The following is a 144,179-nucleotide window of genomic DNA, read 5'->3' as shown; positions in this document are numbered from 1 at the left end:
CTTCATCATTTCCTCCTTCCCCAGCACCCCCATTATTGCCCTTTCCACCATGACCATCATTGTCCTTTCCACCACCACCATCATTGCCTTTTCCCCACCACCACATCATTGCCCATTCCACCACCTCCATCATTGCTTTCTCCCCCACCATCCCATCATTGTCCTTTCCACCACCTCCATCGTTGCTTTCTCCCTCACCACCCTCATCATTGTCCTTTCTACCACCTCCATCATTGCTTTCTCCCCCACCACCCTTGTCATTGCCCTTTCCATCACCTCCATCATTGATTTCTCTCCCACCACCCCATCATTGCCCTCTCCCCCACCACCCCATCATTGTCTTCTTCCCCACCACCTCCATCATTGCCTCCTTCCCCTCCACCCCATCATTGTCCATTCCACCACCTCCATCATTTCCTCCTCCCCCACCATCCCCATCATTGCCCTTTCCACCACCACCATCATTGCCTTTTCCCCCACCACCCCATCATTGCCCATTCCACCACCTCCATTATTTCCTCCTCCCCACCACCCCATTATTGCCCTTTTGACTACCAACATCATTGTCCTTTTCACCACCTCCATCATTGCCTTCTCCCCCGCACCACCATCATTGCCCATTCCACCACCTCCATCATTTTCTCCCCCACCCACCATTATTGCTTTCTTCCCCACCACCATCATTGCCCTATCCTCCATCTACACACAGCACCATTCACCTCACTGCACGTTCCTCCATAGTGCTACACACACACACATCACCACCACCACCACTCATCTCTACACACACGTACGTACACACACAGCAGACAGCACCTCTCACTTCTCCCCATGCCCTCCCGCACCATGGCTGGCAGCTTCCTCTCACTGGCACCGCGGCCACGGTGTTGAATGATGATGTCATCCAGCCGTGCCGCTGACTGCTGTGTGAGACAGGAAGTGTGGGCAGGAAGCAGGACAGATCGCTGCAGCTCTGCTGCCATTTTCTCCTGTAGGCAGCGGAGCTGCAGGGATCTCTCTCCGCCCACTGCACATGAGGGCAATCTTGCCAACAGTCCCCAGGAGCCTCAGGGCTGGATAAACAGGCCAGATTGCCCTCATTATTAGCCACCCTGCATAGGCACCCCCTGGCACAGCTGTTGTGGTCCGACTCTGACGGGCCCCCTCACCCCTCGGGGCCCCATAGCAGTCGCGTGGCCTGCTGCCATTGGCGGTGTGCCACTGCCAAATGAAACACCGATGGGGACGTCTGAAGAGATAAAATGAGCATTTCTCTCCTCCATTCAGCATCCAGGCTCTAATAGAGGTCATTATTGAAGAATGAAAAAAGATAGATGTTGCAATAGTTGTTAACTTGCTCATTCCATGCATAGAAGACTTGGCCCTGACTTTAAAGACTTTAAAATTCATGAAGGTCATACAAAATAATAGATGTAATTGTTTTTGATATGTGGCAAATTCAATTTTGGATCAATTTGCGTAAAACTGAAGATTTTGTAATAGTATTTATAATATTAACCTTACTTTCATGTTATAGGTAAAAAATGTACGAAATTCAGTCTTTTGGAAATAGTTTTATTTAAATTCTGTGAGATATTGATTAAAATCTTACTTCTCAATAGGGGGTGTACTCTTTTATGCTGAGCCCTGTGAGTGTCTATAAATGTATGGTATATGCACACACACAGAGCTATATTTCTTGTCTTAGAAACAAGACAAGGGTCTATCGAATTCAACCTATAATCCTCAAAGCTTGGCACAAAATAGTTCAATATGATACTATTACAGGTAAGGGAAATGTTTATTAAATTAAATAAACAAAAAGGTTAGGTTTCATTATTCCTGAAAAAATCAGGTCACAACAAGAATTACACATGTAGACAAGCACTGACTAGGTAGTCGATTGGAAACTCCATTCTGACAGGCAGCAGAGCTGAGCGTTGCAGCAGTGTTGTACACGAGCTGATCCAATATGGAAGAAGTAGAAAAGTGACATCTCTGTGGCACAAACACTACTGAGGGGCAACTGCTTTGCTCTGTCAAATCAAGGAGATCTTTACACTGTGATTCAGGAGAAACTGACAGCTCTACCCATCAGAAGGTGGTTGTATAGCCAATGTGAAGGAGGAGGAGGCTGAGCGAATATGTACAAGTGTTTAGCAGGGAAACAAGACAAAACAAGAGAAAAGGGTAAATGCATTATAGCTTATTTCTGACTTCTGTCCATAAATAACCAATTAATAAATTCCTTTCAAGTTAAGGAATATCATAAGATGTTAGAAGATATGTTCAAGCTACAGGGTGTGGAGATGAAAGTGATGTAGTGGAGCATCGAAAAATCACCCTCTTGGCTTGATGATGACTGCCTAAGGGTACCGTCACACAGTGCCATTTCGATCGCTACGACGGTACGATTCGTGACGTTCCAGCGATATCCATACGATATCGCTGTGTCTGACACGAAGCAACGATCAGGGATCCTGCTGCGAATCGTACGTCGTAGCAGATCGTTTGGAACTTTCTTTCGTCGCTGGATCTCCCGCTGGCATCGCTAGATCGGTGTGTGTGACACCGATCTAGCGATGCGTTCGCTTGTAACCAGGGTAAACATCGGGTTACTAAGCGCAGGACCGCGCTTAGTAACCCGATGTTTACCCTGGTTACCAGCGTAAATGTAAAAAAAAAAAAACAGCACATACTTACATTCCGGTGTCCGTCAGGTCCCTTGCCGTCTGCTTCCTGCACTCAGTGACTGCCGGCCGTAAAGTGAAAGCAGAGCACAGCGGTGACGTCACCGCTGTGCTTTCACTTTACGGCCGGCAGTCAGTGAGTGCGGGAAGCAGACGGCAAGGGACAGACACCGGAATGTAAGTATGTGCTGTTTGTTTTTTTTTACGCTGGTAACCAGGGTAAACATCGGGTTACCAAGCGCGGTCCTGCGCTTAGTAACCCGATGTTTACCCTGGTTACCCGGGGACCTCGGCATCGTTGGTCGCTGGGGAGCTGTCTGTGTGACAGCTCCCCAGCGACCACTCTACGACTTACCTACGATCACGGCCAGGTCGTATCACTGGTCGTGATCGTAGGTAAATCGTATAGTGTGACGGTACCCTAAGATTGGAGGTGGTTCTTTTGTGCCTAGATACAGTTCATTGGGTTTGTTTACTTACTACTGAAGGGGACTGGCACTGATAACAAGTTAAAAGGATTCTGTTACGTCATTTTTTTGTAGTATACCAATAGTATCCTGAAATAGGGCTTGGGCAGCCCTTTCAGGATTTGTAACTTTTATTCATGTATGTTACCCTGTTGTGTTTCTGTAAGCCCCTATATGCCCTAGGATCGCATCGCAATCCTCAGACATGCTGTCTGCTCTCCTGACTTGGGAGTGACAGCTGCATTGAAATACATGCTGTTACGATCAGGTCAGTAGAGAAAATGGCCAGTCCGAGGATTGTGATGCGATCCTTGGGCATACGGCAGTCTGACTGAATTGGTGACATCAGCGTAGAGCGGTGGGCTGGATTATGTGCAGGGGAAGAAGTGAATATACAGTAAGCATTTACACGCACTGGCTAGCAAAGCATATGGAAATGCCAAATGAATATTCACCCCTTCCCCTGCCCATAATCCAGCCCATCCCTCTGCGCCAGTGTCACCGATTCAGGTAGGCTGCCATATGTCCGAGGATCGCATCAAAATCCTCAGACTGGCCATCTGCTCTCCTGACCTGAACATGACAGCATGTATTTCTACGCAGCTGTGACAGTCACACTACCATAGGAGTCGCCTGAGCTGCCACTCTCAGGTCAAGAGCGCAGATGGCAAGTCCGAGGATTGCAATGCAATCCTCGGGCATATGACCATCTGACTGAATCACTAACATCGACAGAGGGGTGGGACTATATGTGGGGGAAAGGGTGAATATTCATTTGGCATTAACATATGTTTGACTAGCTGGCACGCGACTATAAATTTGCCAGGGCTTACAGGAACACAATGGGATAATGTACAGCAATAAAAGTTACATATCCTGAAAGGGCTCCCCAAGACTTATTTCAGGATACTATTAGTAGGGTGCACAAAAACGACCTAACATATTCGCTTTAAGATGCCCAAGGAAGCCTTCTTCTTTGGTTTAGTAAGCAGAAGTGAGGGTGTGGGCTCCAACTCTGCAGACTGTGAGAGTGGAAACGGTAACTTTTATACTTGATATTGAGTCCATGCAATGGTGGGAGCTATATATTTAGTGGCAATAATGTCATTAAATCGTTTCACACAAAGTCAGAAAGGAATCTTTACAAAAATTAATTTGGCTTCTAAAACCTGCATGTCGCGTCGCACAGGACATGATATGGCAGTGACCACTAGATGGCGCAGCGGCGCCTGGCAGATGAGTACGGAGCGAAGACCTGCCAGGAAGGAGGGTCGATGCTGCAGGCATGTAGCGCGATGCAGCCGGTGAGGAGAGCGCTGATGTCCAAAGTGCAACCCAGCCAGTGAGGAGAGCGCCGATGCCCGAGATCTGAACCGGGGAACAAGAGTGCACCCAACCAGAACCAACCCGCCTGAGACCTGCGGAGGTGCGCGACAGCTGAGAGGAAGAGACGTAACTAGCCAGGAGTCGGGAGCGGAGATACAAGACGATGAGGCGGAAAGCAATGTCAGGAACGAGCAGAGGATCAGAAGCCAGAGAGTACAGGCAGGTACAAAAAAAGATGAGAAGATAAATCAATATACCAAGCCGGGTCATGTACGTGGAAGCCAAGTATAAACAAAGATGTAGGACAGAGGCACAGGGAAAGTGTGCCAGACAGCAAACGGAGCAGAAGGGACCAGAGGATCACACGGATAAACCTAGGTCAGCTGCTCAAGCCGAGGGAATGGAACTATAACTGACACCAGGCTTAGGCAGAGACAGCACTAAATAGCCACCCCAGAACCATAGAGAGGCGGATAAAATTAACCCAGACCTGACCATGACGGGAAGGAAGCAAAACCCCGACCTGGATCATGACACTGCATTTTTATGGGCGTTTGCAACTATTTCCCAGTCTGTGATATAAAACATAAATAGGAACAGTTGTGAGTTAATGGGAGAAGATTAGTAAAGTTTCCCATTTCATAATAAAATAAACGCATTATTACAGCAAGTAGAATCATGCTTGAACAATTATATATCCAATTTTCGAATCAGGTCTTGTTAAATGAGCGATTACACATCTGATGTATATGAGCTGAAAAGAAAAAGAAGCAAATGTCAGTATCATACAATCTCTTATTCTCTCTCCTCAACATTAAAATTAAATTAAAAGAAAAAGCCGTGGAATTCTGGATATCATGGGATGGATAGGCATATTACTGATATTCAAATGATGAAAAACAGAAATAAAATTTTTTAAAATATCTCAATTTATTCAGTATAAAGTATGAGTGTCATATGAAGAAATACACGCACTTACACGCCTTGGCTGCTGTCAATGTTGTTAATTGTTGGCTGAGAAATGTATTACCATACCAAATTCACTTGGGCATGAAAATCATCAAGATCCACTGCAGGCAGCTCCATTTGCAATTTCCAACCAGGAATCGTTTTTCAAACTGACAGCGTCAGGCCACATGTTGCGCATGCTACTGTTAGCAGCCTGTGTAACCTAAATGTGATACCATTACCTGCAGCGTCTATGGTCTTGGCTTCCATCGAGTACATCTGAGTTGTCATTGGTCGGCAATTGCAGCTGCCTGCAGTGGATCATTATGATTTGGGTGCTAAGTACATTCAGTATGGTGAAACATTTATTTATGAGGCAACCATTAGTAACCTCATTGACAGCTTGTCAAGGTGTGAAAGTGCGTGGATTTCTGCATATGGTGCTCATAGTCGATATTGAATACCTCAAGATCTTTTGAAAAATTTATTTCCATTTTTTCCATAATTATACACATTTTCTTTCTTGTTGCAATTTCAGTTTTGAAGAATGTAAATATTAATGTAATGCAACCTCACCTGAAAACCTTTGGTAACAGCTGGAAAAGACAACACACAGAGCCATGCATAAAAATAGTATCCAACGGAGAATGTCCCAGGCTATGTAGTTCTCATACCTGTAAATAACCAAATATGGTAATTAGTGACATCAAACAGGGGGAGGCTACCTTGTATGTACCTATACTTCCAATGTTTTAAAAGGGTTAATAACCTAATTAATAGCATGCCATGGTGGGTAAATGTGTGTATTTATGCACATGGGGCTCATACTTGATACTGAATAAATTGTGACTTTTGAAAATTTTGTTTCCATTTTTCATCATTTGCATATAAAACCATTTCTATTGATCCTGTGATTTTCACAATTCCACAACTTCTCCTTCTTTGTGTTGTAACTTCTATGTTGAGCAGTATATACAGTATAGTTCAAGTATAAACCAATTCAATGATAACCGGTGACATCTCCAACTAAAGTTATTCATTTTTTTACTTTTTCTTTTTTATCTGGTGCAGAACTCGTGACTTCATCCAGCACGACCTATTTCTGTAGAATGGAACACAACATCGCTTCTAAAGCATCCTCCCGACTTTTCCCCAACTTCTACATTGCACTGAAGAAAAAATGTGCCAGGGTCCTGCCCTACACAGTGATAGTACTTCCCTTTTATTTCCTCCCATGGTAATAGTGCAGCGCCCCAGAGATCTGGTTGTTGCAGTAACGTCGCTCTGCCACTAAGGGGAGTGATGGTACGTCTGACTGCACTAAAGGAGTTCTACTGACCAGGTATCACCAGCACACACTACACTTCACACTCCGGCCACTAGGGGGAGTAAAAGGCTTTATTTATTGGGCCACTCCTCACGTTGGTAAAACTCGGGGTTGGACAGGAAGTTAGTCAGAACGAAGCCTGGGAGAGCTCCAGGGAGGACCTGTCAGAACTGGGAAATCTGGCAGGTACCTAGCGAAAGGACAGATTGTTACGGAACTGCGCCTGCACTACCTTGCGGCGGTATCCTAAGAAAGAGACACGAAGCGAAGGATATTGTGGAACAGTGAGAAACGAGATCAACACAAAGGAGATCAGGTAGGAGTTGTGCCCCGAGAACGGCAACATCCTACTGAGGCGCATAGCCGGTGGCCGGAGCACCGAGGAAGTAACAGTCTCCACGCATTACTTCAAACAGCGGCAGGTCAGTTAATTACAGGTTGGCTGTCTACCATACAACACCTAAGAAGGACATAGGAAACAATCGTGGGAGAGGGGCGACACTAGGGTTCCAGAATAACTCCAGGCCTACCTGTCATAAAGGTACATCCTAGCCATAATATACCTGGGGGACGGAGAAGAGAAAGATCTAGAAAGAACGAGAACAGAAGTTGTGAGGACTATCCTGAATGCTCAGCAGGGAAGCACTACAAAACACAGGCGCTAGTGGGTAGACACTGATTTCCACCTGCAAAGGGAACTCTGGAAGTGCCTTCGGACCGGCCGGTCTCAGACAGCCCTGTTGACAGTGCCCTGGATTGAGGATCCTGAAACCTTCAGTAAAAGGTAAAGAAACTGAACCCTGTGTCCTCGTTATTCCTCGCACTATGCACCATCACCCTTTATTGGACGCCCCTTAGCAGGGTCACGGACCGGGTCCAGCCACCCTGACATCCCCAGAACTGAGCCAGCAGAGGACCGGTACCGAGTAGCCCGTGGCCCTGCGTCTGGGGGCGATCCAACTGTATCTCTAAAAATAAAATATCTTGCATGAAAGTTGTCAACACTTTTTTCCCTCCTCATAGCAGAAATGTGCCCTTCTGGCGCTGTAGAGCAGGGGTGGGAAATCTTTTTTTTTGCCAAAGGCCAATGCAATATTTATACCATCCTATGGGGGGCCATACAAATTGCGCACTAGCTCTGCTCACAAAATACGTCCTGACACTGGCACTGGTGTCAGAATGTCATCTTTCATTGCACCCGCCTCAGTGCTCAGTAGTGAACACTGCGTGTCTGGGCTCACAGAGCAAGAAGAAATTAATGGGCCAGCAGCTGTCAAAATGCAGCTGTCGGCCCAATCACTGCGGTACCCGGAAATCTGCCCAGGGACAGATAAAAGGTCATTGAGGGCCATAAATGGCCCACGGCCCTGAGGTTCCCCACCACTGCTGTAGTATTAATATAAATGTCTCCAATTGTGGCCCTGGTATAATAGTAAAATTCCTCTTTATGCTCCAGTGCAGTACTAATCTTTGCGGTGAAACACAATAGTAATGCCACTAGTGGCAACCATATAGCTGTAACATTGTCCCCCATCCACTTGTTATGCCTAGATACAACTGTAACATGATAAATTGTGGCCCCTTAAGTTAATAATAATGTGTGAGGCCGCAAGTGGGACATTGGTAACCCCTTCCTGCAGTTCCTTACCTTCCATATTTTCGCCTCCATGCCACGCCAGATTGATGCAGTAATTGATGCAAAAGGAGCCCCGACCAAGTATTGAGTGCATTTACTGAACATACATTTCAGTAGGCCAACATTTCGGATTTTAACCCCTTAGTGACGGAGCCAAATTTTTAAAATCTGACCAGTGTCACTTTATGTAGTGATAACTCTGGAACGCCTCAACAAATCCCAGTGACTTTGAGACTGTATTTTCGTGATACATTATACTTTATGATAATGATAAATTTAGGTTGATATGTTTTGCGTTTATTTATAAAAAATATCAGAAATTTGAGAAAAATTTTAAGAAATTAGCAATTTTCAAACTTTGAATGATTATCCCTTTAATCCAGATAGTTATACCACAGCAAAACATTAATAAATAACATTTCCAACATGTCGGCTTTACATAAGCACCATTTGTAAAATGCCATTTTATTTTGTTAGCATTTTAGGAGATTTTATAATGTAGCAGTCATTTTTCATTTTTTTCAAAGAAATTTACAATTTTTTTTTTAGGGACTTATCCAGGTTTGAAGTGCTTTTAGGGGTCCCATATATTGGGAAAACCTCAAAAGTTAAACCATTTTAAAAACAGCACCCCCTGACACATTGAAAACTGCTGTCAGGTATTTTATTAACCCTTCAGGTGCTTTTCAGAAATTAATGCAAAGTGGCATGACAGAAATGAAAATGTGTATTTTTACCACCTACCGTATTTTCCGGCGTATAAGATGACTTTTTGACCACTAAAAATTGTCCCAAAAGTCGGGGGTCGTCTTATACGCCGGGTACGGCGTGTGCAGGGAGCGATCCTGGATGTCGGCGTGTGGTTCCCAGGGTCTGGATGAGAGGAGACTCTCCTTCAGGCCCTGGGATCCATATTCATGTAAAAAATAAAGAATAAAAATAAAAAACATGGATGTACTCACTCTCGGACGGCCACTGGCTCACAGTGCTGCTAGCATCTGCCTCCGTTCCTAAGAATGCAGAGAGTGAAGGACCTTCGATGACGTCGCGGTCACCTGACCGCTCACGTGACCGCGACATCATCGAAGGTCATTCACTCTCTGCATTCTTAGGAACGGAGGCAGACGCTAGCAGCGCTGTGAGCCAGGGGCCGTCCGAGGGTGAGTATATCCATGTTTTTTATTTTTATTCTTTATTTTTTACATGAATATGGATTCCAGGGCCTGAAGGAGAGTCTCCTCTCCTCCAGACCCTGGGAACCACACGCCGTATAAGATGACTGGGCGTATAAGATGACCCCCGTCTTATACGGCGGGCATATCCCAAATTCCATATTTTATATGGAAAAGTTGGGGGTCGTCTTATACGCCCAGTTGTCTTATACACCAGAAAATACAGTAAATGCCTCTAACTTCTGAACAGGTTACAACAGCTGTCAGACTCTAAAGCCGCTATTTGGTCATTAACTGCCATGGCAAACATTAGGACCACAAAATCATGATCTCAGGGTGCCAATTGGGGAAGCCCCCACACTCTGTTAACCATTTATAATGATGTAGTCACTATTGACAGCAGCATCTGAGGGGTTAAACAGATTTGGACGGTGCAAACAACGATCGTGTCTGATGCAGCAAGTTGTCAGCAATAGTGTACAGCCGACAACTGCTGGATTCTCACCTGTATGGGGAGGCTATTCTCTCATATCTCAGGTCAGTTAAAAGAAGTATTGGCGGTCATTAAGGAATTAAAATCCTTTTTCAAGCTGGTGTTATAACGTATTGTAATTTACTAAGGCTACGTTCAGACTAGCGTTGTGCTAGTGTGCGTCGGGTTAGCGTCGGGCGACGCAGCGGCGACGCACGCGTCATGCGCCCCTATGTTTAACATGGAGGACGCATGCGTTTTTGTTTGTTGCGTTGTGCGACGCATGCGTCTTTTTTGCCGCAAGCGTCGGACCAAGAAAACGCAACAAGTTGCATTTTTCTTGCGTCCGATTTTCAGCAAAAAACGACGAACGCGTCGCAAAACGCAGCGTTTTTGCATGCGTTTTGCCGTGTTTTTGCGTGCGTTGTGCGTTGCGTCGCCGATGCAGCAGCGCACAACGCTAGTCTGAACGTAGCCTAAGATAATGACTTCTGGGTTTTCATTGGCTGTAAGCCATAATCATCAACATTAACAGAAATAAACAATTGAAATACTGTAGATCACTCTGTTTGTAATGACTCTATATAATACAGTGCCTTCAACCTTTTCCCACATATCATGCTTCAAACATAAATATACCACATGTAAATTTTTGGTGAAGAATCAACAACAAGTGGAACATAATTGTGAAGTTGAACAAAATTTATTGGTTATTTTACATTTTTGTGGTAATTCAAAAACTGAAAAGTGGGGCGTGCAATATTATTAGGCCCCTTTAACTTAATACTTTGTTGCGCCACCTTTTGCTGCGATTACAGCTGCAAGTCGCTTGGGGTATGTCTCTATCAGTTTTGTACATCAACAGACTGATGTTCTTGCCCACTCTTCCTTGGCAAATAGCTCGAGCTCAATGATGTTTGATGGAGATCGTTTGTGAACAGCAGTTTTCAGCTCTTTCCACAGATTCTCGATTGGATTGAGGTCTGGACTTTGACTTGGCCATTCTAACACATGCATACGTTTAATTGTGAACCATTCCATTGTAGATTTTGCTTTATGTTTGGGATCATTTTCTTGTTGGAAGACAAATCTCCGTCCCAGTCTCAGGTCTTTTGCAGACTCCAACAGGATTTCTTCAAGAATGGTCCTGTATTTGGCTCCATCCATCCTCCCATCAATTTTAACCATTTTCTCTGTCCATGCTGAACAAAAGCAGGCCCAAACCATGATGCTGCCACCACCATGTTTGACAGTGGGGATGGTGTGTTCAGGGTGATGTCTTTGCGCCAAACATATCGTTTGGCATTGTTGCCAAAAAGTTTGATTTTGGTTTCATCTGACCAGAGCACCTTCTTCCACATGTTTGGTGTGTCTCCCAGTTGGCTTGTTGCAAACTTTAAACAATGCTTTTTATGGATATCTTTGAGAAATGGCTTTCTTCTTGCCACTCTTCCATAAAGGCCAGATTTGTGCAGTGTACAACTGATTGTTGTCCTATGGACAGACTGTCCCACCTCAGCTGTAGATCTCTGCAGTTCATCCAGAGTGATCATGGGCCTCTTGGCTGCATCTCTGATCAGTCTTCTCCTTGTTTGAGATGAAAGTTTAGAGGGACGGCCGGGTCTTGGTAGATTTTCAGTGGTATGATACTTCTTCCATTTCAATACGATCGCTTGCACAGTGCTCCTTGGGATGTTTAACGTTTTGGAAATCATTTTGTAGCCAAATCCGACTTTAAACTTCTCCACAACAGTATCACAGACCTGCCTGTTGTGTTCCTTGGTCTTCATGATGCTCTCTGTGCTTCAAACAGAACCCTCCATGACTCTGTCGGCCCAAATATGAAAAAATTATAGCTCTCAAAATATGGTGATGCATAAACTAGTTTTCACAATAAAAAGCGTATTTTAGTGTGTGACAGCTGTCAAACATAAAAATCCGCTATAAATCTGGAACCACTGTAATCGCACCGACCCAAAGAATAAAGTCGCCCAATCACTTATACTGCATGAGGAATGGCGTAAAAAATAAATAAAACCAATTCTTCACTTGTTGATTTTTTAAAATTCTGTCTCCCAAAAATCGCAGTAAGCTTCGGCACACATTTATCCTGCACTCTGTGCTGAGCGCTTACACCGGTGTTTCTGTGTATGGCTATGTGCACAAGTTGTGGATTTTGCTGCCGTTCCGCAGCGGATTCGCCGCAATTTTCCATGCGGTTTACAGTACCATGTAAACCTACGGAACACCAAATCCGCTGTGCATCATGCTGCGAAAAATACTGCGTGGAAGCGCTGCGTTGTATTTTCCGCAGCATGTCAATTCTTTGTGCGGATTCCGCAGCGGTTTACACCTGCTCCACAATAGGAATTTGCCGGTGTTAAACCGCAGGTGGTATCCACACAAAACCTGCAGTAATTCAGCGGTATATCCACAGGTAAAACGCACTGCGTTTTACCTGCGGATTTTACAAAAAAGGTGCGGAAAAATCCGCACCGTATTCCGCAACGTGTGCACATAGCCTAATTCTCTGAAATATGTGATTCAGACAGAACACCCGGTGGAAGATGTCCTATAATGAGGAAGATGAAGGTATTGTGGATGCCATAAGAGCTGTGATCCAGCGGTGTCTGTCTTTTTAGGATTGCAAAAAAGTGCTGTCGGCCACAGTTTTGTGCACTTCTGAAAAGGACACCGCTGAGCAGAGGCCAGACGGTGTCCTGAGTAAATCTGCTGCCTCTTTATAGTGAATGGATCCATCGGGGGTTTTATCTGTCACATCACTCAGAGATTTAGATGGAAACCCCAAAGTAAGTGCTCAGCGTAGAGCGCTGGATAAATGTGATCTCTAACGTTATGTAAAATGTTCGCAATAAAAACTTCAACTAAATCCACAAAAAAAGCAAGCCCTCACTCAGGTCCGTAATCTGTTAATGGAAATATAGGGGGCTTCCATGTTACTGGTAGCACAAAGGCTCCAGAAAAGCTAGATGGCTTCACGCTCCCCAAAAGAAATTCAGAAAATTCTGTGCTCCTAAATCCAAATGCCCCCTCCCTTCTGAACCCCAGTGTGCCTAAACCCCATATAGCACACACATGTTTGACTTTTCTGTAGTGATGAGAGCCCGTCTAATTTACAGGTGCTTATCTCCAGAAGCAGGAGCTGGGCCAGAGGCGTAACTAAGGTTTTGGTTCGGGGGGGGGGGGGAGCTTCTGAGTGGGCCCCTAACCAGGTAAGCTTGATTATAACTGGATTACGCACCCTAAGGCTGCCGTCACACTAGCAGTATTTGGTCAGTATTTTACATCAATATTTGTAAGCCAAAACTAGGAGTGGAACAATCAGAGGAAAAGTATAATAGAAACGTGTGCACCACTTCTGCATTTATCACCCACTCCTGGTTTTGGCTTACAAATACTGATGTAAAATACTGACCAAATACTGCTAGTGTGACGGCAGCCTAATAGTGGAGGAGAACCTCAGCAGATGACATTATTACTGAAGATAATCTCTATTTAAAGACCAGCATGGATATTACCGCCATATGGTCAGTGGTAGATACCAGTCCTACAGAACATAAGAGATCACAGCACAGTTACAGATAGTGACTTGCCGCTGACGATCTTTCTGATGGAATCGTTCACTTTTCCCATCTTTTCCATCTGGCCCAGACCGACACAACTTCTTCCAGCCAGGACTCATCTGCAGAGAATACAACAAAGACACATTTCACGTCTCATATTCCAGCCCCATCACCATCTATTCCCAACCTGCACAAACTCCTCATCCTGCTGATACCCCAGTACTGAGCCGCTGCTGCCGTATGTGTCCCTATTACTGCACCTGATACCCTGATACTGAGCCGCTGCTGCCGTATGTGTCCCTATTACTGCACCTGATACCCCAATACACAGCCGCTGCTGCCGTATGTGTCCCTATTACTGCACCCGATACCCCAATACTAAGCCTCTGCCGTATGTGTCCCTATTACTGCACCTGATATCCCAATACTGAGCTGCTGCTGCCATATGTGTCTCTATTACTGCACCTGATACCCCAATACTGAGCCACTGCTGCCGTATGTGTCCTTATTACTGCACCTGATACCCCAATACTGATCCGCTGCTGCCGTATGTGTCCCCATTACTGCACCTGATATCCCAATACTGAGCCACTGCTGCTGTATGTGTCCCTATTACTGCACCTGATACTCCAATACTGAGCCGCTGCTGCCGTATGTGTCCTCATTACTGCACCTGATACCCCAATACTGAGCCGCTGCTGCCTTATGTGTCCCTATTACTCCACCTGCTGTGTGATTCTCTGTGCCTTCTAAATTCTAACGCAACCATCTATAATATAGTAATGCCAGGTGCAAGTGCCCTAGAAAACAGTGCCCATATTTTGCCCCCTAGAAAGTAATAATGCCCTGTGTGCCCCTTTGAAAGTCACAGTAACATGATTTCCCCTATAACAATAAGTGCCCACTTTACATTTAATAATGTCCCGAGTCTCCCCCCTGTACAGATCTCCTATACACAGTATGATGCTCTCTTATACACAGTATAATGTCCCTCACTGTATAGTACCACCCACACAGTATACTGACCCCTTAGTAGCCTCCAAACTGTTTGATGGCTCCAATACAGTATAATACCCCTCACTGTAATCCCCACACTGTACGGTGGCCTACTCACTGTAATCTCCACACTGTATGATGGCCCCTTAGATAGTCCTAAATGTAGTATAATGCACTCCCCATAAGCCTCCGTATAGTATTATGCACTCCTACTATATATTGTATAATACACCTCCCATAGGCAGACTCTATACTGTATAATGCATCCCCCATAGGCAGAGTGTATAGCACAAGGCAGCACCCATAGGCAGATCCTGTAGTATAAAACAGCACCCCTATAGGCAGACCCTGTAATGTAAGGCAGCACCCCTATAGGCAGACCCTGTAATATAAGGCAGCACCCCATAGGCAGACCATGTAATATAAGGCAGCACCCCTATAAGCAGACCCTGTAGTATAAGACAGTACCCCTATAGGCAGACCCTGTAGTATAAGACAGTACCTGTATAGGCAGACCCTGTAATATAAGGCAGCACCTTTATAGGCAGAACCTGTAGTATAAGGCAGCACCCCTATAGGCAGATCCTGTAATATAAGGCAGCACCCTTATAGGCAGATCCTGTAATATAAGGAAGCACCCCTATAGGCAGACCCTGTAATATAAGACAGTACCCCATAGGCAGACTCTGTAGTATAATGCAGCACCCCATAGGCAGATCCTGTAGTATAAAACAGCACCCCTATAGGCAGACCCTGTAATGTAAGGCAGCACCCCTATAGGCAGACCCTGTAATATAAGGCAGCACCCCATAGGCAGACCATGTAATATAAGGCAGCACCCATATAAGCAGACCCTGTAGTATAAGACAGTACCCCTATAGGCAGACCCTGTAGTATAAGGCAGCACCCCTATAGGCAGACCCTGTAGTATAAGACAGTACCTGTATAGGCAGACCCTGTAATATAAGGCAGCACCTTTATAGGCAGAACCTGTAGTATAAGGCAGCACCCCTATAGGCAGATCCTGTAATATAAGGCAGCACCCTTATAGGCAGATCCTGTAATATAAGGAAGCACCCCTATAGGCAGACCCTGTAATATAAGACAGTACCCCATAGGCAGATCCTGTAGTATAAAGCAGCCCCTTATAGGCAGATCCTGTAGTATAAGGCAGCACACCTATAGGCAGACCCTGTAATATAAGGCAGCCCCCTATAGGCAGATCCTGTAGTATAAGGCAGCCGCCTATAGGCAGATCCTGTAGTATAAGGCAGCCCCCCTATAGACAGATCCTGTAATATAATGCAGCCCCCCTATAGGCAGATCCTGTAGTATAAGGCAGCACCTGTAAAAAGCAAATACATAAATACTCACCTCTCTTCCTCTGCAGCTCTGGGCGCCCGCTCATCTCCTGACAGCGGGCGCCGGCTAGTGATGTCATCGTGACCCCTGTCAGTGTCGGTGACGTCAGATGCTGACAGAGGAATGATGGGAGAAGGAGCCTTCTATCAATGCGATCAGCTGTATTGGCTAAATGCCGCTACAGCTGATCTTCCTATGATGGCAGGGGGCCCACTGCTGGCACAGGGCCCCCCGCCTGCTCAGGAGCCCCATAGCGTCAGAGCAGGGAGATCGATTCTCCCTGCTCTGCTGCAGAATGTACCTGTATCGGTGTGCGCAGTTACAGCAGCGTAGCTCCGGGTGGGCCCCCTCTGAGCTCCGGCCCGGGGCGCTTGCACCCTCTGCCCTCCTGGTAGCTACGCCACTGAGCTGGGAATGATGTAGTGGTCACTACAACGGTAGTTTGCAATTTTCACTCAGCAACATCCACTGCTGCTTGCTTCTGGAAAACACTCATTGAGATAAAATTGTCACTACATCTGTGGATAAATTCCTAAAAGGTTATAATTTCCAAAATGATATCACTTGTGGGGTGTTTAAATTGATTAGGTATAGCAGGGCTCTCCAAACGTGATATGGCATCCGCTAATTATTCCAGTAAATCTTACATTTAAAAAGTCAAATGGCGCTCCTTTCCTTCCAAGCTCTTCCGTGTGCCCAAACAGTAGTATTCCCCCACATATCTCATGTCGGTGTACTCAGGAGAAATTGCACAACAAATTGTATGGAGCAATTTCTCTAGTTATGGAGCGCCCCCAGACACAGGGCCATGAGTTCTCGGTACCGGGCCTCTCTGGTTCGGTTCTGAGGCTGTCACGGTGGCTAGACCCGGTCCGCGACCCTGCTAAGGGGCGTCCAATAAAGGTGGTGCAGTCTGTCAGGGGTTCGTGACGCCACCTGTGGTGTTCGGTCAGGGTGACCGACGCTGCTGTGGGGTCCGCTGGGGTGATGGAATGGCAGCTGGATGGTTTACCTTCCCACAGGTGAAGTATGTCCCCAGGGCTTCCCAGTAAGGTAGATGGTGATGGTGTGAGGTGCAGTCAATAACAAGGACACAAGGTTGCAGTCTCTTTACCTCTTTACGGAAGACTTCAGGATCCTCAATCCAGAGCATGTTTAACAGGGCTATCTGAGACCGGCCGGTCCGATGGGCACTTCCAGAGTTTCCTTCGCAGATGGAAATCGTTGCCTACCACTAGCGCCTGTGTGTTGTAGTCCTACCCTGCTGAGCATTCGGAATAGTCCTCACAACTGTTGTTCTCGTTCGTCGTTCTCTACAGCTGTCTCTCTCTTTAGTTCCAGATGTTGCTAGTTTCTCGTCCCCCAGATATGTTATGGCTAGGACGCACCCGTATGACGGGAAGGCCTTGAGGTCTTCCGGGACCCTAGAGACGCCCCTCTCCCACTGTTGCCCCCTATGTCTTCGTAGGAAATTTAAGGTAGACAGCCAACCTATAATTAACTGTCCTGCGGAGTTCGAAGTAAGGCCTAGAGTCAGTTACTCCCGCAGTGTTCCGGCCACCGGCTACGCGCCTCAGTAGGATGTTGCCTCGGTCTCACGGCACGACTCCTACTGGTACTCCTTTGTGCTTGATCTCGTTTACACTGTTCCACAATATCCTTCCCTTCATGTCTCTTTCTTAGGATACAGCCGCAAGGTAGTGCAGGCGCGGTTCCGTTACGTTCTGTTCTGTTCGCTAGGCACCTGCCAGGTTCCCACGCCTGACAGGGACCCTCCTGTGTCTTCTCCCTGCAACACCCCCTGCCACGGGATGTTACCTGAATCCAACCCAGTCAGCTTCTCACTAACTTCCTCCCCAACCCCTAGTTTTACCAGTGTGAGGAGTGGCCCAATAAATAAAGCCTTTTTCTCCCCCTAGTGGCCGGAGTGTGAAGTGTAAAGTGTTCTGGTGATACCTGGTCAGAAGAACTCCTTTAGTGCCATCAGACGTACCATCACTCCCCTTAGTGGCAGAGCGTCATACTGCAACGACCAGTTCTCTGGGGCGCTGCACTCCCCCCCGGTTAAATCCAGTACTCCTGGACTGGGAAGAAGAACAACAATACATTGCAGCAAAAGACATACAAAATTTTTGAAATGCTAAAACAAGTAAATGGAACAATGCTTCCCTTTATGGGAGGTGAGGACACTTGATCGTTACAAACAAAATTAAATATTTTTTAAATAACAGGTTGACTATAAATAACTCTCAGTACCTAGCCGGGTATTCTACCAAGTGCAAACTCTGAACAATAAGTTAACTTTTCCTTTAAGGGCGAATACGCTGAACCCACTAAAGGCCTACCATAAAATACTATATAAATAACTCAACTTTCCTTTCCGTTCTAGCTTTCCCAATGCAGGACCGCCTAGCTCCTTGGCTGGGCCTACTGTCATTGTACCGACCATCATTCTACAGTTCTCAGGAGGACTCTCTCTCTAACCCCTACGGGTTCACTTCAAGCTTTCCTGTCCTCAATCTTTATTAACATTATCAAACTTTATTAACTTTCAACATTATTAACGTTTTGACCTTTTCTAAGGCAACATGTCGACATTCCCTTTAAGAGGGAACCAAGTCTCTAGAAAATAATGCAGATTCTCTCTGTCTGCAAGTCCACTGAAAGCAAGACCTTCTGCGTCATGTCCAGAACCATTATCTTCGCAAAGTCTTCTTTCGCTTGTAAAACCAGTAGGGAGCAACTTTAAGAAGGTGCAAACTATGTACAAAACAGTTCTGAATCATTCACCGTCCATGATCCGCAGTCTTTGGAAACAATGATGAACTTGTGCAAAAATAGAAAAAGAACTATAAACAATAGGGATCCCGGGTAAACAAAGGGACCCCTTTTAGGAATAACCCTGGACGGGTTTTAAGCAGCAGCAAGAAACAGTTAACTATTTACATATTCAGATCTCCGAGGTTAATTTCCTTGGCGTTAGTGGTCGTGACAACTCCACCGGCAGCAGTGGGCGGGGCCACTCCGCCGGGTACTCGTGGGCACTCGGTGTGGTCACAGGAGATCCCGGGCTCCAGTCAGGGGTCTGTGTGGCAATTGTCCTGGACCTCGCAGCAACCGAGGTGCTAACCACTCCTGAGGTCGAGCTCTCTGCCACCGCCGTAGTAGCAGTGTCCACAGTGCAAGTGGTGGTTTTCACAATGGTGCAAGTAGGGGTCACCACCGTGGTCTTGGTGATGGTCGTGGTCCGGTCACAAGGGGGCACCCTCGCTATGGGGGATGGCTTCTCTGCCGCTTTGACTGGTGCTGTCATGGGGACTGGTCGCTTGAGCACATTCAGGGCGAACCACCCCCTCTCCCCAAAATGTCAGGTGTAGGTGACTTCGTCCCCCTTGTATAGATCCCGGTCCGGGTGGCCTTCCTTGAGATGGGACTCCACATCCCTCTGGTTTACGAAAACCTCGCAATATAGATCCGGCTCCTTAATGAAGACCCATCCCCCACGGAGCTTGAAGTCCACAACGGTGCCCTGCCTGCGCGGGGCCTGGTGGGTGGTGCGGTCCTTGCGGGCCCGATCCTTCACCTCGAGGTCCCACCGGTAGTGGGCTTCTCACTGGGCCTGGTGCTGTTTCTCCTGCTCCTCCCACTTCTGCTCCAGCTGGGACTGGTACTCTTCCCAGCTAAGGGCCTCCACCATCTCCCCTTCTCGTGTCTTCACCCCGGGGAACCCCATAATATTCGACCCAGCGACAGGTGGTGCGCTCAGCGTAGACCGCGCCTGGCATGACGGTCGGCGAGATCGGGGCCTTGTAGAAATGCTCCATGCCGGTGGCTCGGTCCCAATGTGGAAGAGGCTTGCGAGCATGGGGCCCGGGGAAAAGGCGCCGCGGCCGGGCCTATCAACAAGTCTTCCGCTGGCAGGGTGGGGTCGGCGGACTCACCGGTCGGTGCGGCTTCCTCCGTTGCAGCCGACTCCAAGGATGGTACAAGATCCGGGGTCGGGAGTTCCTCTGCGAGTACCTCCTGGCACGAGGCCTCGGTCTCAAGCCTCCACTGGAGAAGCTGCTCCATAAGGCCCTCCATCTCACCCTCCAGGAGACCGGTCCCGGATGTGATGCTCTGGCTGTTGCACTCGTCTGGGTAGCTGGGGGAACCCTCCGCTTCAACCCTGCCGTCTGGGTCTGAGCGGCCGGCCATGGCATCCTCCACGTCGGTCGCCTCCTGGTCTCTTTCCCGCTCTCTTCTTCGTGGGCTGTTTCATTTCTTGTTCCTCCGCCCCCCATTGAGGATCAGGAGGCGGATCTCAGCTGCTGACGGACACGTCCTCAAGGTACAGAAATATTTAGACCGGGCAGCCATTATCTTTCACGCTCTTCAGCTCGCTCATGCCCACTTCCACGCACTTATTCTTCTCTTGCGCTCCTCGTGGCGCTATAATGGCGGCAGTTTTGGCGGGAATCTTGCAGCAGATAGCAATACACAGTCTTTGCAATAAATCACAGTCCAACACGTTTCAATCACAGTTCCAAGGCACACATGACCTGCTTCTCAGGTTTAAGTAGGATCTTGTTCGTGACGCCAAGTTGGAGCGCCCCCAGACACAGGGCCACGAGTTCTCGGTACCGGGCCTCTCTGGTTCGGTTCTAGACCCGGTCCGCGACCCTGCTAAGGGGCGTCCAATAAAGGTGGTGCAGTCTGTCAGGGGTTCGTGATGCCACCTGTGGTGTTCGGTCAGGGTGACCGACGCTGCTGTGGGGTCCGCCTGGGTGATGGAATGGCAGCTGGATGGTATAACTTCCCACAGGTGAAGTATGTCCCCAGGGCTTCCCAGTAAGGTAGATGGTGATGGTGTGAGGTGCAGTCAATAATGAGGACACAAGGTTGCAGTCTCTTTACCTCTTTACTGAAGACTTCAGGATCCTCAATCCAGAGCACGTTTAACAGGGCTATCCTGAGACCGGCCGGTCCAATGGGCACTTCCAGAGTTTCCTTCGCAGATGGAAATCGTTGCCTACCACTAGTGCCTGTTTGTTGTAGTCCTACCCTGCTGAGCATTCGGAATAGTCCTCACAACTGCTGTTCTCGTTCGTCGTTCTCTACAGCTCTCTCTCTCTTTAGTTCCAGATGTTGCTAGTTTCTCGTCCCCCAGATATGTTATGGCTAGGACGCACCCGTATGACGGGAAGGCCTGGAGGTCTTCCGGGACCCTAGAGACGCCCCTCTCCCACTGTTGCCCCCATGTCTTTGTAGGAAATTTAAGGTAGACAGCCAACCTATAATTAACTGTCCTGCGGAGTTCAAAGTAAGGCCTAGAGTCACTTACTCCCGCGGTGTTCCGGCCACCGGCTACGCGCCTCAGTAGGATGTTGCCTCGGTCTCACGGCACGACTCCTACTGGTACTCCTTTGTGCTTGATCTCATTTACACTGTTCCACAATATCCTTCCCTTCATGTCTCTTTCTCAGGATACCGCCACAAGGTAGTGCAGGCACGGTTCCGTTACATTCTGTTCTGTTCGCTAGGCACCTGCCAGGTTCCCACGCCTGACAGGGACCCCCCTGTGTCTTCTCCCTGCAACACCCCCTGCCACGGGATGTTGCCTGAATCCAACCCAGTCAGCTTCTCACTAACTTCCTCCACAACCCCTAGTTTTACCAGTGTGAGGAGTGGCCCAATAAATAAAGCCTTTTTCTCCCCCTAGTGGTCGGAGTGTGAAGTGTAAAGTGTTCTGGTGATACCTGGTCAGGAGAACTCCTTTAGTGCCATCAGACGTACCATCACTCCCCTTAGTGGCAGAGCGTCATACTGCAACGACCAGGTCTCTGGGACGCTGCAGTTACCCTTATGAAAATGTAAAATTTGTAGCTAAAAAAGATTTATCTGGGAAAAATGTGATTTTTTTCACGCTTAATGTTATAAACTTCTATGAAGCATCTGGGGGTTCAAGGTGCTCAATACACATCTAGATAACTTTCCTATGGGGTCTAGTTTCCAAAATGGTGTCAATTGTGAGGGGTTTTCCACTGTTTAGGCACATCAGGGGCTCTCCAGATGCAACATGGCGACTGCTAATTATGCTAGCAAATTTTAGATTCAAAAAGTCAAATGGTGCTCCTTCCCTTCCAAGCTCTGCCGTGTGCCCAAACAGTAGACTCCCCCCACATATGGAGTATCGGCATGCTCAGGAGAAATTGCACAACAAAATGTGTGGTCCATTTTGTCCTGTTACCCTTGCAGAAGTAAAAAAAAAATGTTGTGAAAAAAAAGTAAATGTTTATTTTTTTCTTCCACATTCCAAAAGTTCCTGTGAAGCACCTGAAGGGTTAGTAAACTTCTTGAATGTGGTTTTGAGTACCATGAGGTATGCAGTTTTAGAATGGTGTCAATTTGGGGTATTTTCTGTCATATAGGCCCCTTGGTCACTTCACATGTGACATAGTCCCTAAAAAAAGGTTTTGCAAATTTCGTTGTAAAAATGAGAAATTGCTGGTCAAATTTAACCCTTACAACTTAACAAAAAAAATATGTTTCCAAAAGTGTGCTGATGTAAAGTAGACATGTAGGAAATGTTATTTATTAACTATTTTGTCTGACATGACTCTCTGATTTAAGGGCATAAAAATTAAAAGTTTGAAAATTGCAAAATTTTCAAAATTTTTGCCAAATTTCTGTTTTTTTTTAACAAGTAAACGCAAGTCGTAGCAAATACATTTTACCACTATCATAAAGTATAATATGTCACGAGAAAACATTTTCAGAATCACCGGGATCCGTTGAAGCGTTCCAGAGTTATGACCTCATAAATTGACAGTGGTCAGAATTGTAAAAAATTGGCCTGCTCAGGAAGGTGAAAACAGGCTTTGGGGCGAAGGGGTTAAAAAAACTTGAAAAACTAGAATTGTTTTTGCATGGATGCATGATACATGGATCAGACACAGATGTTAAAAACAGTCATGCACACCAATATTTTGAGGCCCACAAAAGGCACAGAATTAAAAATCTAATTGCTGTATGTTAACGGGTAAAACGAGGAGAGGATTGGGTATACTGAATATTATCAAATATTATTGTGCAACTCATTTATGTTGTATCCTATCCTGGTCCGCTCTTAGAGTTTTTTTTTCAGGTGGATGGAAATAGAAAAATTGTGGTTGGCCCCGATTCACCCAAACTCATTCCTCTGGGCTACTATCTCCAATTAGCAAGACACCCCTATGTTTGGGACCAATCTCTTTTACATAGAAAATAAGGGAGACCTGTTCTAAAAAAAAATCCTATTAATGATGGAATGCTCCCTCATGACCTCCTTATTTAATCCTGCATTGCCCAATAATTTGGAAGGCAGCTTGACTAAACCATTGTCGATAAGCAACTTCTTTGCGTAGCAGATATAGTTGACACCCACTCTAGAGCCTTACTGCTCTCATTTACTGTTTTTCAAATTAGACACTCTATGTACTCACTTTTCTCCTCTGTTACAGTCTTGCATCCTAAGATTATGAAAGGCAGAAGTCTCCACCAAGGGTCTTATATCAGATATATACCAGATACTACAAAATCCTTCCCCTGCTGACCACCCAAAACATTGATATATGAATAAAATTTCATTGGAGGAATCTCTATCACCTACTGTCTGGCAAGAGATATGGATGAGAGCAGCCAGGACTTTTACATGCTTTGTTTATAAGGAAAATCAATTTAAGCTACGGTACTTATGTTTTGGTATCACACTGCTTCTCTATTGCATAAACTTAACCCTGCTACTTCCGATCAGTGTTGAATGTATGGTAGTGATGGTAGAGATCTACCCCATATGTTTTAGTCATGTACAAGTATTCAAAGATTTTGGGAAAAAGGTTAAAAGCTTATCTTTAAAGTTATGGACCTTCATATCCCCTTAGATCCTAAATGTTACCTACCCATTATCCCACCATTACAAATTGGCTGTAAATCTCACCAACTTCTACTTCATATTACTACAACGACAAGATGGTTAATAGCCTACAAGTGAAGGTTGGTAGAGACTCCATCAAACACTGAGTTACAGTCATGTATACAAGATATATGGAGTATGGACTATCTCATATCTTTATTAAATAACACACTCGAACATTTTGAGGTGGTTTGGAATCTTTGGGATATTTCTTGGGTTCAGAGAGAATATTACGGTAATTGATATAAACATAAAGGACAGTTTTCAGAGATTGTGTTGAACTAGATTCTGCATGTTTTCTCTTTTCTCCTCCCCTTCTGATTCAATGTCTTACCTTTGTATTTGTCTATTTGCAGTTCTATGGCGTGGACCCTTCAGTGTTAGGCCCACTCACTGCCGATGGTAGCTCTTAAGGAGATATTGGTACGGTATACATTGAATGATAATACCTTATGGCTTTTTTGAACAAGTTCAATAAATATCCCCAACATGGGGCTAAAAATGAAATCCAACACATTGCTGATAAACTTCTGTTTTTATTTTTTATTTACGTACGAGAAAACGAAAATGATATGTCAATTTGGCAAACCCCTTATTTAATACCAACCCAAAATGATGTCCAACAAAGCGCACTGTGACTCAGTCTACATCATTATAGTCATTGGTCCTATCAGCACATACTCCCAAATCCCATTTTTTCGAGGGTTCAGATGTAAGCCCAGATGGATCCACTGAACATAATGGCAAATACTATGTGAACCCAGCCTCAGACATGGAAGAAAATCAATAATTTCAGGTTTACGAATATTACTTTTACTTACTTGACTTCCAGTGTAAAGTTCTTATTCTGTGCATTGGTGAAATGAGCTTTCACATCAACTGGACTTACATATTTAGTTTCTGTAAAAACAATTCATATAAAATAAATTATCATTTCTATGTAAGCTTATTATTTCTATATTTTATTCACCGGAATTCTCTTGAACTATGTTAGAAGAAGTCCTTGAACTCGGTGGGACTGATATTGTAGATTGTACTGAACTGTCATCATGCATCCCCTCTGAAAGAAATAAAAATTGGCAGTTATTTTATTACATGTAGTGGAGAAACTTTTAGCTCCTAGGCTCTAATGCTAAATCTATCGCACTAAAAAATACTCGGAGGACCCCCGAGCATGCTTGAGATATCTCGAGTAACGAGTATATTGGCCCATCACTAATCCACACCATTATGTGTCGACATGCTCATGTGACCGCATTGTCCCTGGGTCAATGCATTAACAGATTAGACACTAAGCATAAGTGTAAAATTATATGGGTAAATATAATGTCCCGGAAGTCTCCATTTTTATACAAAAAATTAAGCACATTACAAATATTGATTTTTTTTCACACAGCAATAAAATTGAGGGTGGCCTACCATAATAATAAATGTCAAGATGGTCAAAACTACGATCAAGTAGATTGTAAAAGATATGGAGTGCCCTCATAGTTGTCCATAAATTAATTCAGAAATCTGACTAATGATCTTCTTATAGCTAGTATTGACAATGTAGCACTATGTCTGGAGAAAGGAAGGTTTCTTGGGGTTTCTTCTCTGTCAGAACAGTAGAACTATGGAACACTCCACCAGAGGAAGAATTTATGGTAATTAATTGAAAGAGAACATTTTCAGTCTTCTAAATCATGGTTATTAGATTATTTGGGGATGGTTCATTGATCCGTGGATTTATTCTGTCATTTTTGGAGTATTAAACATGTTTTTTTTATAATATGATGACTACTGCCTCATGGGGTTTTATGTCTCTTTCTGGACCAACATTGCGAGAGAATTGTTGGACAAATTTCTTTGTCAACCTTACTATGTTACAAGCATTGTCTACTATGGAAAAATAAAAAGAATGCAATGAAGAAAACATAGTGTAGATCTTGTGGGACTTTTAATTGAGCTTTTATATATTTCTATTATGCCTGTTTGATGGGAAGTATGGGATTTCTAACAAAGTCTTTAGCCCTGAATAGTAGCTGTAAAGAAAAATTATGAAATTGGTTAGCTCACTTTGGAACTACCGTATATACTCATGTATAAGCCGAGTTTTCCAACACATTTTTTGTGCTGAAAATGCCCCACCCCCGGATTATACATTTTCCCAGGAAGACGGTGGGGGTAGGGGGAGCAGTGGAGCAGCAAATCACAGTGGCAGGAGCCGATGGCTGCGGCTCAAGCCTGTGCCCGCTGCTAAAGCGAAATAAATATTCACTGCGCTGACAGTGAATATTAATTTATTTTATTGTGCGCACAGTTACAGCTGCAGCCACTGGCTTTCAGCACACATCCTACTTACCTTTCCTGCGTGCCCTCGCTGCACCTGGTTCCGTGCCAGCAGCTCTTCTGGCCAAGCGATCACCTGTCTCCCGCTCATTAAGGTAATAAATATTCACCTCTCTCAACTCCCATAGGCGTGGAGTGTGTAATCTGCTGCTGCAGTGCAGTATAGAGCAACCTCCACCAGGGGGTGCTGGTTAAGGAAAGGAGGTTGTACACACAGCGCAGCAACACTGAACAACAACACAGGTGTCACAGGTAAAGAAAGAGACGTGAGACAAGCCAAGGTCATACACGGAGATAGAAGCACGGTACAAAAGGGGCGAGCAGAGAATAGTCGGGGACAAGCAAGATGTCAGAGCCTACCGGGAACGCGGTAACCAAAACCTGAGACGTAAGACGGAGTCGGGGTACAGGCCAAAGGTTGGAACAAGTCATAAATGGGTGCAGGCAGTCAGAGGCAAAGAGGAACACTAGGACAGGTGTTATGAACAGGTAATTCAGAACCACAATGGACCATGAAGTTCAGAGCACACAAAGTAACCTGACAATTACCAAAAACATAGGACGAGCTCTGAGACGTGGGAACTCTGCTGACCGCAATCCCTAATCCTATCCAACCACACTAGAGGTAGCCGTGGAGCGCTCCTGACCAGTCCTATGCGCCTCGAGCACAGCCTGAGAAACTAGCTAGCCCTAAGAAAGAAAAATAAGCCTGCCTTGCCTCAGAGAAATACCCCAAAGGAAAAGGCAGCTCTCCACATATAATGACTGTGAGTTGAGATGAAAATACAAACGCAGAGATGAAATATATTTAGCAAAGTGAGGCCCAACTTACTGAACAGACCGAAGATAGGAAAGATTGCTTTGCGGTCAACACAAAACCCTACAAACAACCACGCAGAGGGGGCAAAAAGACCCTCCGCACCGACTAACGGTACGGAGGTGCTCCCTCTGCGTCCCAGAGCTTCCAGCAAGCAAGAAAAACCAAAATAGCAAGCTGGACAGAAAAAATAGCAAACAAAAATAACACAAGCAAAACTTAGCTTATACAGGATAGACAGGCCACAGGAACGATCCAGGAGAAAGCAAGACCAATACTAGAACATTGACTGGAGGCCAGGATCAAAGCACTAGGTGGAGTTAAATAGAGCAGCACCTAACGACTTAACCTCATCACCTGAGGAAGGAAACTCAGAAGCCGCAGTACCACTCTCATCCACCAAAGGAAGCTCATAGACAGAACCAGCCGAAGTACCACTCACGACCACAGGAGGGAGCTTGGCCACAGAATTCACAACAGTACCCCCCCTTGAGGAGGGGTCACCGAACCCTCACCAGAGCCCCCAGGCCGACCAGGATGAGCCACATGAAAGGCACGAACCAGATCGGCAGCATGGACATCAGAGGCAAAGACCCAGGAATTATCTTCCTGACCATAACCTTTCCATTTAACCAGATACTGGAGTTTCCGTCTCGAAACACGAGAATCAAAAATCTTCTCCACTATATACTCCAACTCCCCTTCAACCAAAACCGGAGCAGGAGGATCAATAGATGGAACCACAGGTGCCACGTATCTCCGCAACAATGACCTATGGAACACGTTATGGATGGAAAAAGAAGCTGGAAGAGTCAAACGAAAAGACACAGGATTAAGAACCTCAGAAATCCTATATGGACCAATGAAACGAGGCTTAACCCCTTAATGACCGCCAATACGTCTTTTAACTGACCTGAGATATAAGAGAATAGCCTCCCCATACAGGTGACCATCCAGCATCTGTCGGTTGTACACTATAGCTGACAACTTGCTGTATCAGCCACGATCAGTATTTGCGCCTTCTAAATCTGTTTAACCCCTTAGATGCTGCTGTCAATAGTGACTACATCATTATAAATGGTTAACAGAGTGTGGGGGCTTCTTCTTTATCTCAATTGGTGCCCTCAGATCATGATTTTGTTGTCCTGATGTTTGCGATGGCAATTCATGACCAAATAGCGGCCTTAGAGTCTGCCGGCTATAGTAATCTGTTTAGAAGTTAGCAACATTTAGGTGGTAAAAATACACATTTTCATTTCTGTCATGCCATTTTGCATTAATTCCTGTAAAGCACCTGAAGGGTTAATAAACTACCTGACAGCAGTTTTCAATATGTTTAGGGGTGCTGTTTTTAAAATGGTATCACGTTTGGGGGTTTCCCAATATATGGGACCCCTAAAGTCACTTTAAACATGGATATGTCCCTAAAAAAATAAATGTGGTAAATTTCTTTGAAAAAATGAAAAATTGCTGCTACATTTTTAAACCTCCTAAAATGCTAACAAAATAAAATAACATTTTAAAAATGGTGCTGATGTAAAGCAGACATGTGGGAAATGTTATTTATTAATGGTTTGCTGTTATATGACTATCTGGATTAAAGGGATAATCATTCAAATTTAGAAAATTGCTAATTATTTAACATTTTTCTCAAATTTTTTATATTTTTTATAAATAAACACAAAAAATGTTGAACTAAATTTACCATTATCATAAAGTATAATGTGTCACGAAAAAACAATCTCAAAATCACTGGGATTTGTTGAAGCGTTGCAGAGTTATTACCACATAAAGTGACACTGGTCAGATTTAAAAAATTTGGCTCGGTCACTAAGGGGTTAAACTTAGGAGAGGAAACCTTCATAGGAATATAACGAGATGACAACCAAACCAAATCCCCAACACGAAGTCGGGGACCCACACAGCGCCTGCGGTTAGCGAAACGTTGAGCCTTCTCCTGGGACAAAGTCAAATTGTCCACTACATGAGTCCAAATCTGCTGCAACCTATCCACCACAGTATCAACACCAGGACAGTCCGAAGACTCAACCTGCCCTGAAGAGAAACGAGGGTGGAACCCAGAATTGCAGAAAAACGGCGAAACCAAAGTAGCCGAGCTGGCCCGATTATTAAGGGCGAACTCAGCCAAAGGCAAAAAGGACACCCAATCATCCTGATCAGCAGAAACAAAACATCTCAGATATGTTTCCAAGGTCTGATTGGTTCGTTCAGTCTGGCCATTTGTCTGAGGATGGAAAGCCGAGGAAAAAGACAAATCAATGCCCATCCTAGCACAAAAGGCTCGCCAAAACCTCGAAACAAACTGGGAACCTCTGTCAGAAACGATGTTCTCTGGAATGCCATGTAAACGAACCACATGCTGGAAAAACAATGGCACCAAATCAGAGGAGGAAGGCAATTTAGACAAGGGCACCAAATGGACCATCTTAGAGAAGCGATCACAAACCACCCAAATGACCGACATTCTTTGAGAGACGGGGAGATCCGAAATAAAATCCATAGAGATATGTGTCCAAGGCCTCTTCGGGACCGGCAAGGGCAAAAGCAACCCACTGGCATGAGAACAGCAGGGCTTAGCCCGAGCACAAATCCCACAGGACTGCACAAAAGAACGCACATCCCGCGACAGAGACGGCCACCAAAAGGATCTAGCCACCAAATCTCTGGTACCAAAGATTCCAGGATGACCAGCCAACACCGAACAATGAACCTCAGAGATAACTTTATTCGTCCACCTATCAGGGACAAACAGTTTCTCCGCTGGGCAACGGTCAGGTCTATTAGCCTGAAATTTTTGCAGCACCCGCCGCAAATCAGGGGAGATGGCAGACAAAATTACCCCCTCTTTGAGAATACCCGCTCAGGCAAACCCGGAGAATCGGGCACAAAACTCCTAGACAGGGCATCCGCCTTCACATTTTTAGAGCCCGGAAGGTACGAAACCACAAAGTCAAAACGGGAGAAAAACAGCGACCAACAAGCCTGTGTAGGATTCAACCGTTTGGCAGACTCGAGATAAGTCAAGTTCTTGTGATCAGTCAAGACCACCACGCGATGCTTAGCTCCTTCAAGCCAATGACGCCACTCCTCGAATGCCCACTTCATGGCTAGCAACTCTCGATTGCCAACATCATAATTTCGCTCAGCAGGCGAAAATTTCCTGGAAAAGAAGGCGCATGGTTTCATCACCGAGCAATCAGAACTTCTCTGCGACAAAACAGCCCCTGCTCCAATTTCAGAAGCATCAACCTCGACCTGGAACGGAAGCGAAACATCTGGTTGGCACAACACAGGGGCAGAAGAAAAAAGACGCTTCAACTCCTGAAAAGCTTCCACAGCAGCAGAAGACCAATTGACCACATCAGCACCCTTCTTGGTTAAATCAGTCAACGGTTTAGCAATACTAGAAAAATTATTGATGAAGCGACGATAAAAATTAGCAAAGCCCAGGAACTTCTGCAGACTCTTCAGAGATGTTGGCTGAGTCCAATCATAAATGGCCTGAACTTTAACAGGGTCCATCTCGATAGTAGAAGGAGAAAAAATGAACCCCAAAAATGAAACCTTCTGAACACCAAAGAGACACTTTGACCCCTTCACAAACAAAGAATTAGCACGCAGGACCTGGAACACCATTCTGACCTGCTTCACATGAGACTCCCAATCATCCGAGAAGACCAAAATATCATCCAAGTATACAATCAGGAATTTATCCAGGTACTCTCGGAAGATGTCATGCATAAAGGACTGAAACACTGATGGAGCATTAGAAAGCCCGAATGGCATAACCAGGTACTCAAAATGGCCTTCGGGCATATTAAATGCTGTTTTCCATTCATTACCCCGTTTAATACGCACAAGATTATATGCACCACGAAGATCTATCTTGGTGAACCAACTAGCCCCCTTAATCCGAGCAAACAAATCAGACAGCAGCGGCAAGGGGTACTGAAATTTGACCGTAATTTTATTTAGAAGGCGATAATCAATACAAGGTCTCAGCGAACCATCCTTCTTGGCCACAAAAAAGAACCCCGCTCCCAATGGCGACGATGACGGGCGAATATGACCCTTCTCCAAAGACTCCTTCACGTAACTCCGCATAGCGGCGTGCTCAGGTACAGATAAATTGAACAGTCGACCCTTAGGAAACTTACTACCAGGAATCAAATCGATAGCACAATCACAATCCCTATGCGGAGGTAGGGCATTGGACTTGGGCTCATCGAACACATCCCGGTAATCAGACAAGAACTCTGGGACCTCAGAAGGGGTGGATGATGAGATAGACAGAAATGGAACATCACCATGTACCCCCTGACAACCCCAGCTGGACACAGACATTGATTTCCAATCTAATACTGGGTTATGGACTTGTAGCCATGGCAACCCCAACACGACCACATCATGCAGATTATGCAACACCAGAAAGCGAATATCCTCCTGGTGCGCAGGAGCCATGCACATGGTCAGCTGGGTCCAATACTGAGGCTTATTCTTGGCCAAAGGCGTAGCATCAATTCCTCTCAATGGAATAGGACACTGCAAGGGCTCCAAGACAAACCCACAGCGCCTAGCAAACTCCAAGTCCATCAAATTCAGGGCAGCGCCTGAATCTACAAATGCCATGACAGAATAGGAAGACAAAGAGCAGATCAAAGTAACGGACAAAAGAAATTTCGACTGTACCGTACCAATGGTGGCAGACCTAGCGAACCGCTTAGTGCGCTTAGGACAATCGGACATAGCATGAGTGGAATCACCACAGTAGAAACACAGCCCATTCTGACGTCTGTGTTCTTGCCTTTCAGCTCTGGTCAAAGTCCTATCGCACTGCATAGGCTCAGGTTTATGCTCAGATAATACCGCCAAATGGTGCACAGATTTACGCTCACGCAAGCGTCGACCGATCTGAATGGCCAAAGACATAGACTCATTCAGACCAGCAGGCATAGGAAATCCCACCATGACATCCTTAAGGGCTTCAGAGAGACCCTTTCTGAAAATAGCTGCCAGCGCACATTCATTCCATTGAGTCAGCACGGACCACTTTCTAAACTTCTGACAATAAATATCTATCTCATCCTGACCCTGACACAAAGCCAGCAAATTTTTCTCTGCCTGATCCACTGAATTAGGTTCATCGTACAGCAATCCGAGCGCCAGAAAAAACGCATCAATATTACATAATGCAGGATCTCCTGGCGCAAGGGAAAATGCCCAGTCTTGAGGGTCGCCACGTAATAAAGAAATAATGATCTTAACTTGTTGAACTGGGTCACCAGAGGAGCGGGGTTTCAAAGCCAGAAATAGTTTACAATTATTTTTAAAATTCAAAAACTTAGCTCTATCTCCAGAAAATAACTCAGGAATAGGAATTTTAGGTTCTAACATAGGATTCTGAACCACTAAATCTTGAATATTCTGTACATTTATAGCGAGATTATCCATCAAAGAGAACCGACCCTGAATGTCCATGTCCACACCTGTGTTCTGAACCACCCTGATGTAAAGGGGAAAAGAAAGACAGAACACAGTGCAAAGAAAAAAAAATGGTCTCAGAACTTCTCTTTTCCCTCTATTGAGAAGCATTAGTACTTTGGGCCTCCAGTACTGTTATGAACAGGTAATTCAGAACCACAATGGACCTTGAAGTTCAGAGCACACAAAGTAACCTGACAATTACCAAAAACATAGGACGAGCTCTGAGACGTGGGAACTCTGCTGACCGCAATCCCTAATCCTATCCAACCACACTAGAGGTAGCCGTGGAGCGCTCCTGACCAGTCCTATGCGCCTCGAGCACAGCCTGAGAAACTAGCTAGCCCTAAGAAAGAAAAATAAGCCTACCTTGCCTCAGAGAAATACCCCAAAGGAAAAGGCAGCCCCCCACATATAATGACTGTGAGTTGAGATGAAAATACAAACGCAGAGATGAAATAGATTTAGCAAAGTGAGGCCCAACTTACTTAACAGACCGAAGATAGGAAAGATTGCTTTGCGGTCAACACAAAACAACCACGCAGAGGGGGCAAAAAGACCCTCCAGACCGACGAACGGTACGGAGGTGCTCCCTCTGCGTCCCAGAGCTTCCAGCAAGCAAGAAAAACCAATATAGCAAGCTGGACAGAAAAAATAGCAAACAAAAATAACACAAGCAAAACTTAGCTTATGCAGGATAGACAGGCCACAGGAACAATCCAGGAGAAAGCAAGACCAATACTAGAACATTGACTGGAGGCCAGGATCAAAGCACTAGGTGGAGTTAAATAGAGCAGCACCTAACGACTTAACCTCATCACCTGAGGAAGGAAACTCAGAAGCCGCAGTACCACTCTCATCCACCAAAGGAAGCTCATAGACAGAACCAGCCGAAGTACCACTCACGACCACAGGAGGGAGCTTGGCCACAGAATTCACAACAGACAGGGATCCAGGTCAGGTGCTCAAACCGTGCAGCATGAACTATAGCTGACACTGGCCCACAGGCTGCAGAGGATTTAAATAGCTCAGCCAGCTTCAAAGTGAGGCAGAGGGATTAACTCCCAGTCCAGAGATAAAACAGCTGAACATAAACTCAGAACTGGATTATGACGGAGTGAATATTCATTACCTTAATGAGCCAGGACACGTGATTGCTTGGCCAGAAGAGCTGCTGGCATTGAACGAGATGCAGCGGTGGTGCACAGGGAATGTAAGTAGGATTTTTTTTATAAGAATCACGCATACAAGGACAGTTATGGGGAGACATTCCTACAAGAACAGGGATAGGGAGCCATGCATACAAGGATAGGGGATAAGGAGCCATGCATACAAGGATGGGGATAAGGAGCCATGCATACAGTGATGGGCAGCCATGCATACAAGGACAGGAATGGGGAGCCATAAATACAAAAATAGGGATGGGGAGCCATGCATACCAGGATAGGGATGAGGGGACAATGCATACCCCGCTTATACTTGAGTCAATACGTTTTCCCAGTTTTTCATGGTAAAATTAAGTGCCTTGGATTATACTCATGTCGGCTTATACTCGAGTATATACAGTATTTATACCATTTATTTAACCCCTTAGTGACAGAGCCAATTTGGTACTTAATGACCAGGCCAATTTTTGCAATTCTGACCACTGTCATTTTATGAGGTTATAACTCTGGAACGCTTCAACGGATCCCGCTGATTCTGAGAATGTTTTTTCGTGACATATTGTACTTCATGATAGTGGTAACATTTCTTCGATATTAATTGCGATTATTTATGAAAAAACGGAAATATGGCGAAAATTTTTAAAATTTTGCAATTTTCAAACTTTGTATTTTTATGCCCTTAAATCAGAGAGATATGTCACGAAAAATAGTTAATAAATAACATTTCCCACATGTCTACTTTACATCAGCACAATTTTGGAAACAAAATTTTTTTTTGTTAGGGAGTTATAAGGGTTAAAAGTTGACCAGCAATTTCTCATTTTTACAACACCATTTTTTTTTAGGGACCACATCACATTTGAAGTCATTTTGAGGGGTCTATATGATAGAAAATAATGAAGTGTGACACCATTCTAAAAACTACACCCCTCAAGGTTCTCAAAACCACATTCAAGAAGTTTATTAACCCTTTACGTGCTTCACAGGAACTGAAACAATGTGGAAGGAAAAAATGAACATTTAACTTTTTTTTGCAAACATCTTAATTCAGAACCATTTTTTTTATTTTCACAAGTGTAAAAACAGAAATGTAACCATAAATTTTGTTATGCAATTTCTCCTGAATACGCCAATACCCCATATGTGGGTGTAAACCACTGTTAGGGCGCACCGCAGAACTTAGAAGTGAAGGAGCGCCGTTTGACTTTTTCAATGCAGAATTGGCTGGAATTGAGATTGTACGCCATGTCACATTTAGAGAGCCCCTGATGTGCCTAAACAGTGGAAACTCCCCACAAGTGACACCATTTTGGAAACTAGACCCCTTAAGGAACTTATCTAGATGTGTGGTGAGCACTTTGAACCCCCAAGTGCTTCACAGAAGTTTATAACGTAGAGCCGTGAAAATAAAAAATCGCTTTTGTTTACACAAAAATGATCTTTTCGCCCACAAATTCTTATTTTCACAAGGGTAACAGGAGAAATTAGACCACAAAAGTTGTTGTGCAATTTCTCCTGAGTACGCTGATACCCAATATGTGGGGGTAAACAACTGTTAGGGCGCACCGCAGAGCTTGGAAGAGAAGGAGTGCCGTTTTTCTTTTTCAATGTAGAATTGGCTGGAATTGAGATTGGACGCCATGTCGCGTTTGGAGATCCCCTGATGTGCCTAAACAGTGAAACCCCCCACAAGTGACACCATTTTGGAAACTAGACCCCTTAAGGAACTTATCTAGATGTGTGGCGAGCACTTTGAACCCCCATGTGCTTCACAGAAGTTTATAACGTAGAGCCGTGAAAAAAAAAAATTGCATTTTTTCTACAAAAATGATCTTTTTGCCCACAAATTTTTATTTTCACAAGGGTAACAGGAGAAATTAGACCACTAAAGTTGTTGTGCAATTTCTTCTGAGTACGTCAATACCCAATATGTGGGGGTAAACCACTGTTTGGGCGCACCGCAGAGCTTGGAAGAGAAAGAGTGCCGTTTTACTTTTTCAATGTAGAATTGGCTGGAATTGAGATCGGACGCCATGTCGCGTTTGGAGAGCCCCTGATGTGCCTAAACAGTAGAAATCCCCCACAAGTGACCCCATTTTGGAAACTAGACCCCCCATGGAACTTATGTAGATGTGTGGTGAGAACCTTGAATGCCCAAGTGCTTCACAGAAGTTTATAATGCAGAGCCGTGAAAATAAAAAATATTTTTTTTTTCCACAAAAAAGATTTTTTAGCCCCCAAGTTTTTATTTTCACAAGGGTAACAAGAGAAATTGGACCCCAAAAGCTGTCCAATTTGTCCTGAGTATGCTGGTACCCCATATGTGGGGGTAAACCACTGTTTGGGCGCACGGCAGAGCTCGGAAGGAAGGAGCGCCGTTTTGGAATGCAGACTTTGATAGAATGGTCTGCGGGTATTATGTTGCGTTTGCAGAGCCCCTGATGTACCTAACCAGTAGAAACCCTCCACAAGTGACCCCATTTTGGAAACTAGACTCCCCAAGGAACTTATCTAGATGTGTGGTGAGAACTTTGAATGCCCAAGTGCTTCACAGAAGTTTAGAATGCAGAGTCGTGAAAATAAAAAATATTTTTTTTTCCACAAAAAAGATATTGTAGCCCCCAAGTTTTTATTTTCACAAGGGTAACAGGAGAAATTGGACTGCAATAGTTGTTGTCCAATTTATCCCGAGTACGCTGATGCGCCATATGTGGGGGTAAACCACTGTTTGGGCGCACGGCAGAGCTCGGAAGGGAAGGAGCGCCTTTTTGGAATGCAGACTTTAATAGAATGGTCTGTGGGCATTATGTTGCGATTGCAGAGCCCCTGATGTACCTAAACTGTAGTAACCCCCCACAAGTGACCCCATTTTGGAAACTAGACCCCCCAAGGAACTTATCTAGATGTGTGGTGAGAACTTTGAATGCCCAAGTGCTTCACAGAAGTTTAGAATGCAGAGTCGTGAAAATAAAAAATATTTTTTTTTTCACAAAAAAGATTTTGTAGCCCCCAAGTTTTTATTTTCACAAGGGTAACAAGAGAAATTGGACCCCAGAAGTTGTTGTCCAATTTATCCCGAGTACACTGATGCCCCATATGTGGGGGTAACCCACTGTTTGGGCGCACGGCAGAGCTCAGAAGGGAGGGAGCACCATTTGACTTTTTGAGCGCAAAATTGGCTGTTGTGTTTGGAGACCCCCTGATGTACCTAAACAGTGGAAACCCCCCAATTCTAGCTCCAACCCTAACCCCAACACACCCCTAACCCTAATCCCAACCTGATCCATAATCCTAATCACTAACCCTAACCATAATCACAACCCTTACCCCAAAACAACCCTAATGTCAACCCTAACCATAACCCTAATCAAAAACCTAAATCCAACACACCCCTAATCCTAATCTCAACCCTAACCTCAAACCTAACCCTAATCCCAATACACCCCTAATCACAACCCTAACCTTAACCCTAATCCCAAACCTAACCCTAATCCCAAGCGTAACCCTAATGCCAACCCTAACCCTAATACCAACCCTAATCCAAACCCTAACCCTAATCCCAGCTCTAACCCTAACTTTAGCCCCAACCCTAGCCCTAACTTTAGCCCCAACCCTAACCCTAGCCCTAAGGCTACTTTCACACTTGCGTCGTTTGGCATTCCGTCGCAATCCGTCGTTTTGGACAAGAAACGGATCCTGCAAATGTGCCCGCAGGATGCGTTTATTGCCCATAGACTTGTATTGCCGACGGATCGTGACGGATGGCCACACGTCGCGTCCGTCGTGCACTGGATCAGTTGTGTTTTGGCGGAGCGTCGGCACAAAAAAACATTCAATGAAACGTTTTTTTGTACGTCGCATCCGCCATTTCTGACCGCGCATGCGTGGCCGTAACTCTGCCCCCTCCTCCCCAGGACATAGATTGGGCAGCGGATGCGTTGAAAAACTACAGCTGCTGCCCACGTTGTGCACAATTTTCACAACGTGCGTCGGTATGTCGGGCCGACGCATTGCGACGGCCCCGTACCGACGTAAGTGTGAAAGAAGCCTAACCCTAAGTTTAGCCCCAACCCTAACCCTAAATTTAGCCCCAACCCTAACCCTAAATTTAGCCCCAACCCTAGCCCTAACCCTAACCCTAGCCCTACCCCTAACCCTACCCCTAACCCTACCCCTAACCCTACCCCTAACCCTACCCCTAACCCTACCCCTAACCCTAACCCTACCCCTAACCCTACCCCTACCCCTAACCCTACCCCTAACCCTACCCCTAACCCTAACCCTACCCCTAACCCTACCCATAACCCTAACCCTACCCCTAACCCTAACCCTAACCCTACCCCTAACCCTACCCCTAACCCTACCCCTAACCCTAACCCTACCCCTAACCCTACCCCTAACCCTAATTTTAGCCCCAACTGCTGTTCTCCTGCCGGCCGGCAGATGGAGACAGATGGCGGGCGCACTGGGCATGCGTCCGCCATGTTCTTCTGCCGGCGGCCAGGAGGAGCAGCAAGAGGATCCAGGGACCTAGGTGAGTATCAGGGCCGGCTCCAGGTTTTTGAGGGCCCCGGGCGAAAGAGTCTCAGTGGGCCCCCCCCCTTTAACACATACCCGATTTATGATGCACAGATATGGCAGAGAAATGTATAGTACAATGCCAGATTTCACTTCTTACATGAGTGACAGCTATTGTAAATTCTGCAGTGTATATATACAGGACAGGAGGAGTGGTACTGTGCAGTGTATATATACAGGAGGAAAGGTGCTGTGCAGTGTATATATACAGGAGAGGTGCTGTGCAATGTATACATACAGGAGGAAAGGTGCTGTGCAGTGTATATATACAGGGGTAAAGGTGCTGTGCAGTGTATATATACAGGAGAGGTGCTGTGCAGTGTCGTGAGCAGGGCGTTGTTGTATCAGAAAATCTTTTCTGTTTTGAGTTTTTCTATGAAACAAAGACTTTTCTACATAAACAACGTTGTTTGGTTTTGCGGCCCTAACAGATCTGTGCTACAAAGTAACATCGCTCGGGCATGAATGAGGGACCTGATGCTGAATCCTTTCCACAAACCCTAATGACCCAATTAGTGCCCCGTCATTAGAAGCTCATTAAACGCCTCCCTGTCCCGAGCAATCATGTACAGTATGGGGGGATCCTGCAGCCCACCCGTGACTGCTCCATACCATACACTGCCCTCTGTCGCGCTCACTATTATCCTGTGCATTTCTCCTTCATCGTTACCCCATGTTACACTTGTCACCCCCCACTACAGAGTAGCAGGGCAGCCAATGTCACCCCCTCCCGAACCCTAATGGCAGCAGGAAATGTCTGCTCCTCTATTGGGTTGGAACCTGATTTAATCAAGGAATAATGTGGATTTGTTGCTGGTGGCTGCAGGGGAAGGGTTAAGTGATGCCATGTCCTTGGTGGGAGCAGTGGCAGCTGCTGGGACCTGGACAGACACAACCAATGTTGCTGTGACTGCACAGTGTGACCTGGAGGAGAGAAGCTGAGACTCCGGAGCAGAAATCACCCACATGCCAGCACTGGGCAGAGTCCCTCCAGTCACCAGCATGGGGCCACGGGGCCCCACTGTACAGCCCACAGCTCAGTGTTATCCATGGCAGCAGCTCCCCTTCCTCCTGGCATCTGGTTAACCCCATTTATGCGGGTCAGATTGTTATATTTAAGGTTTAGCAATAACCTTCATACAGATGGGAAGGGGTTAAGCTTCTTCCTACCCCACTGGTGCAGGTTTGGTGCAGCATGCATGTATTCTGGGAGAGCTGGGTGGCTGCAGGTTGCAGGCTGCACCCCACCAGCTGCTCCTCCAGAAATCACCCACATTTTTAGGCAGCAGAGACAGACAGCAGCAGACTGAGCCACAGGACCAACTGCAATTATTGCTGGATACCTTTGCACTCTGGTAGGAGCTCCTCCGGAATCTTCCTGATAAGTTCAGCTCAGCAGCACTGTCTGCAGCCAGCCAGGGGCCAGAGCAGAGAACTGCTCTCTCCGCCCACAAACAGTCACGCTGGCTGCCTTCTGTTAACCCCTATGTGTGCCTGCCTGGCTGCACTGACTGAGTGAGAAGATGCTTGTGTCAGAGCTGGCACATAGGGGTTAAGAGAACGCAGCCAGCAGTGACTTTGTGGGCGGAGAGAGCATGTTATCTCCTGCTCTGCTCTCCCAGCTGCTAGTGGGCCCCCCTTTCTTCCCAAGGCCCCGGCATTTGCCCGCTGTGCCGGGTGCTGACGCCGGCCCTGGTGAGTATGCTAGGGTCCCCGAATCCCCCTATTTCTCTGTCCCCTGATGTGCGATCACATCAGAGGACAGAGAATTACACTTTACTTTTTTTTTTTTGCGGTCGCCGGTTAACAGTTAATTACCGGCGATCGCAAAACAGGGGTCGGTAATACCAACCCCGATCATGCTCTTTGGGGTCTCGGCTACCCCCGGCAGCCGAGACCCCAAAGATTCTCCCGGTGCCGGCCGGCGGGCGCACTGCGCATGCGCCCGCCATTTTGAAGATGGCGGCGCCCACCGGGAGACACGAGGAGCATCGGGGGAGCTAGGTGAGTATTGGGGGGCCACCTGGGACCCCTTTTCTCTGTCCTCCGATGTGCGATCACATCGGAGGATCACATCGGAGGACAGAGAAATTAAAAAGAGATCGCTTTTTTTTTTTTTTTTGCGATCGCCGGTAAACGGTTAATTACTGGCGATCGCAAATGCGGGGTGGGTTAAAACCCCCCCGAATCATGTTCTCTGGGGTCTCGGCTACCCTCGGCAGCCGAGACCCCGGAGAAAATCGGCCTCTGGGGGGCGCTATGGACTTTTTCCACAGCGCCGTTAATTAACGGCGCTGTGGTTTAAGTACCCTTAGCGGCCGCCGTTAAAAGGCGTATCGGCGGTCGCTAAGGGGTTAAACCATATCCTATTTAGAGATTTTTTTGCTTCAAAATAAGTAGGTTTCACAATTGAAACTGATGCCATTTGCCGATAAAATATTTAATTCATACCTAAAGTTATCAGCATTAAAATTTCCTTCAAGATAATTCCACCTCCCGATTCACGACACTGATAGAATCCACTGTCCCAAAGTTCCAGATTCGTCATTTTCATTACCAGGACTCTCTGTTGTTCATTAACAAACACCGTAGATCTTGAGCTGTAATCCATGTTGCTGTTTCCATCAGAATGAACAATCCACTGAAGTTTATCTGGACCCATCATCTTGTACCAAGCTTTTGACCATTTCTGATTAGGATTATATTCACAATTCATTTCCACAGTATCAGAAGCCTTAAAAATTGCCACATGTAATTTGGATGGTAAGCCTGTAGATATTGAAATAATAACATATGTGGCATCCCATATGCAACTTAAAATATTATAAATTATTATCACAATTAATGTAAAATATTTGAAATGGTTTATCCTGTCAAATGTAATATCAGATCAGTCAAGGTAGGACACCTGCACCTCTACCAATGAGCTGTTATTAGCTCTCATAGTTATTGGATGTAAACATTGAATAGGCCTACATTGCACAGCTTCATTTAATTTGTAATGGCAGCTACAAAAAGTCATCTAGATTACCAGGTATGAAATGAACAAGTTGCCAAGTATGCCTCCTGATGTTTACCCAACGGAAACACCTATGGAGAATTCTCAAGAGACAAGTTAAAGTGTACCTGTCAGCAAGATTTTGCTATGTAAACTACAGATTCTGTCAGGTTGGCAGTGTTACACAGCCCTATCTTTATAACTTTTTACTGCCATGTCGCTATCCTGTCTCTCCTGATGGGCCCAGCTATGTGGGGGAGACGCGTCGAGAGGTGTTTTGGAGGTGTTGTTCGCCCATTCATCATGTTTTGAGCCACTATATCTGGATTTACCATCAGCTGTGGACGATTGAATGCAGTAGATGAGTATATTATTACTATCTTGTTTATATTTTGTATTAACTGCATTATCCACACTGCTGAATTTATGTATTTATCATTTATCTAGGTGTATGTGGTGGCGCTGTGTTATATATTTATATGGTATATGTATTCTGTATATTATTAGTCAGTCCAAATTAGCATTGGTTGCGGATCTTTTATATGAGATTATTGGTCAGCCAACAACAGTGCTAGTTTATTTTGTATGTCCTGTAGTTTCAATTTGTTATCATTAGTATATATAGTGATATCATAGGTAGTTCTTCTATCCTTGGGCCTTACATCACATTGGAGGGGAGGGCCGGAGTTGCTGTATAATTGGTATCACATATTTCCACACGTTATTTCCAGCCATCTGGCCTTCTGTTTCTTTACCTATCTCTTATAGGGAGAAGGTAGGAGACCAGGGATAGTCGTCGTACGAGCGGGGGCGCCTGTTATGAACAGGTAATTCAGAACCACAATGGACCTTGAAGTTCAGAGCACACAAAGTGACCTGACAATTACCAAAATCATAGGACGAGCCCATAGACGTGGGAACTCTGCTGACCGCAATCCCTAATCCTATCCAACCACACTAGAGGTAGCCGTGGAGCGCTCCTGACCAGTCCTATGCGCCTCGAGCACAGCCTGAGAAACTAGCTAGCCCTAAGAAAGAAAAATAAGCCTAGCTTGCCTCAGAGAAATACCCCAAAGGAAAAGGCAGCCCCCCACATATAATGACTGTGAGTTGAGATGAAAATACAAACGCAGAGATGAAATAGATTTAGCAAAGTGAGGCCCAACTTACTGAACAGACCGAAGATAGGAAAGATTGCTTTGCGGTCAACACAAAACCCTACAAACAACCACGCAGAGGGGGCAAAAAGACCCTCGGCACCGACTAACGGTACGGAGGTGCTCCCTCTGCATCCCAGAGCTTCCAGCAAGCAAGAAAAACCAATATAGCAAGCTGGACAGAAAAAATAGCAAACAAAAATAACACAAGCAAAACTTAGCTTATGCAGGAAGACAGGCCACAGGAACGATCCAGGAGAAAGCAAGACCAATACTAGAACATTGACTGGAGGCCAGGATCAAAGCACTAGGTGGAGTTAAATAGAGCAGCACCTAACGACTTAACCTCATCACCTGAGGAAGGAAACTCAGAAGCCGCAGTACCACTCTCATCCACCAAAGGAAGCTCATAGACAGAACCAGCCGAAGTACCACTCACGACCACAGGAGGGAGCTTGGCCACAGAATTCACAACAGTACCCCCCCATTGAGGAGGGGTCACCGAACATCAGACATCAGAGGCAAAGACCCAGGAATTATCTTCCTGACCATAACCTTTCCACTTAACCAGATACTGGAGTTTCCATCTCGAAACACGAGAATCCAAAATCTTCTCCACTATATACTCCAACTCCCCTTCAACCAAAACCGGAGCAGGAGGATCAATAGATGGAACCACAGGTGCCACGTATCTCCGCAACAATGACCTATGGAACACGTTATGGATGGAAAAAGAAGCTGGAAGAGTCAAACGAAAAGTCACAGGATTAAGAACCTCAGAAATCCTATATGGACCAATGAAACGAGGCTTAAACTTAGGAGAGGAAACCTTCATAGGAATATAACGAGATGACAACCAAACCAAATCCCAAACACGAAGTCGGGGACCCACACAGCGCCTGCGGTTAGTGAAACGTTGAGCCTTCTCCTGGGACAAAGTCAAATTGTCCACTACATGAGTCCAAATCTGCTGCAACCTATCCACCACAGTATCCACACCAGGACAGTCCGAAGACTCAACCTGCCCTGAAGAGAAACGAGGGTGGAACCCAGAATTGCAGAAAAACGGCGAAACCAAAGTAGCCGAGCTGGCCCGATTATTAAAGGGACACTGTCACCTGAATTTGGAGGGAACAATCTTCAGCCATGGAGGCGGGGTTTTGGGGTTTTTGATTCACCCTTTCCTTACCCGCTGGCTGCATGCTGGCTGCATGCTGGCTGCAATATTGGATTGAAGTTCATTCTCTGTCCTCCATAGTACACGCCTGCGCAAGGCAAGATTGCCTTTTACAGGCATGTACTACGGAGGACAGAGAATGAACTTCAATCCAATATTGCGGCCAGCATGCAGCCAGTGGGTAAGGAAAGGGTGAATCAAAAACCCCAAAACCCCGCCTCCATGGCTGAAGATTGTTCCCTCCAAATTCAGGTGACAGTGTGTTAGGTCTCGAGTTCCCACTTCTGCACAGGGGGAATCTCGGGCCGTCTCCGCTGCGGTCTCCCATTCCTATCCAGCCGCAGTGGAATCTGCTCAGCAGGGACGTCGGTCCCAGCGTCTTGCTCGGTCTCGCTCTGTACAGAGAGTTACTGCTGCTTCTTCAGCTCCTGCCATTAAAGTCAGTGCTGGTCAGCAACGAGCGGACTTCTCTGGGACTAAGTCCTTATTTGCGCACACTGAGCATGCCCAGGGCAAGATCTCCCGTTGGAGATCGAGGGTCATGTGCTCAGGCTCTGCAGCGCATTCCATTGGTCCTCTTGGCAGGTCTTGGAAGGGCAAAGTTTCTGTGGCCACTTCCTGTCCTGCAACTATATAAACTGCGCATGACCGCACGGCCATGCGCTAGTGTACAATTATTATGTGTGTGTGTAGATGGATTTATGTCGATGGATGAAAGCTCCTAAGTATCCCTCCCTAGAGTTGTTGACTGCGCGCGGATGATGGTAGCTCTCTAGCGCCCCACTATCCATCTGTATGTTACACACATCACAGCGTCCTATAGCTGTGCCTGCCAGTACGGCGCCGTGCGCTTGCCTTGCGCTTTCCATACCCAAGCCTGGGTGGTTAGTGGCGTCCGTCAGTGCGGCATCGCACGCACTCTTGTGCTCATTTATTACTAATAAGGTTCATTACACACCCAGTTGCGGTGTTGTGCCAGCAAGGGTCTAATCGGACTTCAATCCCTTTCGGGGTTAAGTTCGCTGACTACTTGCTCGCGCTCTATGTGCGGTACCGCGGTCCTGTGACTTAACAGGATCGCTTTCTTCACGTTGGGTGAGGTTTAACCCACGTGGTTATACTTTTAGTACCGCCATATAGTCTGTCATTCACTAGCAGCAGGTTTCGCCTGCACGGTGGACCCCGGACTGCGAACGCATCTATATCATCTTACTTGGTGCGTTCCGCCAGTCCTAACACAGTGTCCCTTTAAGGGCGAACTCAGCCAAAGGCAAAAAGGACACCCAATCATCCTGATCAGCAGAAACAAAACATCTCAGATATGTTTCCAAGGTCTGATTGGTTCATTCAGTCTGGCCATTTGTCTGAGGATGGAAAGCCGAGGAAAAAGACAAATCAATGCCCATCCTAGCACAAAAGGCTCGCCAAAACCTCGAAACAAACTGGGAACCTCTGTCAGAAACGATGTTCTCTTGAATGCCATGTAAACGAACCACATGCTGGAAAAACAATGGCACCAAATCAGAGGAGGAAGGCAATTTAGACAAGGGCACCAAATGGACCATCTTAGAGAAGCGATCACAAACCACCCAAATGACCGACATTCTGTGAGAGACGGGGAGATCCGAAATAAAATCCATAGAGATATGTGTCCAAGGCCTCTTTGGGACCGGCAAGGGCAAAAGCAACCCACTGGCACGAGAACAGCAGGGCTTAGCCCGAGCACAAATCCCACAGGACTGCACGAAAGAACGCACATCCTGCGACAGAGACGGCCACCAAAAGGATCTAGCCACCAAATCTCTGGTACCAAAGATTCCAGGATGACCAGCCAACACCGAACAATGAACCTCAGAGATAACTTTATTCGTCCACCTATCAGGGACAAACAGTTTCTCCGCTGGGCAACGGTCAGGTCTATTAGCCTGAAATTTTTGCAGCACCCGCTGCAAATCAGGGGAGATGGCAGACAAAATGTCAGGGACCTTCTCTGGGTCTGCCAGGCGATACGCGTGGGGACATCGTACCACCAGGTTGTATTATTATGGGGGGTTTCCTCCTATTTATGCTTTAAATATCTAGTGATATTATTGTATGTTGGTGGCTTCTCAGCCCTTTCTTTGGCTCATATCTTGCCTATTTTTATTGTTATAGATTAAATCTTTGTGCCTTATTTTCACTATTTTTTTAAATGGTTCTTTAGGGACCTATATGGCACGATTTTTTGATTTTTTCTAGGCATTACTAGCGCATATACCCCATGAGCCAATTGGTCTGTGTTTAGTCGCCTTATTACATCTAGGTATGGTCTTTATCACCTGTGTTGTTGTCATGTTGTCTACTTGTTTTTAATTGTGTTTTTATCGTTTTGTAGTGTGTTTTTTTTGATCAGTTAATAAAATAAGTCTATTTATCTTATTTATTTTGTTTGTATTCTTTGACGGAGTGCGTATTTTTGCAGTAATGCTTTTCTTTTTTGTTACATAGTTCATGTTTATTGCTGCTTCCGCACCCTCATAGTTTTGTATCTATTGGCATTTGTTATTAGCAGTGCGCTCGACTCTTTTGCTTATTGCTCCAATTTCAGAAGCATCAACCTCGACCTGGAACGGAAGCGAAACATCTGGTTGGCACAACACAGGGGCAGAAGAAAAACGACGCTTCAACTCCTGAAAAGCTTCCACAGCAGCAGAAGACCAATTGACCACATCAGCACCCTTCTTGGTTAAATCAGTCAACGGTTTAGCAATACTAGAAAAATTATTGATGAAGCGACGATAAAAATTAGCAAAGCCCAGGAACTTCTGCAGACTCTTCAGAGATGTTGGCTGAGTCCAATCATAAATGGCCTGAACTTTAACAGGGTCCATCTCGATAGTAGAAGGAGAAAAAATGAACCCCAAAAATGAAACCTTCTGAACACCAAAGAGACACTTTGACCCCTTCACAAACAAAGAATTAGCACGCAGGACCTGGAACACCATTCTGACCTGCTTCACATGAGACTCCCAATCATCCGAGAAGATCAAAATATCATCCAAGTATACAATCAGGAATTTATCCAGGTACTCTCGGAAGATGTCATGCATAAAGGACTGAAACACTGATGGAGCATTAGAAAGCCCGAATGGCATAACCAGGTACTCAAAATGGCCTTCGGGCGTATTAAATGCTGTTTTCCATTCATCGCCCCATTTAATACGCACAAGATTATATGCACCACGAAGATCTATCTTGGTGAACCAACTAGCCCCCTTAATCCGAGCAAACAAATCAGACAGCAGCGGCAAGGGGTACTGAAATTTGACAGTAATTTTATTTAGAAGGCGGTAATCAATACAAGGTCTCAGCGAACCATCCTTCTTGGCCACAAAAAAGAACCCCGCTCCCAATGGCGACGATGACGGGCGAATATGACCCTTCTCCAAAGACTCCTTCACGTAACTCCGCATAGCGGCATGCTCAGGTACAGATAAATTAAACAGTCGACCCTTAGGAAACTTACTACCAGGAATCAAATCGATAGCACAATCACAATCCCTATGCGGAGGTAGGGCATTGGACTTGGGCTCATCGAATACATCCCGGTAATCAGACAAGAACTCTGGGACCTCAGAAGGGGTGGATGATGAGATAGACAGAAATGGAACATCACCATGTACCCCCTGACAACCCCAGCTGGACACAGACATTGATTTCCAATCTAATACTGGGTTATGGACTTGTAGCCATGGCAACCCCAACACGACCACATCATGCAGATTATGCAACACCAGAAAGCGAATATCCTCCTGGTGCGCAGGAGCCATGCACATGGTCAGCTGGGTCCAATACTGAGGCTTATTCTTGGCCAAAGGCGTAGCATCAATTCCTCTCAATGGAATAGGACACTGCAAGGGCTCCAAGACAAACCCACAGCACCTAGCAAACTCCAAGTCCATCAAATTCAGGGCAGCGCCTGAATCCACAAATGCCATGACAGAATAGGAAGACAAAGAGCAGATCAAAGTAACGGACAAAAGAAATTTCGACTGTACCGTACCAATGGTGGCAGACCTAGCGAACCGCTTAGTGCGCTTAGGACAATCGGAGATAGCATGAGTGGAATCACCACAGTAGAAACACAGCCCATTCTGACGTCTGTGTTCTTGCCTTTCAGCTCTGGTCAAAGTCCTATCGCACTGCATAAGCTCAGGTTTATGCTCAGATAATACCGCCAAATGGTGCACAGATTTACGCTCACGCAAGCGTCGACCGATCTGAATGGCCAAAGACATAGACTCATTCAGACCAGCAGGCATAGGAAATCCCACCATGACATCCTTAAGGGCTTCAGAGAGACCCTTTCTGAAAATAGCTGCCAGCGAACATTCATTCCATTGAGTCAGCACGGACCACTTTCTAAACTTCTGACAATAAATCTCTATCTCATCCTGACCCTGACACAGAGCCAGCAAATTTTTCTCTGCCTGATCCACTGAATTAGGTTCATCGTACAGCAATCCGAGCGCCAGAAAAAACGCATCAATATTACATAATGCAGGATCTCCTGGCGCAAGGGAAAATGCCCAGTCTTGAGGGTCGCCACGTAATAAAGAAATAATGATCTTAACTTGTTGAACTGGGTCACCAGAGGAGCGGGGTTTCAAAGCCAGAAATAGTTTACAATTATTTTTAAAATTCAAAAACTTAGCTCTATCTCCAGAAAATAACTCAGGAATAGGAATTTTAGGTTCTAACATAGGATTCTGAACCACTAAATCTTGAATATTCTGTACATTTATAGCGAGATTATCCATCAAAGAGAACAGACCCTGAATGTCCATGTCCACACCTGTGTTCTGAACCACCCTGATGTAAAGGGGAAAAGAAAGACAGAACACAGTGCAAAGAAAAAAAAATGGTCTCAGAACTTCTCTTTTCCCTCTATTGAGAAGCATTAGTACTTTGGGGCTCCAGTACTGTTATGAACAGGTAATTCAGAACCACAATGGACCTTGAAGTTCAGAGCACACAAAGTAACCTGACAATTACCAAAAACGTAGGACGAGCTCTGAGACGTGGGAACTCTGCTGACCGCAATCCCTAATCCTATCCAACCACACTAGAGGTAGCCGTGGAGCGCTCCTGACCAGTCCTATGCGCCTCGAGCACAGCCTGAGAAACTAGCTAGCCCTAAGAAAGAAAAATAAGCCTAGCTTGCCTCAGAGAAATACCCCAAAGGAAAAGGCAGCCCCCCACATATAATGACTGTGAGTTGAGATGAAAATACAAACGCAGAGATGAAATAGATTTAGCAAAGTGAGGCCCAACTTACTGAACAGACCGAAGATAGGAAAGATTGCTTTGTGGTCAACACAAAACCCTACAAACAACCACGCAGAGGGGGCAAAAAGACCCTCCGCACCGACTAACGGTACGGAGGTGCTCCCTCTGCGTCCCAGAGCTTCCAGCAAGCAAGAAAAACCAATATAGCAAGCTGGACAGAAAAAATAGCAAACAAAAATAACACAAGCAAAACTTAGCTTATGCAGGAAGACAGGCCACAGGAACGATCCAGGAGAAAGCAAGACCAATACTAGAACATTGACTGGAGGCCAGGATCAAAGCACTAGGTGGAGTTAAATAGAGCAGCACCTAACGACTTAACCTCATCACCTGAGGAAGGAAACTCAGAAGCCGCAGTACCACTCTCATCCACCAAAGGAAGCTCATAGACAGAACCAGCCGAAGTACCACTCACGACCACAGGAGGGAGCTTGGCCACAGAATTCACAACAGGCGCCATTCTCGATACTTCTTCTAGGGTGCCAACCTCCGCATCTAGGTAGTATCAGCCTTTAGGATTATTTTTTGTAGCTTGGAGGGATATTTTCACTCATATCTATACACCCTTATAGCTGCTATTTGATATCACAATTGTTTAATCACGTGTATGTTTTGATATCTATATTTTTTCGTGTGGGGCATCCTACCAGTATGTATTAGGATTTACTGTAGGGGATTATATTCCTCTCCCCTGAAGGACTGACGTATTAGATAGGGTTTTTAGGTTTTTATCCTTATTTTTTCAATTATTGTTATCTAATAAAGTATCTATTTTTTATGGGGGGTTTTTCTACTGTAAAACATTATTCTTTTCCCTTAGCTTATTTATTAGTTTAGTAAGCCAGTGTTACACTGATTAAAATGATACCTGGGGTGAAGAAATCCATTTTGTGGTACTTGTGTGATCAGTGTTAGAAGTTTTCAGTTAATGAGATTCTCCTGCTTCAGGAGACGGTAGGCAGATCTTACCTTCCTGCTCTAAGCCAGAAAAACCAAGGAAAGACCTGCCCACAGGCTCGCCCTGAAGCACAAACAGTCTGTACTGATGAGGAACATGTTTGTGCTTCAGGGCGGCCTGTGGGCAGGTCTTTCCTTGGTTTCTCTGGTGTATAGCAGGAAGATAAGACTCTGCCTACAGTCCCGCCTCGGAGCACGGGAATCTCATTAGACAAAAACTTCTAACACTGATTACACAAGAACCACAAGATGGATTTTTTTTTCACCAAATAAATAATTTCAATCAGTTTAACACTGCTAACCTGACAATGCCTGTAGTTTACTTATCAAAATCCTGCTGACAGGTTCGCTTTAAGCATTACTCTCCATTCAGCATCCAGGCTGTAAAAGAGGTCCTTATTGAAGAATGGAAGAAGATAAATGTAGATATAACAGATTTTGTGTTGGGTGTATTCATTTTTGCACCAACTAAGTTTAGTTAAGCTGAATATTTTGTTATAGTATTCACCTTACTTTCATGTCAAGTTAAACAATGTTCAATGAAACTCAGTCTTGTCAAAATTTCAGAAATTGTTCATATATTCAGTGAGCTATTGATTAAAATTCAACTTTTCAAATGGGGTTTACTCATATATGGTGAGCACACTCTCTACATACATTATATCACAAAAGTGAGTAAATCCCTCACAGTTTTTTTTTTATTTTTTTTTAGATCTTTTCATTGGACAACACTGAAGATATGACACTGATACAGTGTAAAGTGGTCAGTGTAAAGCTTGTATAACAGCGTAAATTTGGTGTGCCCTCTAAATAACTCAGCACACAGTCAGTAATCTCTAAACCTCTGGCAACAAAAGTGAGTACACTCCTAAGTGAAAATGGCATTACCATGTAATGTTTGGACACACCTTCTCATTTAAAGATTTTTTCTGTATTTTCATGACTATGAAAATTGTACAATCACACTGAAGGCATCAAAACTATGAATTAACACATGTGAAATTATATACTTAACAAAAAAGTGTGAAACAACTGAAATTATGTCTTATATTCTAGGTTCTTCAAAGTAGCCACCTTTTGCTTTGATGACTGCTTTGCACATTCTTGGCATTCTCTTGATGAGCTTCAAGAGGTAGTCACCGGAAATGGTTTTCACTTCACAGGTGTGCCCTGTCAGGTTTAATAAGTGGGATTTCTTGCCTTATAAATGGGGTTGGGACCATCAGTTGTGTTGTGCAGAAGTCTGGTGGATACACAGCTGATAGTCCTACTGAATAGACTGTTAGAATTTGTATTATGGCAAGAAAAAAAGAAAAAAAGCAGCTAAGTAAAGAAAAACGAGTGGACATCATTACTTTAAGAAATGAAGGTCAGTCAGTCCGAAAAATTGGGCAGACTTTGAAAGTGTCCCCAAGTGCAGTGGCAAAAACCATCAAGCACTACAAAGAAACTGGCTCACATGAGGACTGCCCCAGGAAAGGAAGACCAAGAGTGACCTCCGCTTCTGAGGATAAGTTTATCCGAGTCACTAGCCTCAGAAATCGCAGGTTAACAGCAGCTCAGATTAGAGACCAGGCCAATGCCAAACAGAGTTCTAGCAGCAGACACATCTCTACAGCAACTGTTAAGAGGAGACTTTGGCAGGCAGGCCTTCATGGTAATATAGCTGCTAGGAAACCACTGCTAAGGACAGGCAACAAGCAGAAGAGACTTATTTGAGCTAAAGAACACAAGGAATGGACATTGGACCAGTGGAAATCTGTGCTTTCGTCTGAGGAGTCCAAATTTGAGATCTTTGGTTCCAACCACCGTGTCTTAGTGCGACGCAGAAAAGGTGAACAGATGGACTCTACATGCCTGGTTCCCACTGTGAAGCAAAGAGGAGGAGGTGTGATGTGTGGGGGTGCTTTGCTGGTAACACTGTTGGGGATTTATTCAAAATTGAAGGCATACTGAACCAGCATGGCTACCACAGCATCTTGCAGTGGTATGCTATTCCATCCGGTTTGCGTTTAGTTGGACCATCATTTATTTTTCAACAGGACAATGACCCCAAACACACCTCCTGCTGTGTAAGGGCTATTTGACCAAGAAGGAGAGTGATGGGGTGTTCGCCAGATGACCTCACCTCCAGAGTCACCAGACCTGAACCCAATCGAGATGGTTTGGGGTGAGCTGGACCGCAGAGTGAAGGCAAAAGGGCCAACCAGTGCTAAGCATCTCTGGGAACTCCTTCAAGATTGCTGGAAGACCATTCCTGGTGACTATGTCTTGAAGCTCATCAAGAGAATGCCAAGAGTATGCAAAGCAGTCTTCAAAGCAAAAGGTGGCTACTTAGAAGAACCTAGAATATAAGACCTATTTTCAGTTGTGTCACACTTTTTTGCTAAGTATATAATTCCACATGTGTTAATTCATAGTTTTGATGCCTTCAGTGTGAATGTACAAATTTCATAGTCATGAAAATACAGAAAAAAATCTTTAAATGAGAAGGTGTGTCCAAACTTTTGGTCTGTACTGTATGTTCCACATGAAAGAGGATATCCTGCAGGGCTAGAAACCAGTGGGTAACACAAGCATTTTCCCCCTTTTTCTCCCTCATCACTCATGGGGCATGGTCTGACACTAATTTACATTTTACCACCAACTTTATGGCCAAGCATTCCTTTTCTTAGATGGAATAATTTTTCTCACATGCTGACAGTTTCCTACTCAGGTAGAGAACTGGGTACTTCTCTACGTGTATCTCCTGAAAAAAGACCACTCCTAATCTGACTTCTGGGGCATATGCCAGGAGTACAAATTACTTCTCAAAGTAAGGGACTACCAGGACCGGCTGTTTACACAGAGCTACTTTCAGTTCTTGAACGGCCATCTGTGCCTCCAAAGTCCATTTGATCATTACTGATTTTGTCCCACTAAGGAGGTCGATCAGGGGTGCGGCCATCATGAAAAAGTTTGGGAGAAACTTCCTGTAGTACCCTAAGATTCCCAGAAAGGCCCTGACTTGCTTCTTTGAGAGTGGTCTTGGTCAGTTCTGGATTGGCATCCACTTTACTAATCTGAGGTTTTCTCTCACCTCTACCTACTACATATCCTATGTATTTGGCCTCTTCTTTCCCCATGGCACATTTTTTGGAATTTATAGAAAACCCAGCCAGAAAGCATCGAACACCACCTTGACCTTTTCCAGATGACTTCCAAAATCCAGGCTGAAGATTAAAATATTGTCCAAGTATGCAGCAGCGTAATTCTTTTGGGGTGCGGGGATCTGATCCACGGCCCTCTGGAAGGTGGCAAGAGCTCCCTGAAATCTGCATGGTATCTGGACGTATTGGAAGAATCCGTCAGGCATAGAGAAAGACATATTCTCCTTGGCTTCTTGTGACACAGGGATTTGCCAATATCCGTTTTTAAATCCAAGGTGGTTATGCACCTTGCCGGCCCAAGTCTCTTGATCAGCTCATTGACATTCAGCATTGAATATGAGACTTTGTTTAGCTTCTGATAATCATTATCTGTAATGTTACAGAATCTCCATTCTCCATTGGGTTTTGGAAAATAGGGCTAGACCATCTGCTCTCAGATTCTTCAATAACTCCGGTATTCAGTATATGTTTCACTTTCTTTTGGAATTCGGTAGGGCTTCACATTCGTCTGCACATGGGGTTCTGTCAGAATCTTGTATTCTATGACATTAGTAAACCATGCCAAATCTGAGAACAGATGCTGCTGTTTTTGAGCAGCTTCTTGTCTACTGTGACACCCTTAATGTCCCCTTCTGTCTTAACTAGCAAACATGGAGTGACAATGGGGTCCCTGTCTTGCTGGAAAGGCTTTTGTCTTCCCGGTTGATGAACCTTGTAGTTCACTTCACCCACCTTTTCTACCACCTCATAGGGGCCTTGCCATTTGGACAAAAATTGACTCTCTACTGCACTAGGACTTGGTCCCCGGAGCTGACCTGCCTCACCCTAGCTGACCGGTTGTAGACCTGGAATTAAGCCTCTTGTGCCTGGAGGAAATGTTCCTTTTATGATAGCAATTACCTTCGTAACTCTCTCCTGCATCTGGGTGACGTTCTTGACGATGCTCAGATGGGGCGTGACTTTGGCTTCCCAGGTTTCCTTCGCTATATCAGGAGACCCCGCTGATGTTGGCCATACAGGAGTTCCAAAAGAGAGAATCTGGTAGAGGCTTGTGGAACCTCCTGGATAGAGAATAACAGATATGGGAGGAGACAGTCCCAGTCTCGTCCGTCCTTTTTTATAACTTTCTTAAGCATAATCTTTAAGGTTTTATTAAACCTTTCCACAAGGCTGTCCGTTTGTGGATGGTAAACCGACATCTTCAATTGGGTAATTTCAAAGACATTTCACAGTTTCCTCATCACTTTACTTATATAGGGTGTTCCTTGTTCAGCCAGGATCTCCCTCAGTGGTCCTGTCTGGGCAAAGATGTGGACCAACTCAAAGACTATACTATTCGTGAAGCAGGTTTCAGGGGAACCGCTTCTGGGTATTGGGTAGCATAATCGATGACAAGCTTGATGCATTTTGGAAACAAGTCCTGTGAGGTTAAAATAGAACTCTTTGGCCACAATGATTAAAAGTATATGTGTATAATAAAGGGCACTGAATTTCAGGAAAAGAACATCTCACCAACCATTAAGCATGAGGGTAGATCAATCATGCTTTGGGGTTATGTTGCATCCAATGGCATGGAGAACATTTCACGGGTACAGGGAAGAAAAGATTCAATAAAATTTCAACAAATTCTTGATGTAAACATAACACCATCTGCAAAAAAGCTGAAGCTGAAAAGAGGATGGCTTCTACAAATGAAAAATGATTCTAACCAGTATTATGACCTGGTGGTGAGGACAATAATGGACCTGATGGTAAAGAGCACACGGAATGACCTGATAGTTACTAATAATACAGGACAAGCTCTGAGACGTGGGAACTCTGCTGACCGCAATCCCTAATCCTATCACACACACTAGAAATAGCCGTGGAGCGCTCCTGACGCTCCCTAGGCGCCTCGTCACAGCCTAAGTAACTAGCTAGCCCTAAAGATAGAAAAAAAAAGCCTACCTTGCCTCAGAGAAATTCCCCAAAGGAACAGGCAGCCCCCCACATATAATGACTGTGAGTTAAGATGAAAATTACAAACACAGAGATGAAATAGATTTAGCAAAGTGAGGCCCGACTTACTGAACAGACAGAGGATAGGAAAGGTAACTTTGCGGTCAGCACAAAAAACTACAAAAAGACCATGCAGAGGGCGCAAAAAGACCCTCCGCACCGACTCACGGTGCGGAGGCGCTCCCTCTGCGTCCCAGAGCTTCCAGCAAGCAAGACAAAAATCAAAATAGCAAGCTGGACAGAAAAAATAACAAACAGAGAAAAACAAGCAGGAACTTAGCTTCTGCTGGGAAGACAGGTCACAAGAACGATCCAGGAGCGAACTAGACCAATACTGGAACATTGACAGGTGGCATGGAGCAATGATCTAGGTGGAGTTAAATAGAGCAGCCAACTAACGAATTAACCTCGTCACCTGTGGAAGGAACCTCAGAAGCCGCAGCCCCACTCACAACCACCAGAGGAAGCCCATGGACAGAACCAGCCGAAGTACCATTCATGACCACAGGAGGGAGCTTAACAACAGAATTCACAACAGTACCCCCCCTTGAGGAGGGGTCACCGAACCCTCACCAGAGCCCCCAGGCCGACCAGGACGAGCCAAATGAAAGGCACGAACCAGATCGGCAGCATGAACATCAGAGGCAAAGACCCAGGAATTATCTTCCTGACCATAACCCTTCCACTTGACCAGGTACTGGAGTTTCCGTCTCGAAATACGAGAATCCAAAATCTTCTCCACCACATACTCCAACTCCCCCTCAACCAACACCGGGGCAGGAGGATCAACGGATGGAACCACAGGCGCCACGTATCTCCGCAACAACGACCTATGGAATACATTATGGATGGCAAAAGAAGCTGGAAGGGTCAAACGAAATGACACAGGATTGAGAACCTCAGAAATCTTATACGGACCAATGAAACGAGGCTTAAACTTAGGAGAGGAAACCTTCATAGGAACATAACGAGACGACAACCAAACCAAATCCCCAACACGAAGTCGGGGACCCACACAGTGCCGGCGGTTAGCGAAACGTTGAGCCTTCTCCTGGGACAATGTCAAATTGTCCACCACATGAGTCCAAATCTGCTGCAACCTATCCACCACAGTATCTACACCAGGGCAGTCCGAAGACTCAACCTGCCCTGAAGAGAAATGAGCATGGAAACCTGAATTGCAGAAAAACGGCGAAACCAGAGTAGCCGAGCTGGCCCGATTATTAAGGGCGAACTTAGCCAAAGGCAAAAGGACACCCAATCATCCTGATCAGCAGAAACAAAGCATCTCAGATATGTTTCCAAAGTCTGATTAGTACCTTCGGTTTGGCCATTTGTCTGAGGATGGAAAGCCAAGGAAAAAGACAAATCAATGCCCATCCTAGCACAAAAGGATCGCCAAAACCTCGAAACAAGCTGGGAACCTCTGTCTGAAATGATGTTCTCCGGAATGCCATGTAAACGAACCACATGCTGGAAAAACAACGGCACCAAATCGGAGGAGGAAGGCAATTTAGACAAGGGTACCAAATGGACCATCTTAGAGAAGCGATCACAAACCACCCAAATGACCGACATCTTTTGAGAGACAGGGAGATCCGAAATAAAATCCATAGAAATATGCGTCCAGGGCCTCTTTGGGACCGGCAAGGGCAAAAGCAACCCTCTGGCACGAGAACAGCAGGGCTTAGCCCGAGCACAAGTCCCACAAGACTGCACAAAAGAACGCACATCCCGCGACAAAGACGGCCACCAAAAGGATCTAGCCACCAAATCTCTGGTACCAAAGATTCCAGGATGACCAGCCAACAATGAACCTCAGAGATAACTCTACTAGTCCATTTATCAGGGACAAACAGTTTCTCCGCTGGGCAGCGGTCAGGTCTATCAGCCTGAAATTTTTGCAGCACCCGCCGCAAATCAGGGGAGATGGCAGACAAAATTACCCCCTCTTTGAGAATACCCGCCGGCTCAGGAACACCCGGAGAGTCGGGCACAAAACTCCTTGACAGGGCATCAGCATTCACATTCTTAGAGCCCGGAAGGTACGAAACCACAAAATCAAAACGGGAGAAAAATAGCGACCAACGAGCCTGTCTAGGATTCAACCGTTTGGCAGACTCGAGATAAGTCAAATTCTTGTGATCCGTCAAGACCACCACGCGATGCTTGGTTCCTTCAAGCCAATGACGCCACTCCTCGAATGCCCACTTCATGGCCAACAACTCTTGATTGCCAACATCATAATTGCGCTCAGCAGGCGAAAAGAAGGCACATGGTTTCATCACCGAGCCATCAGAACTTCTTTGCGACAAAACAGCCCCTGCTCCAATCTCAGAAGCATCAACCTCGACCTGAAACGGGAGCGAAACATCTGGCTGGCACAACACAGGGGCAGAAGAAAAACGACGCTTCAACTCCTGAAAAGCTTCCACAGCCGCAGAAGACCAATTGACCACATCAGCACCCTTCTTGGTCAAATCAGTCAATGGTTTAGCAACACTAGAAAAATTACTGATGAAGCGACGATAAAAATTAGCAAAGCCCAGGAACTTTTGCAGACTCTTCACAGATGTCGGCTGAGTCCAATCATAAATGGCCTGGACTTTAACAGGGTCCATCTCGATAGTAAAAGGGGAAAAAATGAAACCCAAAAATGAAACCTTCTGAACTCCAAAGAGACACTTAGACCCCTTAACAAACAAAGAATTAGCACGAAGGACCTGGAACACCTTTCTGACCTGCTTCACATGAGACTCCCAATCATCCGAGAAGACCAAAATATCATCCAAATATACAGTCAGGAATTTATCCAGGTACTCTCGGAAGATGTCATGCATAAAGGACTGAAATACTGATGGAGCATTGGAAAGCCCGAATGGCATAAACAGGTACTCAAAATGGCCCTCGGGCGTATTAAATGCTGTTTTCCATTCATCGCCCTGTTTAACCCTTGTCAGGCTGCATAATTTTACAACCTTAACAGGCTGCATAGGTACAATTGTACCTTCACATATACCTCCACTGTGGGAAGACTTTAATTGGTTTCAGAAACTAAAGTTCATTCAGCTACAAATGTTATGCTGATATCTATTGTTCAGTGTTGTTACTGGTCACTTATGTTGCTGTCAATTAAGTTAATTCAAACTGGGAGTGGCTTCTACTTGTCTTCCTGCCTCCCTCCTCTCATTAGCCTTTTGCTGTTCATCTCATTGCTGTGAGCACACATTTCTAGGCTTGTGAAGTCTTCAATTTCTTGGAAACGAAGGTAGGAAAGTCTCACAGCATCTAACAGCCAGTTATACCTTTATTCTCATTATGTGGGGACAGAACAGTCAAATTGTCTTTCAGCCTGGACTTGGCTTACATATATTTTGTATGAAACTTATCACTATAGGTATAATTTTTATACGAAAAATGGATAATAATTAGTATCTACATATTGTTTTACGATGTTTTATTTATATTCAGCACAAAATACGAAGCCAAAATTCATCTAGCAAGTCATCATGAGTGATAGTAATGCTGGATCTAGTTTCCGCCATAATCCAAGAAAACGTGTTTGCAGGTTAGTATAATTTTGTGAAAAGCCAATAATGTAGTATTTCGGAAAATTATTTATTTTACATTTTTTCATATTTACAGATTTACGTCTGACGAAATAATGCGAATGCTAGAAGAATCTGATTCTGAGCATGAGGATGAACCATATGTTCCATCTGATGATGAAAACTATGTACCACAAGTGGATGTTACTGAAGAAGATTCAGACATTGAACAAGAAATGGTCATAGAGCATGAAAATGAATACGAATCAGACGAAAGTGTTGAGGATGATTCTGTGCCTCAAAGTGCAGGCGACATTTGGACTGCTAAGGATGAAACTCAATGGTGCAGTAATCCACTGCCAAATGCACAAACAAAATCTCGTAATGTCCTACGACAAAGAGGTGGCCCTGCAGCAATCAGCAACCTATATACAGCAAAAGAGCTATTCAAGTCCATCATGACTCCCGAGATGTGTGACATCATATTACGGGAAACGAATCGAAAGGCCAAGAGAGTTTGTGATGCTTACAACAACGAACTGGTACAACGTTTTCCTGATTCTTCCAAACGGCCACCACAAAAAACATTCAAGCAATTTACTGAAACTGAACTTCATGCATTTTTGGGCATACTGATTGCTGCTGGTGTGCACAGAGCCAACAAAGAGAATCTGGAGGAAATGTGGAATGTTGCTGCTCTGCCTCTTATACGTGCAGCCATGTCTCGTGACCGCTTCAAGATGATACTCAGATTTATCAGGTTTGACAACGAAAATACACGTGCAGAACGTGTGCAAACAGATAAAGCTGCACCAATACGGGACATCTGGACAATGCTGAACAGTAATCTGGAGAGAGCCTACAAGCCATATCATTGTATCACCGTCGACGAGCAATTATTTCCATTTAGAGGTCATACTAAATTTACCCAGTATATACCTTCAAAGCCAGCTAAATATGGCATAAAGATTTTCTGGGCTTGTGACTCATCAAATGCCTACCCTTTACAAGGTCAGCTCTACACTGGGAAACCAACTGATGGTCCTCGACAAGTAAACATTGGAGAACGAACAGTATTGGACCTAGTGAGCTCGTATAAAGGCTCTGGAAGAAATGTCACCACCGATAACTTCTTTACAACCATGGAACTAGCTAAGGTATTGAACTCCTGGAACATGACACTAGTTGGTACAGTGAGAAAAAACAAAAGGTTCCTACCTAACAACATGCAGCCTGCCAAAGAAAGGCCTGTATACTCGACAAATTTTGCCTACAATCATGATGCAACAGTCTGTTCATATGTACCAAAGAAGAACAAATCAGTCGTGCTTCTATCATCTATGCACATGACGGGAGAAGTTGAAGAGACACTAGCAGCCAAGCCAGAGATAATAAAATACTACAACATAACAAAAGGTGGCGTTGATGTTATGGATAAAATGTTGGGAGAGTACACTGTGAAACGACGAACATCACGTTGGACTTTGGCATTTTTCTACAATATGATTGATGTCAGTGGGTTAGCATCCTACATCATCTACAGAGAACACAATCCAAGCTTCAGGGCAAAGGATCAACGAAGAAAGTTCCTGAAAGATCTCGCAAATCAGCTGTGTATGATTGCAATTGAAGATCGTAGTACAAACAAAATGATAATGAGAAACCATTTTCTTCGAGGTGCAGTAGAAATGGTGCTTGGACGATGCATTGTGGTAGCATCGCAGCCAGCAGCTGGCCCCAAAATACCTCATGGTAGTCGTGGACCCTCCCCTGTTGTTGGTAGTTGCTATGTCTGCAGAGACCTGAGGCGAAAACAACGCAAGACTAGAAAGTCTTGTGTGGTTTGTGTGAAACCCATTTGCGATGAACACTCTGTAGCAAAGCCAACATGCATTACTTGCAAAGAAAATCAATAAAAAAAAGTTTCTTACATTTTCTTTTATAATGTAAATGAACAGTTTTTTACTTGTTTATAATAGTTAAATAGCATTATCATTAAAAAAAAATTTATGCTTTTTCCCTTGCATTATCTTCATTCAAAATATATGAGGTACATTTGTACCTATGCAGCTTGTTATGGATGCAAAAAGATCTCGACCCTTTATCTCGGAAGCGGGTGGAGATATTTTATTGAAATTTGGCCAATATATTCTGGACCAAAAATGTAGAGATGTCACGAAATTTCAGCCCTCTACGTCTTTTCAAAAAAAAGTTATTGCAATTTTAAAACGGAATAGTTACAATTGTACCTATTCAGCCGGATAAGGGTTAATACGCACAAGATTATACGCACCACGAAGATCTATCTTGGTGAACCAACTAGCCCCCTTAATCCGAGCAAACAAATCAGACAGCAGCGGCAAAGGGTACTGAAATTTGACTGTGATCTTATTAAGAAGGCGGTAATCAATACAAGGTCTCAAAGAACCATCCTTCTTGGCCACAAAAAAGAACCCTGCTCCCAATGGTGGTGACGACGGGCGAATATGACCCTTCTCCAAGGATTCCTTTATATAACTCCGCATAGCGGCGTGTTCTGGCACACATAAATTGAACAGTCGGCCCTTAGGAAACTTACTACCAGGAATCAAATTGATAGCACAATCGCAATCCCTATGAGGAGGTAGGGCACTGGATTTGGGCTCATCAAATACATCCCGGTAATCCGACAAAAACTCCGGGACTTCAGAAGGGGTGGATGACGAAATAGACAAAAATGGAACATCACCATATACCCCCTGACAACCCCAGCTGGACACAGACATAGATGTCCAATCCAATACTGGATTATGGACCTGTAGCCATGGCAACCCCAAAACGACCACATCATGTAGATTATGCAACACCAAAAAGCGAATATCCTCCTGATGTGCAGGAGCCATGCACATGGTCAATTGTGTCCAGTACTGAGGCTTATTCTTGGCCAAAGGCGTAGCATCAGTTCCTCTCAATGGAATAGGATACTGCAAGGGCTCCAAGAAAAAACCACAGCGCCTAGCAAACTCCAAGTCCATCAAATTCAGGGCAGCGCCTGAATCCACAAATGCCATAACAGAATAGGATGACAAAGAGCAAATCAGAGTAACGGACAAAAGAAATTTCGACTGTACCGTACCAATGGTGGCAGACCTAGCGAACTGCTTAGTGCGCTTAGGACAATCGGAGATAGCATGAGTGGAATCACCACAGTAAAAACACAGCCCATTCCGACGTCTGTGTTCTTGCCGTTCAGCTTTGGTCAAAGTCCTATCACATTGCATAGGCTCAGGTCTATGCTCAGATAATACCACCAAATGGTGCACAACTTTACGCTCACGCAAGCGCCGATCGATCTGAATGGCCAAAGACATAGACTCATTCAGACCAGCAGGCATCGGAAATCCCACCATGACATCCTTAAGGGCTTCAGAGAGACCCTTTCTGAAAATTGCTGCCAGCGCACATTCATTCCACTGAGTACAGACCACTTCCTAAACTTCTGACAATATATCTCTACCTCATCCTGACCCTGACACAGAGCCAGCAAGATTTTCTCTGCCTGATCCACTGAATTTGGTTCATCATAAAGCAATCCAAGCGCCAGAAAAAACGCATCAACATCACGCAATGCCGGATCTCCTGGCGCAAGGGAAAATGCCCAGTCTTGAGGGTCACCACGCAACAAAGAAATTATGATTTTTACTTGTTGAACAGGGTCACCTGAGGAGCGAGGTTTTAAAGCAAGAAACAATTTACAATTATTTTTGAAATTCAGAAACTTAGATCTATCCCCAAAAAACAAATCAGGAATTGGAATCCTAGGCTCTAACATCGGATTCTGAACCACAAAATCTTGAATGTTTTGTACCCTTGCAGTGAGATTATCCATACAAAAGGACAGACCTTGAATGTCCATATCTACACCTGTATCCTGAACCACCCAGAGGTAAAGGGGAAAAGAGAGACAAAACACACTGCAAAGAAAAAAAATGGTCTCAGAACTTCTCTTATCCCTCTATTGAGATGCATTAATTCTTTTGGCCACCTGTACTGTTATGACCTGGTGGTGAGGACAATAATGGACCTGATGGTAAAGAGCACACGGAATGACCTGATAGTTACTAATAATACAGGACAAGCTCTGAGACGTGGGAACTCTGCTGACCGCAATCCCTAATACTATCACACACACTAGAAATAGCCGTGGAGCGCTCCTGACGCTCCCTAGGCGCCTCATCACAGCCTAAGGAACTAGCTAGCCCTAAAGATAGAAAAATAAAGCCTACCTTGCCTCAGAGAAATTCCCCAAAGGAACAGGCAGCCCCCCACATATAATGACTGTGAGTTAAGATGAAAATTACAAACACAGAGATGAAATAGATTTAGCAAAGTGATGCCCGACTTACTGAACAGACAGAGGATAGGAAAGGTAACTTTGCGGTCAGCACAAAAAACTACAAAAAGACCACGCAGAGGGCGCAAAAAGACCCTCCGCACCGACTCACGGTGCGGAGGCGCTCCCTCTGCGTCCCAGAGCTTCCAGCAAGCAAGACAAAAATCAAAATAGCAAGCTGGACAGAAAAAATAGCAAACAGAGAAAAACAAGCAGGAACTTAGCTTCTGCTGGGAAGACAGGTCACAAGAACGATCCAGGAGCGAACTAGACCAATACTGGAACATTGACAGGTGGCATGGAGCAATGATCTAGGTGGAGTTAAATAGAGCAGCCAGCTAACGAATTAACCTCGTCACCTGTGGAAGGAACCTCAGAAGCCGCAGCCCCACTCACAACCACCAGAGGAAGCCCATGGACAGAACCAGCCGAAGTACCATTCATGACCACAGGAGGGAGCTTAACAACAGAATTCACAACAAACCAGATGTCAAAATCCACAATAGACTACATCAAAAGGCAGAAGCTGAAGGTTTTACAATTGCCCTTACAGTCCCCTGATCTGAATATCATTGAAAATCGGTGGCTAGACGTCAAATAGCAGTGCTTGCAAGACAACCTAGGAATCTCCCAAAACTGGAAGAATTTTCCAATGAACAATGGATGAAAATCAATCAACCAAGAATTGAAAGACTCTTGGCTGGCTACAAAAAGCTTTTAGAAGCTATGGTACTTTCAAAATGGGGTGCAAGGTACCCAAACTACTGCATCGACCCATTTTTTCTTTAAAAAGACGGAAAAGAAGAAAATGTATATATATTTTTGACTAAAATACAAAGGAAAAGTGTCATCTTTAACTTTAGGCCCTTCAGAGATCATTTAGTCTTTAACTTGCTTAAATGTTCACAATACCAGTAATTTTGACCAGTGGTGCCCAAACTTTTACATGCCCCTGTATATTGATGTCCACTAGCAGACTTAACCAGGGGGCCAACCAGGTCCATGGCAATTCACTCAAACGGCACTTTTTTGATTGGTAGCAGCACAAGGGGATTTCAGAAGTGAGAGGTGGGAAAGGTTAACTGGTAAGTGGGACATGGCAACTGCCAGGAAAATTGTTTGGGATGCAAATAAAAACCCACAAATAACATCAGCTGAAATATAGGACTCTGAAAACTAGCGGTGTGGCTGTTTCAAGATGCACAATAAGGAGGCACTTGAAGAACAATAAGCTGCATGGTTGAATCACCAGACGAAAGCCCTTACTGCTCAAATGCCACAAAGTATCTAGCCTACAATACGTAAAACAGCACAGAGACCAGCCTCAAAACTTCTGGAACAAGGTCATTTGGAGTGATGAGACCAAAATTGAACTTTTTGCCCACAACCATAAACGTTACATTTGGAGAGAGGTCAACAAGTCCTATGATGAAAAGAACACCATTCTTACTGTAAAGCACGGAGGTGCTGATGTTTTGGGGATGTGTGAGCTATAGTGATGAGCAAGTATACTCGTTCCTCGGGTTTTCCTGAGCACACTCGGGGGATCTCCGAGTATTTGTTATTGCTCGGAGATATAGTTTTCATCTCCTCAGTTGCATGATTTACGGCTGCCAAATACGCTGAATACATGTGAGGAATGCCTGTTTGTTAGGGAATTCCCACATGTATTCAGCTTGTACAGCAGTCGTAAATCATGCTGCTGAGGCGATGAAAACTATCTCCGAGCAATAACAAATACTCGGAGATCACCCGAGCGTGCTCGGGAAAACCCGAGCAACGAGTATACTCGCTCATCACTAGTTAGCTACAAAGGCACAGGTAACTTGGTCAAAGTTGAAGGAAAGATGAATTCAGCACTTTATCAGCAAATATAGAGATAAATTTGCAAACATCAGCCCGGAAGCTGAACATGGGATGTACTTGGACATTCCAACATGACAACCGTCCAAAACTCAATGCCAAGTCAACCTGTCTTTGGCTACAGCAGAGCACAGTGAAAGTTCTGGAGTGGCCATCTCAGTCTCCTGACCTTAATATCATTGAGCCACTCTGGGGAAATCTCAAGTGCACAGTTCATGCTAGAAAGCCCAGGAATTTACAGGAACTGGAGGCTTTTTGCCAAGAAGAGTAGGCACCTTTCCATCTGAGAAAATAAAGAATCTCATCCACAACTACCACAAAAGACTTCAAGCTGTCATTAATGTTAGAGGGGGCAATACACGGCATTAAGAAATGGGGTAAGTGAACTTTTGATCAGGGTCATTTGGATGCTTTGGGTTGTCATTATGATTTAAAAAGAGAAAACACAGTAGTTTGACAATAAATGGCTTCACCCAACCACTAACCATGAGTGGAGAAAACGTTTTGGTGTTATGATTCATATTCTCTGAAAAAAGGCCAAGAAAGCAAAAATTCTGCCGTGGTATGTAAACTTTTGAGCAAAACTGTGTATATATATATATATATATATATATATATATTGGCAATGGGTTTTTTCCTATTACAAATGTATTAAAAAACAAACTAAGCAATCTCTTTCAATTTTCATGTTGCTCTCTGCGGCTATTTTAAGACTAAATATTCCTGTTTTTCAGTAAAAGTTTTCAGCATTCTTACCATCATAGGCAGGATTACAAGGCAGATATCGCCTTTATACATAGCTGATATCGCAGGATCCATCAATAACAAAAGGTGATGTGACAGCTGAACCTGCACCCCCTCTCTTCACAATTATATTTGCACTGGTTCATTAAATGATTCAATACAAACAAATAGGGTCATGGTCAGTCTTTTGCTGCTAACGTCCATGTGGATTTCTAGAAACAGCAGGAAGTTAGAGTCTAAACAAGTCCCAGGTGCCTTTTTGAAACTTGTAAGAATTCTAATTTTTATCTTAAATACAGATTGTGATATGTGATAAGAGAAAAAACATTGCAAAAAATGTATATTTGACAAAAACCTTATTTAAATAACAGATAATTTTATGATGATAGTCCCCCTTTCTAACATGAGCAGGCTGAATCGGACAGTGTTATTGCAGCCATGTACGAGTTGTTTAAGGGTGCTTTCCCACTATGTTTTGGCACCCGTTCGTTCATCCCATTGCCGACATAGTGAACGTGAATGGGGCAGAAGTGCCGACAGAGTGAACGTGTACTCTGTATTGCATCATTTTCAGGCTTGTATGGCTATTGGAGACAGACACCCAGATGTAGTCTACTATGTCTGAGTGTCCGCCTCAAGTAGGCATGGATGCCCAAAAATGATGCACGTCAGAGCACACGTTCTATATGTTGGCACTTTTGCAGGGGGATCGGATGTAAGCCGCTAAAGGACCAATGAACAGATGCCAAGATGCAGTGTGAAAGCTGCAGCATGTCAGAAGACATACTTTGAAAAGTCGGCCGGGGACAGCATCTTGGCTGACTAATCCAAGCCTGGTCTCTTCAGCTTCTCCCCTAACCACTCCACAAGACTGACAGGTCTCTCTCAAGTCACACATATAGGAGAGACCTGTCAGTCATGGGAATGTAGGCAGATAAAAGCCATTAGGACCTGTCTCAAACTAGTTATCCAAGATTAATAGTCTCTTTCTAAAGAATGAGGCTACAATGACACAGCCAGCGTCTGTGTGTCTACAGGCAGCATGAATCTTACATAGTAACATAGTAACATAGTTAGTAAGGCCGAAAAAAGACATTTGTCCATCCAGTTCAGCCTATATTCCATCATAATAAATCCCCAGATCTACGTCCTTCTACAGAACCTAATAATTGTATGATACAATATTGTTCTGCTCCAGGAAGACATCCAGGCCTCTCTTGAACCCCTCGACTGAGTTCGCCATCACCACCTCCTCAGGCAAGCAATTCCAGATTGTCACTGCCCTAACAGTAAAGAATCCTCTTCTATGTTGGTGGAAAAACCTTCTCTCCTCCAGACGCAAAGAATGCCCCCTTGTGCCCGTCACCTTCCTTGGTATAAACAGATCCTCAGCGAGATATTTGTATTGTCCCCTTATATACTTATACATGGTTATTAGATCGCCCCTCAGTCGTCTTTTTTCTAGACTAAATAATCCTAATTTCGCTAATCTATCTGGGTATTGTAGTTCTCCCATCCCCTTTATTAATTTTGTTGCCGTCCTTTGTACTCTCTCTAGTTCCATTATATCCTTCCTGAGCACCGGTGCCCAAAACTGGACACAGTACTCCATGTGCGGTCTAACTAGGGATTTGTACAGAGGCAGCATAATGCTCTCATCATGTTTATCCAGACCTCTTTTAATGCACCCCATGATCCTGTTTGCCTTGGCAGCTGCTGCCTGGCACTGGCTGCTCCAGGTAAGTTTATCATTAACTAAGATCCCCAAGTCCTTCTCCCTGTCAGATTTACCCAGTGGTTTCCCATTCAGTGTGTAATGGTGATATTGATTCCTTCTTCCCATGTGTATAACCTTACATTTATCATTGTTAAACCTCATCTGCCACCTTTCAGCCCAAGTTTCCAACTTATCCAGATCCATCTGTAGCAGAATACTATCTTCTCTTGTATTAACTGCTTTACATAGTTTTGTATCATCTGCAAATATCGATATTTTACTGTGTAAACCTTCTACCAGATCATTAATGAATATGTTGAAGAAAACAGGTCCCAATACCGACCCCTGCGGTACCCCACTGGTCACAGCGACCCAGTTAGAGACTATACCATTTATAACCACCCTCTGCTTTCTATCACTAAGCCAGTTACTAACCCATTTACACACATTTTCCCCCAGACCAAGCATTCTCATTTTGTGTACCAACCTCTTGTGCGGCACGGTATCAAACGCTTTGGAAAAATCAAGATATACCACGTCCAATGACTCACCGTGGTCCAGCCTATAGCTTACCTCTTCATAAAAACTGATTAGATTGGTTTGACAGGAGCGATTTCTCATAAACCCATGCTGATATGGAGTTAAACAGTTATTCTCATTGAGATAATCCAGAATAACATCCCTCAGAAACCCTTCAAATATTTTACCAACAATAGAGGTTAGACTTACTGGCCTATAATTTCCAGGTTGACTTTTAGAGCCCTTTTTGAATATTGGCACCACATTTGCTATGCGCCAGTCCTGCGGAACAGACCCTGTCGCTATAGAGTCCCTAAAAATAAGAAATAATGGTTTATCTATTACATTACTTAGTTCTCTTAGTACTCGTGGGTGTATGCCATCCGGACCCGGAGATTTATCTATTTTAATCATATTTAGCCGGTTCCGCACCTCTTCTTCGGTTAGATTGGTGACCCTTAATATAGGGTTTTCATTGTTTCTTGGGATTTCTCCTAGCATTTCATTTTCCACCGTGAATACCGTGGAGAAGAAGGTGTTTAATATGTTAGCTTTTTCCTCGTCATCTACAACCATTCTTTCCTCACTATTTTTTAAGAGGCCTACATTTTCAGTTTTTATTCTTTTACTATTGATATAGCTGAAGAACAGTTTGGGATTAGTTTTACTCTCCTTAGCAATGTGCTTCTCTGTTTCCTTTTTGGCAGCTTTAATTAGTTTTTTAGATAAAGTATTTTTCTCCCTATAGTTTTTTAGAGCTTCAATGGTGCCATCCTGCTTTAGTAGTGCAAATGCTTTCTTTTTACTGTTAATTGCCTGTCTTACTTCTTTGTTTAGCCACATTGGGTTTTTCCTATTTCTAGTCCTTTTATTCCCACAAGGTATAAACCGCTTACACTGCCTATTTAGGATGTTCTTAAACATTTCCCATTTATTATCTGTATTCTTATTTCTGAGGATATTGTCCCAGTCTACCAGATTAAGGGCATCTCTAAGCTGGTCAAACTTTGCCTTCCTAAAGTTCAGTGTTTTTGTGACTCCCTGACAAGTCCCCCTAGTGAAAGACAAGTGAAACTGCACAATATTGTGGTCGCTATTTCCTAGATGCCCGACCACCTGCAGATTTGTTATTCTGTCAGGTCTATTAGATAGTATTAGGTCTAAAAGTGCTGCTCCTCTGGTTGGATTCTGCACCAATTGTGAAAGATAATTTTTCTTGGTTATTAGCAGAAACCTGTTGCCTTTATGGGTTTCACAGGTTTCTGTTTCCCAGTTAATATCCGGGTAGTTAAAGTCCCCCATAAATCTTCCTTTTAAGTACTAAAAATGTAAAGGCCATAGAAATGGTAGGAACCAAGGTATCACAGTAAAACATTTTTCAGAGTATCACATTTTCATTGCTTCGCGGTCCAGTTCTGATTCTCACAGGACTCACAAAGCTGCTTTTAATGAGGTATTTTCTTGAGCAGCTCAGCATTATCGCCTTACAGTTTCCTTACATCCTGTTTTAGGCAGGACGAGCTCTCCTTGAGTGACAGCTTTGGTGAATAGTGTAACTATAAAGTCCAGCACATGTTCTGCTTTAACACTATTTATCAGTGATATGTTCTGGAGTGTGTGCACTGCTATCCTTGTATTTATACATAGAGATATCAGGACATTAGAACAAGCATACAGGTCTGGACAGAGAAAGCAGAGAGATGTGGATTAGGAGAACTGCTTGTGAAAAGTGCCAAGTCAATAAGATGAGATAGAGAAAGGAAGGAAGGGAAAGAAGGTGAGCAGCTAACTGCTGTATTGAAATCAATGGTCTGGAGAGAGAAGACTGGTATGTTAAGAGTAAACCCTTCAATAAAAAGCTGGAAGGAGAGTAAAAGGGCAATAGGGTCTCATCTGGGTATTAAGAGATACCTCTAATCAGATTTTACTCACCAGGTAGAGCCCAAACGCAGGCTCATAGAAATATTAGCTGCTCCAGATCCACCTGTCTCCTCGTGACCAGCCAAAGTAAAAAAAAAAAAAAAATGGGATAAAAAGGTGTATTAACTCCGTGCTGCTTGAAAGATAGAAGGCCAAATGGATATTCAGATGAAAAAGTGGCTTTATTCAACTCGTTTCGGAGTACTATGACTCCTTCATAAGGAAGCCACAAAAGTATAAGAGTAAACCCTTGTCCTGGAATGTAACAACTGCAAATTTTTGACCAGGCAGAAGAGGTCGGGCTCTATGGAAACCAGCTGTACACTATAACATCTCTCATTAAAGGAGAATTACAAATTTGCTTATTGCAAACTTGCTTATTTTCATGCAATCTAACTAATTAAAGCAATTTATGAACTTGAGATCACTCCATTAAAGCTAGACAGTGGTTAGCATGGCCATTCTGACCAACCCCATACACAGCAAGTTGTGACATACTGTGGGCTCAGACATTTTTCTGTTGTAGTCATTATTAACTTTTTAAGCAATTTGTGCTACCAGTTCTCCTCAGGGATCAGACCAGATTTGGACGTGAAGGCTAGCCTATTACTTTAATGAGCCTTGGCCACCCATGGCTGGAACTGGGAGTGTATTAATTTAGGATCCTTTTGCAACTATTAATTTTGAGTCTGTGGTCTGTACTTAACAAGAGGATATGTACTTATTTGAAAGGTGTGGTGTGACTGCTATTACTAATTTTGAAAACGTATTACTGGTAAGTTGGTTTGTGTCAATTATAAGAGTGTATCTGTGATGCTAGTCCCTTTTCACAGCCAACCCATGAGTCAGGATAGACAAGAAGTTGAAGGTCAGAAGTCAGTAGGTTACGTCATTAACAGAAGGCAGAGACAAAAGTGTAGTCAGGAAACGTTCTGAAGTCAGAATACCAGGAGGATAGAGGATCAGAGCAGAAGTGGTTAAAAAGACAGATGGTCAGCACGAGATTCAAAGTCAGGCAGCGAAAGATCAAAATACATAATTCAAGGCACAGAGGAAACGAACCACACTTGACTGAAAGTACACCTGGCAGAGGTCTGGAAGAAACAGCTCAGTTAAGTAGCATGGCAATCACCTGGGATGATGAACACTTGGAGACAGCTGAAGCCTCCCAGTCTTAAATTGGATAGCTGAGCTGTCAAGCAAGACACGGACAGCTCAACACGCCCCTGTGCCAGATTGGACTGGTGAGCTGTCAGTAAATGCATCTCAGACGCACTGAGGGGTGCAATTGTGACAGTATCTTTGATCTGAAATCTGATCTGAGGTATGTGTTTTTGATGTCTGGTCTTGAGAGGATACTATTTGGAGCTGTGTAGTTTGCTTGCTTTATGAAGTCTATGTCTATTTTGGGGTTTGGTCTGGGATCTGTATTACATTTGGAATGTACACTACTTGAAACACAGTAAGTTGGTAGTATTTGGGGGCGTAGCTTACCCCATAGATTTACCTACCCTAAAGTATCTATGTATGCTTGTGACAGGCTATTACTGACTGTACATGTAGTATGTGTCAGTGACTTTGCACCTGCTGTTTGGTCATCTGGATGGCAGGATTTCTGCATTCATGTGTTAGACTAATGTGCACAATACTGTCCAATATTGGATCCAGTTGGATGAACATGTAGGTGGGCTGCGCTGCTGGAGTAAATCAATTCTTCAGAAATGATTATGAGGAAAAGGCTTTTTATTCACAACGCATATCAACACCGTACCCTTGTCTTTCTAAAATGAAAGAAAACAAATGCGCAAAGCATGACAATAGATGGGTTTTTAAAGTCCCAAAATGGATGCTAATTACATAGGGAACACCCACAGGAACAGTTAAACCAATAGGGAAATTAGGAAGGGGAGCGAAGTTCAACCGGCAATTTCAAATTGATTAAAGTTAGAGGGAAAAAAAACAAACAACCGAAAAAACAATCTTATTGATAAAATGTAAACGGACGACTAGAGAACAAATGATTGGAATGTATGAAAAGGAAGATAAGAACCAAGGATGGGCCAGTGAATAGAAGCCAGAGGAGAAACATTTAACAGAGGAGCCACTTGGGATGGGCCTGTGAATAGAACTCAGAAAGACAACCTTTAACGGAGAAGCCACTTAGGTAGATGAGGGAAAGATAATACAGAAAAGGGAACTAAACATATAATTAATAAGATTAAATTAGATTAATAAAGTGTTGAAAAGAAAGTAGTTGTAAGATGAGTAGAAGAGAAATTAAAACCCAGGGTGAGCCTGTGAATAAGAACCAGAGGGAGGACCTTAAACAAAGCAGCCACCTAGGCAGATGAGAGAAAGGACAAAAAGTGATGAAGATAAATAATTGGAGTTTGGAGTGCAGGAGAAACCCAAGATGAGCTGGTGAATAGGAGCTAGAAACAGAACATTTATCAGAACAGCAATATAGGGAGATGTTTGCAAGTTAGAAAAGAGAAGAAGGGGATGTGCAGCGCCCAAGGGTCCTGGTCGTTGCAGTCATTCTCCTCTAGGGGGGGTGATGTTGCATTTGGAGGCAAAGAAGGACAACCGAATCCAGGTAACACAAACATACAACACATTTTGCACTCCAGGCCACCAGGGGGAGCTATGCTCCTATTTATTAGGGCACTCTTCACACTTAGGTAAAACTGGTTGCCTGGAGAGGAAGTTAGGCAGTTGCTGGCTGAGCTTCGCTCAGTTAGTTGGTCCCTGACAGGGATGGGATCCTGTCAGAGGCCGAGACAGAAGGACACGGAGCTGCACCTGCCCTGAGTGTAGCAGCTTCCAGAAAGAGACATTGAAAGAGAACTGTATTGTAGAGAGGGTGAAGAAGTCGTAGCAAAGGAGTGGATATCAGAAGAGTTATGCCCTTCACAGGCTGCCTCCTTCTGAGGCGCAAGATCCTGATAACCGGAACACCGAGGGAGCAACAGTTCTTTATGCCTTGCTCCAGAGACCGGCAGGACAGCTAATTCCACGTTACCTGTCCGCCCCTACACCCAGGAGGCAAGGTGGCACCGCTTAGAGGCTGGGGCTTGATAGAGTCCCTGTAAGTAGCCTCAAACCACCGGTCATACAGGTTTGTCTCATCCTATCTGGGGGACAGAGAGAGAGAGACATAACATCTGAACATCTTCAACAGTTATGAGGACCTTATGAGGAGCTTAGCAGTAAGGTGCTACAACACACGGCGCTAGAGGAAGGCTACTGATTTCTACCTGGATAAGGGGACTCTGGATTTGCCTCCAAACCGGCCGGACTCTGCCTTCCCTGTGGTCTCGTACCCTGGACTGTGGATGAGGAAGCCTTCAGTAAAAGGTAAAGAGACTGCAACCTTTTCTCCTCGTTCTCACCATCCACCATTTACACACTGGGAAGCCCTGGGGACATACTTCACCTGTGGGAAGGAATACCATTTAGCGGCCATAACATCACCCCAGTGGACCCCTTAAAGCAGTATCGGTCACCCTGACTGAATACCACAGGTGGCGTCACGAACATTCCCTTTAAAGACCTTTCCCCTTTTACATCGGACGTCCCAAGGGCCTCGGACCGGGTCAGCGACCGTGAGAACCGAAAAACCAGTACAGAGTACCCCGCCGCCCTTGGGTGCGCTCCAGATGAAAATTGTGAAATGGAATAGGTGGAGAATTACAAGTGAAACAGTGTGAAAAAGACTCAAGACAAGATCTTCAGGACTCGGGTGAAGGTACAGTGAGATGAGCTTAGATAAGACGCGAGTGCTATAAATATTGGCCTTAGATAAGGTTTTGTGAAGTGGTGAAAAATGAATAGATTTTTCATTTAGAGAGGAAGTCATTTTAACCCCTTCCCGACCTCCGCCGTACTATTACAGCGGAGGTCGGGTCCCCTGCTCTGATGTGGGCTCCGGCGCTGAGCACACCTCAAAGCCGGGACATGTCAGCTGTTTTGAACAGCTGACATGTGCCCGCAATAGCGGCGGGTGAAATCGCAATTCACCTGCAGCTATTAACCAGTTAAATGCCACTGTCAAATGCTGACAGCGGCATTTAACCGGCGCTTCTGGCCGCGTGGCCGGAAATGATTGCATCGTCGACCCCCGTCACATGATCGGGGGTCGGCGATGCATCAGGATGGTAACCATAGAGGTCCTTGAGACCTCTATGGTTACTGATGCCGGTCTGCTGTGAGCGCCACCCTGTGGTCGGCGCTCATAGCAAGCCTTCAATTCAGCTATATACAGTATCAGCGATCTGATGATCGCTGCTATGTAGCAGAGCCGATCCAGTTGTGCCAGCTTCTAGTCTCCCATGGAGACTATTGAAGCATGACAAAAGTTAAAAAAAAGTTTTAAAAAATATGAAAAAAATAAAAAAATATAAAAGTTTAAATCACCCCTCTTTCGCCCCATTCAAAATAAAACAATAAAAAAATCAAACCTACGCATATTTGGTATCGACACGTTCAGAATTGCCCGATCTATCAATAAAAAAATGGATTAACCTGATCGCTAAACGGCGTAGCGAGAAAAAAATTAGAAACGCCAGAATTACTTTTTTTGGTCACCGCGACATTGCATTAAAATATAATAACGGGTTATCAAAAGAACGTATCTGCACAAAAGTGGTATCATTAAAAATGCCAGCTCGGCACGCAAAAAATAAGCCCTCACTTGACCCCAGATCACGAAAAATGGAAACGCTATGGGTAACAGAAGATTGCGCATTTATTTATTTATTTATTTATTTATTTTTAGGAAAGTTTGGAACTTTTTTTTACCACTTAGATAAAACATAACCTAGACATATTTGGTATCTATGAACTCGTAATGACCTGGAGAATCAAAATGGCAGGTCAGTTTTAGTATTTAGTGAACCTAGCAAAAAAGCCAAACAAAAAACAAGTGTGGGATTGCACTTTTTTTGCAATTTCACCGCACTTGGATTTTTTTTCCCGTTTTCTAGTACATGACATGCTAAAACCAATGATGTCCTTGAAAAGTGCAACTTGTCCCGCAAAAAACAAGCCCTCATATGGCCATATTGATGGAAAAATAAAAACGTTATGGCTCCGGGAAGGAGGGGAGTGAAAAGCGAGAACGCAAAAATGGAAAAGGGCAAGGTTGTGAAGGGGTTAACAAATGGAAATTATAAGGCCGGCGTCACACACAGCGTAAAACAATACGGTCCGTATATTACGGCCATAATACGCTGAAAAGTCCCGAAAAAAGTGGTCCGTAGCTCCTCCGTAGGCAGGGTGTGTCAGCGTTTTTTGCGCATGGCATCCTCCGTATGTAATCCGTATGGCATCCGTACTGCGTGGTTTTCTCGCAGGCTAGCAAAACCAACATACCGCTATAGAAGTGATCCATGTGTCCCAAAAAGAAAAGAAAATATATATATACTGTCTATATATATATATATATATATATATATATATATATATATGTGTCAGTAGACACATATATTAGAGAGAAAAGCCGGTAATTCAGTGCGGTGTACAGTAAAATCACACTGACAGCTTACAGTAGAATAGGTAGAATAAATGTGTACACATAGAATAGGTATATATATATATATGTCAGTGAGACACATATATGTATATATATTAATATTTATTCCAGCGCTAGACAGCTTAAAAGCCGGTAATTCAATTACCGGCTTTTTCCTTCTCCTTCCTAAAACCCGACATGATTTGAGACATGGTTTACATACAGTAAACCATGTCTTCTCTCCATTTTTTTTGCAGATTCCACACTACTAATGTCAGTAGTGTGTATCTGCAAAATTTGGCCGTTCTAGCTCTTAAAATAAAGGGTTAAATGGCGGAAAAAATTGGCGTGGGCTCCCGCGCAATTTTCTCCGCCAGAGTAGTAAAGCCAGTGACTGAGGGCAGATATTAATAGCCTGGAGAGGGTCCACGGTTATTGGCCCCCCCCTGGCTAAAAATATCTGCCCCCAGCCACCCCAGAAAAGGCACATCTGGAAGATGCGCCTATTCTGGCACTTGGCCACTCTCTTCCCATTCCCGTGTAGCGGTGGGATATGGGGTAATGAAGGGTTAATGCCACCTTGCTATTGTAAGGTGACATTAAGCCTAATTAATAATGGAGAGGCGTCAATTATGACACCTATCCATTATTAATCCAATACTAGTAAAGGGTTAAATAAAACACAAACACATTTTTTTAAATTATTTTAATGAAATAAAAACAATGGTTGTTGCAGTATTTTATTCAACGCCCAATCCAGTCACTGAAGACCCTCGTTCTGTGAGTAAAAAAACATAATAAACCAACAATATACTTACCCTCCGCAGATCTGTAACGTCCAACGATGTAAATCCTTCTGAAGGGGTTAAAACATTTTGCAGCAAGGAGCTGTGCTAATGCACGCTGCTCCTCGCTGCAAAACCCCAGGGAATGAGGCTAAAAATAGATCAATGATCTATATTTAGCTTCATTTGCGGTGAGGCGCCCTCTGCTGGCTGTTCATAGATCGTGGGAAATTACCTAGAAACCTATTCTACTGTAAGCTGTCAGTGTGATTTTACTGTACACCGCACTGAATTACCGGCTTTTCTCTCTAACAGCGCTGCGTATTTCTCGCAAGTCACACTGCTTGTCCGTGTGTAATCCGTATTTTTCACGCTTCCATAGACTTTCATTGGCGTATTTCTTGCGCAGTACGGTGACAAACGCAGCATGCTGCGATTTTGTACGGCCGTAGAAAGCCGTATAATACTGATCAGTAAAATACGGCAGATAGGAGCAGGGGCATAGAGAATAATTGTGCCGTATTTTTTGCGAGTTTTACGGACGTAGATTCTGCGCTCTTACGTCCGTAAAACTCGCATGTGTGACGGCGGCCTTAAAGTGCACATGCAAAGTGTAAAGAGGGATGGAGAATGACCAGCACAATCGCTGGATAATACAATACCAAGTGATAGTATATGTATAGATATTCACTGCCCAAATACAGTCTCCAATAAGACCCTCCAAAATAATTACCTTAAAGTATACTGCAGAGTCCCCAGGATGCGCCCGACCCCGACAAGCGTTTCGGCGTCTGCCTTCGTCAGGCATTAAAATAAAAATGTAGATTTTATCTCTGGACTTATTTCGGGTGTTTTTCTTCATTGTTCTTTGTATTTTCCGATTGTCCTTGTTTAATTATCCATGTAGGCACATACAGAGGCGGGTATCTTTACTTTATTTCACCTCACATATTATCTCGGATATTTTGTGTGTGTTCTTTGCTTTGAGCTTTTCTTTGTTATTTTAATATTATACTTATGAAGAAGCCTTGATGGGTAACAGTAGTGATATAAAAATAAGGAATATGCTGAGATTGTGGAATGAGTGTCCACAGTACACTGCCTATTCAATGTCTTAGAGCAACAAGTATGTTCCTGTCAATGTATTAAAAATATATTTGCACTTCCTCATTTAAGCTCTTCCATTTCTTTCATCCTATTTTGACTCACATTACAATGAAAACGGGCAAATATTAAAAATATGTCTTCTGTGTCTCCGGAGCTGATCTATATTCCTTTCCTCCTCCTCCTCTTCATCCTCCTCCTCCTCTTCATCCTCCTCCTCTACCCCCTGTTCTTTTCTGGCTGTAAGACAAGCGAATATAGCAGATACCTACCTACACACCATGTACTACACTTTCTATTCCATATCATATGTTCTTATTTTAATTATTCAACTCTACTTTAACCTCTTCACTACCAATGACTGAATCAATCACTACCAATCACTACCAATAACTCAATTAAAGTTTGCATTGATTCTCCAGGGAAGGTGCAATTAGCTTTTTTGGTGTTTAAGCACACAAATGTCATGTCTTAGTTCAACTAATTTTTGTTCATCTTCATATTTGCCACCGATTGTTTTCTAGCCTCTAGACATTTTATCAGGCAGTAATCTCTACTAGGTCTTCTCTGAGAAGGCCTACTAATGGCTTGTCAAATCTATTTTATATTAAGAATAGAGAAACTATGTTGTACAGAGGTATCTCTCTAGTAAAGTAGAATTGGTGAGGTGCATGTGAAAGGGGGCGATGAGCACCTGGGACATCTAGTAAGGTATATTGACCACACACATTGTACACGTGGTGCCAGGACAAGAGGCACTGCTAAAAGCGTTACACCATCCACCTACAATGTTTAATTAGCCTCCCTGTATGGCTCCATACTACCATGGCTTGCACACCAGAGGTGCAGGCGCACACACAATGACACCACAGACAAGGTAACTCCCATGGGTCATCGCAATTCTCCTCTGAGAGTCCTCGTAGGGAACCTGACAGTCTACTAATCACTTCTTTACCTTATAGGAGAAACCCCTATACTTTTACCCACCAGGAACCATCTGCAAATTATGGGCAGGCTCAGCACACTAAGGTATACTCATCAACCCCTTTCTTTACATTTCAGGCATTAATTAAATTCCTCATTTTTACCTGCTCTAGCAACCACACAAACTACCTTTCTCCCTCATAATATTGGAGCCCTGCTTTGTCTCTATGTAAGCTATTGTTCTTATCATGACCTCTGTGTTTTTCTTTTTTTTGCATTGCTTTGGCATTATTCATTTGGATGATTCGATGTTAAGATACCTTGATCGCTGTTTTATCAAGAGAAAATACATGCTTGTCTGTGAATCTACTCCTATTACCTTTTTGTGACATATACACAGTACAATGTTTGCTTCTACACCTATACATGCACCACAGACACCGTTTTGGGGTCTTTCTATTTATTGCATACATTGGAAATATGCTTATATTGTCTATATGTGTTCTCTAATAGTATGCACATTTCTCCCCCTCTCCTCCAGGGTGACTTTGTGAACAAGACCCAGGACCTGATCGAAACGTTATGTCGCACCAATGATTTGCACTTTATGCTTACTCCCTGATTATGTCTACTTACACTTTAATTTTGAAATAAAAAGGCCTTGCGTTCATCACAAGAGTGTGCAGTGAATTTACCTTACTACATACCTCTCTAAGCATGGTGATGAAAAAGTGGCCCAACATCACTTAAATAAGTTGAAGAAAAGAACATTTAGTTTGACTGGAAAAAGAGAAAGTCTAAAATACTACTTTATTTATTAACTTACCAAAAACCACTTGAAGCAGCACATTCTCAATGACATTATATTCTGTTCCATTCCATATTCGCCATTTATACAGACCAGTGTCCCAATGTTGCAAATTCACCATAGTCACATTAACGACTCCAATTCTGTCAGTGGTTTGTGAAATAAACACTGTTTCTTTGTGTCCATTTTGGTTGATAACTCTTGTGTCCACAATATTTTCACATTCTGTCATGGATACTTGCCTGCACCAGCTACTTATCATATTCTTGTACCAGTAAGTGTTATAGTTAAGCGTGATGGTCACTGAGCCCATAATTGCAGCCTGGACCTCACGCACTTGTATATCTGAAGAGCCTAGAGATCAGGACAGATACAATAATAAAAATTAGTGCAGACCAAAAACTCTTCCCAAACTCAATGTTCTTGAAATTCCCAGGTCTTAATGTGGTAAAGTATACAACTTCTCTTAGAGCACATTGTTGTAGATCTGCGATTGGTAAATTGCACAAACACTTTACCTTAAACCAAAAATTATTTTATGGGAGAAGAAAAGAGCAAAGCCTCCAATAGTGAGACATGGTGGCCACTGACTTCTCAACACAATGTTTATTATATTCACAAGAAGGTTCTCAATAAAAGAGCACTAAATAAAACAAAAATTGGAATTCAAAACCCACATGGCTTTACTCGAGTTTGACCAATGTTGGCTGCATATGAGGCACATTTCCAGATTTTGGCTTTTGTTTTTCTACACCTAGCTACACAACTCACAATATAAGATTGATATGTTTGAATTTAGTGAGATTTTACTTGTTGAGAGTTTGAAAAATGATAGTGCAGGACATAGGTAAAAGTCAACATCTAAAAACATGCAAATAACCTATAAGAATTGTGCACAGCCAGGAATAAGATTTAAAAAAAATCTTTATTAGGGTATCTTCACACTGGGCATTTTTGCTGCTTTTTTTTCTGCAGCAAAACCTGATTTCTTGACAGGAAAGAAGCTGCGGCAAAAACGCATGTTTTAGTGCATTTTTGGTGCGTTTTTGTTGCGGTTTGGGTGCATTTTTTCATGCTTTTTTGGGGCTAACTTGTGTCTCTTTGTGCATACTAATAAAGTTGAGTGCCCCAGAGAAAAAAAACCTACTACCTGTCGAACCGTACCTCCTTCGAAAAGCCGGCAATTCAAGTGCCGCTACCGTAAAATCACTCTGAAAGGTTAGAATAGAATGGATAGAATAGATATATGCACATGGAATACATATATGTATATATAGATTTAAGTGACATATATATATATATATATTTATTATGCATAGAGAGATAGAAGAAAAGACAGTAATTCAGCACCCACGGTAGTGTAAAATCACAGAAGGAGCCGAAAGTATAGAAGAGATGGACTACATAAAGTAAATAAATACAGAATGGGTAGATATATAGATGTCAGTGACAAATATAATTAGTACAGTGTGTGTGCAGCTTACGGTACATGTGTTTAATTAATTAATTAAAGATTTTTTGGGGGGAAAAATGGCGGCACAATTTTTAAAATCAGCAGAGGGAAAGCCAACGACTTGGGGCAGATATTTATAGCCTGGGAAGGAGGTAATACCCATGGAGCTTTACAGGCTATTAATATCAGCTCACAACTGTATACTTAGCCTTTACTGGCTATTAAAATGGGGGACTCCCAAAAAATGATGTGCGGTCCCCCTATAATTAATACCCAGCAAAGGCTATGCAGACAACTGCGGGCTGATATTAATAGCCTAGGAAGGGGCAATGGATACTGGCCCCCGGCTAAAAACATTAGCACTCAGCCACCCCAGAAAAGGCGCATCTTCAAGATATGCCAGTTCTGGCACTTAGACTTGCTCTTCCAACTTGCCCTGTAGCGGTGGCAAGTGGGGTAATGTTATGAACTGGTGGTTTAGGAGCAACATGGGACGAGCTCTGAAGGAGGTGGTACCTGTACTGACCGCAGTCCCTAAGCTCAACATAACACTAGAAGTAGCCGTGGGATGCTCCTGTCACTCCCTAGGCACCTCATCACAGCCTGAGAATTAACCCCTTCCCGACCCATGACGCCACGTAGGCGTCATGAAAGTCGGTGCCAATCCGACCCATGACGCCTATGTGGCGTCATGGAAAGATCGCGTCCCTGCAGATCGGGTGAAAGGGTTAACTCCCATTTCACCCGATCTGCAGGGACAGGGGGAGTGGTAGTTTAGCCCAGGGGGGGTGGCTTCACCCCCTCGTGGCTACGATCGCTCTGATTGGCTGTTGAAAGTGAAACTGCCAATCAGAGCGATTTGTAATATTTCACCTATTATAACGGGTGAAATATTACAATCCAGCCATGGCCGATGCTGAAATATCATCGGCCATGGCTGGAAATACTAATGTGCCCCCACCCCACCGATCGCCCCCCCAGCCCCCCGATCTGGCCGGTACACTGCTCCGGCTCCCCTCCGTCCAGTGCTCCGCTCCCCCCCGTGCTCTTGTCCGCTCCCCCCGTGCTCCAATCACCCCCCCGTGCTCCAATCACCCCCCCTGCACTCCGATCCACCCCCCTGTGCTCCGTTCCACCCCCCCGTGCTCCGTTCCAGCCCCCCGTGCTCCGTTCCACGCCCCCCGTGCTCCGTTCCACGCCTGCCGCGCTCCGATTCCCCCACCATGCTCCGATCCCCCCCCGTGCTCCCCCCACCCCATCATACTTACCGATCCTGCGGGGCTCCGTCCGTCTTCTCCCTGGGCACCGCCATCTTCCAAAATGGCGGGCGCATGCGCAGTGCGCCCGCCGAATCTGCCGGCCAGCAGATTCGTTCCAAAGTACATTTTGATCACTGAGATAGATTATATCTCAGTGATCAAAATAAAAAAAATAATAAATGACCCCCCCCCCTTTGTCACCCCCATAGGTAGGGACAATAAAAAAATAAAGAAATATTTTTTTTCCACTAATGTTAGAAAAGGGTTAGGGTTAGGGTTAGGGGTAGGGTTAGGGGTAGGGTTAGGGGTAGGGTTAGGGTTAGGGGTAGGGGTAGGGGTAGGGTTAGGGGTAGGGTTAGGGTTAGGGTTAGGGGTAGGGTTAGGGTTAGGGTTAGGGCTAGGGTTAGGGTTTCGGTATGCGCACACGTATTCTGGTCCTCTGCGGATTTTTGCGCTGCGGATTTGATAAATCCGCAGTGCTAAACCGCTGCAGATTTATGGCGGATTTACCGTGTTTTTTTCTGCGCATTTCACTGCGGTTTTACAATTGCGATTTTCTATTGGAGCAGTTGTAAAACCGCTGCGGAATCCGCACAAAGAAGTGACATGCTGCGGAATGTAAACCGCTGCGTTTCCGTGCAGTTTTTCCGCAGCATGTGTACAGCGATTTTTGTTTCCCGTAGGTTTACATTGAACTGTAAACTCATGGGAAACTGCTGCGGATCCGCAGCGTTTTCCGCAGCGTGTGCACATACCTTTAGAATTAGGCCATGTGCACACGGTGCGGATTGGCCGCTGCGGAGTCGCAGCAGTGTTCCATCAGGTTTACAGTACCATGTAAACATATGAAAAACCAAATCCGCTGTGCCCATGGTGCGGAAAATACCGCGCGGAAACGCTGCGTTGTATTTTCCGCAGCATGTCAATTCTTTGTGCGGATTCCGCAGCGTTTTACACCTGTTCCTCAATAGGAATCCGCAGGTGAATTCCGCACAAAAAACACTGGAAATCCGCGAAAAATCCGCAGGTAAAACGCAGTGCCTTTTACCCGCGGATTTTTCAAAAATGATGCTGAAAAATCTCACACGAATCTGCAACGTGGGCACATAGCCTTAGGGTTAGGGTTGGAATTAGGGTTATGGCTACAGTTGGGATTAGGGTTAGGGGTGTGTTGGGGTTAGGGTTGTGATTAGGGTTATGGCTACAGTTGGGATTAGGGTTAGGGGTGTGGGGGGGTTAGTGTTGGAGTTAGAATTGAGGGGTTTCCACTGTTTAGGCACATCAGGGGGTCTCCAAACGCAACATGGCGCCACCATTGATTCCAGCCAATCTCGTATTCAAAAAGTCAAATGGTGCTCCCTCAATTCCGAGCCCCGACGTGTGCCCAAACAGTAGTTTACCCCCACATATGGGGTACCAGCATACTCAGGATAAACTGCGCAACAATTACTGGGGTCCAGTTTCTCCTGTTACCCTTGTGAAAATAAAGAAATGCTTGCTAAAACATCATTTTTGAGGAAAGAAAAATGATTTTTTATCTTCACGGCTCTGCGTTGTAAACGTCTGTGAAGCACTTGGGGGTTCAAAGTGCTCACCACATATCTAGATAAGTTCCTTGGGGGGTCTAGTTTCTAAAATGGGGTCACTTGTGGGGGGTTTCTACTGTTTAGGCACACCAGGGGCTCTGCAAACGCAATGTGACGCCCGCAGACCATTCCATCAAAGTCTGCATTTCAAAAGTCACTACTTCCCTTCTGAGCCCCGACGTGTGCCCAAACAGTGGTTTACCCCCACACATGGGGTATCAGCGTACTCAGGAGAAACTGGACAACAACTTTTGGGGTCCAATTTCTCCTGTAACCCTTGGGAAAATAAAAAATTCTGGGCTAAATAATTATTTTTGAGGAAAGAAAACGTATTTATTATTTTCACGTCTCTGCATTATAAACTTCTATGAAGCACTTGGGGGTTCAAAGTGCTCACCACACATCTAGATAAGTTCCTTTCGGGGTCTAGTTTCCAAAATGGGGTCACTTGTGGGGGGTTTCTACTGTTAAGCCACATCAGGGGCTCTGCAAACGCAACGTGACGCCCACAGAGCATTCCATCAAAGTCTGCATTTCAAAACGTCACTACTTCACTTCCGAGCCTCGGCATGTGCCCAAACAGTGGTTTACCCCCACATATGGGGTATCAGCGTACTCAGGAGAAACTGGACAACAACTTTTGGGATCCAATTTCTCCTGTAACCCTTGGGAAAATAAAAAATTCTGGGCTAAATAATTATTTTTGAGGAAAGAAAACGTATTTATTATTTTCACGGCTCTGCATTATAAACTTCTATGAAGCACTTGGGGGTTCAAAGTGCTCACCACACATCTAGATAAGTTCCTTTCGGGGTCTAGTTTCCAAAATGGGGTGACTTGTGGGGGGTTTCTACTGTTAAGCCACATCAGGGGCTCTGCAAACGCAACGTGACGCCCACAGAGCATTCCATCAAAGTCTGCATTTCAAAATGTCACTACTTCACTTCCGAGCCCCGGCATGTGCCCAAACAGTGGTTTACCCCCACATATGGGGTATCAGCGTACTCAGGAGAAACTGGACAACAACTTTTGGGGTCAAATTTCTCCTGTTACCCTTTGTAAAATAAAAAATTGCAGGCTAAAAATCATTTTTGAGAAAATAATTTTTTTTTTTTATTTTCATAGCTCTGCGTTATAAACTTCTGTGAAGCACTTGGGGGTTCAAAGTCCTCACCACACATCTAGATTAGTTCCTTTGGGGGTCTAGTTTCCAAAATGGGGTCATTTCTGGGGGATCTCCAATGTTTAGGCACACAGGGGCTCTCCAAACGTGACATGGTGTCCGCTAATGATTGGAGCTAATTTTCCATTTTAAAATCCAAATGGCGTGCCATCCCTTCCGAGCCCTGCCGTGCGCCCAAACAGTGGTTTACCCCCACATATGGGGTATGAGCGTACTCAGGACAAACTGGACAACAATATTTGGGGTCCAATTTCTCCTATTATCCTTGGCAAAATAGGAAATTCCAGGCTAAAAAATCATTTTTGAGGAAAGAAAAATTATTTTTTATTTTCATGGCTCTGCGTTATAAACTTCTGTGAAGCACCTGGGGGTTTAAAGTGCTCAATATGCATCTAGATAAGTTCCTTGGGGGGTCTAGTTTCCAAAATGGGGTCACTTGTGGGGGAGCTCTAATGCATAGGCACACAGGGGCTCTCCAAATGCGACATGGTGTCCGCTAACAATTTGAGCTAATTTTCCATTCAAAAAGTCAAATGGCGCGCCTTCCCTTCCGAGCCCTGCCGTGTGCCCAAACAGTGGTTTACCCCCACATATGAGGTATCGGCGTACTCGGGAGAAATTGCCCAACAAATTTTATGATCCATTTTATCCTACTGCCCATGTGAAAATGAAAAAATTGAGGCGAAAATAATTTTTTGTGAAAAAAAAGTACTTTTTCATTTTTACAGATCAATTTGTGAAGCACCTGAGGGTTTAAAGTGCTCACTAGGCATCTAAATAAGTTCATTGGGGGGTCTAGTTTCCAAAATGGGGTCACTTGTGGGGGAGCGCCAATGTTTAGGCACACAGGAGCTCTCCAAACGCGACATGGTGTCCGCTAACGATGGAAATAATTTTTCATTCAAAAAGTCAAATGGCGCTCCTTCCCTTCCGAGCCTTACCATGTGCCCAAACAGTGGTTTACCCCCACATATGGGGTATCAGCGTACTCAGGTGAAACTGGACAACAACTTTTGGGGTCAAATTTCTCCTGTTACCCTTTGTAAAATAAAAAATTGCAGGCTAAAAGATCATTTTTGAGAAAATAATTTTTTTTTTATTTTCATGGCTCTGCGTTATAAACTTCTGTGAAGCACTTGGGGGTTCAAAGTCCTCACCACACATCTAGATTAGTTCCTTTGGGGGTCTAGTTTCCAAAATGGGGTCATTTCTGGGGGATCTCCAATGTTTAGGCACACAGGGGCTCTCCAAACGTGACATGGTGTCCGCTAATGATTGGAGCTAATTTTCCATTTAAAAAGCCAAATGGCGTGCCATCCCTTCCGAGCCCTGCCGTGCGCCCAAACAGTGGTTTACCCCCACATATGGGGTATCAGCATACTCAGGACAAACTGGACAACAATATTTGGGGTCCAATTTCTCCTATTATCCTTGGCAAAATAGGAAATTCCATGCTAAAAAATCATTTTTGAGGAAAGAAAAATTATTTTTTATTTTCATGGCTCTGCATTATAAACTTCTGTGAAGCACCTGGGGGTTTAAAGTGCTCAATATGCATCTAGATAAGTTCCTTGGGGGGTCTAGTTTCCAAAATGGGGTCACTTGTGGGGGAGCTCCAATGCATAGCCACACAGGGGCTCTCCAAACGCGACATGGTGTCCGCTAACAATTGGAGCTAATTTTCCATTCAAAAAGTCAAATGGCGCGCCTTCCCTTCCGAGCCCTGCCGTGTGCCCAAACAGTGGTTTACCCCCACATATGAGGTATCGGCGTACTCGGGAGAAATTGCCCAACAAATTTTATGATCAATTTTATCCTACTGCCCATGTGAAAATGAAAAAATTGAGGCGAAAAGAATTTTTTTGTGAAAAAAAAGTACTTTTTCATTTTTACAGATCAATTTGTGAAGCACCTGAGGGTTTAAAGTGCTCACTAGGCATCTAAATAAGTTACTTGGGGGGTCTAGTTTCCAAAATGGGGTCACTTGTGGGGGAGCGCCAATGTTTAGGCACACAGGAGCTCTCCAGACGCGACATGGTGTCCGCTAACGATGGAAATAATTTTTCATTCAAAAAGTCAAATGGCGCTCCTTCCCTTCCGAGCCTTACCATGTGCCCAAACAGTAGTTTACCCCCACATATGAGGTATCGGCGTACTCAGGAGAAATTGCCCAACACATTTTAGGATCCATTTTATCCTGTTGCCCATGTGAAAATGAAAAAATTGAGGCTAAAAGAATTTTTTTGTGAAAAAAAGTACTTTTTCATTTTTACGGATCAATTTGTGAAGCACCTGGGGGTTTAAAGTGCTCACTAGGCATCTAAATAAGTTACTTGGGGGGTCTAGTTTCCAAAATGGGGTCACTTGTGGGGGAGCTCCAATTTTTAGGCACACGGGGGCTCTCCAAACGTGACATGGTGTCCGCTAAAGAGTGGAGCCAATTTTTGATTCAAAAAGTCAAATGGCGCTCCTTCCCTTCCAAGCCCTGCCGTGCGCCCAAACAGTGGTTTACCCCCACATATGAGGTATCAGCGTACTCAGGACAAATTGGACAACAACTTTTGTGGTTCAGTTTCTCCTTTTACCATTGGGAAAATAAAAAAATTGTTGCTAAAAGATAATTTTTGTGACTAAAAAGTTAAATGTTCATTTTTTCCTTCCATGTTGCTTCTGCTGCTGTGAAGCACCTGAAGGGTTAATAAACTTCTTGAATGTGGTTTTGAGTACCTTGAGGGGTGCAGTTTTTAGAATGGTGTCACTTTTGGGTATTTTCAGCCATATAGACCCCTCAAACTGACTTCAAATGTGAGGTGGTCCCTAAAAAAAATGGTTTTGTAAATTTCGTTGTAAAAATGACAAATCGCTGGTCAAATTTTAACCCTTATAACTTCCTAACAAAAAAAAATTTTGTTTCCAAAATTGTGCTGATGTAAAGTAAACATGTGGGAAATGTTATTTATTAACTATTTTGTGTCACATATCTCTCTGGTTTAACAGAATAAAAATTCAAAATGTGAAAATTGCGAAATTTTCAAAATTTTCGCCAAATTTCCGTTTTTATCACAAATAAGCGCAGAATTTATTGACCTAAATTTACCACTAACATGAAGCCCAATATGTCACGAAAAAACAATCTCAGAACCGCTAGGATCCGTTGAAGCGTTCCTGAGTTATTACCTCATAAAGGGACACTGGTCAGAATTGCAAAAAACGGCAAGGTCTTTAAGGTCAAAATAGGCTGGGTCATGAAGGGGTTAACTACCCCTAAAGATAGAAACAGGAAAACTATCTTGCCTCAGAGAAAATCCCCAAAGGATAGATAGCCCCCCACAAGTAATGACTGTGAGTGGAGAGGGAAAAGACATACACAGAATGTAACCAGGATGTAGCACAGGAGGCCAGTCTAGCTAGATAGATAGGACAGGATAGAATACTGTGCGGTCAGTATTAAAAACTACAAAAATCCACACAGAGTTTACAAAAATCTCCACACCTGACTAAAGGTGTGGAGGGTAAATCTGCTTCCCAGAGCTTCCAGCTTAACTGAATTAATCCATACTGACAAGCTGGACAAAACATAGAATGCACAGAACGAATAAGTCCACAACATGTGGACAGAAAAGAGCAAAGCAAGGACTTATCTTTGCTGAACTGGTCAGGATATCAGGGAAATCCAAGAGAGATGTGAATCCAACCAGGAACCATTGACAAGTGGCACTGGCTGAAGGGAAGAGCCAGGCATAAATAGCCGAGCAGAAAGACAATCAGTGGAAGCAGCTGCAGACTGCTAAGTCCAAGGAGCAGCCATTCCACTTAAAACCACCGGAGGGAGCCCAAGAGCAGAACTCACAAAAGTGCCACTTACAACCACCGGAGGGAGCCCAAGAGCGGAATTCACAAGAGGGTAATAGTTGGGGGGGTTGATGTCATCTTTGTATTGTTCAGTGACATCAAGCCCACGGCTTAATAATGGAGAGGCGTCAATAAGACATCTATCCATTACTAATCCTATATTTGCATGGTAAATAAAGACACAGCCAGAATAAAGTCCTTAAAGTGAAACACATACACCCCTTTATTATTCTTAATTAAACCATGCTTACCACCACACCTAATTCCTGAAAAGCCCTCGATCTCCTGTAATAAAAGTAAAAAAAAAAGCAACAATTTACCATACCTGTCTGTCATTGTGTCCCATGCAGTAATCTACATCTGGGGGATATACAGTTTTCAACCTGAACGGTGCTAATATGCAACCGTCCCAGCTGAAAACCACTGGTGAATGAGATGCTGCGAGAGTAGCTTCAGTTACTAGCGGTGATGTTACTGAGGCAGTGCTTCCTCACAGCCTGAACTGCGGTGACCTCTGGACCGTGGGAAAATGACAGTGCATTCTCCCACCTTCCGTTCAACATAGTTCAGGCTGAGAGGAAGCGCAGCTTCAGTGACGTCACCATTGGTCACTGAAGCTGCTCTCGCAGCCTCTCATTCATCAGTGGTTTTCAGCTGAGCCGGTTACATCTTAGCACCATCCAGGTTGAAAACTGTATATCCCCCAGATATGGATTACTGCGTGGGACAGAACGAAGGACAGATATGATATATTGTTGCTTTTTTCTTTAACTTTTATTAGAGGAGATCGAGGGCTTCGCTGGGGTTAGGCATTTAAATAAAAATGGAAAACTGTGTTTAGTGTTATTTCAAATAAAGGACTTTATTCTGGCTGTGTCTTTATTTACAAACAATACAACTATAGGATTGCTAATGGATGGGTGTCTTTTAGACGCCTCTCCATTACTAAGACATGGGCTTGATGTCACCTGAAAGGTGACATCAACCCCACAAATATTACCCCACTTGCCAAAACTACCGGCCAAGTGGGAAGAGGCGGGCAATGCACCAGAATTGGTGCATCTAATACATGTGCCTTTTCTGGGCAGCTGTGGGCTGCTATTTTTAGGCTGGGGGAGCCAATATCCATGGCCCCTTACCCCTTGCTGTGAGCTTTAGCCAGGCTGGTTGTAAAAAATGGGGGACCACACGCCGTTCTTTTTAAATTATTTATTTAAATAATTTAAAAAATGCATGAACACCCCTCTATTCTTGATAACCAACCTTGCTGAAGATGACAGCTGAGGGTTGCAGCCTCCAGCTGTGAGTTTTGTCTGGCTGGTTATCAAAAATAGGGGGGAACCCACGCCGTTTTTTTAAAATTATTTATTTGCAGCGCAGAAGCGGCAAATGAATACTCCCATCCACTGCACCTGCTCTCACTGTTATTATCGGTAGCAGGTGTCGGATGATGGGATCAGTAGTCCCATCAGCTGACACCAGTGACCGAAGGTAAAGTTTATACCTCCGATCACAGCTGAGTGCTCCTGCTGTCTTCTGACATTGTGGGAACCACGGCCCTCTGACCGGCGGGGATGATTTCCCTGCCGATCAGCAGTTGTGTTTGCTGCGCTTTCATGCATATGACAGCATGTCAAACACTGTATTGTTGGGCCCCCCATTCAAGTGAATGGGGTTCGGGTCCGCTCTGCTGGATGACAGGCTGTATGGATGCATCATGCAGCCTGCCATCTAGAGGTAGCAGAGCCGAGTATGAGGTCACATTCAGCTGTCCTTGACTTTTCTGCAGCAAATACACTGCAAAAAAAGTCAACCTACATAATTTGTAGCATTTTGTGAGTATACCCATAAATTGAATAGAAATAGTACTTAAAAGACTATTGTTTAAAATAGGGGAAACACTAGAGGGCGACAAACACAGCAGGAGGAGATGCTAGTATATCAGAATGGTGGAATAAAAACAACGTATGCAAATAGTTACATAATGGGAGAAAGATGTCAAATAACCAATAGCACGCCAGCCAAAATTATAGTGATATTTAGCAAGGTAATAAGGTCGGAGTCACACTAGCGAGAAATACGGACGAGTGCTATGCGCGAAAAAAATTGCATAGCACTCGGACCAATGTTAATCTATGGGGCAGCTCCCATCATGCACAATTTTCTCCGCCGCATTATATGTGCGAAGGAAATCGCAGCATGCTGCGATTGTCATGGTATTACGCCCGAAAAACGCCAATGCAAGTCTATGGGTGCGAGAAAAATATGGATTTCACACGGACCATACGTGTGATTTGCGAGAAATATGCAAGACTTCTCCAAGTGACAGGAAATTGAATCATCCATTATCAAGAAGCTTTGACATGCTAATTAGCTTAGAAAGTGCTCCACACATCCCGGAAGAACACTTCCAGGAGTCCAGTATGTCAACATACATAAATGTGGAGATGCTGATGGTTCTGGTCCAAGAGAGGCCAGAACTATGGGATCAGAAGGACGCTCATTATGCTGACCAGGCCCGAAAACAGGCGGCATGGAGGAGTGTCCAGATGTTCTCTGACTATGAGGAAAGACCACGTGAGGGCCAGCAACAAATTAGTAAGTACTATCCTTTATTAATATTATTGAGCAAACTAACACGTGTTACCATTAGACCATAAAATCATAATATGTGATGGATTTTGAAGAATATGTGGAATATTTCTGATGTAAAAATTTTGCATTTTCAGGCCACATGACAGTGTAAAATATATGTTAAAGTTTTTCATAAAAAGTTCAATGTCATAATTAATGTTTATGTTACATTGCAGTGAATGATGTCATTAGACGCTGGCGCATCATTAGGTATCAGTACCGGTGGGAACGTCAGCAGCAGGCCAGGAGTGGTGATGCAGCGCTGACTAAACGGAAATATATTTATTATGATCGCCTGTGTTTTCTGGCTCCCATTCTGGATCTCAGACCATAAGTACGTACATCACACCACATTTTACATTTGCTGTTAGGGTCATATCTATTTTTTTTTACCCAATAAAAACCAGCATTCTGTCCAACCTCACTGAAAGGGAAAAAGGCTCATACTCTGAGGTCCCTATCGACCCAGTCGGGGGAGGTGAAGAGGTGGCTGGCTCATCTTCTGCACCTTCCTGCTACATCCAACCACCACCATCACCACCAGCAGTGGCATCAGAAAGACAGGAGGAACAGCAACAGGAGGACCAGGGAAACAGCAGCATCCCTACCGTGCCTCTGGAGACCTTACCACAGCCTGCCGTCATCCCCCACCATGGCCGACGCCGGAGAAACATTACAGCCTCTGACAGCAGGAGGTATGTACATACAGGGGTGTTAAATTATTTGTCTAGAGCTGCCCACGATGATGGTGAGGAAGTCTATGCCCGCAGCCTGGCCCAGTACCTCCGTCCACTACCCCGGGAGGTCAGACTGCGTGTGCGAGGATCTATTCAAATACTGATTGATGCCTGCACATCCCCCAATAACCCATATCAGCTTTTTTTAATATATTGAACGGTGGCAGCTCTCCCTAAATAATCAGCTCAGAATGGCCCCAATAACAGAAGTGCACGCACAATCAATATCTGAGCCACCTCCTCTCCGGGTGCCTACACCACAGCCAAATCCACCACCAACCCAACATTGGCCTACACAGGCCCAAATGCCAGCCTACAATCAACCAGCCCAATATGGCCACTTGATCAGACCCACTGTTGGAGGCTGGTCCCACCATGGGTATGTTCGATATGGCATATTGGGGGTTATGAAACACGTGGTTACCCAAATACACAGAAGTATCCACTACAATATCCCTCGTCCCACTTCTTTTCTCACCAACAGGATCCTGGCCACATCACCCATCCTGGGGCAGAATATATCCTATCCACACACAGGGTGAGGTCCAAGTTGCATCTCAAACACAGCAAACACCTCAAGCTGGCCTCCCGCCATCCCCACCACCAACCTAACATAACTTATAATTTTTTTTTTGCACACGCAAGTTATTTGTTAGTCATTTTGTTTTAAGAAGATGGGTTCAATATTTCTTTCCTAAGTTTGTTTGGGCACAAAATCCATGTGCAACTAATATGGTTTATTGTTTGCAAAAGTTCTATTTTGACATTATAAACAATTGAATTATATGAATTCTGTCTGCTTTTTAATGCCACTATTGATCAGCTAAAGATTTACACATTTTAAACAATGTAAGTGTAACACCCCAGGTAACGGTTGTAACAGTGGTATTGCCTTTCTCACGGGGAGGGTGATGCCATGCTTAGAAGTGAGGAAGGATCCCTTTAACAGATAACCAATAGATGCAACACTGTTCTGACTCCAAGCCAGAAGGGGAGCTCGAGACCCAGATTCAGGGGAACTTCCCTATATATTGTGGCTGGAGGAGGAGTTAAGTAGTCAGTCTGTCAGAGGGACAGAAGAGAGAGGAAGCAGACAGAGAGTCTGAGAGAAGAAAGCTGGGCCAATGCAGACAAGTAGTTCTGCAGCTCCTGGAAGGAGAGAGAGACAGAGCAGTCTGTAGGAGACTGATATGGGAAGTGAAGCAAAGGAGAGTAAGGAGCTGGAGGGAAGCTGCGACTGAGCATCCTGCACGCTGAAGGGCAAGAAACCAGCCAGAAGACCGAGGTTGTGAGGGTAACTGTATGCCCAACAGCAGAAACTGGCAGACAGGAGATTGCAGGTCGCTGGCCGAACTTTAACACCTGAAGGCACAGCAGCACATAGAGCCTGAAGTCATCATAGAGATACCTGTAAAAAGGCTTGAGTTGCCTGCCATGCGGGTAGTGTCCTACCTAATGGGACAGAGAGGAAGTGAGGACCTTGTGTGAGGCCTAAGGCAGCAAGGGAATACAACACAGTGCAGAAAGGAAGGCTTCCAACCCCACCTGTTTAGGTGGATTCCTGAATCGCTTCCAAGCCAGCTGGACCACACCAGCACCTGTGATCCGTACCCTGGACTGTGGCTGCTTTACACCAGTAAAAAGGTAAAGAGACTGGAACCTTGTGTCCTCTAGTTCTTTCTGGCACTACAGCATCTTTATCTACTACACCGGGAACCCTGGGGATCCAGCTTCACCTCTGGGAAGCCATACCATTCCTGCTGCCATAACATCACCCCAGTGGATCCCTTTAAGCAGCGTCGGTCATGCCTGACTGAATACCACAGGTGGCGTCACGAACAATGGCAGGAAGAAAGGATGGCAGGAAGAAGAACCGCCCACGAAGATGAGTGTGGTACAGTGAAACCGCGGGAAACCAGACCAAGGAGGAAGTGACTGAAAGCAGCATGGTGGGAAGTGGAGGACAGATACCGGAGCGTGGGGTGAAGCAAGAGGACTCCCCCATCCGAACCATTGATGATCCTTTCCCGCCACCGACGTTGGATCCGGACCTCCTGCGTAAGAAAGTGGAGGAATTTACCCGGCAGGTCATGTGGATGCAACAATATTGGTAAAACTTGTCACGATGGGTCTGCAGAGATGCATAGAGACGGTGGAAATGGCCTTTAGTGAGGCGTTGCCTCCAAAGCGGATGGACCCACATTCATCGCCTCCTCCTCGAATCCACAATCACTGGGTATGGTTGTCCAAAGGGTTGTGACAAAACCCAGTTGTAAAGCACCCGCTGAGTTGGGTTGAAAGTAAGTCTGTCTGATATGTTTCACACAAAGCAGAAATACCCCAACAAAAGCACAGCCAGAATCTGCCCAGATTGGAGTGTGACACCTGTTGTAGAGGCAATAAATAGGGTTGCTGATTATGATTTAAATTATATTCAGGCTTAAAAACTGTTAAATGTCCATTTTGCAAGGGTGCGAGGAAAAAACGCAGTATGGATGAAATACGGATGCCATACGGATGACACATGGATACTTTGATGCGAGGAAATCGCATCCTCGCATTGAATGTGGATCACTGTTCATGAAACATTGATGGGATTCTCTGCCGTAAAAAATGGATCTTATTTTTATGCGTTAAGTGTGACTCCAGCCTAAGACAGAAGTCTGTCATGATGACTGCATGTATGAAACAATCAAAGATTAGTATTCACCCATATGTTCATTCTGCTGGGGTAGCGCCACCCCCAACTCATGTTTTGGCATATTCTTCATCAGTGTTACCTTGCTATATATCACTATAAATTTGGCTGGCATGTTATTGGTTATTTGACATCTTTCTCCAATTATGTAACTGTTTGCATACGTTATTTTTATTCCACCATTGTAATGTACCAGCATCCCCTCCTGCCAGGGGTGAACCTAGCTTCTCTGCTGCCTGAGGTGAGTTGCAAAATGGCGCCCCCCGTGGGCCCCCCTTTAACACATACCACGATTCATGATACATACATACCACAGATAAAGCACAGAAATATAGCACAACCACAGAGCATATAACAGAGCCCACGTAGTATATAACACAGCTCACGTAGCATATAGCACAGCCACGTAGTATACTGCACAGCCCACGTAGCATATAACACAGCCCACGTAGTACTGTATATAACACAGCCCCGTGGCATATAACAGCCCACGTAGTATATAACACAGCCCACATAGCATATAGCAGTTGGGTAGCATATAATAGCCCACGTAGAATATAGCACAGCCCACATAGCATATAGCACAGCCCACGTAGCATATAACAAGGCCCACATAGTACATAGCACAGCCATGTAGCATATAACAGCCCACGTAGCATAGAGCACAGCCACGTAGCATATAGCTCAGCTTATATTTAATCTTTAACTCTGGGCCATGTTCACACATTGCAGGAAATATCCGCTGCGGCTTTGTAAGTGAATCCGCAGGTTACTGATGAGTTCACACTACTCAGGCTATGGTGAAGTTCGCGGCACATTTCACACCTTGCATTTTTCTGAAGTGTGTGAATGGGATGGTGAAACTCCCGTTACCGGTATAGTACTATAGACTGCTGAAGACGTGTGCAAAATCCACAGCAAGGTCTGGACGTGTGAACTTGTAAAATCTGAAGGGAATCTGCAGCACAGACAGAACTGTGAACACGCACAAACTGCACCTGGTCCCTGACACACCCAGCTCTCTGCCAGTCATTGCAGCCGCCCGATAGTGTGCGCGGAGAAGCACAGAACAATGCTGCCGCTGTACCTCAGCAGCGGAGCTGCACAGAGCAGCAGTGGCCGGAGCACATACTTACCATACTGGAGAAGACTACATCCGGGAGGTAGAGGACCTTTCATGATGTCACGAGCATGTGATCAGTCACGTGTTGTCAGTGATGTCGCAGCTAAGCTAATGTTGCAGGAGGAGCAGAACACGGCCAGTGACACACACATCCTGCTCTTTTTGGTGATCTGGCTATTTTTGGTGATCCTTCTTGCTATGGCCCAGGCACTTGCCCGGGTGCTGACGCCAGCCTTGAGCCCTGTATAATAGAGTACTAACTGAACCTGCATCTCCAACGCAAATTCAGTTACTACAGAATCTGCCGACCCTTACATCAGTGACAGCAGTGCCGCCTGAGGCAAAGCGCTCAACTTGCCACAAGGTAGCGGCGCCCCTGCCTCCTGCTGTGTTTGTCGTCCTCTAGAGTTTCTCCTATTTTAAACATTTGTATTTTATGTACTTTTTCTACTCAATTTAATTAAGTATCTTTTGTACTTTATTCTTGGCTGTATACAATTCTTGTAGGTTCCTTGTACATCAGGGGTTCCTAGGCCATTTATATTTTGTTACATGTTTAGCTTTGGTGCTTTGAATACACTTAATACATTTATTGTTATTACTATTTATGCACCAATTTGCAGTTGCTGCCCCCTTTTATTTTAAAAATATACACCAGATACAGACATAATTGGCTAAATTCGAGTTCTGCCATGTAGGTTGTGAATTTTGTTTTATATTTTGCCAAATCTTTTGTTTTTTTTTTCTAGAATCTCTTCTCTGACAAAAACTGATTTAGCTCAATATTTTGCTATTAACGGCTTTTTTTTTTCAAATATAAGTCCATAAAGAAAGATCAATGATTTATGGAATTACTAATAACATATCTATTTGTATATTTACTTTGGAGGAGCCAGACCAACTTCATTCATTGGACTTTCCAAATTCTGCCTGGACCTGTAGTGAGGTGCTAGTGGATAATTTAACTACTTACTGATAGAGTCAATTTGGACCTTAAAGGTGTTGTCCATTACTAGGACAACCTATTCTTGATCAAAATACTTGGCCCCAATAAAATAATAAAGCTTATACTTATCTCCAATGCCAGTGCCATTCCTGAGGTGTTGACACTCATTTTCCCAGGGCTTCCGTGCAATTGTTGTGACACGTAACACCGGCGCCCAATTAGCACTGGTGTCCTGGTCTCCGCCTTCAGACACATCGAACGTGAAGAGGAAGTCCGGAATGCAGCTGATCTCAGATTTGCTCTTCATGCTTAATTCAACAGAAGAAGGGGACAGTGACACAACACCCACATGGTAGACCCAGAAGAGTAAGTGCTGACACCGCAGAAATGGCGCCGATATGGGAGGTGAGTATAAGCTTTATTATCTTATGGGTGCCAAGTGAGGGGTATGAGGAGAGGTTGTCCAAGTAGTGGAAAATTACTTTAATGATCAAGCCAAATTTTTTAAACCTGTCCGGTCTCACTTTATGGTGTAATATGTCAAGAATGTTTAAACATATTCCAGCGATCCTGAGACTTTTTTTGTGACAAAATAGTACTTTAGGTTAGTGGTAAATGTAATTCAATATGTTTTGTGTTTAAATTATGAAACTATCAGAATTTTGTTGAAAATTTTTAAAAATTAACAATTTTCAAACTTTCAGTTTTCATATATTTAAACCAGTTATTCATGTTGTACAAAATAATGAATGAATGACATCTTCCATATGTCTATCTTATATCTCTATCATTTTTCAAATGTCATTCTATTTTGTTAGGGTGTGAGAAGGGTTAAAAATTTAGCAGCAATTTTTCATTTTTTCAAGAATTTTACAAAACCTGTTTCTTTAGGGTCCTATTCAGATTTAAATTGAATTTGAGGGGCCTATAAATTGGAAAACTCATAAAAAGTGCTACCCTTTTTTAAACTGCATTCCTCAAATTCTTCAAAACTGCTATCATGAAATTTGTTAACCCTTCAAGTGATACTCAAAGGAATTAATGCTAAGTGAAATGACGAAAATAAAAAATAAAATTTTTCCTCTAAATTGTTTTAGCCCCAAATGTTTCACTTTTACAAGGGATAACATGACAAATGAACCCCACAATTTGAAATTCAGTCAATTCTAAGCACATTGAAACTGTTATGCATAGTGTGGGAAGACTAAGTGCAACACAAACAGATAAGAAGAAGGAAGCCAAGAAACTAGGGAAAGGGCGAGTGGAGACCCCTAGGCAGATCTGATAACACCCTACCTGCCCTACCTACCCTAAATTGTTTCCTCACCAATCACCAAGCAGGAACCTAAGCCCTGTATCTCCCTAGAGCTAGGCCTTGGATATTGAGGGGGAGGTGATGAGCACTTGTCAATCTCCACTGTAAATTAAAGACAAAAAGGTATACAGACAAGGGGGATGAACTTAGCTTGAGCAGACTCAGAGTAACACCAAACATCCTCAAACAGCTCCAGAGAGGAAGTTATCCAACAGCTATAGCTCCAAGCCTTCACAAGGGAAATATGTGAATAACACCGGCAACACTCTGCAGCAGACTGGGGATTTATAAACACCCAGGTCCAGGTGTGTCAACTAGAGCTGAAGGGAGGTTGCCGCAGGGTCCAAGAGTCGGAAGGATTAAGGAGGTGTATGTAATGCAAAATGCAGAGACCTTCTGCTGCAAGATGTAGAGCGGCAGTCTGTTACATCTGACACACCGATGACCAAAACCTCACATGTAGTCATAAACTTCTGTGTGAACAAACAGCGGGGCTTGGAAGGGAAGGAGCACTATTCGAATTTTGGGACACAAATTTGGCTAAATAGACTGTGGATGCCGTGTCTCATTTCCGAGGACCTTAAAGTACCCAAAAAGCAGAAACCCCCCGCAACATACCCCATTTTGGATTTTAAACCCCTCAAGGATTTTATTCAGGGATATATTAAGCATTTTGAACCCACAGGTATTATGCAGAATTTTATAACATTAGGTCATCATATTGAAAGATTTGAATTTTTTAATGAAAATGTTAGCCCCAATTTTTCACGTTTGCAAAAGATAACATGTAAATGTGGATCCCACAGTTTGTTACTCCCTTTCTTCTGATTGCATACCCCACATGTCGTCAAAAATTTCTGCTTGGACATACGGCAGAGCGCGGAAGGGAAGAAACGACATTTGGTATTTGGAATGTAAATTTGGCTGAAATAGATGTCAGATTCCATTTCTCATTTGCAGAGCCCTTGTGATTCCTAAGAAACCCTCACAAATTACCCAATTTTGGAAACTAGACCCATCAATAAATTTATCTATGGGTGTGCTGAACCTGTAGGTGCGTCACAAAACTTTTTAAAATGTGAAAACTAAAATTACGCTTCTTCTGCTACAATGCTGTTTTATGACCAAAATTGTAATAAAATTTGGATAGTAGGAGAAAACAGATCCCATAATTTGTTACCCAATTTCTCCCGAACGTGATGACAACTCATATGTGGTCAAAAACTTCTGTTTAGGCACATGGCAGGGCTCAGAAATGAAAGATTGATTTTGGAGTGTAAATTTGGAATATATTGTGAATGCCATGTCGTATTTGCAGATCTCCTGACATGCCAAAACAGAAGAACCCCCCCACATGTGACCCCATTTTTTAAACTAAACCTCTCAAGGAATTTATCTAATGATGTACTTGTAACGATGCCCAGGATGGTAGCTCTAGGTGAGTGTCCTGAGTCCGATACCCAGGCACGTTACAGAAAATAGGGGCCTTCTTCTGGTGTGTGGGTTGCTGTTGAAACTGTGGACACCTCCATGATTCCCCATGATCCTTCGAAAGGAACACCTCAACAGTGTATAAATTTACTGTCCATTTTAGTGATCAACAAAGCACAGCAGGAGATGCAGATATCTTTCTTTTGGTGAAAGAACCGTGGCATATCTTCATTTTTCAACATACATTTCTCACTAGCAGCATTGGGGATTTGCACACTTCCTAGACATCTATGACACTTGAACTGCTCTTATCCTGTGCTCGTTATCTTAAGCCCACTTCCAGGGCCGGACTGGCCATCTGGCACTTCTGGCAAATGCCAGAAGGGCCGGTGCCAGTCGTGGGCCGCTCGATCCGCCTCCCCCCGCCACCGCCGACTCACCCACCTGCCGTCGCATTCAACTACATACATACAGTTGAATGCAATGATGGAGGAGTGTCTACAGACACTCCCTCTCCCATCATTCCCCGCTCTGCCTCTGACACTGTGGGTGCGCGATGACGTCATATCATCGCACACCTGCTGTGTCCCGGGCAGACTGTAGCCGCTGAGACAGGAGCCAGGAGCAGCACGGGCAAGAGGAAAGGTGAGGAGAGTGTTTTTTTTTTTTTTTGCTGGACTGTGGGGACATTCTTGGGGGGAGGAGGAGAGATGTGGGCTGTGCTGGATATACCACTGGGCAGGCTGTGCTGGATATACCACTGTGCGGGCTGTGCTGGATATACCACTGTGCGGGCTGTGCTGTATATACCACTGTGCGGGCTGTGCTGGATATACCACTGTGCGGGCTGTGCTGGATATACCACTGTGCGGGCTGTGCTGGATATACCACTGTGTGGGCTGTGCTGGATATACCACTGTGTGGGCTGTGCTGGATATACCACTGTGCGGGCTGTGCTGGATATACCACTGTGTGGGCTGTGCTAGATATACCACTGTGCGGGCTGTGCTGGATATACCACTGTGCGGGCTGTGCTGGATATACTACTGTGCGGGCTGTGCTGGATATACCACTGTGCTGGCTGTGCTGTATATACCACTGTGCGGGCTGTGCTGTATATACCACTGTGCGGGCTGTGCTGAATATACCACTGTGCGGGCTGTGCTGTATATACCACTGTGCGGGCTGTGCTGGATATACCACTCTGTGGGCTGTGCTGGATATACCACTGTGTGGGCTGTGCTGGATATACCACTGTGCGGGCTGTGCTGGATATACCACTGTGTGGGCTGTGCTAGATATACCACTGTGCGGGCTGTGCTGGATATACCACTGTGCGGGCTGTGCTGGATATACTACTGTGCGGGCTGTGCTGGATATACCACTGTGCTGGCTGTGCTGTATATACCACTGTGCGGGCTGTGCTGTATATACCACTGTGCGGGCTGTGCTGGACATACCACTGTGCGGGCTGTGCTGTATATACCACTGTGCGGGCTGTGCTGGATATACCACTCTGTGGGCTGTGCTGGATATACCACTGTGTGGGCTGTGCTGGATATACCACTGTGCGGGCTGTGCTAGATATACTACTGTGTGGGCTGTGCTGTATATACTACTGTGTGGGCTGTGCTGTATATACTACTGTTTGGGCTGTGCTGTATATACTACTGTGTGGGCTGTGCTGTATACTGCTGTGTGGACTGTGTTATCTACTATGCGGGCTGTGCTATATACTATGCGGGCTTTGCTATATACTATGGGGAGTATATTATCTTCTATGGGGAGGTCATGTTATGTACTATGTGGCTGTGGTATATACTGTTGTGTGGGTATATTATATTCTATTGGGGAGGTTGGGTTATATACTATATTATGGGGAGGTGGGCTGTATTATATTCTATGGGGTTACATTATACTCTGTGGGGTGGCTGCATTATACTGTGGGGTGGCTGCATTATACTCTGTGGTTGCCGCATTATATTCTGTAGGGTGGTGGCTACATTATACTATACGTGGGCTGCATTATACTGTATCGAGGACTATGGGGAATACGTTATACTATATGAAGAACTATGGGGTGCATTATACTATGGGAAGTGAATTGTACTACATGGATGACTATGGCGGTGCATTATACTATATGGAGCACTATGAGGAGTGTATTATGCTATATGGAGGACTATGAGGAGTGTATTATACTATGTGGAGGACTGAGCAGTGTATTTTAATATATGGAGGACTATAGAGAGTGTATTATACTATATGGAGAACTGTGAGGTGTATTTTACTAAACAAGTAAAATGCTGCATATTCAGATTGTTTTTGCCGGAGCAAAAATCATTGTTCTCAGCAGCACATTGCCGCTGTAAACTGTAGATGTGCTGCTGATAACATGATACTGTATGGTGATCGGTTAGTGATCTGTTAGTGATCGTTCTGTCCCATCATTCTTTCTCAGACGGTGGAAACTTCAGTATTGTCGATCAAACTCATTTAGCGGCCTGAACTCAGCGCTTGTAAATACAACCGAAATGCTTTTGTGTGATGTGCAATATGTTAGCATTTTGGGCCTCATTTTAAATTTTGCCTAGGGCCCCACTTTGCCTAAAGGTACCGTCACATTAAGCGACGCTGCAGCGATCTAGACAATGATCCGGATCGCTGCAGCGTCGCTGTGTGGTCGCTGGAGAGCTGTCACACAGACAGCTCTCCAGCGACCAACTATGCGAAGTCCCCTGGTAACCAGGGTAAACATCGGGTTACTAAGCGCAGGGCCGCGCTTAGGAACCCGATGTTTACCCTGGTTACCAGCGTAAACGTAAAAAAACCCAAACACTACATACTTACATTGCGGTGTCTGTCCTCCGGCGCTGTGCTTTCCTGCACTGTCAGCGCCGGCCAGCCGTAAAGCAGAGCGGTGACGTCACTGCTGTGCTTTATGGCTGGCCGGCGCTCACAGCCAGTGCAGGACAGCACAGCGCCGGGGGACAGACACCGGAATGTAAGTATGTAGTGTTTTTTTTTTTTTACATTTACACAGGTAACCAGGGTAAACATCGGGGGTTACTAAGTGTGGCCCTGCGCTTAGTTACCCGATGTTTACCCTGGTTACCAGTGAAGACATCGCTGAATCGGCGTCACACACGCCGATTCAGCGATGTCTGCGTGAGATCCAGCGACGAAATAAAGTGCTGGACTTTCTGCTCCGACCAACGATGGCACAGCAGGATCCAGATCGCTGCTGCCTGTCAAACTGAACAATATCGCTATCCAGGACGCTGCAACGTCACGGATCACTAGCGATATCGTTCAGTGTGACGGTACCTTAAAACCGGCCCTGCCTACAAGTGTACAAAGATATTATACAGTCACTATGTGACAAGTGGGCCTGTGTGACTTCAAATGCCAGGGCTGAATTTTAGTCCCAGTCCGGCCCTGCCCACTTCTCAGGAATCATGCAAAGGTATCACCTGTAACTAACTTCTTTTCTGTATGTGTCCCCAGCCTTACTGAATTGTTTCTTCTTGGACCCTCAACTCTCAGGAAATGGCTGACATGCCTTTACAGTTAACCCTGTCTACACTATGTAAAGGAAACTGCAGCCACAGAAGGATAACTCAATTAAAATACTGTAACATGAATGTAAGATACATTTTATCGCATTTAACCACTAGGGAATGTTAGAGATGGAGCGTAATCCTTACCACCCTTATATATTGATCTATTTTAACCTACAGGTGATTCATGAAACTTTAACATTTAGATGTAAAAACAAAATATTACTTTTCTTCCACTAAAATACTGTTTTATCACCAAATTTATAATTTACATGAGGGGTAATAGGAGAAAATGGACCCCTTAATTTTAATTGGTTATGGTCTGGTTATTTATCCAGTTTTATATCATTAGATTAAAAGTTATATTTTAATTACAACATCTCTCTTTGCTTGTTGATTACAACAATACCAGATTTATATACATATTTTATGTTTTGCTATTATCACACAGTAAAAGTTTTTTTTAATAAAAAATTGCTTTTTTGGTTGCCATATTCTGAGATCTGTAACTTTCTTATTTGGTGAACAGAGCTGTATGAGGCATTAATTTTTGAACAGCGAGTTAAGGATTTTTGTTTGGCACCATTTTGGGGTATGTAGCATTTTTTATTGCAGAATGAACAAAACTCAGCAATTCACTTATTGTTTTCGTGGTTTACCGTGCAGTAAAAGGGATAGGAACCGATGTATTCTTTGGGTCAGTACGATTATAGGAATACCAGATTTATATAGCTTTTTTATGCTTTGCTACTTTTACAGACTAAAAACTTTCAATTCAATTATTTGTGTCTGTAAGTATGATAAGTATGATGAAAAGCAACATTTTTGGTGTTTGTTTTTTAAACTTATTTTTATGGTGCTCACTGTATAAAATAAATGTGACAGTTTTAAAGTTCCGGTTGTTCTAGACCCGTCAATACGAGTTATGTGTTCTTTTTTCTATTTATTTTTCAAAACAAATGCTGCATTTTTAGTGGCTAAACGGATTTTCGTGATTTTTTTACATTTTTTTTTACACATTTTGTTAAAGTTTTTTACTTTTTCACTTAGTTCCACTGAGGGACATGAATATTTTTTATATATACTTGATCACTGGTCTCATGCATTGCAGTACTTGTGTACTGCAGTGCCTGAGACCTGTCAGTTTCTCACTGACTCTACCTATTAGACCCTGCATACTATACTATATGATAGTTACTGTTTTACACATTTTATTTAACTTTCTTTACTTTTTCACTTAGTCCCACTGTGGTACATGAACATTGACACCTGCGGTTTAAAACCTATGAAATGTCATATCTGTGTATCTTGGGTGTGATAATGACCAGTATATACTGTATGTCCCCAGCCTTTTTATTCCTCTTCTGTTGGAGCAGACATTCCCCCAGCTGTCAAGGAAGCGTCTTGTTGGCAGCATGATACCCCTGAATCAACTTCTCCATTATCTGAAAGGTTGGCAGACTTGTGGGATTGTGCTAGATTTGGACTTGCCTCCCTATGCTTTCCCTATGCACCTTTTTCTTTCACCCAGGTACCGGCCTAATTTTTCTACAATTACATGATACCATTCTCCTCCACATCATACAAGGGAACAAAGGCACACAAGCAGTGAATAAATATAAGTGACTCCCTTCTAAACTCCCTGAATCTCACAAGCTCCACAAGATTTGGTGTTAAAAGACGTGCTAGATATCAAATTTGGTTGTGTGGATATACTGTAGAAAACCATGACATTCAGATTGCACATCAAATGGGTATTTTTATTTTGAGATCAGCATAAGAACCCAACAAATTAGTGAGACAACTAATGTTTCGTTCCTTCTCGAGTCTCGATCATGACCTCACTCTGCTTTCATGCCTCCATATGCAGCTGTCTCCATCATTTGGCACGACATGTAGGTGGCAATGCTGTATTGCAAGATCTCATCTAATGATTGTCAATGTGGTCTCCACAACAGACCACAAAGTATGTCTCAAGCCACTGTGTCTTGCTTGCGTCCAGACTTCTGGCTGCAATTTGGTTATTTTTTTCCTTTCTTAACAGCGAAATCATAACCTCCAAAATTGTTGTGCAACAAAAAGTCAAACACAAAACAGAACACATTTTTTTCATTATGCAACAAGTCACCATGTACCTCTAGCCTAAAACTCCTTTTCCACTAATTTACATCAGATGCTGCAAATGGTATCTCTGGGTGCAAATGACATTTTTGCTTGTTTTTGGTGTAAAAGAGAATTTATGGATGCCTCAAAAATGATTTTTTATAATCTATATCAGAGTGACATTTCCCATTAATAAGATTACCGTACTTCCATGTTCACCACTTTATTTCATGACACTATATTACTCACTATATACATTGCATATATCATAAATATGAACATTTTTCTCTCTGCATTATGATTTCTATCATACTGAAGACAAATGTTCAGTTCAACAAAAGAAAAACAATGCACATACATTAAAAAATAGGAAATAGTGAGTTTTACTTTGCAAAATTATTAATCTGTAACTTACATTGTATTCGTGTATAGAAGAAAAGGTGAAAAGCCATGGGTCCCAGAATTGTTTGAAAGAGCCATAACTTGATCAACATGATGCTGTTAATGTGCCTAGACACAACAAACTGTACAATTGTGGCAATCATTGTGAGCAATGTCTCTTCATCATTCTTCCCCAGCCTATAACATAGGAAGTTTGGAAGTTGCAGATAACCACAAAAGGAAATAGTTTGTCATTATGGACACTCTACTATATAAAATAAAAAATAAACCACAGACTATATTTATATACAGTATTAATAATTCTCACATATTGTTAGATATCTAATATGTTTTAGCATGAGCATTGTAGATCAAAACTTACTGCATTTAAGACCATGTTAGGGGAGGGAAAGATTAACATTTAACGATGAAGCACAAGGCCATGTCACAGAATTGCAGTAGATTTCCTTTGCAATGCCCCCTTCAGGCTGCATGAGTCAGTCGGGTGACTTAACCCCTTTAACCACCAAGCCTGTTTGCTACTTCATGATCAGGCAAAATTTTCCAATTCTGACCAGTGTCACTTTATGAGGTAATACTCTGGAACGCTTCAACGGATCCCAGTGATTTTGAGATAGTTTTTGTGACACATTGTACTTCAATTTTTTCAATAAGACTTGCGTTTATTTGTGAAAAAAAGGTTAATTTTTATGCCCTTAAATCAGAGAGTCATGTCACATAAAGTAGTTAATAAATGCAATTTTCCACATGTCTATTCTACATCAGCACAATTTTTGAAGCATAATTTTTTGTGTTAGGAAGTTATAAGGGTTAAACGTTGACCAGCGATTTCTCATTTTTACAGCAAAATTTACAAAACCATTTTTTTTAGGGACCACCACACATTTGAAGTGACTTTGAGGGGCCTTTATGACAGGAAATATCCAAAAGTGATACCATTATAAAAGCTACACCCACAAGATGCTCAAAACACATTCAAGAAGTTTATTAACCATTCAGGTGCTTCACAGGTAATTTTGGAATGTGGAAGGAAAAAATGAACATTTAACTTTTCTTTCAAAAATTTTACTTTAGACCCAAACTTTTTTTTATTTTTGCAAGGGTAACAGGAAAAATTGGACCACAGACTTTGTTGTGCAATTTCTCCTGAGCATACCAAGGCCCCATATGGGGGGAAAACCACTGTTTGAGCACATGTCAGGGCTTGGAAGTGAAGTAGCGCCATTTGACTTTTTGAATTTAAAGTGTGGTGGAATAATTAGCGGAAGCCATGTTGCGTTTCGAAAGCCCCTGATGTGCCTAAACAGTAGAAACCACCAATAAGTGACTATTTTGTAAACTAGACCCCTGAGGGCACTCATCTAGATGTGTTTTGAGCACCTTGAACCCCAAGATGCTTCACAGAGCCATAAAAATACAAAAAAACAAAAATTTACAAATCACATTTTCCCCCACAACAAATGTTTTTAGCCTCAAATTTTGCATTTTCACAAGGGTAACAGGAGAAATTGCACCATACAATATGTTGTGCATTTTCTCCTGAGTACATCAATACCCCTATGTGTGGGGAAAACTACTGTTTGGGTGCACAGCGGGCCTAAACAGTGGAACCCCCCACAAGTGACAACATTTTGGAAACAAGACCCTCAGTCAGGGAACTTATCTAGATGTGTAGTGAGCACCTTGAACCCCCAGGTGCTTCACAGAAGTTTATAACATTGAGCAGTGAAAATAAAAAAAATCACATTTTCCCCACAAAAATGTTTTGTAGCCCCAAATTTTGCATTTTCACAAGAGTAACAGGAGAAATTGCACAGTGAAACTTGTTGTGCAAATTCTCCTGACTATGCCAATACCCCATATATTGGGGTAAAGTACTGTTTGGGCTCACGGCATGGCTCAGAAAAGAAGGAGCGGCGTTTAGGAGACTTTGATGGTATGTGTTGTGAATTCGGTTGTCGGGCTCCCTCCTGTGGTCATGAATGGTACTTCGGCTGGTTCTGTCCATGGAATTCCTCTGGTGGGTGTTTCTGAGTTTCACAGGTGACGAGGTTAATTCGTTAGCTGCTGCTCTATTTAACTCCACTTAGATCTTTGCTCCATGCCACCTGTCAATGTTCCAGTATTGGTCTAGTTCACTCCTGGATCGTTCTTGTGACCTGTCTTCCCATCAGAAGCTAAGTTCCAGCTTGTATTTCTTTGGTTTGCTATTTTTCTGTCCAGCTTGCTATTTAATTTGTTGTCTTGCTTGCTGGAAGCTCTGGGACGCAGAGGGAGCGCCTCCGCACCGTGAGTCGGTGCGGAGGGTCTTTTTGCACCCTCTGCGTGGTCTTTTTGTAGGTTTTTGTGCTGACCGCAAAGTAACCTTTCCTATCCTCGGTCTGTTCAGTAAGTCGGGCCTCACTTTGCTAAATCTATTTAATCTCTGTGTTTGTATTTTCATCTTTACTCACAGTCATTATTAGTGTTGAGCGATACCTTCCGATATCGGAAAGTATCGGTATCGGTTTGGATCGGCCGATATTCAAAAAATATCGGATATCGCCGATACCGATACCCGATCCCAATGCAAGTCAATGGGACCAAAATATCGGAATTAAAATAAACCCTTTCTTTCCTTGTAGGTTCATTCTACATGAAGGAAAACAACTAAGAATAATGTAGGATGTATTGTGGGAGGTGGCGGAGACATTAAAGGCAATGAGGTTTAGCCCAATCAAATAGAATAGCATGTTTTTTGTTTTTTTTAAGACGTTCGGAGTGAAAAAGATATTGAGTATGTAAATTTTTTTTTATTTTGTCAGATATTGATGTTTCACTATTCCACGCCCTTCCCCTTCTTTTTTTTTCTTTTTTTTTTTTTACTTTTCCCACACTTTCATCTTCATCATCATCAGCATCTTTGACATCAACTTCTTCTTCACCTTATTCATCTTCTTCTTCATCTTCTACCTATTTTTTTTTTATTACATTCTTCATATTCATTTTATTCAACTATTATTATTCTTCCTATTCTACATATTCTTTTTATTCCACTGTTATTATTCTTCCTATTCTACTTCTTCATCATATTCTCATTTGTGACAGGCATTCCCGTAGTTGTTATCTATAAAAGTTGGAAGATTACACCTTCCGTTCTGCCAGTCACAAAAGTTACATTTGTCCGCGTTCAGTTTGGCCTGCAGCATCAGGCTTTATCCAGGGGCACCACGAGGAGGAACGGACTCACCCCCATACACTGCTTAGTCTTCTTCTGCATATAATTTAGATAATATCTTTTGCTCTGATATTAAGTCTTATGCTTAATGTTCTTCTGCTCTTTGTTCTGCAGCCTCTTGTTCTTCTGCTTCTCGGTCTTCCATGTCGTCGTCTCCAGGGTCGTCGTCTCCAGTGTCGTCATCTCCGCCGTCGTCGTCTCAGCCGTCGTCGTCTCCGCCGTCGTCATCGTCGTCATCGGGGTGGTCTTCCGGGTCGTCGTCATCGGGGTGGTCTTCCGGGTTGTCGACGTTAGGGTCTTCAACTTGGAAATGTAGCAGAAGGTACAAGAAGGCTGAGAAAATGCCAAGAACCAGCTGATGGAACTGGAACTCGGATGGCTACCCGAAGGTTCAAGAGCCTATGGAACTACCGAGGACCAGCTGACATTACTGGAACCCGGTTACTAAGCAGGAGGTACCCGTGCTAAAAAGCACTACCAAGGACTGCCTGACGTTGGCGGAACTCGGATACCCAGAAGGAGGCACCTAAGCCAAAGGCTCTGCCCGGAACCAGCTGACGTTACTGGAACCAGGATGGGGAGCAGAAGGTACAAGAGCAAAAGACACTGCCGAGAACCAGCTGACGGTACTGGAACCCGGATGGGTAGCCGAAGGTCCAAGAGCCAATGGAACTACCAAGGACCAGCTGACGTTACTGGAACCTGGTTACTAAGCAGGAGGTACCCGTGCCTGAAAGCACTACCAAGGACCACCTGACGTTGGTGGAACTTGGATACCCAGAAGGAGGCACCTAAGCCAAAGGCTCTGCCCGGAACCAGCTGACGGTACTGGAACCAGGATGGGGAGCAGAAGGTACAAGAGCAAAAGACACTGCCGAGAACCAGCTGACGGTGCTGGAACCAGGTGGTGGACCCGAAGGCCCACAGGAGAGGAGAGAACAGCTAGGCCGCGAGGCAGCCGCAGTTACCGAACCCCAACAGTCCTACAGGGGGAGCTGGGCCTACTGGCACTACAGAACCAGCCTTGACTACCAGTTCACGCAGCCCACATAGGAAGCTCCTAAACTGGAGGCACCCTGGAGTTGGCTAACTCGACCGCACCACGACGGGGCAAGCATAGGCGTCTCAGTGAAGTTGACACAACCCGGAAACAGCTGACGGTGCTGAAACCAGGCTTGGCACGAGGGAGTACCTGTGACAAGAACACTGCCGAGAACCAGCTGGCGGTGCTGGAACCCGGATGCGTTGCCCCAGTGTGCAAGAGCCAATGGCACGACTGAGGACCAGCTGACGGTGCTGGAACCCGGTTACTAAGCTGTAGGTGTCCGCGCTTAAAAGCACTACCAAGGACCGCCTGGCGTTGGCGGAACTCGGATACCCAGGAGGAGGCACCTAAGCCAAAGGCTCGGCCCGGAACCAGCTGACGGTGCTGGAACCAGGTGGTGGACCCCAAGGCCCACAGGAGAGGAGAGAACAGCTAGGCCGCGAGGCAGCCGCAGTTACCGAACCCCAACAGTCCTACAAGGGGAGCTGGGCCTACTGGCACTACAGAACCAGCCTTGACTACCAGTTCACGCAGCCCACATAGGAAGCTCCTAAACTGGAGGCACCCTGGAGTTGGCTAACCCGACCGCACCACGACGAGGCAAGCATAGGTGTCTCAGTGAGCTTGACACAACCCGGAAACAGCTGACGGTGCTGAAACCAGGCTTGGCACGAGGGAGTACCTGTGACAAGAACACTGCCGAGAACCAGCTGGCGGTGCTGGAACCCGGATGCGTTGCCCCAGTGTGCAAGAGCCAATGGCACGACCGAGGACCAGCTGACGGTGCTGGAACCCGGTTACTAAGCTGTAGGTGCCCGCGCTTAAAAGCACTACCAAGGACCGCCTGGCGTTGGCGGAACTCGGATACCCAGGAGGAGGCACCTAAGCCAAAGGCTCGGCCCGGAACCAGCTGACGGTGCTGGAACCAGGTGGTGGACCCCAAGGCCCACAGGAGAGGAGAGAACAGCTAGGCCGCGAGGCAGCCGCAGTTACCGAACCCCAACAGTCCTACAGGGGGAGCTGGGCCTACTGGCACTACAGAACCAGCCTTGACTACCAGTTCACGCAGCCCACATAGGAAGCTCCTAAACTGGAGGCACCCTGGAGTTGGCTAACTCGACCGCACCACGACGGGGCAAGCATAGGCGTCTCAGTGAAGTTGACACAACCCGGAAACAGCTGACGGTGCTGAAACCAGGCTTGGCACGAGGGAGTACCTGTGACAAGAACACTGCCGAGAACCAGCTGGCGGTGCTGGAACCCGGATGCGTTGCCCCAGTGTGCAAGAGCCAATGGCACGACCGAGGACCAGCTGACGGTGCTGGAACCCGGTTACTAAGCTGTAGGTGCCCGCGCTTAAAAGCACTACCAAGGACCGCCTGGCATTGGCGGAACTCGGATACCCAGGAGGAGGCACCTAAGCCAAAGGCTCGGCCCGGAACCAGCTGACGGTGCTGGAACCAGGTGGTGGACCCCAAGGCCCACAGGAGAGGAGAGAACAGCTAGGCCGCGAGGCAGCCGCAGTTACCGAACCCCAACAGTCCTACAGGGGGAGCTGGGCCTACTGGCACTACAGAACCAGCCTTGACTACCAGTTCACGCAGCCCACATAGGAAGCTCCTAAACTGGAGGCACCCTGGAGTTGGCTAACCCGACCGCACCACGACGAGGCAAGCATAGGTGTCTCAGTGAGCTTGACACAACCCGGAAACAGCTGACGGTGCTGAAACCAGGCTTGGCACGAGGGAGTACCTGTGACAAGAACACTGCCGAGAACCAGCTGGCGGTGCTGGAACCCGGATGCGTTGCCCCAGTGTGCAAGAGCCAATGGCACGACCGAGGACCAGCTGACGGTGCTGGAACCCGGTTACTAAGCTGTAGGTGCCCGCGCTTAAAAGCACTACCAAGGACCGCCTGGCGTTGGCGGAACTCGGATACCCAGGAGGAGGCACATAAGCCAAAGGCTCGGCCCGGAACCAGCTGACGGTGCTGGAACCAGGTGGTGGACCCCAAGGCCCACAGGAGAGGAGAGAACAGCTAGGCCGCGAGGCAGCCGCAGTTACCGAACCCCAACAGTCCTACAGGGGGAGCTGGGCCTACTGGCACTACAGAACCAGCCTTGACTACCAGTTCACGCAGCCCACATAGGAAGCTCCTAAACTGGAGGCACCCTGGAGTTGGCTAACCCGACCGCACCACGACGAGGCAAGCATTGGTGTCTCAGTGAGCTTGACACAACCCGGAAACAGCTGACGGTGCTGAAACCAGGCTTGGCACGAGGGAGTACCTGTGACAAGAACACTGCCGAGAACCAGCTGGCGGTGCTGGAACCCGGATGCGTTGCCCCAGTGTGCAAGAGCCAATGGCACGACCGAGGACCAGCTGACGGTGCTGGAACCCGGTTACTAAGCTGTAGGTGCCCGCGCTTAAAAGCACTACCAAGGACCGCCTGGCGTTGGCGGAACTCGGATACCCAGGAGGAGGCACCTAAGCCAAAGGCTCGGCCCGGAACCAGCTGACGGTGCTGGAACCAGGTGGTGGACCCCAAGGCCCACAGGAGAGGAGAGAACAGCTAGGCCGCGAGGCAGCCGCAGTTACCGAACCCCAACAGTCCTACAGGGGGAGCTGGGCCTACTGGCACTACAGAACCAGCCTTGACTACCAGTTCACGCAGCCCACATAGGAAGCTCCTAAACTGGAGTCACCCTGGAGTTGGCTAACTCGACCGCACCACGACGGGGCAAGCATAGGCGTCTCAGTGAAGTTGACACAACCCGGAAACAGCTGACGGTGCTGAAACCAGGCTTGGCACGAGGGAGTACCTGTGACAAGAACACTGCCGAGAACCAGCTGGCGGTGCTGGAACCCGGATGCGTTGCCCCAGTGTGCAAGAGCCAATGGCACGACCGAGGACCAGCTGACGGTGCTGGAACCCGGTTACTAAGCTGTAGGTGCCCGCGCTTAAAAGCACTACCAAGGACCGCCTGGCGTTGGCGGAACTCGGATACCCAGGAGGAGGCACCTAAGCCAAAGGCTCGGCCCGGAACCAGCTGACGGTGCTGAAACCAGGTGGTGGACCCCAAGGCCCACAGGAGAGGAGAGAACAGCTAGGCCGCGAGGCAGCCGCAGTTACTGAACCCCAACAGTCCTACAGGGGGAGCTGGGCCTACTGGCACTACAGAACCAGCCTTGACTACCAGTTCACGCAGCCCACATAGGAAGCTCCTAAACTGGAGGCACCCTGGAGTTGGCTAACCCGACCGCACCACGACGAGGCAAGCATAGGTGTCTCAGTGAGCTTGACACAACCCGGAAACAGCTGACGGTGCTGAAACCAGGCTTGGCACGAGGGAGTACCTGTGACAAGAACACTGCCGAGAACCAGCTGGCGGTGCTGGAACCCGGATGCGTTGCCCCAGTGTGCAAGAGCCAATGGCACGACCGAGGACCAGCTGACGGTGCTGGAACCCGGTTACTAAGCTGTAGGTGCCCGCGCTTAAAAGCACTACCAAGGACCGCCTGGCGTTGGCGGAACTCGGATACCCAGGAGGAGGCACCTAAGCCAAAGGCTCGGCCCGGAACCAGCTGACGGTGCTGGAACCAGGTGGTGGACCCCAAGGCCCACAGGAGAGGAGAGAACAGCTAGGCCGCGAGGCAGCCGCAGTTACCGAACCCCAACAGTCCTACAGGGGGAGCTGGGCCTACTGGCACTACAGAACCAGCCTTGACTACCAGTTCACGCAGCCCACATAGGAAGCTCTTAAACTGGAGGCACCCTGGAGTTGGCTAACCCGACCGCACCACGACGAGGCAAGCATAGGTGTCTCAGTGAGCTTGACACAACCCGGAAACAGCTGACGGTGCTGAAACCAGGCTTGGCACGAGGGAGTACCTGTGACAAGAACACTGCCGAGAACCAGCTGGCGGTGCTGGAACCCGGATGCGTTGCCCCAGTGTGCAAGAGCCAATGGCACGACCGAGGACCAGCTGACGGTGCTGGAACCCGGTTACTAAGCTGTAGGTGCCCGCGCTTAAAAGCACTACCAAGGACCGCCTGGCATTGGCGGAACTCGGATACCCAGGAGGAGGCACCTAAGCCAAAGGCTCGGCCCGGAACCAGCTGACGGTGCTGGAACCAGGTGGTGGACCCCAAGGCCCACAGGAGAGGAGAGAACAGCTAGGCCGCGAGGCAGCCGCAGTTACCGAACCCCAACAGTCCTACAGGGGGAGCTGGGCCTACTGGCACTACAGAACCTGCCTTGACTACCAGTTCACGCAGCCCACATAGGAAGCTCCTAAACTGGAGGCACCCTGGAGTTGGCTAACCCGACCGCACCACGACGAGGCAAGCATAGGTGTCTCAGTGAGCTTGACACAACCCGGAAACAGCTGACGGTGCTGAAACCAGGCTTGGCACGAGGGAGTACCTGTGACAAGAACACTGCCGAGAACCAGCTGGCGGTGCTGGAACCCGGATGCGTTGCCCCAGTGTGCAAGAGCCAATGGCACGACCGAGGACCAGCTGACGGTGCTGGAACCCGGTTACTAAGCTGTAGGTGCCCGCGCTTAAAAGCACTACCAAGGACCGCCTGGCGTTGGCGGAACTCGGATACCCAGGAGGAGGCACCTAAGCCAAAGGCTCGGCCCGGAACCAGCTGACGGTGCTGGAACCAGGTGGTGGACCCCAAGGCCTACAGGAGAGGAGAGAACAGCTAGGCCGCGAGGCAGCCGCAGTTACCGAACCCCAACAGTCCTACAGGGGGAGCTGGGCCTACTGGCACTACAGAACCAGCCTTGACTACCAGTTCACGCAGCCCACATAGGAAGCTCCTAAACTGGAGGCACCCTGGAGTTGGATAACCCGACCGCACCACGACGAGGCAAGCATAGGTGTCTCAGTGAGCTTGACACAACCCGGAAACAGCTGACGGTGCTGAAACCAGGCTTGGCACGAGGGAGTACCTGTGACAAGAACACTGCCGAGAACCAGCTGGCGGTGCTGGAACCCGGATGCGTTGCCCCAGTGTGCAAGAGCCAATGGCACGACCGAGGACCAGCTGACGGTGCTGGAACCCGGTTACTAAGCTGTAGGTGCCCGCGCTTAAAAGCACTACCAAGGACCGCCTGGCGTTGGCGGAACTCGGATACCCAGGAGGAGGCACCTAAGCCAAAGGCTCGGCCCGGAACCAGCTGACGGTGCTGGAACCAGGTGGTGGACCCCAAGGCCCACAGGAGAGGAGAGAACAGCTAGGCCACGAGGCAGCCGCAGTTACCGAACCCCAACAGTCCTACAGGGGGAGCTGGGCCTACTGGCACTACAGAACCAGCCTTGACTACCAGTTCACGCAGCCCACATAGGAAGCTCCTAAACTGGAGGCACCCTGGAGTTGGCTAACCCGACCGCACCACGACGAGGCAAGCATAGGTGTCTCAGTGAGCTTGACACAACCCGGAAACAGCTGACGGTGCTGAAACCAGGCTTGGCACGAGGGAGTACCTGTGACAAGAACACTGCCGAGAACCAGCTGGCGGTGCTGGAACCCGGATGCGTTGCCCCAGTGTGCAAGAGCCAATGGCACGACCGAGGACCAGCTGACGGTGCTGGAACCCGGTTACTAAGCTGTAGGTGCCCGCGCTTAAAAGCACTACCAAGGACCGCCTGGCGTTGGCGGAACTCGGATACCCAGGAGGAGGCACCTAAGCCAAAGGCTCGGCCCGGAACCAGCTGACGGTGCTGGAACCAGGTGGTGGACCCCAAGGCCCACAGGAGAGGAGAGAACAGCTAGGCCGCGAGGCAGCCGCAGTTACCGAACCCCAACAGTCCTACAGGGGGAGCTGGGCCTACTGGCACTACAGAACCAGCCTTGACTACCAGTTCACGCAGCCCACATAGGAAGCTTCTAAACTGGAGGCACCCTGGAGTTGGCTAACCCGACCGCACCACGACGAGGCAAGCATAGGTGTCTCAGTGAGCTTGACACAACCCGGAAACAGCTGACGGTGCTGAAACCAGGCTTGGCACGAGGGAGTACCTGTGACAAGAACACTGCCGAGAACCAGCTGGCAGTGCTGGAACTCGAATGCGTTGCCTTGCCTATTAAAGATTGTCTTCCTAGAGCCCCAACTAGCGGTGTTGGAGCAAAGGGTAAGCAGGGGGAGATGAGTGTAGGCCGAAGCCTGCACTGGAGGCAGCTTTGTGTCTGCGTTGCGTTTGCAGGACACTTTGCCGGCTACACACTGGGGGAACAGCTGGCGTTGCTGAACCCCACTAACACAATGGCGTGTGTTTTTCTCTGTGCAGCTAGCACTTGCAGGCAAAAACTAGCGATGTTAGAGCCCGTGTTGAAGCAGGAGGAGGAGGAGAGGAGCAGAGTGTAGGCCGAAGCCTAGTTGAACCAATTTCAAAGGAAACCTTTAACCCTCCCTCAGGTGTTACAAAGTACAAGAGACACACCTTGTGCAGTATTAATGCTGCACAAGTGAAAGGTTGCTCTATTAATTTGTCTACTTGCACACGCTGAATGAAAGACATACACAATTTACCCCATTCTACAGTCAAACTGTAGTGGATGCGTGACTTGGTTTTTTGATGAGACGCAGCACAGGTGTCCAAAATAACGCCTTGGTGCTTGGCGCAGCTTCCTGAGCGTTGTTATTTGCTGTACAGGAGTCTGCGCTCTTGTGTTATCCCTTGGCAATGCCCTGTTAGCGCTGCCCATCTTATGACATCATTTCATGTTGGCCGGTGCGGTTAACGATGGCCATAAATCCCAGACCCACAGTGTCTTTTCATAAAGCCACACTGCGGTGCTGGGATTCGTGGCCTTGAGCAGTAAATATTTTGGCCGCTCACACACGTCCTTACACCTGCTTCAGACTGGGCGGCCTCTGCTGATCCCTTCTCGCATGCCGCGGCCATGAGGCTGCACAGTCTGAAGAAGGCGGAAGGAGATGAGTTAAGACAGGCGAAGATATGCACTGCTCGTGCCCATCAATCACACCCTCGCAGTCAAAATAATTAAGACAACGAGGAGCATTTTATTCAGGCAGGGCGGACGAACAGGCGCAAGTAGCCAACCAATGATGTCAGAAGACGGGAAGCGCTACCAAGGGGGGTGCTGCGTATCATTAGAAAGGAAAGTCACACCTCAGGGACAGTGGAATGGTCTCAAAGAGACACATTTTGTACGTGTTGAGTTCCACGTGGGCAAGGAGAAAACATCAGCCACCTTGTACAAATGCAGCAGTACTGCTGTACAAGGTGGCTGTTATACATATAAACACCTGGGGGTGGGGGCCAGGCTCCCTTCAATTTCAGTTCATGTGCCTGCGTGGCGTTTGCAGGTCACGTTGCAAGCTGCACAGCAGGGGAACAGCTGGCGGTGCTGAACCCCACTGACACATTGACTGGTGTTTTTCTCTGTGCAGATTGCATGTCCGGGCAAAAACTAGCGGTGTTAGAGCCCAGGGTCAGCAGGAGGAGGAGGAGAGGAGCAAAGTGTAGGCCGAAGCCTGCACTGGTGGCAGCTTTTGGTCGGTTGTGCCAGCGTGGCTTGTGCTGGACACGATGCCGGCTACACAGCGGGGGAACAGCTGGCGGTGCTGAACCCCACTAACACATTGGCTGGTGTTTTTCTCTGTGCAGCTAGCATTTCCGGGCAAAAACTAGCGTTGTTAGAGCCCAGGGTCAGCAGGAGGAGGAGGAGAGGAGCAGAGTGTAGGCCGAAGCCTAGTTGAACCAATTTCAAAGGTTACCTTTAACCCCCCCTCAGGTGTTACAAAGTACAAGAGCCACTCCTTCTGCAGCATTAATGCTGCACAAGTAAAAGGTTGCTCTATTAATTTTTCTACTTACACAAGCTGAATGCAACACGTAGACTATTTAGCCCATTATACTGTTAATCAGTAGTGGAGGCGTGACTTGTCTTTTTAAAGAAAAGCAGCACAGGTGTCGAAAACAACATCTTTTTGCATGGGCGCAGCTTCCTGAGCGTTGTTAGTTGCTGTACAGGAGTCTGCGCTCTTGTGATCCTTTGGCCATGCGCTGTGAGCGCTTCCTGTCTTATGACCTCTTTTCATGTTGGCCGTTGCGGTTAGCGATGGACATGAATCCCAGACCCACAGTGTGTTTTTAAAAAATCACACTGCGGTGCTGGGATTCGTGCCCTGGTGCACTAAATATGTTTGCCGCTCACACATGTCCTTACACCTGCTTCAGACTGGGCGGCCTCATCTGATCCCTTATCGCCTGCCGCGGCCATGAGGACACCCAGTCTGAAGAAGGCGGAAGGAGATGAGTGAACACAGGCAAACATATGCACTGCACATGCCCATCAATCACACCCTCGCTGTCCAAAAAAATAAGACACCGAGGGCCGTTGTTTCGAGCGGGGGAGATGCACAGGCGCAGCCAGCTAACCAATGATGTCAAAAGACGGGCAGCGCTAACAAGGGTGGTGCTGCGTGTCATTACAAAGGAAAGTCACACCTCAGGGACATTGTAATGGTCTCTAATGAGACACATTTTGTACGTGTTGAGTTCCACGTGGGCAAGGAGAAAAAGTCAGCCACCTTGTACAAATGCAGCAGTACTGCTGTACAAGGTGGCTGTTATACATAGAAACACCTGTGGGTGGGGGGCAGGCTCCCTTCAATTTCAGTTCATGTGCCTGCGTGGCGTTTGCAGGTCACGTTGCAAGCTACACAGCAGGGGAACAGCTGGCGTTGCTGAACCCCACTGACACATTGACTGGTGTTTTTCTCTGTGCAGATTGCATGTCCGGGCAAAAACTAGCGGTGTTAGAGCCCAGGGTCAGCAGGAGGAGGAGGAGAGGAGCAAAGTGTAGGCCGAAGCCTGCACTGGTGGCAGCTTTTGGTCAGTTGTGCCAGCGTGGCTTGTGCTGGACACGATGCCGACTACACAGCAGAGGAACAGCTGGCGGTGCTGAACCCCACTAACACATTGGCTGGTGTTTTTCTCTGTGCAGATAGCATGTCCGGGCAGAAACTGGCGTTGTTTGAGCCCAGGGTCAGCAGGAGGAGGAGAGGAGCAAAGTGTAGGCCGAAGCCTGCACTGGTGGCAGCTTTTGTTCTCTTGTGCCAGCGTGGCTTGTGCTGGACACGTTGCCGACTACACAGCAGGGGAACAGCTGGCGTTGCTGAACCCCACTAACACATTGGCTGGTGTTTTTCTCTGTGCAGCTAGCATTTCCGGGCAAAAACTAGCGGTGTTTGAGCCCAGGGTCAGCAGGAGGAGTAGAGGAGCAGAGTGTAGGCCGAAGCCTAGTTGAACCAATTTCAAAGGTTACCTTTAACCCCCCCCCTCAGGTGTTGCAAGGTACAAGAGCCACACCTTGAACAGCATTAATGATGCACAAGTCAAAGGTTGCTCTATTTAATTTTGCTCCTTGCACACGCTGAATTAAACACGTACACTATTTAGCCCATTATACTGTCAAACAGTAGTGGAGGCGTGACTACTAGTCTTTTTAAGGAGACGCAGCACAGGTGTACAAATTTACACCTAGGTGCTGTGCGCAGATTCCTTACCGTTGTTATTTGCAGTACAGGAAACTGCACTCTTGTGTTATCCCTTGGCAATACCCTGTTAGTGCAGGCCGTCTCATGACCTCATTTCATGTTGGCCGGTGCGGTTAACGATGGCCATAAATCCCAGACCCACAGTGGCTTTTCCTAAAGTCACACTGCGGTGCTGGGATTCGTGGCCTTGTGCAGTAAATATGTTCGCCGCTCACACATGTCCTTACACCTGCTTCAGACTGGGCGGCCTCAGCTGATCCCTTATCGCATGCCGCGGCCATGAGGCCGCACAGTCAGAAGAAGGCGGAAGGAGGGGAGTGAAAACAGGGGAACATATGCACTGCTCGTGCCCATCAATCACACCCTCGCAGTCAAAATATATGAGACAACGGGGGGCGTTGTGTCGGGCAGGGGGGACGCACAGGCACAGCCAGCCAACCAATGATGTCAGGAGACGGGCAGCGCTAACAATGGGGGTGCTGCGTGTCATTAAAAAGGAAAGTCACACCTCAGGGACATTGTAATGGTCTGTAATGAGACACATTTTGTACTTGTTGAGTTCCACGTGTGCAAGGAGAAAAAGTCAGCCACCTTGTACAAATGCAGCAGTACTGCTGTACAAGGTGGCTGTTATACATAGAAACACCTGGGGGGGTGGGGGGCAGGCTCCCTTCAATTTCAGTTCATGCTCCTGCGTGGCGTTTGCAGGAAACGTTGCAAGCTACACAGCAGGGGAACAGCTGGCGGTGCTGAACCCCACTAACACATTGGCTGGTGTTTTTCTCTGTGCAGCTAGCATGTCCGGGCAGAAACTGGCGTTGTTTTAGCCCAGGGTCAGCAGGAGGAGGAGAGGAGCAAAGTGTAGGCCGAAGCCTGCACTGGTGGCAGCTTTTGGTCAGTTGTGCCAGCGTGGCTTGTGCTGGACACGATGCCGACTACACAGCAGAGGAACATCTGGCGGTGCTGAACCCCACTAACACATTGGCTGGTGTTTTTCTCTGTGCAGCTAGCATGTCTGGGCAGAAACTGGCGTTGTTTGAGCCCAGGGTCAGCAGGAGGAGGAGAGGAGCAAAGTGTAGGCCGAAGCCTGCACTGGTGGCAGCTTTTGTTCTCTTGTGCCAGCGTGGCTTGTGCTGGACACGTTGCCGACTACACAGCAGGGGAACAGCTGGCGTTGCTGAACCCCACTAACACATTGGCTGGTGTTTTTCTCTGTGCAGCTAGCATTTCCGGGCAAAAACTAGCGGTGTTTGAGCCCAGGGTCAGCAGGAGGAGTAGAGGAGCAGAGTGTAGGCCGAAGCCTAGTTGAACCAATTTCAAAGGTTACCTTTAACCCCCCCCTCAGGTGTTGCAAGGTACAAGAGCCACACCTTGAACAGCATTAATGATGCACAAGTCAAAGGTTGCTCTATTTAATTTTGCTCCTTGCACACGCTGAATTAAACACGTACACTATTTAGCCCATTATACTGTCAAACAGTAGTGGAGGCGTGACTACTAGTCTTTTTAAGGAGACGCAGCACAGGTGTACAAATTTACACCTAGGTGCTGTGCGCAGATTCCTTACCGTTGTTATTTGCAGTACAGGAAACTGCGCTCTTGTGTTATCCCTTGGCAATACCCTGTTAGTGCAGGCCGTCTCATGACCTCATTTCATGTTGGCCGGTGCGGTTAACGATGGCCATAAATCCCAGACCCACAGTGGCTTTTCCTAAAGTCACACTGCGGTGCTGGGATTCGTGGCCTTGTGCAGTAAATATGTTCGCCGCTAACACATGTCCTTACACCTGCTTCAGACTGGGCGGCCTCAGCTGATCCCTTATCGCATGCCGCGGCCATGAGGCCGCACAGTCAGAAGAAGGCGGAAGGAGGGGAGTGAAAACAGGGGAACATATGCACTGCTCGTGCCCATCAATCACACCCTCGCAGTCAAAGTATATGAGACAACGGGGGGCGTTGTGTCGGGCAGGGGGGACGCACAGGCACAGCCAGCCAACCAATGATGTCAGGAGACGGGCAGCGCTAACAATGGGGGTGCTGCGTGTCATTAAAAAGGAAAGTCACACCTCAGGGACATTGTAATGGTCTGTAATGAGACACATTTTGTACTTGTTGAGTTCCACGTGTGCAAGGAGAAAAAGTCAGCCACCTTGTACAAATGCAGCAGTACTGCTGTACAAGGTGGCTGTTATACATAGAAACACCTGGGGGGGTGGGGGGCAGGCTCCCTTCAATTTCAGTTCATGTTCCTGCGTGGCGTTTGCAGGAAACGTTGCAAGCTACACAGCAGGGGAACAGCTGGCGGTGCTGAACCCCACTAACACATTGGCTGGTGCTTTTCTCTGTGCAGCTAGCATGTCCGGGCAGAAACTGGCGTTGTTTTAGCCCAGGGTCAGCAGGAGGAGGAGAGGAGCAAAGTGTAGGCCGAAGCCTGCACTGGTGGCAGCTTTTGGTCAGTTGTGCCAGCGTGGCTTGTGCTGGACACGATGCCGACTACACAGCAGAGGAACAGCTGGCGGTGCTGAACCCCACTAACACATTGGCTGGTGTTTTTCTCTGTGCAGCTAGCATGTCCGGGCAGAAACTGGCGTTGTTTTAGCCCAGGGTCAGCAGGAGGAGGAGAGGAGCAAAGTGTAGGCCGAAGCCTGCACTGGTGGCAGCTTTTGGTCAGTTGTGCCAGCGTGGCTTGTGCTGGACACGATGCCGACTACACAGCAGAGGAACAGCTGGCGGTGCTGAACCCCACTAACACATTGGCTGGTGTTTTTCTCTGTGCAGCTAGCATGTCCGGGCAGAAACTGGCGTTGTTTTAGCCCAGGGTCAGCAGGAGGAGGAGAGGAGCAGAGTGTAGGCCGAAGCCTAGTTGAACCAATTTCAAAGGTTACCTTTAACCCCCCCTCAGGTGTTACAAAGTACAAGAGCCACTCCTTCTGCAGCATTAATGCTGCACAAGTAAAAGGTTGCTCTATTAATTTTTCTACTTGCACAAGCTGAATGCAACACGTAGACTATTTAGCCCATTATACTGTTAACCCCTTCCCGACCCATGACGCCACGTAGGCGTCATGAAAGTCGGTGCCATTCCGACCCATGACGCCTATGCGGCGTCATGGAAAGATCGCGTCCCTGCAGATCGGGTGAAAGGGTTAACTCCCATTTCACCCGATCTGCAGGGACAGGGGGAGTGGTAGTTTAGCCCAGGGGGGGTGGCTTCACCCCCTCGTGGCTACGATCGCTCTGATTGGCTGTTGAAAGTGAAACTGCCAATCAGAGCGATTTGTAATATTTCACCTATTATAACGGGTGAAATATTACAATCCAGCCATGGCCGATGCTGAAATATCATCGGCCATGGCTGGAAATACTAGTGTGCCCCCACCCCACCCCTCCGATCGCCCCCCCACCCCCCCGATCTGGCCGGTACACTGCTCCGGCTCCCCTCCGTCCAGTGCTCCGCTCCCCCCCGTGCTCGTGCCCGCTCCCCCCGTGCTCCAATCACCCCCCCGTGCTCCAATCACCCCCCATGCACTCCGATCCACCCCCCCCGTGCTCCGTTCCACCCCCCCGTGCTCCATTCCAGCCCCCCCGTGCTCCGTTCCACGCCCCCCGCGCTCCGTTCCACCCCTCCCGCGCTCCGATTCCCCCCCCCCGTGCTCCGATCCCCCCCCCCGTGGTCCCCCCCCACCCTATCATACTTACCGATCCAGCCGTGGTCCCGTCCGTCTTCTCCCGGGCGCCGCCATCTTCCAAAATGGCGGGCGCATGCGCAGTGCGCCCGCCGAATCTGCCGGCCGGCAGATTCGTTCCAAAGTGCATTTTGATCACTGAGATATAATGTATCTCAGTGATCAAAATAAAAAAAATAATAAATTACCCCCCCCCCCTTTGTCACCCCCATAGGTAGGGACAATAAAAAAATAAAGAATTTTTTTTTTTTCCACTGTTAGAATAGGGTTAGGGGTAGGGGTAGGGTTAGGGTTAGGGGTAGGGTTAGGGTTAGGGGTAGGGTTAGGGGTAGGGTTAGGGGTAGGGCTAGGGGTAGGGTTAGGGGTAGGGTTAGGGGTAGGGTTAGGGTTAGGGCTAGGGTTAGGGCTAGGGTTAGGGTTAGGAATGTGCACACGTACTCTGGTCCTCTGCGGATTTTTCCGCTGCGGATTTGATAAATCCGCAGTGCTAAACCGCTGCGGATTTATGGCGGATTTACCGCGTTTTTTTCTGCGCATTTCACTGCGGTTTTACAATTGCGATTTTCTATTGGAGCAGTTGTAAAACCGCTGCGGAATCCGCACAAAGAAGTGACATGCTGCGGAATGTAAACCGCTGCGTTTCCGTGCAGTTTTTCCGCAGCATGTGTACAGCGATTTTTGTTTCCCGTAGGTTTACATTGAACTGTACACTCATGGGAAACTGCTGCGGATCCGCAGCGTTTTCCGCAGCGTGTGCACATACCTTTAGAATTAGGCTATGTGCACACGGTGCGGATTTGGCTGCGGATTCGCAGCAGTGTTCCATCAGGTTTACAGTACCATGTAAACATATGAAAAACCAAATCCGCTGTGCCCATGGTGCGGAAAATACCGCGCGGGAACGCTGCGTTGTATTTTCCGCAGCATGTCAATTCTTTGTGCGGATTCCGCAGCGTTTTACACCTGTTCCTCAATAGGAATCCGCAGGTGAAATCCGCACAAAAAACACTGGAAATCCGCGGAAAATCCGCAGGTAAAACACAGTGCCTTTTACCCGCAGATTTTTCAAAAATGGTGCGGAAATATCTCACACGAATCCGCAACGTGGGCACATAGCCTTAGGGTTAGGGTTGGAATTAGGGTTGTGGTTAGGGTTAGGGGTGTGTTGGGGTTAGTGTTGTGGTTAGGGGTGTGTTGGGGTTAGGGTTGTGATTAGGATTATGGCTACAGTTGGGATTAGGGTTAGGGGTGTGTTGGGGTTAGTGTTGGAGGTAGAATTGAGGGGTTACCACTGTTTAGGCACATCAGGGGTCTCCAAACGCAACATGGCGCCACCATTGATTCCAGCCAATCTCGTATTCAAAAAGTCAAATGGTGCTCCCTCACTTCCGAGCCCTGACGTGTGCCCAAACAGTGGTTTACCCCCACATATGGGGTACCAGCATACTCAGGACAAACTGCGCAACAATTACTGGGGTCCAATTTCTCCTGTTACCCTTGTGAATCTAAAAAAATGCTTGCTAAAACATAATTTTTGAGGAAAGAAAAATGATTTTTTATTTTCACGGCTCTGCGTTGTAAACGTCTGTGAAGCACTTGGGGGTTCAAAGTGCTCACCACATATCTAGATAAGTTCCTTGGGGGGTCTAGTTTCTAAAATGGGGTCACTTGTGGGGGGTTTCTACTGTTTAGGCACACCAGGGGCTCTGCAAACGCAACGTGACACCCGCAGACCATTCCATCAAAGTCTGCATTTCAAAAGTCACTACTTCCCTTCTGAGCCCCGACGTGTGCCCAAACAGTGGTTTACCCCCACATATGGGGTATCAGCGTACTCAGGAGAAACTGGACAACAACTTTTGGGGTCCAATTTCTCCTGTAACCCTTGGGAAAATAAAAAATTCTGGGCTAAATAATTATTTTTGAGGAAAGAAAACGTATTTATTATTTTCACGGCTCTGCATTATAAACTTCTATGAAGCACTTGGGGGTTCAAAGTGCTCACCACACATCTAGATAAGTTCCTTTCAGGGTCTAGTTTCCAAAATGGGGTCACTTGTGGGGGGTTTCTACTGTTTAGGCACATCAGGGGCTCTGCAAACGCAACGTGACGCCCGCAGAGCATTCCATCAAAGTCTGCATTTCAAAACGTCACTACTTCAATTCCAAGCCCCGGCATGTGCCCAAACAGTAGTTTACCCCCACATATGGGGTATCACCGTACTCAGGAGAAACTGGACAACAAATATTGGGGTCAAATTTCTCCTGTTACCCTTGGGAAAATTAAAAAATTCTGGGCTAAATAATTATTTTTGAGGAAAGAAAACGTATTTATTATTTTCACGGCTCTGCATTATAAACTTCTATGAAGCACTTGGGGGTTCAAAGTGCTCACCACACATCTAGATAAGTTCCTTTGGGGGTCTAGTTTCCAAAATGGGGTCACTTGTGGGGGGTTTCTACTGTTAAGCCACATCAGGGGCTCTGCAAACGCAACGTGACGCCCACAGAGCATTCCATCAAAGTCTGCATTTCAAAACGTCACTACTTCACTTCCGAGCCCCGGCATGTGCCCAAACAGTGATTTACCCCCACATATGGGGTATCAGCGTACTCAGGAGAAACTGGACAACAACTTTTGGGGTCAATTTCTCCTGTTACCCTTGGGAAAATAAAAAATTGCAGGCTAAAAGATCATTTTTGAGAAAATAATTTTTTTTTTTATTTTCATGGCTCTGCGTTATAAACTTCTGTGAAGCACTTGGGGGTTCAAAGTCCTCACCACACATCTAGATTAGTTCCTTTGGGGGTCTAGTTTCTAAAATGGTGTCATTTCTGGGGGATCTCCAATGTTTAGGCACACAGGGGCTCTCCAAACGTGACATGGTGTCCGCTAATGATTGGAGCTAATTTTCCATTTAAAAAGCCAAATGGCGTGCCATCCCTTCCGAGCCCTGCCGTGCGCCCAAACAGTGGTTTACCCCCACATATGGGGTATCAGCGTACTCAGGACAAACTGGACAACAATATTTGGGGTCCAATTTCTCCTATTATCCTTGGCAAAATAGGAAATTCCAGGCTAAAAAATCATTTTTGAGGAAAGAAAAATTATTTTTTATTTTCATGGCTCTGCGTTATAAACTTCTGTGAAGCACCTGGGGGTTTAAAGTGCTCAATATGCATCTAGATAAGTTCCTTGGGGGGTCTAGTTTCCAAAATGGGGTCACTTGTGGGGGAGCTCCAATGTTTAGGCACACAGGGGCTCTCCAAACGCGACATGGTGTCCGCTAACAATTGGAGCTAATTTTCCATTCAAAAAGTCAAATGGCACGCCTTCTCTTCCGAGCCCTGCCGAGTGCCCAAACAGTGGTTTACCCCCACATATGAGGTATCGGCGTACTCGGGAGAAATTGCCCAACAAATTTTATGATCCATTTTATCCTACTGCCCATGTGAAAATGAGAAAATTGAGGCGAAAAGAATTTTTTTGTGAAAAAAAATTACTTTTTCATTTTTACAGATCAATTTGTGAAGCACCTGAGGGTTTAAAGTGCTCACTAGGCATCTAAATTAGTTCCTTGGGGGGTCTAGTTTCCAAAATGGGGTCACTTGTGGGGGAGCGCCAATGTTTAGGCACACAGGAGCTATCCAAACGCGACATGGTGTCCGCTAACGATGGAAATAATTTTTCATTCAAAAAGTCAAATGGCGCTCCTTCCCTTCCGAGCCTTACCATGTGCCCAAACAGTGGTTTACCTCCACATGTGAGGTATTGGTGTACTCAGGAGAAATTGCCCAACACGTTTTAGGATCCATTTTATCCTGTTGCCCATGTGAAAATGAAAAAATTGAGGCTAAAAGAATTTTTTTGTGAAAAAAAAGTACTTTTTCATTTTTACGGATCAATTTGTGAAGCACCTGGGGGTTCAAAGTGCTCACTATGCATCTAGATAAGTTCCTTGGGGCGTCTAGTTTCCAAAATGGGGTCACTTGTGGGGGAGCTCCAATTTTTAGGCACACGGGGGCTCTCCAAACGTGACATGGTGTCCGCTAAAGAGTGGAGCCAATTTTTGATTCAAAAAGTCAAATGGCGCTCCTTCCCTTCCAAGCCCTGCCGTGCGCCAAAACAGTGGTTTACCCCCACATATGAGGTATCAGCGTACTCAGGACAAATTGGACAACAACGTTCGTGGTTCAGTTTCTCCTTTTACCATTGGGAAAATAAAAAAATTGTTGCTAAAAGATAATTTTTGTGACTAAAAAGTTAAATGTTCATTTTTTCCTTCCATGTTGCTTCTGCTGCTGTGAAGCACCTGAAGGGTTAATAAACTTCTTGAATGTGGTTTTGAGTACCTTGAGGGGTGCAGTTTTTAGAATGGTGTCACTTTTGGGTATTTTCAGCCATATAGACCCCTCAAACTGACTTCAAATGTGAGGTGGTCCCTAAAAAAAATGGTTTTGTAAATTTCGTTGTAAAAATGACAAATCGCTGGTCGAATTTTAACCCTTATAACTTCCTAACAAAAAAAAATTTTGTTTCCAAAATTGTGCTGATGTAAAGTAAACATGTGGGAAATGTTATTTATTAACTATTTTGTGTCACATATCTCTCTGGTTTAACAGAATAAAAATTCAAAATGTGAAAATTGCGAAATTTTCAAAATTTTCGCCAAATTTCCGTGTTTATCACAAATAAATGCAGAATTTATTGACCTAAATTTACCACTAACATGAAGCCCAATATGTCACGAAAAAACAATCTCAGAACCGCTAGGATCCGTTGAAGCGTTCCTGAGTTATTACCTCATAAAGGGACACTGGTCAGAATTGCAAAAAACGGCAAGGTCTTTAAGGTCAAAATAGGCTGGGTCTTGAAGGGGTTAATCAGTAGTGGAGGCGTGACTTGTCTTTTTAAAGAAAAGCAGCACAGGTGTCGAAAACAACACCTTTTTGCATGGGCGCAGCTTCCTGAGCGTTGTTAGTTGCTGTACAGGAGTCTGCGCTCTTGTGATCCTTTGGCCATGCGCTGTGAGCGCTTCCTGTCTTATGACCTCATTTCATGTTGGCCGTTGCGGTTAGCGATGGACATGAATCCCAGACCCACAGTGTGTTTTTAAAAAATCACACTGCGGTGCTGGGATTCGTGCCCTGGTGCACTAAATATGTTTGCCGCTCACACATGTCCTTACACCTGCTTCAGACTGGGCGGCCTCATCTGATCCCTTATCGCCTGCCGCGGCCATGAGGACACCCAGTCTGAAGAAGGCGGAAGGAGATGAGTGAACACAGGCAAACATATGCACTGCACATGCCCATCAATCACACCCTCGCTGTCCAAAAAAAAAGACACCGAGGGCCGTTGTTTCGAGCAGGGGAGATGCACAGGCGCAGCCAGCTAACCAATGATGTCAAAAGACGGGCAGCGCTAACAAGGGTGGTGCTGCGTGTCATTACAAAGGAAAGTCACACCTCAGGGACATTGTAATGGTCTCTAATGAGACACATTTTGTACGTGTTGAGTTCCACGTGGGCAAGGAGAAAAAGTCAGCCACCTTGTACAAATGCAGCAGTACTGCTGTACAAGGTGGCTGATATACATAGAAACACCTGTGGGTGGGGGGCAGGCTCCCTTCAATTTCAGTTCATGTGCCTGCGTGGCGTTTGCAGGTCACGTTGCAAGCTACACAGCAGGGGAACAGCTGGCGTTGCTGAACCCCACTGACACATTGACTGGTGTTTTTCTCTGTGCAGATTGCATGTCCGGGCAAAAACTAGCGGTGTTAGAGCCCAGGGTCAGCAGGAGGAGGAGGAGAGGAGCAAAGTGTAGGCCGAAGCCTGCACTGGTGGCAGCTTTTGGTCGTTTGTGCCAGCGTGGCTTGTGCTGGACACGATGCCGGCTACACAGCGGGGGAACAGCTGGCGGTGCTGAACCCCACTAACACATTGGCTGGTGTTTTTCTCTGTGCAGCTAGCATGTCCGGGCAAAAACTAGCGGTGTTTGAGCCCAGGGTCAGCAGGAGGAGTAGAGGAGCAGAGTGTAGGCCGAAGCCTAGTTGAACCAATTTCAAAGGTTACCTTTAACCCCCCCCTCAGGTGTTGCAAGGTACAAGAGCCACACCTTGTGCAGCATTAATGCTGCACAAGTAAAAGGTTGCTCTATTTGTTTTGCTCCTTGCACACGCTGACTAAAACACGTACACTATTTAGCCCATTATACTGTCAAACAGTTGTGGAGGCGTGACTTGTCTTTTTAACGAGACGCAGCACAGGTGTCAAAATTTGCACCTAGGTACTGGGCGCAGATTCCTGAGCGTTGTTATTTGCTGTACAGGAGTCTGCGCTATTGTGATCCCTTGGCCATGCGCTGTGAGCGCTTCCTGTCTTCTGACCTCATTTCATGTCGGCCGTTGCGGTTAGCGATGGACATGAATCCCAGACCCACAGTGTGTTTTCAAAAAATCACACTGCGTGGCTGGGATTCGTGGCCTTGTGCAGTAAATAGGTTTGCCGCTTACACATGTCCTTACACCTGCTCCAGACTGGGCGGCCTCAGCTGATCCCTTATCGCCTACCACGGCCAGGAGGCCGCACAGTCTGAAGAAGGCGGAAGGAGATGAGTTAAGACAGGCGAACATATGCACTGCTCGTGCCCATAAACCACACCCTCGCTGACAAAATAAATATGACAACGAGGGGCGTTGTTTCTAGCAGGGCGGATGCACAGGCGCAGCCAGCTAACCATGATGACAAAAGACGGGAAACGCTACCAAGGGGGGTGCTGCGTATCATTACAAAGGAAAGTCACACCTCAGGGACAGTGGAATGGTCTCAATGAGACACATTTTGTACGTGTTGAGTTCCACGTGGGCAAGGAGAAAAAGTCAGCCACCTTGTACAAATGCAGCAGTACTGCTGTACTAGGTGGCTGTTATACATAGAAACACCTGGGGGGGTGGGGCCAGGTTCCCTTTTAATTTCAGTTCCTGTGCCTGCATGGCGTTTGCAGGTCACGTTGCCGGCTACACAGCAGGGGAACAGCTGGTGTTGCTGAACCCCACTAACACATTGGCTGGTGTTTTTCTCTGTGCAGCTAGCACTTCCGGGCAAAAACTAGCGGTGTTTGAGCCCAGGGTCAGCAGGAGGAGGAGAGGAGCAGAGTGTAGGCCGAAGCCTGCACTGGTGGCAGCTTTTGTTCTGTTGTGCCAGCGTGGCTTGTGCTGGACACGTTGCCGACTACACAGCAGGGGAACAGCTGGCGGTGCTGAACCCCACTGACACATCACCTAGTGTTTTTTCTGTGTAGACAACACTTCCAGGTGGCAACTGACAGTGTTGAAACCCAGGGAATCAAAGAGGAGCAGAGTGTAGGCCGAAGCCTGCAGTGGAGCAAGTTGAAAGGGAACCTTTAACCCCCCCCCCCAGGCATTTGTTGCTGAAAGAGCCATCTTGTACAGCAGTAATACTGCACATGGAAAATGGTGGCTCCGAAAATTATGCTCCTTGCAAACGCTGAAGTACACACTCATATAATGTGTCCCCTCACACCGTCAAACCATCCCGGAAGTGGGACTTTCCTTTGTAATGTGACACAGCACAGCCGTCATTCCAACCCCCTTGGTGCCGGGCGCCACCTCCTCAACGTTGTTTGGTTCTGTCACAGAGCCCGCGCTGTAATGTTATCCCTTGGCCATGCACAGTTAGCGGTGCCCGTCTTCTGACATCATGTAGGTGTCAGGCTGGCAGTGCCTGTGCGTCCAAGCTGCCCGAGATCCAACCTTGCAGTGTCATCTAATGTAGTCCCACTGCGGGCCAGGGATCCATGGGCATGCGCAGTGCATATCATCGCCTCTCACTCACCTCCTTCCTGCTTCTTCAGACTGTGCGGCGTCACGGCCGTGGCATGCTATTAGGGATCAGCTGACGCCGCCTAGTCTGAAGAAGCGTGAAGAAGGGGAGTGAGAGGCTAGTATATGCACTGCGCATGGCCATGGATACCAGGCCCACTGTGGGATCACATTAGACGACACTGCGAGGTGTGATTTCGGGCAGCGTGGACGCACAGGCGCAGCCAGGACGACAACAAATGATGTCAGAGGACGGGCAGCGCAAACTGTGCATGGCCAAGGGATAACATAACAGCGCAGGGTCCATGACGGAATCAAACAACGCTAAGGAGGCAGCGCACGGTGCCAAGGGGGTAGCAATGACGGCTGTGCTGCGTCACATTACAAAGGAAAGTCCCACCTCCGGGATGGTTGGACGGTGTGAGGGGACACATTACATGAGTGTGTAGTTCAGCGTTTGCAAGGAGCATAATTTCAAGAGCGACCTTTCCCTTGTGCAGTATTAGTGCTGCACATGGTGGCTCTTTCAGTAACAAACGCCTAGGGGGGGGGGGGGACAGGTCCCCTTACATTTTAGTTGTGCCAGCGTGGCGGTCGCATGACACGTTGCCGGATACACAGCTGGGGATCAGCTGACGTTACTGAACCCCAATAACAGAGGAGCGACTGTTGACTGTGCACACAGCACTTCCAGGCACCAACTGGCGGTGTTAGAGCCCAGGGACAGCAGGAGGAGCAGATTGGAGGTATTGCCGCACACACAGCTGGGGATCAGCTGACGTTACTGAACCCCAATAACAGAGGAGCGACTGTTGACTGTGCACACAGCACTTCCAGGCACCAACTGGCGGTGTTAGAGCCCAGGGACAGCAGGAGGAGCAGATTGGAGGTATTGCCGCACACACAGCTGGGGATCAGCTGACGTTACTGAACCCCAATAACAGAGGAGCGACTGTTGACTGTGCACACAGCACTTCCAGGCACCAACTGGCGGTGTTAGAGCCCAGGGACAGCAGGAGGAGCAGATTGGAGGTATTGCCGCACACACAGCTGGGGATCAGCTGACGTTACTGAACCCCAATAACAGAGGAGCGACTGTTGACTGTGCACACAGCACTTCCAGGCACCAACTGGCGGTGTTAGAGCCCAGGGACAGCAGGAGGAGCAGAGGAACAGAGTGTAGGCCGAAGCCTGATTGGAGCAAGTTGAAAGGAAACCTTTAACCCCCCCCCCCCCCAAGACGTTTGTAGCTGAAAGAGCCATGTTGTGCAGCACTAAGGATGCAAAAGGAAAAGGTTGCTCTTTTAATTATGCTCCTTGCAAACACCGAAGTAAACACTAAAAATGTGTCCCTTTATACCGTTAAACCGTTCCGGAGGTGCGAATTTCCTTCGTAATGGGACACAGCACAGCTGTCATTCCTATCCCCTTGATGCCGTGCGCTGCCTCCTCAGCGTTGTTTTAAGCTGTCACGGAGCCTGCGCTGTTCTGTTAGCCCTTGGCCATGCCCAATTAGCGCTGCCTGTCTTCTGACATAATTTGGTGTCAGGCTGTCAGTGCCTGTGCGTCCACGCTGCTCCAGATCCCACCTCGCAGTCTCATCTAACGTAATCCCACTGCGGGCCTTGGAACCATGGGCATGCACAGTGCATAACCTCGACTCTCACTCCCCTCCTTCCCTCTTCTTCAGACTGTGCGGTGTCACGGCCGTGGCATGCTAGGGATCAGCTGACGGCGCACAGTCTAAAGAAGGCGGAGGGAAATGAGCGAGAGCCCGAGGGGAAGATATGCACTGCGCATGCCCATGGATCCCAGGCCCGCAGTGTGACTCAATCAGAAGACACTGCGAGGCGGGATCTCGGGCACCGCGGCCGCACAGGCGCAGCCAGCCTGACACCAAATTATGTCAGAAGACAGGCAGCGCAAATAGGGCATGCCCAAGGGATAACAGAACAGCGCAGGCTCCGTGACAGCTTAAAACAACGTTGAGGAGGCAGCGCATGGCACCAAGGGGGTAGGAATGACGGCTGTGCTGCGTCACATTACGAAGGAAAGTCCCAGCTCCGGGACGGTATAACGGTATCAGTGAACACATTTTATAAGTGTTAAGTTCTGCGTGTGCAAAGAGCTAAAAAAAAAGAGCTACCTTTTCCTTGTGCAGCATTACTGCTGCACAAGATGGCTCTTTCAGTAACAAACGAAGGGGGGGGGGGGACAGGTTCCCTTACATTTAGGTTGTTGTGCCAGCGTGGCGGTCGCAGGACACATTGCCGGCTACACAGCTGGGGATCAGCTGACGTTACTGAAACCCAATAACACTGGGTCATATGTTTTTACTGTGCAGCCTGCACTTCTGAGCCGCAACTGGCGGTGTTGGAGCCCAGGAATAGCAGTTCAGGTGGTAGAAAGATGAACACAGCAGGAGACCTGGATGACACCCAATTACTTAATCAGGCAGAGGAGTGGCAAATTCCTGCGAGATCCAGGCCTGGTTCATTTTCAGGAAAGTAAGCCGGTCAACGTTATCGGAGGATAGTCGCATGCGACGGTCTGTTAGTACACCACCTGCGGCACTAAAGACACGTTCCGATAAGACACTAGCCGCAGGGCAAGCCAGCACCTCCAATGCATACTGGCTTAGCTCTGGCCATGTATCCAGCTTAGAGACCCAAAACTTGAACGGGGAAGAGCCGTCTGGGAGTACAGTAAGAGGGCAAGCCATGTAGTCTGTCACCATCTGACGGAACCGTTGCCTCCTGCTGACTGGAGCCGCCGGTGATGGTGTAGACATTTGGGGCGGGCACACAAAAGTGTGCCAGAGTTGTGCCATACTGGGCTTGCCTTGGGCAGAGGCGCTGCTTCTGCTCCCTCTTTGGGCAGAGCCTCCCCCACTGCCTCGACGCACTGAGCTGCTTTGTAAAGCACTAGCAGCACTCCTCTCAGTTGGACAGGAGAAGATGATGGAATTCACCAGTGTGTCGTGGTACTCCCGCAATTTACGCTCCCGGGTCAACGCAGGGATGAGGTTTTGGACGTTGTCCCGGTAGCGAGGATCGAGGAGGGTGAACACCCAATAATCAGGCATGTTGAGAATGTGGTTGATGCGGCGGTCGTTTCTCAGGCACTGCAGCATGAAATCCACCATGTGCTGCAGAGTGCCAACTGGCCCAGAAACGCTGTCCCCTGCTTGAGACATGATCTCTGCCCGCTCGTCATCACCCCACCCTCGCTGTACACACTGACCACTGGACAATTGTGTCGCTCCCTCCTCTGGACAGAGCTCTTCCTCCTCCATTGACTCCTCCTCATCCTCCTCACAAATTGGCCCCTGCGTACCCCTTTGTGAGGAACCACGTGGCGCTGACTCTCCAGAAGCTGATGGAAAAGGTGACTCCTCATCCTCCACCTCTTCCACCACATCATCCCTTAACCCTTGCAAAGTTTGCTGAAGCAGGCAGATAAGGGGGACAGTCATGCTGACTAGTGCATCATCTGCACTTGCCATCCGCGTGGAATAATCAAAAGGACGCAAAACCTGGCAGACGTCCTTCATAGTGGCCCACTCTGTGGTTGTGAAGTCTGATCGGCGCTGACTGCGACTTCTTTGCGCCTGATGCAGCTGGTACTCCATAACTGCTTGCTGCTGCTCACACAACCGCTCCAACATATGTAACGTGGAATTCCACCGGGTAGGTAGGTCACATATGATGCGGTGTTCCGGAAGGCGGAATCGGCGCTGCAGAGCAGCAATGCGGGATCTGGCCAAGCTGGAACGCCGCAAGTGAGCACACTCTAGGCGGACCTTGTGCAGCAGGGCATCAAGATCCGGATAGTCCCTCAGAAAACTCTGCACAACCAAATTGAGCACATGTGCCAGACATGGGATGTGAGTGAGGTTGCCAAGGGCCAAAGCTGCCACCAGATTTCGGCCATTGTCACACACTACCATGCCTGGCTGGAGATTCGCTGGCAGTAACCACACATCGCTCTCCTGCTTTATGGCATTCCAGAGCTCCTGCGCTGTGTGTCTTCGATGCCCCAATGAAACTAGTTTCAAGACGGCCTGCTGACGTTTGGCCACGGCTGTGCTCATGTCGGTCATAGGTAAACGTTCACGGGTCCATGTGGGGGTGGACTGTGACGGATCCTGCAGAGAGGAATCAGAGGAACTGGTGTAAGAGGAGGAGTCGATGCGTACAGACTGGATTCCTGCAATCCTTGGAGTGGGCAGGACACGTCCTGCGCCACTCGCACGATCTGTACCTGGCTCAACAACATTAACCCAATGGGCAGTGAGGGAAACATATCGCCCCTGTCCATGCTGACTGGTCCACGCATCGGTGGTGAGGTGGACCTTGCTACTGACGGCGTTCAGTAGCGCATGTTTTATGTTTGCCTCAACATGCCTGTGCAGGGCAGGGACAGCCTGCCTGCTGAAGTAAAAGCGGCTGGGCACCTTGTACTGTGGGACTGCCAATGCCATCAAGTCACGGAAGCTGTCAGTCTCCACCAGCCTGAATGAGAGCATTTCCAGGGACAACAGTTTGGCAATGCCTGCATTCAGAGCCTGTGCTCGGGGGTGGTTGGCCGAGAATGCCCGCCTTTTCTCCCATGCCTGTACTACCGATGGCTGTAGAGTAGACTGGGAGTGTGAGGATGACTGGGAAGGTGGTGCTGTGGGTGGAATTACACAAGGTCTCTGGGAGGAAGCCAAACCAGCTGTGCGTGAGCTGGAGGAAGAGGCAACACGAGCTGAAGAGGTGGTAGCTGCCGCTGTTGGTTGGCCTACATCTTCAGTGTGTTTCTGTAACTCCACCGCGTGCCTGGTCCGCACATGTTTCCACATATTTGTGGTATTGAGGTTGCTGACATTTTTCCCTCTTTTTACTTTATGATGACACAGCTTGCATTTGACAAAACAAATGTCATCTGCAACTGTGTCAAAAAAGGACCAGGCACTGCAAGTCTTGGGAGCGCCCTTTTTGGCTTTGGAAAGAGACAGGCTCCTAACGGGTGCCAAAGTGGAGGCTACAGGCTCCGCAGTCTTCCCCCTCCCTCTCCCTCTTTGGCCCGTAAGAGGAAGCTCTTCCTCTGAGCTGCTCCCACCACCTTCCTGTTCCTCACGCCACGATGGGTCAAGGACCTCATCATCTCCACTACCCTCTGCCACCAACTGCTCCTCCTGGGTAGTCTCAGCAGCACAGTACGCACGAGAAAGCGGCACCTGAGTTTCATCATCAGATGCGTACTGCGCTGTGGTCACCGGAGGCACTGGCCCACCTGCCTCTTCAGAGTCAGAGAGAAAAAGGTGTTGGGCATCACTGCACACTGCCTCTTCTTCCATTTCTCCAATGCTGCTTGGCTGGCCCCCTGTTTCCAAGCCAAGAGATTCAGAGAACAGAAGTAGAGACGGCTCCTGTCCTGGGCTCTCTGACTGCCTGGCCAATTTGGCAGGTGGTGAAGAGACAGATGGCTGCTCTCCAGTGCTCTGTGCCTGAGAGGATGTGGCACTAACTGAAGTCGATGCCGAGGCGTTAGCTGCCATCCACCCGACAACGGCTTCAATTTGGTCTTCAGGCAGCAGCGGTGCACGGCGCTCTCCGACAAAGCTGCGCATGAAGGACTGTTCCCTGCTGAAACTGAGTGACGACGAGTCACCGGCGCCCGCAGCAGGCACAGAATCACCACGTCCTCTCCCTGCTCCTCTCCCTGCTCCGCGCCCACGCCCACGTGCCTTACTCCCTGCCCTCTTCATCTTGGTTGACAGATAAAGATAAGCAGAAAAGTACTAAGGCCTTAGTGTGCTTATTCCTGTAATGCTCCTCCTAACAGGTGTAAGAAACACTAATGTTGTAAATTGTGGACTAAACTTTATTATTTTTCAAATGTGGCCTACACAAGTGTTAAGTTGTGTTTGGTGAACTTAACCTTTTTTTTGGTGCAGATCGGGCTACAGAGCTAGTTTAAATCACACGGAGACCGTGCAGACAGCCGTAAAAGGCACTGCAAGGCCAAAAAACCCTTCTCTAGGTTATCCTATATAGTGTTTTTCCACTATTTAGCTGGATACAAGTGGAAAGACACTAATAGGAATTTTTTTTTTTCAAATTTTAAACTGGCTGCACTATTTGAAAAAAAGGAAATTGTTTTTCAAGGTATGAGGCAGTAACGCACCCTGAGCTGAATCCAACCGGCTATGGCTGCACACAGACTACAGGGCGAGCTGCGCTCACACAGAGACCGTGCAGACAGCCGTAAACGGCGCTGCAAGGCCCCAAAAAAAACCTCTAGGTTATCCTATGTAGTGTTTTTCCACAATTGAGCTGGAGACTGGTGGAAAGACACTAATAGGAATTTTTTTTTTTTCAAATTTTAAACAGGCTGCACTATTTGAAAAAAAGGAAAATTTTTCTCAAGGTATGAGCCAGTAACGAACCCTGAGCTGAATCCAACCGGCTATGGCTGCACACAGACTACAGGGCGAGCTGGGCTCTACACGGAGACCGTGCAGACAGCCGTAAACGGCGCTGCAAGGCCAAAAAACCCTCCTCTAGGTTATCCTATATAGTGTTTTTCCACTATTTAGCTGGATACGAGTGGAAAGACACTAATAGGAATTTTTTTTTTTCAAATTTTAAACAGGCTGCACTATTTGAAAAAAAGGAAAATTTTTCTCAAGGTATGAGCCAGTAACGAACCCTGAGCTGAATCCAACCGGCTATGGCTGCACACAGACTACAGGGCGAGCTGGGCTCACACGGAGACCGTGCAGACAGCCGTAAACGGCGCTGCAAGGCCCAAAAACCCCCCTCTAGGTTATCCTATGTAGTGTTTTTCCACAATAGAGCTGGAGACTGGTGGAAAAACACTAATAGGAAATTTGAGAAAAAATGTGCAGCAGGCTGCACTAAGAGCAAAAAAGAACAACTGTGTGAGGCAGTGTGAACCCCCCTGAGCTGAATACAACCGGGTATATGGCTGCACACAGACTACAGAGTGAGCTGCACACACACACACACAGAGACCTTGCAGAACGCTGTTAAAACAGCGCTGCAAGGCAAGAGCAAGGTGAACAGTGAAGAACACACAGCGTTTTGCTAAATTAGCCTTTGGAAAGGAAAATAAAGCAATTAGCAAGCTCAACTGGCCCTCAGTTAGAACACAGCGTCCTGTCCCTAACTGAAATCACAGCAGAGTGAGCGCAAAATGGCGGCAGCGCTTTTTTATAGTGCAGAGTGACATCATTTCAGCAGCCAATCCCAGCCTTGCCAGTACTTACATGCCCACCATGCTAAACAGGATGTGCCCACACTTTCATTCATTCCTCATTGGCTGCTGCGTTCAATTTGAATTCTGGGAACTTCCGATTCCGGTATCCGATACGCGGGAAGTATCGGAATTCAGTATCGGAATTCCGATACCGCAAATATCGGCCGATACCCGATACTTGCGGTATCGGAATGCTCAACACTAGTCATTATATGTGGGGGGCTGCCTTTTCCTTTGGGGAATTTCTCTGAGGCAAGGTAGGCTTTATTTTTCTATCTTCAGGGCTAGCTAGTTTCTTAGGCTGTGCCGAGTTGCATAGGGAGCGTTAGGCGCAATCCACGGCTATTTCTAGTGTGTTTGATAGGTTTAGGGATTGCGGTCAGCAGAGTTCCCACGTCCCAGAGCTCGTCCTTATTATCAGTAACTATCAGGTCATTCCGTGTGCTCTTAACCACCAGGTCCATTATTGTCCTGACCACCAGGTCATAACAGTACAGGTGGCCCAAAGTACTAATGCATCTCAATAGAGGGATAAGAGAAGTTCTGAGACCATTTTTTTTTCTTTGCAGTGTGTTTTGTCTCTATTTTCCCCTTTACCTCTGGGTGGTTCAGGACACTGGTGTAAACATGGACATTCAAGGTCTGTCCTCTTGGATGGATAATCTCACTACAAGGATACAAAACATTCAAGATTTTGTGGTTCAGAATCCGATGTCAGAGCCTAGGATTCCAATTCCTGATTTTTTTTTGGTGATAGATCTAAGTTCTTGAATTTCAAAAATAATTGTAAATTGTTTCTTGCCTTGAAACCTCGCTCCTCAGGTGACCCTGTTCAACAAGTAAAGATCATTATTTCTTTGTTACGTGGTGACCCTCAAGACTGGGCATTTTCCCTTGCGCCAGGAGATCCGGCATTGCGTGATGTTGATGCGTTTTTCCTGGCGCTTGGATTGCTTTATGACGAACCTAATTCAGTGGATCAGGCAGAGAAAATCTTGCTGGCTCTGTGTCAGGGTCAGGATGAAGCGGAGATATATTGTCAGAAGTTTAGAAAGTGGTCTGTGCTCACTCAGTGGAATGAATGTGCCCTGGCAGCAATCTTCAGAAAGGGCCTCTCTGAACCCCTTAAGGATGTCATGGTGGGGTTTCCCATGCCTGCTGGTCTGAATGAGTCTATGTCCTTGGCCATTCAGATCGATCGACGCTTGCGTGAGCGTAAAGCTGTGCACCATTTGGCGGTACTATCTGAGCATGGGCCTGAGCCTATGCAATGTGATAGGACTTTGACCAGAGCTGAATGGCAAGAACACAGACGTCGGAATGGGCTATGTTTTTACTGTGGTGATTCCACTCATGCAATCTCCGATTGTCCTAAGCGCACTAAGCGGTTCGCTAGGTCTGCCACCATTGGTACGGTACAGTCTAAATTTCTATTGTCTGTTACTCTGATTTGCTCTTGTCATCCTATTCTGTTATGGCATTTGTGGATTCAGGCGCTGCCCTGAATTTGATGGACTTGGAGTATGCTAGGCGCTGTGGTTTTTTCTTGGAGCCCTTGCAGTATCCTATTCCATTGAGAGGAATTGATGCTACGCCTTTAGCAAAGAATAAGCCTCAGTACTGGACCCAATTGACCATGTGCATGGCTCCTGCACATCAGGAGGATATCCGCTTTCTGGTGTTGCATAATCTGCATGATGTGGTCGTTTTGGCGTTGCCATGGCTACAGGTTCATAATCCAGTATTGGACTGGAAATCTATGTCTGTGTCCAGCTGGGGTTGCCAGGGGGTACATGGTGATGTTCCACTTTTGTCTATTTCGTCTTCCACTCCTTCTGAAGTTCCAGAGTTTTTGTCGGATTATCGGGATGTATTTGATGAGCCCAAAGTCAGTGCCCTACCTCCTCATAGGGATTGCGATTGTGCAATTAATTTGATTCCTGGTAGTAAGTTTCCTAAGGGCCGATTGTTCAATTTATCTGTGCCAGAACACGCCGCTATGCGGAGTTATATAAAGGAATCCTTGGAGAAAGGCCATATTCGCCCATCGTCATCACCGTTAGGAGCAGGGTTCTTTTTTGTGGCCAAGAAGGATGGTTCTTTGAGACCTTGTATTGATTACCGCCTTCTTAATAAAATTACTGTCAAATTTCAGTATCCTTTGCCGTTGCTGTCTGATTTGTTTGCTCGTATTAAAGGGGCTAGTTGGTTCACCAAGATAGATCTTCGAGGGGCGTATAATCTTGTGCGTATTAAACAAGGCGATGAATGGAAAACAGCATTTAATACGCCCGACGGCCATTTTGAGTACCTGGTTATGCCATTCGGGCTTTCCAATGCTCCATCAGTATTTCAGTCCTTTATGCATGACATCTTCCGAGAGTACCTGGATAAATTCCTGATTGTGTATTTGGATGATATTTTGGTCTTTTCGGATGATTGGGAGTCTCATGTGAAGCAGGTCAGAATGGTGTTCCAGGTCCTTCGTGCGAATTCCTTGTTTGTGAAGGGGTCAAAGTGTCTCTTTGGAGTTCAGAAGGTTTCATTTTTGGGGTTCATTTTTTCCCCTTCTACTATCGAGATGGACCCTGTTAAAGTCCAGGCCATTTACGATTGGACTCAGCCGACATCTGTGAAGAGCCTGCAAAAGTTCCTGGGCTTTGCTAATTTTCATCGGCGCTTCATCACTAATGTTTCTACTGTTGCTAAACCGTTGACTGATTTGACCAAGAAGGGTGCTGATGTGGTCAATTGGTCTTCTGCGGCTGTAGAGGCTTTTCAGGAGTTGAAGCGTCGTTTTTCTTCTGCCCCTGTGTTGTGCCAGCCAGATGTTTCGCTTCCGTTTCAGGTTGAGGTTGATGCTTCTGAGATTGGAGCAGGGGCTGTTTTGTCGCAGAGAAGTTTTGATGGCTCGGTGATGAAGCCATGTGCTTTCTTTTCTAGAAAGTTTTCGCCTGCTGAGCGTAACTATAATGTTGGTAATCGTGAATTGTTGGCCATGAAGTGGGCATTCGAGGAGTGGCGTCATTGGCTGGAAGGAGCCAAGCATCGCGTGGTGGTCTTGACAGATCACAAGAATTTGACTTATCTTGAGTCTGCCAAACGGTTGAATCCGAGACAGGCTCGATGGTCGTTATTTTTCTCCCGTTTTGATTTTGTGGTTTCGTACCTTCCGGGCTCTAAGAATGTGAAGGCTGATGCCCTGTCAAGGAGTTTTGTGCCTGACTCTCCGGGTGTTCCTGAGCCGGCGGGTATTCTCAAAGAGGGGGTAATTTTGTCTGCCATCTCCCCTGATTTGCGGCGGGTGCTGCAAAAATTTCAGGCTGATAGACCTGACCGTTGCCCAGCGGAAAAACTGTTTGTCCCTGATAGATGGACTAGTAGAGTTATCTCTGAGATTCATTGTTCAGTGTTGGCTGGGCATCCTGGAATCTTTGGTACCAGAGATTTGGTGGCTAGATCCTTCTGGTGGCCGTCTTTGTCGCGGGATGTGCGTTCTTTTATGCAGTCCTGTGGAACTTGTGCTCGGGCTAAGCCCTCCTGTTCTCGTGCCAGTGGGTTGCTTTTGCCCTTGCCGGTCCCGAAGAGGCCCTGGACGCATATTTCTATGGATTTTATTTTGGATCTCCCCGTCTCTCAAAAGATGTCGGTCATTTGGGTGGTTTGTGATCGCTTTTCTAAGATGGTCCATTTGGTACCTTTGTCTAAATTGCCTTCCTAATCTGATTTGGTGCCATTATTTTTCCAGCATGTGGTTCGTTTACATGGTATCCCGGAGAACATCGTTTCTGACAGAGGTTCCCAGTTTGTTTCAAGGTTTTGGCAATCCTTTTGTGCTAGGATGGGCATTGATTTGTCTTTTTCCTCGGCTTTCCATCCTCAGACAAATGGCCAAACCGAACGAACTAATCAAACTTTGGAAACATATCTGAGATGCTTTGTTTCTGCTGATCAGGATGATTGGGTGTCCTTTTTGCCGTTGGCTGAGTTCGCCCTTAATAATCGGGCCAGCTCGGCTACTTTGGTTTCGCCGTTTTTCTGCAATTCTGGTTTCCATCCTCGTTTCTCTTCAGGGCAGGTTGAGTCTTCAGACTGTCCTGGTGTAGATACTGTGGTGGATAGGTTGCAGCAGATTTGGACTCATGTGGTGGACTATTTGACATTGTCCCAGGAGAAGGCTCAATGTTTCGCTAACCGCCGGCGCTGTGTGGGTCCCCGACTTCGTGTTGGGGATTTGGTTTGGTTGTCGTCTCGTTATGTTCCTATGAAGGTTTCCTCTCCTAAGTTTAAGCCTCGTTTCATTGGTCTGTATAAGATTTCTGAGGTTATCAATCCTGTGTCATTTCGTTTGGCCCTAACTGTTTCTTTTGCCATCTATAATGTGTTCCATAGGTCGTTATTGCGGAGATACGTGGCGCCTGTGGTTCCATCCGTTGATCCTCCTGCCCCGGTGTTAGTTGAGGGGGAGTTGGAGTATGTGATGGAGAAGATTTTGGATTCTCGTGTTTCGAGACGGAAACTCCAGTACCTGGTCAAGTGGAAGGGTTATGGTCAGGAAGATAATTCCTGGGTTTTTGCCTCTGATGTTCATGCTGCCGATCTGGTTCATGCTTTTCATTTGGCTCATCCTGGTCGGCCTGGGGGCTCTGGTGAGGGTTCGGTGACCCCTCCTCAAGGGGGGGGGTACTGTTGTTAATTCTGTTGTCGGGCTCCCTCCTGTGGTCATGAATGGTACTTCGGCTGGTTCTGTCCATGGAATTCCTCTGGTGGGTGTTTCTGAGTTTCACAGGTGACGAGGTTAATTCGTTAGCTGCTGCTCTATTTAACTCCACTTAGATCTTTGCTCCATGCCACCTGTCAATGTTCCAGTATTGGTCTAGTTCACTCCTGGATCGTTCTTGTGACCTGTCTTCCCATCAGAAGCTAAGTTCCAGCTTGTATTTCTTTGGTTTGCTATTTTTCTGTCCAGCTTGCTATTTAATTTGTTGTCTTGCTTGCTGGAAGCTCTGGGACGCAGAGGGAGCGCCTCCGCACCGTGAGTCGGTGCGGAGGGTCTTTTTGCGCCCTCTGAGTGGTCTTTTTGTAGGTTTTTGTGCTGACCGCAAAGTAACCTTTCCTATCCTCGGTCTGTTCAGTAAGTCGGGCCTCACTTTGCTAAATCTATTTAATCTCTGTGTTTGTATTTTCATCTTTACTCACAGTCATTATATGTGGGGGGCTGCCTTTTCCTTTGGGGAATTTCTCTGAGGCAAGGTAGGCTTTATTTTTCTATCTTCAGGGCTAGCTAGTTTCTTAGGCTGTGCCGAGTTGCATAGGGAGCGTTAGGCGCAATCCACGGCTATTTCTAGTGTGTTTGATAGGTTTAGGGATTGCGGTCAGCAGAGTTCCCACGTCCCAGAGCTCGTCCTTATTATCAGTAACTATCAGGTCATTCTGTGTGCTCTTAACCACCAGGTCCATTATTGTCCTGACCACCAGGTCATAACAGGTATGATCTGCTGGTGTCATGTCTCATTTGGAGAGCCCCTGATGTACTTAAACAGTGAAAAAACACAACTGACACTATTTTGGAAGATAGACCCCTATAGGAATGTATCTAGATGTGTGGTGAGCACCTTGAACCCCAAGCTGCTTCACAGAAGTTTACAATGTAGAGCAGTGAAAATAAAAAAATCTAATTTTGTAAATGTAATTTTAGCCCCATATTTTGAATTTTCACAAGAATAGCAGGAAAAAATGCACTAAAAAATCTGTTGTGCAGTTTCTCCTGATTACGCCGATACCCCATATGTGGTTGAAAATTATTTTTGAGACACAGTGCAAAGCTCCAAAGGGGAAGAAGCGCCATATCCTCTCGCCTCCTGTACCAGTCATGACTTGTATTGTTTAAGATTACTTTACTCGTTTGTATTATGTATACCCCTTTTCACATGTATAGCACCATGGACTAAATGGCGCTATAATAATAAATAATAATAATAATAATATGGGAGTTCACATTTTGCTGGACTGGTTTGAGGGTGCTATGTCACATTGGCAGAGCCCATGAGGTGCCAGAACAGCCGAACCACCATAAGAGACTCCATTTTACAAACTACACCTCTCAGTGAATTCATCTAGAGGTGCAGTGATCATATTGACACCACAGGTGGGTCACAGAATGTTAAACCATTGGGCAACAAAGAAAAAAATAATTAAATTTTTACCTCCAAAATGTAGTTTCAGCTCCAGACTTTACATTTTCACAAGGGGAAAATTGGTTAAAAATGGCACCAAAATTTGCTGCACAATTTCTGCTGAATGTAGAAATACCCCAAATGTGGCTGTACAGTACTGCTTAGTCATACAGCAGGACTTGGGAGGGATGCAGTGATATTCGCAAATAGTTCTCCGTCTTTCCGGTGTCTTG

General features: G+C 45.9%; 2 long non-coding RNA genes across 2 annotated transcripts; both read right to left on the bottom strand.

Annotated features, from left to right (window-relative positions):
• Nucleotides 1–3,733: 3,733 nt before the first annotated feature.
• Nucleotides 3,734–24,809, bottom strand: LOC138672033 (uncharacterized). Its single transcript, XR_011319541.1, has 3 exons — nucleotides 24,735–24,809; nucleotides 6,008–6,105; nucleotides 3,734–5,237 (listed from the first exon to the last, which is right to left on the bottom strand). It is a non-coding gene; the product is annotated as an uncharacterized lncRNA (long non-coding RNA).
• Nucleotides 24,810–40,920: 16,111 nt separating this feature from the next.
• Nucleotides 40,921–105,310, bottom strand: LOC138672032 (uncharacterized). Its single transcript, XR_011319540.1, has 3 exons — nucleotides 105,183–105,310; nucleotides 78,906–79,241; nucleotides 40,921–41,076 (listed from the first exon to the last, which is right to left on the bottom strand). It is a non-coding gene; the product is annotated as an uncharacterized lncRNA (long non-coding RNA).
• Nucleotides 105,311–144,179: the final 38,869 nt, after the last annotated feature.

This window comes from Ranitomeya imitator, chromosome 3 (assembly GCF_032444005.1).
Source record: "Ranitomeya imitator isolate aRanImi1 chromosome 3, aRanImi1.pri, whole genome shotgun sequence".
NCBI lineage: Eukaryota > Metazoa > Chordata > Amphibia > Anura > Dendrobatidae > Ranitomeya > Ranitomeya imitator.
Note: the sequence above shows the minus strand (reverse complement) of the source record. Positions and strands in the feature narration are given on the sequence as shown.